Source organism: Mesoplodon densirostris, chromosome 12, assembly GCF_025265405.1.
Source record: "Mesoplodon densirostris isolate mMesDen1 chromosome 12, mMesDen1 primary haplotype, whole genome shotgun sequence".
Lineage (NCBI taxonomy): Eukaryota > Metazoa > Chordata > Mammalia > Artiodactyla > Ziphiidae > Mesoplodon > Mesoplodon densirostris.
This window is the reverse complement of record NC_082672.1, coordinates 99,129,942-99,274,120: the sequence shown is the minus strand read 5'-3', so window position 1 is coordinate 99,274,120 and position 144,179 is coordinate 99,129,942. Positions and strand designations below refer to the sequence as shown.

The following is a 144,179-nucleotide window of genomic DNA, read 5'->3' as shown; positions in this document are numbered from 1 at the left end:
ATCTGTACCTTGGGTCCAGACCCGTCTACCAGGCCCCTCTAAAGCACTGAAGATGAAGTAAGATCCTCTCGCCACCCCCAATCCCTTTCTACTGTGCTCTGTATCTCTCAAAAAGATGCAGCTGTAAACTGTCACCCACGCTTGCTGCCCTCCCTTTTCTAACTGGTCACCAGGCCTCACCCATTCTCTCTCAGATCTGCAAAATCCAGTCCCACCTTTTATAACTTAAGTGGGACCCTCAGATTACAACTCAGCCTGCACCAAATCAACTGCCTTCCACATGGAGGTCCGAGTGAACCTCTGAACCACAAGTCCATCTCACTCTTCTTTGGTGTTTCCCACAGCCTTCAGGATAAACACCCAAACTTCTGACAGGACAAACAAGGCCCCCTTCTCTTGGGCCCCACTAAGTTTCCAGTATCAACTCTCATTTCTTTCCCAAACCCCGAGTTCCAGTCCTGTACATAAGTTTTGCCAAATTTTCTTATATTTCTCAAACATCAACACACACTGCTCTCTCCTGCCACCCCAGGAGCTTCTACATATCCTTAGAAAGGATGGCACCTCCTCCAAGAGGCCTACCCTGAACTTTCCCTTCCAAGATTCTGTGCTCTGCAAAGGGGAAAGATCGGGGGGGGGGGATACATTAGGAGTTTGGCATTAACATAGACACACGACTCTATATAAAACAGATAATCAACAAGGACCTACTGCATAGCACAGGGAACTCTACTCTATATCCTGTAACAAACTTTACAGGAAAAGAATCTGAAAAAGAATGGATACATGAATAACTAAATCACTTTGCTGTACACCTGAAACTAACACAATATTGTACATCAACTAACCTCCAATATAAAATAATAATTAAATTTAAAAAAAGATTCTATGCTCTATAGCACCAGAACTCACTTCTTCCAGAGCACTGATTACTGTGCTTGTGTTTACCTGCCGCCCAGTAGAAGGGGAGATTACCTAGGGCAGAAGCATCGTCTCCAGCAGCCCTTGGTTCTGACAACTCATTCAAGTGCCAGGCTACTTTACACACATAACCTGCTTAATTAATTCTAAGAACCCACAGAAAGAGTGGTTATTAATGTCATTTTACAAGTGTGGGGATTGTAGTCCATAAGAAACCTGCCCAGACCACAGACAGCATAAGCCCTGGAATTCAAACCCTAAGCTGCCTTCACACCAGTGATCTTTGCACTATATGATACGACTATTGAAAAAAAATTTTTTTTTCCTGAACCCTGTTTGAATGGAAAGGAAATGAAGCTGGGATATATCCATTTCCTAATCACTTTGGTGTGTACCAGGCAAAGTCATTCAACAGACCAGGAAACATCTGTGCAACAATTAACGATGCTCCAAACTGTGCTAAGTGTTCTACTTTGTAGAGTCTAGAAGCATTAATACAGTGCATCCTTGTAACCACCACAGAGACTGGGACCTGTTAAGCCCACGCTACAGATGAGAACACTGAGACCTAGAAGCCTTAAGGCACTCGGCCGGGGTCACCGAGCTGGCAGGAGTCCCAGGCCACACGCCCCATCTAGTGCACGCACACCCGGGCACTGGGCACTGGTTCTAGTGCCCACCCTCCACCTTGCACCATCAAAAAACCCCGCTTCTCAGCGCCAACACGAGGGGCCCTGGAAGCGGGAAGTACAAACCTGTCTCGACAAGCCGTGGCTGGAAGAAGCTCTGGATACAAATCAGGGGCAGCGGGTGCTCAGGAGCGGCGCCAAGTGCACCCCGCGGAGGCGGTCGGCCTTAAGTCCAGCGGATATCCCGCAGGGAAGCGCGCACAGAGGGAAGAGGCACCAAGTCCTGCAGCGCGCACAGGTCCTCAGAGCGCAGAAAGAAGTCGGCCGTGCTGTCCCGGCACAGCTTCACCGAGTGATCATGGCCCGAGCACGGCCTCGGGAACGCTGGCTGCGGACATGTTGGCCACACCCGCCTGGGGGCCCCGGCCCCTCGGGCGCCCACCGCCTGGCGGCTGCGGCCCCGCAACCTGCGCAGGACCGGCGTCGCAGCCAGAAGACATAGGGCCACGGGCCCCAGCTACGCCAACCCCCCCATGCCGCGCTCCAGAGACCCTGCGCGGCCTGGTGTTAGCGCAGGCATCTAGGGCCTCCATGCCACGGAGCTGGGGTTTACGTCAGTGGGCGGGACCGTTGGGGCGGGGCTCGAGGACGTCAGCACGCTCGCCGTGCGTCCCCACGCAGCCCTGTCTCCCATGGTGACGCGGCCTGAAGAGTAGGGGCTTGAGCTCTGAGACTCAGGCAGCGCGAAACGTACGAGGTGTGGAGACTTCGGGGTTTCCAAACAGCGTTTGCTGACTCATCCAAACAAAACTGAGACCTGGTTGTATCGACGCATTTTAAAAGTAAACTCCCGTAACTGTCTGGGCTCCCCCCGCCCAGGAGAGAGCGTGCACTCTGTGAGGGACACACGAAAGGCGGAGTGAACGTCTGCCTGTGGTCCCTTACCTGGTGCACGGGTGTGTGAATTTATGCGGAGAGCTCTTAATTTCTGGAGTTTCTGCTAACTTGACACGGTAGTTGGCAAATGGTGACGTGTTCCATGCATTCAGGACATGATCGTGGTTACTAATAATCACTTTGTTTGGTACTGACAACTCCACAGAGAATTTACTACTGAATATCCTCTTTCCAGAAGAGAAACTGAGGCGTAGGAAGTGAAGTGACTGAGTAAGAGTAAGGACTCAGACAACTGGTGTTAGTAAATGAACCCTGCAGGGGGCCGTTAGCCTGTGGTGGCTCTAGTGATGTGGCCGCCTATGTAAACCCACAAAAATCTAAGCCTGTCAACGCCTCAGGGTGGCGAACACTGCTGAGGACAACGAGTCACAAATCACCAACTAGGCTTTAAAGTTATAACAAGTCAGTCATTACCTTGCTTTGCTTCTGCCCTTTTAAAATAAACATCTCTGCAGCTCCTGTGGCTGGAGTGCTCCTCACCATTTCTGCTTTTGTGGTGCCTGAATTGAATCTATTTTTGCTCATGTAAAGTCTTATTTTAAATATGCCTCAGTTTGTCTTTTAACATTGGTCGTAGAAGTTGGATTTGTGTCCAGTTTCTAGAACAGTGGTCATTCTCTGGTCAGGCCTTAGGCGTTATGCATACAACGTTCCTCTTCTACCACCACCTTCTGGATGCCTCCACCCACTACCAGCTCCCACGTATCCGATCCCCTAGATGTGGTCAGCAATGGCTTTCACATGCAGCATGCTCACATTATAATATCGCAGACACTCCTCCGTCCTCCAGCCAGCGTGTGAACTGAAACATTACCATTCCTGTTGAAGAGCCTGCTGTGACCACTTTCCCAAACAAAGCCACTCCCCAGCTGACCCTGGGTAACCACGCTTCTGAACTTGGTCTCCATCACTGCATGGATGTCTTTCTATTTAGGCTACATTTTTAAGTATTCTTAAACCTCATATAGTATTCTACTATGTTTTCTCTTCTTACTTGCTTTTTTTAGTGTTATCTTTGCTAGGTTCATCCATGCTGACATGTAAAGATCTGTCTAGTTCATGTACTTTCCTCACAATGTAGGATTCCCATGTAGGGAAGTACAATAATTTATATGTGCATTTTCCTGTTGATGGACATTTAAATTGTTTCCAATTTTCAGTATGATTTCTGTTTTAAAACATTTTTATATACTTTCTAAAGGTAACTTTACATTTACTGTTATTACAAAATATTGCCTATATTCCCTGTGTTGTACAATACATCCTTGAGCCTATCGTACACCCAGTAGTTTACATCTCTCACTTCCCCACCCCGTATTGCCCCCTCCTCCCCCTCCACACTGGCAGCCATTAGTTGTTCTCTATATCTGTGTCTCCCCTTCTTTTTGTTATATTCGGTAGATTGCTGTATTTTTTAGATTCCATATATAGGTGATATCCTACAGTGTTTTTTTTGTTTGACTTATTTCACTTACCACAATGTCCTCCAAGTCCATCTATGTTGCTGCAAATGGCAACATTTCTTTCTTTTTTAAGGCTGAGTAGTATGCCATTGGTTATATGTACCGCATCTTCTTTATCCATTCATCAGTTGATGACACTTAGGTTGCTTCCTATCTTGGTAATTGTAATTACTGATGCTCTGAACATTGGGGTGCATGTATCTTTTCAAATACGTGTCTTTGAAAACACGTGTTTTTGTTCTTTTTGGATTTATACCCAGGAGTGGAGTTGCGAGGTCATATGGTAGTTCTATTTTTAGTTTTTGAGAACCCTCCATACTGTTGTCCACAGTGGCTGCACCAGTTTACATTCCGACCAACAGTGTACCAAGGTTCCGTTTTCTCTAAAAATTGTAAATTTTCTTCCTATGGGTAATTGAGATGATAGTTGAATAATAACATAAGATCAGGCAAAGTCTAAAGAAATTTTAGAAAAGCTGGATAGAGTAGGAAAACTTCTGTTCACTGGCGTCTGAATGTTAGAGAGACACCAAGACATGTGGGCCACGTTGTGGAGAGAAGGGAAACACAGACGCAAGCTTGACACTTGGTGCAGCTTTTCTCCTTGGGGCATTTGCTGATTCAAATGTTACAGCCTAGGAGCTGAAAAGCCAAAGAGTTCGAAAGACTCTAACGACAGAAGCCAAATGGCAAGAACCGTTTTACATTGATAAACAGCATTTTAACTATGGAGAAGCAGAAAATGAAAAGAAAGAACTTTGCATTACATTTAATAAAAGTTGAGAGAGATCTTTGTGGTATATTAGTGAACTTATTTGTGGAAATTTAGCCATGTACATTGTGTTGGAGAGGCACCAAGAGTTCAAGAATTCTCACAATTTGAGTACACAGTTGCCTTAAATGTAGGCATGGTAGCATCCATTTACATAACAATGATTTGGAGGATGTTGCTCTTGCAACAGTCAGCTCTTGCTGTGATAATGCTTTGGAACAAATCACACCAAAGTCAGTTACATAAACAAGAATTTATTTCTCTTGGACCTATGGGCTAGCTGCAGTGGCTCTCTTTTAGACCTCTAGATGGCTAGTTTTGCTCCGTGTTTTGGGTCAGTTTGAGGTCTGTCACACACCTCTTCGTCTGGAGCCCAACTGTGAGGCCGCAGCTCCCAGGCCCTGTCTTCTCTAAAAGTTCACTGAAACATAAGAGGTGAGCCCAACCGCACAAGCCCATTTAAGGCCTCTTCTGCTCATTTAAGGCCAACATGTCTGCTCATACTTCAGTGGCCAAAACATGTCACAGATCTAAGCTGTATTTAGAATATGTGTATTTGTTTAAAGTTGGGTGCTCTCACAGAAGAAGATTGCATTTTGGACAGTGTTAGCTTAGCATTTCCATTGGCATTTGCAAACGTGATAAACGTCGTGTGCACTTTTTCACCTTTGAGAACTTTTTGAAATTGTGGGACAATTTCTATGGGAAAAGAGGAAGTTACATTTTAGAACTCAACTCTAGTTATAGCAGTGTTGGGAGAAGAATTAATGAGATAAGGTCAATACAAATGAAAGATTTAGGATTCACATATTCATAATTAACATTAGCATTCTTCAGACCATTCCTGGAGAATTGTGATGCTTGCTTTACGTGATTTTATCATAAATCATTATAATCTGACCAAGCCACTTCAGTAAAACATACATCCTACAGTACATCGCATTTTAGTTGTTCCTACCACTGCACAACTTCTCATCAGGCACGAAAGGCTACGTATGGTATGGTTCCATTTATGCGAAATGTCCAGCAGTGGCAAATGCATACACACGGCAAATATTATACATTAGTGGTTGCCAGGGGTTTGGAACAGAGGGAAATAGGGAATGACTCCTTAAAATGGGTGTAGGTTTCCTCTTGGGGTGATGAAAATGTTTTTCAGCTGGACAGCGGTGATAGTTGCACAACATTGTGACAGTACTAAATTCCACTGAATGGTACAGTGAGTTGTAAAATGATCAAAATGGTGAATTTTGTGTTCTGTTCATTTTGCTACAATAAAAAGGAGAAAGAATTAGAGAAAGACTTAGAGTTTGGGAAAGTAAGGTGAACTGGTCAAGAAAAAGACAGCTCTACTGTTCAGTTTTCTCTCAGCTCTCCCAGTGCATTAATCTTCAGCAAAAGTAGCCTGAACTTGTAGATGATAGTCATTCAACACAGTGCAGTGAAAAGTAAATAAAATAAAAGCCAACTCTTCTTCTTTAGCACATCTGTGAAAGGTTAACTTCCTGCTCAGCCACATGGACATTCATGAAGACGTTTCACTTCAGGTGTCCTCTACTTCAGTACTTTACTCACAGCCCATTCACACATGTAGGCAACAGCATTCCTGGTTGTGATCAGCAGTGCTGGTTGTGATCAGTCTCATGAAAAGAAAAAGGAAAGAGGAAAAAGCCTCCACATTGACTTGGTGGTCTTGACAAAATGGATGCAGAAGACAGCTTGAGTGTCAAACTGGAAACTTATTTTCCTTTTCCTTTTCTTTTTATCTTTCCTATCAGGTCTTCTGCCCACTTCCCACCTGCTTCTTTCAAACAGGAGAGACACTAATTAGCTGCTTTTTTTGTTTGTGCTAAAACAACTATTGTTTTGGGTTTCTTGTTGTTCGGTGAACATTTTTGTTTTTACTGCCAAATGAGCTTCGGTGGTTGGTGTAGGGGGTCTCTTGGGAACTTAACTTTTTCCAGTTTAAGTGGGAAAGCTTTTTTGTTTGAATGGGCTTTTACTGGGTGCTTCAAGGTTTGCTCTTGGCTCTTTGATGGGGGACTGGATAGCACTGTGTTTCCTTTGAGGCTCCGATAAATAAAGGATCCTATGTCTTCCTGGGCACTTTGTGTTGATTTTGCTGTGTGTCCTCTCTAATAGCCAGATGCAGATTCCAGGAAAATGACATATAAATGAATATAAGTAATCTAATATTTTTAAAATTTGCTTTTGCCATACTTCTGGTCTTATTCTACTTGTAGCAGATGGCTTTAAAGAGCATTAGCTATGTATATATTAAATAGAATATAAATATACCAATATTAAATATTATATTGATATATAAATTTAATATACTAATATTTATATTAATGTATAACAATTATGTATTATATTAATATATATTTTTGCCTAGCGTATATTATATACAAAATATATGGGTAATGAAATGTATTTATATGGTTAATATGTTCATAATATTAATAGGATATATCCTGTAATATTGATTATAAAACAATTATATCATAATATATAAATTATAAATATATATATTTATATATATTATAAATATATAATTATTATTATCTGACATAATACACTATAGTTAATATATTCTATATAACACAATACGTAATGTATGAGTATAAGACAATTATATTATGTAATATAAATATAACACATCTATAAAACTATATATATTTTAATTATACATTACACATACAAGTATGTATAGCTATTTATAATTTTATTTACATAGGAATCTGTTCATCATAACAATTGATGTAAAAATATGCAATATTTTCAATCAAATGGGCCTTAACCTCACTACCTACACATAACTACTTTTATAATCATGAACCCTGTCTAACTCATGCTTCCATATCTCTCAACTTGCTTTTCTACACATGCACATAGACGACACACATTTATACACGATATATATGTATACTACCAGTTTTCAGTTCAATGTATATAACTATATAATTTATATAACTATATTCCTGTGTATGTATACCAATATAAATCAAAGGTATGTGTATAGGTATGTATTTCGTATGTTTATATAACTATATCATACAAATAATGTATGTGTATATAAATACATGACTATATACATACATACACAGAAATATACTTATTTAAACAAAAGGACCTAAATAAACATAGTTCTCTAAGAATAAAACTAGTTATGTCTCACTGTTTCAATAAGAGTTTATAGTTTTCTACTGTATGTGCTTCTATAATTGTTATGAACAATTCCCATTTGTTGAATGTTAAGTTGTTTTAATTTTTTGCCATTATTAATGAAGCTCTAAAGAATACGGTGGGCAAGATTACTTGAAAAACTCTCCTAAAGGAAAACGGTTAGGTATGCTAGGTTAAATGTACACAACTTATTTTTAAGTGCGTGGTTGATTTTTGAAGTATGCAGTAGAAATTTCCAGGACCCATGAAAGAAGGGTGGTACATGTATGAGAGTTATAGCTATATTAGGAGTGGATTGAAGATCTTGATAGCTTAGAACAGAAGCTGGAAATCCTGTTTTTATGGAGCCAAGTGGCAAATATTTTAGGCTTTGTAGACCAAAGAGCAAAATTGAGGATATTATTTAGGTACTTAGGTAACCATTTAAAATGTTACCAGTTAAAATGTGAAAATTATTCATAGCTCACAGGCCATAGAAATAGGCATCTGTCTGGATTTGTAATACAGGCCATAGTTTAATGACACACCTGACATAGAGACTTGTTTATAAATGGCCATAACCACGTGAGAGGCAGGAGGTAAGACTCCATCCCTACTAGATGGGAAGTTAGAACTAAACCTATCTATCCCTAGCTTCACCTTCAATGAAAGGGTGTGCCAGGAGAAAAAATATCTGCTGGCAAAGGGAGACTAAGACCAAGTTCTCTTGGCCTCTGCTCTGGGTAGGAAACAGGTAGGAAATCTTGAGAATTCTGAACCCCAGATCTGTGTTCCCTGTGTTTGGGTTGCAAATTTGTGTGCGGTCTTGCAAACAGAAGCTAAGAAATTAACTTAAAATGCTCCCAAATCGGTGGTATTCCAAACACAAAACTAAACCCTTTCTGGAGAGGTAGACCTTCAACACAGGCCTATAGCATTCCCACAGATAAAGTTCAGCTAAACATGAGCTCATGATCTAAATTTACACAATAATGAAGAAATCAGCTAGAAGTGGAGAGAATCAGCAAAAAAACAATCAATACCAGAATTATATTCCCAAGGCCATCCATCAGATGTTGGAATAATCAGGTGCAAGGCAGAAAATACACATAAAACTAGAACTGAAACAAGGAACAAGGATGTTTTAAAAGACTGGGTAGGATCTTTAAAACATTTTTCAAGTACATGTCATTGATAAAGCTAAAAACTCGAAGGTTGTGTAATACAGCAGATTAATCATGGAGAAGTGTGAATTTATGCTGTTTTTAAAAATATGGCAGGTCAGATTTTCTGCCTAATTATATAAGTAGATTTATCTTTAGAAAATACACATTATTTTAAAGACTTATTGGCTGTAAAATAAGTTAAGGTTATTTCAAAGGGCTTCTCTCCAAAGAAAAGTGAGAAGTAGCAAAACACAGAAAGTCGAGGGGAAAAAATGTCAATATATACAGTGCGGTAGGGTGAACTAAGCCTTAGGCTAGCAACAGTGTGGACGAGCTGACCCTTAGATACTTACAACTAATCTGGAATCTTCAGAAAGTTCAACTATTTATAACTAAAAAGATTTCTTAAAATTAATAACCAAGTGTTTTAATTGACATCAGAAGAGTAAAACAATAAACCCTGAGAACATAGAAAAATAGATAATAAATATATGAGCAGAACTTAATAAAACAGAAAAAAGTATAAAATTGAGGTGATTTAGTATGTCAAAAGAATATTCTTTGAAAAGATTTAAAAAACACACTTTGATTAAGCAAAACAAAAACATAAGTAAATAATATACAGAAAGAATCAGGACAATGTTAGAGCAGAGAATATATGAAATGCCCGTAAATTTGAACATTTCTGTAAAGTGGACAATTTCCTAGCTCCTAAAGTTTACCAAAACTGACACAAGAGGAAATTTATAGCTGGAGCTCTTTCACCAGTAAAGGAATTATGTCAATAGTTTACAATCTTTCACCAAGAAAATACCAGACCCAGGCAGATCATTTGGGAGGTGAATTCTATGGAACTTCTATTAAACAGATAACATCAATATGAACAAAGAAAAACTTCTAGAGATAGCGAAGGAAGAATTCTCCTTTATTCATCTTATGAAGTCTATAAAATCCTAATACTGAAAATAGATTAGGACTGTAAGGAAAAAGAAATTTACAGGTCAAACTTACTTGTAAATATAAAAGCAAAAATGTTAAACTATGAAATTAGCTACCCAAGTTCACTAGAGTAAGAAAAAGCATGAGCAAGTTAGGTAATCCAATGAATGAAAAGGTAGTTTAATGTCAAGGATATATATCAATAGATTGAAAACACCACATTTTATTTCTTTCATCTGTCTCTTTAAAAAATGATAAGTACTTATATTGATTTCTCTTGTACTAGGCACTGTGCTAAGTCACTTACATATTTACTCCTTTAAACCTTCTATCATCCCTGCGGGAAAGTTCAATTTTGCTTCCATTTCTTAGCTAAGACTCTAACCCCCAGGAAAGTGAAGCAACATTTGTAAGTTTTTGTGGATGGTCAGTGATGGGACCAGTACAGGAACATCCAAAGTCTGTGCTTGGAAACAGCGCCCCATGTTGACACTCACATTACAGATGAAAGGAAAGGAACCATGCACTTACCATATAGATTAAGTCTCACATTACAGGTTAAAGGAAAGGAACCATGCACTTACATTATAGATTAATACCCCCATAACAGGTTAAAGGAAAAAGAAACATGTGCTTCCTCAAAAGTTGTAAAGAAAGCATATCCATTTCTTAATATATTTCCCAATTTCTTTTGCTTGTTTTCTGACCTTTGTAGTGCATTTTGCCATGAGGCATATTTTATTTCTTATATAATTAAATGTATCCTTTATTCTTTGTATCTGAGAAAGGTATTCCTCATGAATACCTTATTTCATGTCTCCCAGGTTTCTGATACTTTTACAGTTTCATTATTTTTTAACTTTTAACTACTTGCTGTATCTAGAATTTAGTAATGATAGCCATATTTTCCCACTTTTTTTGAATAATTTTTGCTGCCGATCCAAAACGTGAATTTTATTTTAAACTCAATTCCTTTATGCTCTTGCATCTAATTTTAAGATGCTTCCTATTCCACTGGTTGTTTGCCTATCTAAAACAAAATGCTACCTTAGTTATAATGTAATTATAATATAATAAATGTAATTAGTAAACATAATATGATATATAATAAATAGCATATATAAAATAACAAAATATAATTTACCATATAACAAGGTCCAAGGAGAGCAATACTATACAATCACTTGAAATATCCCGCAAAAGATAGTTTATAAAATTCAATATTCATTTGTAATTTAAAAGAAAGAGTAAAATAGGGATTGATGAATGCTTCCAAAATAAGAAGAAATTATATGTCTACAAGAGAAAGAGGTAAATGATAAACTTTAGTAACACTGGCAATAAATGCAGGACAAGATGAGGATGCCTGATATAATGTTAAAGAAAAAGTATTATGTAACATTGTTTTTGCAGCACTGATGAGTTCAGTGAAAAGAGAATCTCATAGAAAAGAGTATCTCGTTCTTCTTAATGTCTGTACACTTGTCCATTGCATGAACATAACAGCTTATTTAGCCAATATGTTACTGATCTGCATCTGGTTTCTAGGTTTTCATGGAATTTTTTATTATGCACAATTGTTTCAAACACTAGGACTTCCTCTTATGTTTATATCTTTTGAAAGAAACAATATCTCCACAGATGATTTATCTGTGCTGGCTGCTAGCTGACTTTGGGTACTTCTCATTTCTTCCCTTTACCTTCCTTGTCAATATGAAAACGGAAGGCAAGAAGGTCTCCTGTTTAGAGACTGTCAAGATAGATCTTGGTGATAAAGTCTTGGTGGTAAAGGCTAAAAGTATCAACCCAGAACAAACGTTTTTCCAGCTGTAACTATGTGTGATTCCCTTGGCTTGATTCCGTAGAGGATGTCAGACAAGACTGTAGAATCTGCCGTCGAAGTGCTTCCAGTAGGATGAGCTAAGTCAAGTATGGTGGCATATGTAATTCAAGACAAAATATAATGTCTCCTTTTCTCTCCTAGCAAAACTTGGTGGAGTGAATGTAGAAGTCACTGTATGCTTTGAATTAAAGGAACACAATAAATCTTGTTTTGGAAGGTAAGTATTCTGGTCTCTTTGTGGAGATGAATTGGAAATTGCCTAGAAGAAGGAAAATGAGGTTAACCAAAGTTAAACTCATAAATAATTGAGCATTAATTAAATATCTGTGGTCTATGTTTGTCTTTGATCATAATTTCTCCCAATTTATAGACCTCTTTGATACTTGATGAGTCCTTGTCAAAGATGCACTTAACAATGGTTATCACTTGTGTATTAGGTTTTGCCTGGGCCCTGAAGAAACTATCCTAAATTACCAGCTATGATTGTCACTTGATTTCCTCACAGAGAACAATCAGAACTCCTTGTCTTAAGTGGCTTGGAATGTGAAACTAGTTAGTCTCTTAGATATTGTTAGAGGACCCTACAGAGCCCATTGGTGAAAGTTTGGAAAACATGGGGCTTCTTAAAACTGATTCTTGTAGTGCTATAGGAAAGATCACTGAACCAAAAGGCTAACGGTGTTTCTGGTTCTGTTGTTAGCGTTCTCCATGGAAACATTGCTGAAGCTTCTGGACTCAATTTCCTTCCCCATGTGTGAATGTCACTGAAAATATCCAACTCCATTCTATCCCCATATAACTTCAGGAACTAAGCAAAATGAAGACTCAAAATTCATTTCAAATAGTGAAATGAATATATAACATAGAATGGAACTGGGAAAATACCTGGTTTAAATTCTGGAAAGTACCAACTATACAATTCTGGATAAGTTGCTTACTCTTGCTTAGTCTAATTTAATGCCCATCTCACAGGATGTTATGATGATTAATTTAATATCTTTGTATAACACACAGTGTTATGTAATTTCTTCTTGTTTTTCTTGAGTAAATACATATCCTTAAGCAACTCACTGTAAACAATAGTTACTTACTTGCTTAAATTACTCTTATCTTCTATTATCACCTGAACTGTGTCCTGCTCAAGTTAATATGTGGAAGTCTTAACCCCCAATACCTCGTAATCTGACTGTATTTGGACATAAGGCCCTTAAATAGGTAACTGAGGTCAAATGAGGTCAAATGGGTGGGCTCTAATTCAATATGACTGGTGTCCTTATAAAAAGAAAATATTAGGACACAGACATGCACAGAGAGAAGACCATGTGAAGACCAAAGGAAAACATGGCATCTACAAACCAAGAAGAGATACCTCAGAAGAAATCAATCCTGTTGACACCTTATCTCAGATTTCTAGCCTCTACACCCGTGAGTGAGTAAATTTCTGTTGTTTAACCTCCTCAGTCTCTGGGACTTTGTCATGGCAGCTCTAGGAAACTAATACAACTTTTTATGGCCTCCTTGTCTCAAGTTGAAAGTTCAATATTTGGCATCATAGCTAAGAAACAAAAATATCATCTACATTGCTTGTTGTAGTCTTTCTTCCCCATTCTCATCGCTAGTAATTTCCATATTTGGGTCTGTTTTCTGTATCTTGTAAACAGAGCGTTACACTCATTTCTTGTCTTACTGCTAAGATACAATAAACGTGCAGATACCGAATAGATTTTGGAGAAGTGCAACATATAGTTGATACATGTGTGATATGTGTGTATTCATATAATTTATACTTTTTCTCTATTTTCTTCCTTTGGTGTGAGCTAAGATTCTCTGCTTTTGTGACTAGCGCTCCTGAATACTAATCCCTGAATTTAATTCACCAAAAATTGTCAAAAATAATAATCATATGGGGAAAGAGAGAGTGATAGAGGGAGAAGAACAAATAATCAGGCAAAGGCAGTACTGTGACTTATTAGGGTCTTATTAATAAGATTATGTTAGTCTAGAGGAAATGACCGTAAGTACCATCAGTGAGCCCAGTTGGTCTTTACTGAGTGCAAGACACATCCCTGAGTTCTGTTCTTAGTCTCCAACTGTATGATGACTACTGTCTGGAAGTATTATCTGAACAACTAAAGTCACTTAATGGAAAAGGAATATGTCTTTAGAGAAGCAACAGTAATTTTTCTATCGGATTAAAAAGCAATGTTGACTGTCTGGAAACCTCAGTCATATTTGTAAGCAGAAAAGCATTGGCTATTAAAAGTGGATGATGTAAAGAGATGAGCAGAAACTTTGGCGATAGGTATACCTGGATTTAATTCTCACTTCTACCACTTGGCAGCTGGATAGCCTTAGGCAAGTTTCATACCTCCCTGAAATTCACTTAATTCAGTCTGTAAAATGGCATAATAACTTATTATAGCATCCTTTTAGGAATTTTAAATCAGTTATTGAAATAAAAGTACACACTATATAGACAAGTATGGATTCCTCAATAGGTGTTTGACCTTTAATTTCTCCAGTATCCCACCCCCATCAAATAAAGAAAAATACTTTTTAAAATTTATGAATATTTCATTATTCCAAAGTTAAAGCCATAAAAATAAAAATAATCAACTGGCCTACGATCATACCATTAGAAGAACAAAAAAATAGGTGTTCATGAGAGTTCCAAATTAGAATACAAGTTTTCATTAGGCACCTGTTTATGTATGCTATTCTACTCTTTAAAATAAATAATTAAATTTGAAAGACTTATTCCCTCACTTTTAAGACTTTATTAGTTTACAAATTACATATCGACCTATGCTAAATATTATACCGACCCATGCTAATGAATTCAGTACAGAAAACAAAAAACACTGCACTCAAGCAAACTACATATATATGTGTGTGTGTGTATATATATATATATATATATATATATATATATATATATATATATATATATATATATACATATAACTTAAATGCATTTATATCCTAGCATGTCCCATAAAGCATTGTGGTAACTCACCGGAATACATACAATCAAATATAATGGCAAAAGCACTTAATATAAACAAGGCCAAGGAAACATAGACAGAAGATGAAGAAAAGATGAGGGAAATGTGAACAGGAGGAAGTGTAGTTAATCGAGTTGTATGTTTTGACCTTAAGAGTCTCTGTGTGGGGACTTCCCTGGTGGCACAGTGGTTGGGAATCCGCCTGCCAGTGCAGGGGACATGGGTTCGAGCCCTGGTCTGGGAAGATCCCACATGCCGCGGAGCAAATAAGCCCGTGTGCCACAACTACTGAGCCTGTGCTCTAGGGCCCATGAGCCACAACTACTGAAGCCCGCGTGACACAACTACTGAAGCCCCAGCGCCTAGAGCCCGTGCTCGGCAACAAGAGAAGCCACAGCAATGAGGAGCCTGCACACCACAATGAAGAGTAGCCCCCACTCGCCCCAACTAGAGACAGCCTGTGTGCAGCAACAAAGACCCAACATGGCCAAAAATAAATAATAAATAAATTTATTTTAAAAAAAGATTCTCCGTGGATAAAACAACATGTAAATAATTGGTTACAAAGCCACATTATTTGAAGGTGCCAGACTGCACATTAACAGTCTGACACAAAGGGACAGCACAGGAAAACTATTCAAAGATAGAGATTTTTAAATATTTGCAGTTTGAAACCTTTTAGAGCACGTATAATGAGCTCGACACACATTTCAACACTCAACATGTTAATCACATGTTCAAAGTATGTCTCAAAGTCATTGCAAATAGCTGTTGTCTCTGTCCCTGATATCCAAAACTGATCTGTGATGTGTAAAACTCAGGACGTATTGATATCCACTTTTTGGCATCTGAACAGGAAACAAAGTTGTTTCGCAGTGATAATAAAGAATGAAGTAAATGCAAAAGGATACAAAAGACAAAGTACTGAGGGAATGTATTAACAGAACAAGTCAAACTAAATTCTGGTGAACTGGGGCCTACGATTGTACACACTCCATGGAAATACCCCAGCCTAAATACTGGCATAGGAGGAAGGGTACTGCGAAGCCCATCACAGTATAATCCTTTAAAATGTCCCTTTCAAGGTTGGCTCCACTCAACACTGAGTATAGGAAATCTTCCCATCAGGCAGAAACACTGGCTGCCCAATGATTGACCAAGAAATTAACACACTAATGAATAAATGATGCTAATTTATTTCTAGCCCTGACAATGGGAAACAGCACACACTCTGTGTCAATGGTATGTCCTCTTTCCCACTTTTCTAAGTGGGAAATTATGTTTTTCCCTTCATTGCTTTATATCATGTGTGGCAGGCATGATGGGAAATGGCTATCAATGGTTCTGTTATTGATTTCTACCTTCATTTCATTGTGGCTAAAGAGGATACTTTGTATGATTTCAATTTCTTAAAAATGTATTGGTACTTGTATTGTGGCCTAACATATGGTCTTTCCCGGAGAGTGTTCCATGTGTACTTGAGAAAAATGTGTATTCTGCTGTTGTTGAGTGGAGTGATCTATATACGGCTGTTAGGTTTAGTTGGTTAAATGTGTTATTCAGTCCCCCTACCTCTCTACTGATCTTCTGTCTAGATGTGTTTTCCATTATTGAAGGCAAGGTATTGATCTCCAACTATTATTTTAGAACTATCTATTTCTTCCTTCAATTCTGTCAATGTTTGCTTCACATCTTTGGGGGTTGTTTGGTACATATATGTTTCTAGGTGTTCTATCTTCTTGATAGATTGAACTTGTTATCAACATATAGTGGCCTCCTTTTCCTCTTGTGATAGTTTTTGATTTAAAGTTTATTTTGTGTGATAGTAACATAGCCATCCCAGATCTATCTTCCTTCCTTCCTTCCTTCCTTTCTTTTTCTGTCTCTCTTTCTTTCTTTTTTGTTACTATTTGCATGGGATATTTTATTCTATGCTTTAACTTTCAAGCAACTTGTGTCTTTTGAAATCAAGTGAGTTTTTTGTGGACAGCATATACCTGGATTATGGTTGTTTTTAAAGTCCATTCTGCCAATGTTTATCTTTTTATTGGAGAGCTTAATCCACTTACTTTTTCAAAAATTACTGATGAGGAAGAACTTAATTCTGTCTATTTCCTGCTTGTTTTCTGTATGTCTTATGCATTTTTTGCCCCTCATTTACTCCATTAGTGACTTCTGTGCTTAGCCGATTTTCTTGTGGTGAACTCTTGATTCCCTTTTCATTTCTTTTTGCATATAGTCTATTGATATTTTCTTTGTGGTTATCAAGAAGATGACATTTACCATTCTAAAGTTAAAACAATATAATTTCAATTGAAACCAACTTCAGTAGCACACAGAAACTCTGTTCCTCTACAGTTCCGTTCCTCCTCTTTACATTATTATTGTCACAAATTACACCTTTTTGCTTTGTGAGCCCAATAACATGGATTTATGATAATTTTATACATTTGTTTTTTCAATCATGTAAGAAATAAAAAGTAGAGCTACAAGCCAATAACACAATACTGGCTTTAGTATTTGCCCATTAGTATTTATCTTTACTGGAGATTTCTATTTCTTTCTACAGCTTTGAGATGCTGTCTAGTATCCTTTCATTTCAACCTGAAGGTTCAATTTAGCATTTCTCATAGGGCAGTGGTAGGAAGTTGTAAAATAAATGCCCTAAGCCTTTGTTCATCTGGGAATGTGTTAATTTCTCCCTACGTTTTGAAACCAGTTTGGCCAAATATAGAATTCTTGGTGGACAATATTTTTTTCTTTCAGCACTTTAAATATGTCTGGCCTCTTGCTTCCATGGTTTCATATAGGAAATTAGCTCTAATCTTTTTGAGGATCCCTGCTTTGTAACAAATTTCTTTTTTCTTTCTCCTTTGGGAGAAAAGATTCTTTCTGTGTCGTTTGGCTTCTGAGAGTTTGATTATACTGGTTTTTGTTGTGGGGTTCTTTGAGTTTCTCTTAGTCCTGAAATCAGGCAAAGATTTATAGCAACCAAACACATAGTGAACCAGGGAAGAGGCAATTTGAAAATGGTAGGAAAGCTTTGTGGCATTTTTACTTGCCCTTGCCCCATCCACTGCTAGTGTAGTGATGGTGTTAAAGTGGTGGAGTCTTAATGCAGTGATAGTCTTAAAGTAGCAGCAGACCATTCCTAGTATGGGACCCTCAATCCTGCTTCAGGAGGGAGCAGAGGAGACCATACTCTCAAATTATTATGTGTATCTGTTCTAACCTGTCTGGGAGCTACCTGAAGGACTGACACAAGATGCTTATCTCTGTCTTAGCTAACTTGGAACACAGTCTGGAAAAGCAGTGGTCAATGCTCAAAAAAAGTGCAAGGTGAACTAACAAAGCACAGGTGGCTGGGGCAGAAGACTGTGCATTGAAATACAATAGACCACAGAAGATGCAGGAGCCAAAGTTGGGGGAGATTCTTTGGGAAATTAGAACCTACAAAAAGTACACATGTGTCCAGAGAAATTAGGAAAGCCACATGCATACTCGAGATAAGATGCATATTCTGAAAACACCAGAGGAGTCTCTAAGCTTTTACCGTGGGCTGAGCCCTGAACTCAATGCAGGTCAGCTAAATGTTGAAGGAGTGATCCAGCAATCTGCACAATGGGCAGAGGTGTGTGGTTTTGGGTGTGCATGTGGATGTGCTTGTGTGTATTTATTTTTGTTTGTTTTAGGTGCAGGAATTCAAGGAAATCTCTGTCAAAACATTAGCTAAACATGAACTAAAGGAACAGAGACTTCAGTGCGTACATACGATAAGGAAAACAGTCATTGCAAAAATAGTTTGGAAAGGTCCCTAAACAAACAGACTACTACAGCCTCCAACAATCAAAAGCCCAGGAAACCCTGGGAAAGTGGGAGAATCTGATTTCCATAGATACCACATTATACTATTTGAAAGACAAATTTTCAACCAAAAAATCACAAGGTATACAAAGACATGGAAAAGTATGGTCCATTTAAGAAAACAAATTAATTGATGAAACCATCCCTAAGGAAGCCCAGACATTTCTCCACTGCATATTCTGGCCTCCTTTGTCATAGATTCATTGACCATAAGTGCATGGGTTTCTTTCTGGGCTCTCTATTCTGTTCCAGTGATCGATGTTTTTGTGCCAGTACCATACTGTTTTGATTACTGTAGGTTTGTAGCACAGTCTGAAGCCAGGGAGCATGATTCCTCCAGTTGTGTTCTTCTTTCTCAAGACTGTTTTAACTATTCAGGATCTTTTGTGTTTCCATACAAACTTTAAAATTATTTGTTCTAGGTCTGTGGAAAATGCCCTTGATATGTTGATACAGACTGCATTGAATCCGTCGATTTCCTTGGGTATGATGGTCACTGTAACAATATTAATTCTTCCAATCCGTGACCATGGTATATCTTTCCAGCTGTTTGTGTCATCTTTAACTTCTTGTATCAGTGTCATATAGTTCCCTGGGTACAGGTCTTTTACCTCCTTAGGCAGATTTATTCTTCTGTATTTTATTCTTTTTTATGCGATTGTAAATGGGATTGTTTCCTTATTTTCTCTTTCTGATAGTTCAGTTAGTGTATAGAAATACAGTAGATTTCTAGATATAAATTTTGTATCCTGCAAATTTACCAAGTTCATTTTTGAGCTCTAATAATTTTTTGATGGTGTCTTTCAGATATTCTATGTATCATGCCATCTGCAAACAGTGACAGTTTCACTTTTTCCTTTCCATTTTGGAGTCCTTTTATTTATTGACTTTTCTTGTCTGATTGCTGTGGCTAGGACTTCCAAAAGTACCTTCAATAAAAGTGGTGAGAGTGGGCATCCTTGTCTTGTTCCTGATCTCAGGGGAAATGCTTTCAGCTTTTCACCATTGAGTATGTTAGCTATGAGCTTGTTGTATATGGCCTTAATTATGTTGAGGTATGTTCCCTCTATGCCCACTTTCTGGAGAGTTTTTACCATGAATGGATATTGAATTTTTTTCAAAAGTTTTTTCTTCATCTATTGAGATGATCATATGGTTTTTCGTCTTCAATTTGTTACTGTGATGATAAGAGACCTAAGACAGCTACAGAGGCTAAGTGACCTTTCCTTCCCTGAATGGGTAGGTATCCTTGTTCTGCCTTCTAATTGAGTTAGTATCTGAGTAAAGAACTGCCAGGTGTCATTTAGTTCACAATACACTGTTGTGGCAATATAGAAATGAATTTGCCTAAATCATTTGGCTTTTCTAAATTATAGTAAATGAATATACTGAATGAATACTTCAACTTAAGGAAATGTTCTTAAAAATATATTAATGTAGGCACTTCAGCGGATAATTGAAAACAAAACAAATAATTCAGGTAAAATTAAAGTACACTCAGTTGTATCCAATTTCCTCTTGTAAATCTCTCTTTTTCATTTGAGTGGACAGTCACTGGAGAATATCTGTCTTGGGGCTAAGGAAATCTAAGCCTTCTTGGCCACACTGTATTCTCTTATGTCGTTTAATAAAGACACCAGTTGGGTTGCTGAAAAAATAGTGGGAAAAATCAATCCCTCACATCCAAAGGGCAGCTCTTGAAAATATGTGGATTTTTGTAGTCATTTTGCTCTTCTGGCCTCAGAAGTTCTAATCTTAACCTTAGCCCCTCATGCAGAGAGACTTTTTAAACCAATTCGCACATTACTCATTATGTGGCTGTTGAATAAGAAAAACCCAGCTCTTTTCCTGTGCTTTCAAGCAGTTATCTTCTTCAAAACTTTGTTTGGATTGTTATACTTTAATCTTGCCTGGCAAGAGACTTATGGGAAGGTTCTTATCGTTTGAAAGTTTGGTGCCAGTATCTGCAAAGAAAGAAGAAAGTAAAGAAGGAAAGGTGTGTTTATCAAACATCCCAATAGTGAAGGTGTGTGAAAGCAACTTTTGAAAAAGTGAATCTGTCAGAGTTTAGCCATGTTATTACATTTTATATTATTCATTGAACATAAATAATTATCAGTGAATCCTTTCTAGATTTTCTAGTTTCCCAAAGTTCCCTGTATTCACATTCTAAGGTGAAAACTGGTATTTTAAGTCACTGCCCTCCACCTTATATTATTTATAATCACTCCTCATGACCTCTTCCTTCAAATAAACGTGATCCTGAGAAGTGTCCTTTGTTTGTCTTTGTGGAATAAGTGATGGGGATGCATCCTGGAGACCTGTGAGATGTTTAAATTGTGGCCTAATGAAACTAGGATGGAGAGTTCTGGAAAGATCTGGAAAGATGGCTGGTAGAGTGTGGCCAGATGTGGGAGAAGAGACGCGTACAGAGAGAGGGAGAGGAAATTTTCAGAGGGAGATAAACAAATAATTCAATAAGTTTTGTTGTGTGGTGTGGGATGCAAGCCTTTCTCTCCCCCTTTCCTTCACAATCTCTTTGTTAAAGACTGTGTTTTTCATTAGTTTTACTAAGATAGGATTTGCCGTTTTCTTTGGATACTGAGAATGGACCCATGGAAACCGTTACATTTGGGTTATCTCTGACTATCTTTAATGAAGAACATAAATATTGGCCACACTATCTATGCACATGCTATCACCATGCCTTTTTTGTTCTCTGTTCATATATCTAAGTCCTGTTCTTTGAGGTCAATCTCAAATCTCATCTGAAATGTACATTTATTGATAGATTCAACCCATAATGAACTGTCCCTTCTTTGTGCTCCTTAGGCTCTGATTATTTATAAAAACTCATTTTTGAACTTAGACACTGTCCAATATGATATATTAGTTATTTCATCCGCATATGTTATATCCTCAACACAGTTATAAGCTTTTGTGGGGCTGGGATCATACATTCTGTAATTTTTCTCAGTACTTACACTTACTTTGATAGAAAGCGCATTCATTCATCTAAACATCATTTATTGAGTGTTAATTAAATGTCTCAACTCAGTCAATATTGTTTGAATGAATGCATGCATGAATGAGGGAGTATGCAATAGGTAGCCTAATGTACCGCCTGATGTGAAAAAACCAAAAGCATAAACACAAAAGCAAGCCAAAAAGTGGACCAGGACTTTCTGTAAAATATCCTGCTTTTGTTGGATGAGGCCATGAAAATCAAAATGCTCCTGAATGGTCTTAAGAGCTGACCAAGAATAGTAAACAATTGAAATTCTCTCAGGCTTATTCAACCCTATCACTGGACACATTTATACCTCTCAGGAATGTTATTAAAAGAAGAGATTAATAAAGCTTTTATAGATGAGTTGATAAATCTCTAAATATTTAAATCTTCATTTCCTCCTAGGTTTCTCTAGTTTGGGTTTCCAAAAGATTTCAAGAAACCACAGGATAATTAAAAAATTAGACATTATCTTTCTTACCTTCATGTTTTTTGATGGTAAACACATTTTATTTTCTCCATAGTGCTGCCCAATTTCCACCAGTACAGTTCTTAAGTGAATTTTGCTCTGGATGGTGGTATATATAAGATGTAAATGAATTGTTTGTATATGTTTTAGAATTCTTCAAAAGGGCCTGGCCATGGGAATGCATTGAATCTTACTTAAATAAGTAAAGTAACTTCCTCAGAATTATTATTTTATTCTGGTTAGGATACTCTCTGCCCTGGTTTGTTAAAATTTCCCTCTAGAGTGGTTTTAATTTTGTTTCTGATAGGGTCCTAGGATTTATTGCCACACCCATCCTGCATCTGGTTTTCTTTGAATTACTCTCCTTGCAGTTTCTGATTCATACAGGGCCTTACAGGTTAGTGACAACCTGGCCATCACAACTCTGGGAAGGACAGGCCTACTTTTCAGAGGTGTTGATGTTTTCTGTACCTGAAGGATTTCAAGAAATATCAATCTTCCTCACCACCTCCCTTGGCCCTCTTAATGGACTAAGCAGTTCCTCATGAAAGTTCTGTAGGATATCTGTACTAACTTCTCCATATTGTTCCATCCTGAGTCTAAATTCCTGGCCTCAAGGTAATGTTAGATTTCTAGCTCCAGCCCCTATGTACATAAGGCCTATACTAAGGAACGGAACCCATAAACACCAGTCTGCTCTTATTTCTCTGGATTTAATTTCTCTGTTACTTTCTGAAACATGCTGGTGTTCCTTTCTTTCTTTTAATCTCAGCTATGTGCTTTTAACATTTTCAAAACTGACCCAGAATTTACATGTGTCTCCAGTAAGAGTACATTAAATTGAGCTTAGTCTGCTCTTCTACTGGCATATTTGAGATCCAAATAATTTGCTACTTAACTGGATTCAGTTACCTGTATATTTCAGGCACCTAAAACTCACCATGTTCCAAATTTCCCCCTTTATAGTTAGTAATTTTCTTGGGAATCTGGATAACATTAGATGGAATAAAGTTAGTGAGTGGCCCAGGATTGCCTGAAATTTTGTTTGTCAGAGTGGCCAGGGAAAGTTAAGCAAAGAAGAAAACCAAATGAAAAACAGAATCACATTATTATGGCTGAGACAAGATTCCATGCAGAACTCTCTGTAGAGCTGGGTTGGGTCATAACTTATGCCAGAGCTCTAGGTGGGGTTGACACCATCTCATGCCAAGCTCTCAGTTCTGGGCTGACGTCATCTCTGGTCCACTCTATGGAGTGGAAACTTTGGAGGAATGGCCAATGTGTTCCACAGTGTAGGAAGAGGGAAACTGTGAACGTTACTTTCTAAATTGTGGAGGAACTAACCACTGTAAATGTGCCTTGAACTATGGTGTTTAATTTGACCAGTCAGATCAATGACTTTCCCCTTGAATGAAATGCTGCTACGTATATGAGCAGAAAAACAAAACTGGTATAAGGAATAGATAGCTAGTGGGAAGCAGCCGCATAGCCCAGGAAGATCAGCTCTGTGCTTTGTGACCACCTAGAGGGGTGACATAGGGAGGGTGGGAGGGAGGGAGATGCAAGAGGGAAGAGATATGGGGACATATGTATATGTATAACTGATTTACTTTGTTTTAAAGCAGAAACTAACACACCATTGTAAAGCAATTATACTCCAATAAAGATGTTTTTTAAAAAAACTAGTATAAGGAGATGGAGAGACTGGGAGTCTTATTTTCCCAGCAATTAACTTTTCCTCGACCATGACCTTCCCTTTGAGTCTCCTAGACCTTGGGGATGATCGCAACACCTTGGGTTGGGTGATAGCAACCCCATCTTCACTAGAACCTCTATAGTTCACTTTGATTTTTCCCACTCCGTCTATCCATCCCATGTATGCAGTCAGACATTTGATCTTGGACTTTTACTGACAAAATATCCTTGAATATAACCATTTCTTTTCACTCCCACTGCTACTGCTTTGGTCACTGCCTTAACTAGGGCTTTATCTTTAAGTTCTTTACATAAATATATATATATATATATATAAATAAAATATACAAATAAATAAAATGTAATATTAATTCTGATGATTTTAAAGTCTTTTCTTGATAAAGACTTTTCCTGATAAATATACACAATATCGTATATAAATATTTGTGTATTATCTGTTCTTTTCTTAGAATTTTAGTCATATGATTCTATCTCTTGGTATGTCTAGAACTTTTTGATTGAATGCTGACTATTTTATTTGGCTTTTTAAATTTTTCTCAGTGGAAATGTTGTTTTGCTTCAAAATATTTTACTCTACCTGGAAGTAGCAAATCTTCAAAATACAATTTTTTTAATGCTTTCAAATATCAATACTGTAGGTGTCACAAAATCTAGAAAAATGACATTTGAAAATTAACTGCTGCCAGATGTGTCTCTATAAAACTTTTTCCCCACTCTTGTAGCTATATATTCTTTAACTGCCTCCTCATATGACAGTTTCTGTGTTTTAGAAATAAAATTTTAAGAAATAAACTTTGTAGTTTATAGACATAGATTTCTTTTCACATGGTTGATTAGAGTTTGCTTTTAGTTATTAATAGTTTAGAAAAGTTTATTTCAGCGTCACAATTTATTATTGATAATGTCGCATTAATGTTCAATGTTAACTTTGAGAAAACCTCTATGGATTACTTCCTCATAAATATTTACTATTATAAATGCATTACTGATTTCAGTACTGCTATAGGTTTGTGCATTACAGGAATTCTGATAAAATACTCATTGACACCATTCCATTACACACATTATTGATGGGGTCTATTCTTTTATTTATTTATTTATTTATTTTTGACTGTGTTGTGTCTTCGTTGCTGTGCGCAGGCTTTCTCTAGTTGCAGCGACTGGGGGATACACTTTGTTGCGGTGTGCAGGCTTCTTATTGCGGTGGCTCCTCTTGTTGCAAAGCACAGGCTCTAGGCACACAAGCTTCAGTAGTTGTGGCTCGCAGGCTCAGTAGTTGTGGCTCACGGGCTCTAGAGCAAAGGCTCCATAGTCGTGGCACACGGTCTTAGTTGCTCTGCACCATGTGGGATCTTCCCGGACCAGGGCTCAAACCCATGTCCCCTGCATTGGCAGGTGGCTTCCTAACCACTGTGCCATCAGGGAAGCCCCTGGAGTATATTGGTTTTTTTTTTTTTTTTTTGCGGTATGCTGGCCTCTCACTGTTGTGGCCTCTCCCCGTTGTGGGGCACAGGCTCCGGACATGCAGGCTCAGTGGCCATGGCTCACAGACCTAGCCGCTACGTGGCATTTGGGATCTTCCCAGACTGGGGCACGAACCCATGTCCCCTGCATCGGCAGGCAGACTCTCAACCACTGCACCACCAGGGAAGCCCTGGAGTATATTCTTGACAGAAGGAAATTTCCGTTTTTACTAAGCATTGAAGAAAACTGAATCTTTGACTTATCTTTCACATGCCTGATGATTGAAATAATTTTCCACAGAATAACTTCTGGTTTTATACTTTTCAGTTCTTTTTTTCTTCTTCACACGCACATGCTTTGAGAGCTGTGAAGTGCAAGACATGGCTATATTGTAAGGTTGTTTTTGTCCTTATGCTTCTGTGTCTTGTGCTAGTTAAGTCAGTAGAGTAGTCAGTAAGAGTACTGAAAGTTATTCCTGTAATGGGATATTATATAGTCAATTACATATGGTGGTGTCTGAAAATCACATAATAGCCTCACTTAAAACATCTCCTTAGCCAGATTTCAAAAAAGCCTGTGACCAATCCAATATGATCCAACATAGCAGAATATGATAGAAGGAAAATTGACAAAGAAATAGACGCTGGACTTACCTGATGGAAATTAAAATATCTCACATTTGACAATTTTGCAAAAACCTATAATTACCTGAACTAATTTCTAGGGTTCTTTGTAGGACCTAAAAAGGAACCCAGAGAGTTGTGGAACAACAATAGTAGCTACTGTGATGAGAAGCCCGGACACTGCAGCAAAGAGTAGCCCCTGCTCACCGCAACTAGAGAAAGCCTGCACGCAGCACTGAAGACCCAACGCAGCCAAGATAAAAATAAATAAATAAAAATAAATAAATTTATCTTTTAAAAAGTAATACTCAGGTTTGAGGCATGAGAAATTTGATGAGGAGAAATTAGCTAATGTTTGCAGAACTTTTAAAATATCAAACTCAGTCTCTAAGATTTTAGCATTCTATACAACATCGCTTACTTATTAGTTGTTTGGGAAGGCCAATTTAAAATTTTCTCATCTTACTGTATTGAAATTCACGGCCCTAATGTTTTCCACGTTGACTATATGAATGATGAAGAAAAGTCAATCAAGTATTTCATTTCCAACTGGACAGAAAACAATATTTTAAAAAGTGTTTGGCCTACTGACTTTTGATTTCTTCTAAGGCAAATGGATAGGTAATTTTTATTCCCTGATTAGGAGAAAAATGGTGGAAGAGGGTAGGGTTAAGAATTAAGATTTCAAGAGCATGAGAGGTAGATGGCCAACCATAGTTCCTAAGGTTCGGTGCCTGTAACTGTTGCCGCTGCTTACGCGTGCCAAAGCAGTGGTACGGCTGCTGCGCTCGTGTTTGCTACCACTAGAAACATTCTTGCCAGTAGTGGCGGCAGCGGGACTCCATTACCCCCTTTTTTCACTCTCTCCAGAAGCTCCAGATGGCGTCTTCCATGGGCAACGTGTCCGAGAGCACAGAACTAACGAAACGTATGCTTTCCTTCCAAGGGTTAGCTGAGCTGGCACATCGAGAATATCAGGCAGGAGATTTTGAGACAGCTGAGAGACACTGCATGCAGCTCTGGAGACAAGAGCCAGGCAATACTGGTGTACTTTTATTGCTTTCATCTCTACACTTCCAGTGTCGAAGGCTGGACAGATCTGCCCACTTTAGTACTCTGGCAATTAAACAGAACCCTCTTCTGGCAGAAGCCTATTCAAATTTGGGGAAAGTGTACAAGGAAAGAGGGCAGTTGCAGGAAGCAATTGAGCATTACCGGCATGCATTGCGTATCAAACCAGATTTCATCGATGGTTCTATTAACCTGGCAGCCACTTTGGTAGCAGCAGGCGACATGGAAGGGGCAGTACAAGCTTACGTCTCTGCTCTTCAGTACAATCCTTCTTTGTACTGTGTTCGCAGTGCCCTGGGGAACCTGCTCAAAGCCCTGGGTGGCTTAGAAGAAGCCAAGGCATGTTATTTGAAAGCAATTGAGATGCAACCGAACTTTGCAGTAGCTTGGAGTAATCTTGGCTGTGTTTTCAATGCACAAGGGGAGATTTGGCTTGCAATTCATCACTTTGAAAAGGCTGTCACCCTTGACCCCAATTTTCTGGATGCTTATATGAATTCAGGAAATGTCTTCAATGAGGCACGGATTTTTGACAGAGCTGTGGCAGCTTACCTTCGTGCCCTAAGCTTGAGTCCAAATCATGCAGTGGTACATGGCAACCTGGCTTGTGTATACTACGAGCAAGGCCTGGTGGATCTGGCAATAGACACCCACAGGCGAGCTATTGAATTGCAACCACATTTCCCTGATGCTTACTGCAACCTAGCCAATGCTCTCAAAGAGAAGGGCAGTGTTGCTGAAGCAGAAGATTGTTATCATACAGCTCTCCGGCTGTGTCCCACCCATGCAGACTCTCTGAATAACCTAGCCAATATCAAAGGAGAACAGGGAAACAGTGAAGAGGCAGTTCGCTTGTATCGTAAAGCATTAGAGCTCTGCTCAGACTTTGCTGATGCCCATTCAAATTTAGCAAGTGTATTGAAGCAGCAGGGAAAACGGCACGAAGCTCTGATGCATTATAAGGAGGCTATTCTAATCAGTCCTACCTTTGCTGATGCGTACTGTAATATGGGAAACACTCTATGGGAGATGCAGGATGTTCAGGGAGCCTTGCAGTGTTATACTCGTGCCGTTCAGATCAACCCTGCATTTGCGGATGCCCACAGCAATCTGACTTCCATTCACCAGGATTCAGGGAATATTCCAGAAGCAATTGCTTCTGATCGCACTGTTCTGAAGCTTCAACCTGATTTTCCTGACGCTTATTGTAATTTGGCTCATTGCCTGCAGGTTGTCTGTGATTGGACAGACTATGATGAGCGAATGAAGAAGTTGGTCAGCATTGTGGCTGACCAGTTGGAGAAGAATAGGTTGCCTTCTGTGCAGCCTCATCATAGTATGCTCTATCCTCTTCCTCATGGCTTCAGAAAGGCTATTGCTGAGAGGCATGGGAACCTCTGCTTGGCTAATATAAGTGCCCTTCATAAACCACCATATGAACATCCAAAAGACTTGAAGCTCAGTGACAGTCGACTGCATGTAGGATACGTGAGTTCTGACTTTGGGAACCATCCTACTTCTCACCTTATGCAGTCTATTCCAGACATGCACAATTCTGATAAATTTGAGATATTCTGTTATGCCCTGAGCCCACATGATGGCACAAACTGCCGAGCGAAGGTGATGGCAGAAGCCAATCATTTCACTGATCTTTCTCAGATTCCATGCAATGGGAAAGCAGCTGATCGCATCCATCAAGATGGTATACACATCCTTGTAAATATGAATGGTTAGAGCAGGGGTGCTCGAAATGAACTCTTTGCTCTCAGGCCAGCTCCTATTCAGGCAATGTGGCTGGGGTACCCTGGGACCAGTGGCATGCTTTTCATGGATTATATCATCACTGATCAGGAAACATCACCTGCTGAAGTTGCTGAGCAGTATTCTGAGAAACTGGCTTATATGCCCCATACGTTCTTTATTGGAGATCATGCTAATATGTTCCCTCACCTGAAGAAAAAAGCCGTCATCGATTTTAAGTCCAATGGGCACCTTTATGACAATCGGATTTTGCTGAATGGCATCGACCTCCAAGCATTTCTTGATAGTCTATCAGATGTGCAAATAGTCAAGATGAAATGTCCTGATGGAGAAGACAACGCAGACAGCAGTAATACAGCTCTTAATATGCCTGTCATTCCTATGAATACTGTTGCAGAAGCAGTTATTGAAATGATTAACAGAGGACAAATTCAGATTCCAATGAATGGATTCAGTATTAGCAATGGCCTGGCAACCACCCTGATCAACAATAAGGCTGCCACTGGAGAGGAGGTTCCCCGTACCATTATTGTAACCACACGTTCTCAGTACGGGTTACCGGAAGATGCCATTGTGTACTGTAACTTTAATCAGTTATACAAAATTGACCCATCTACTTTGCAGATGTGGGCAAATATTCTGAAGCGTGTTCCCAATAGTGTATTGTGGCTGTTGTGTTTTCCAGCAGCAGGAGAAGCTAATATTCAACAGTACACACAAAATGTGGGCCTTCCCCCGAACCGTAGCATTTTTTCCCCTGTTGCTCCTAAAGAAGAACATGTTCGGAGAGGCCAGCTGGCTGATGTCTGCTTGGACACTCCACTCTGTAATGGCCACACCACAGGGACCTTTGGGCAGGGACCGCCATGGTGACTATGCCAGGAGAGACTCTTGCTTCCCGAGTTGCAGGTTCCCAGCTCACTTGTTTAGGCTGTCTTGAGCTGATTGCTAAAAATAGGCAAGAATATGAAGAGATAGCTGTGAAACTGGCAACTGATCTCGAATACCTGAAGAAAATTCGTGGCAAAGTCTGGAAGCAGAGAACATCTAGCCCTCTGTTCAACACCAAACAATACACAATGGAACTAGAGCGGCTATCTACAGATGTGGGAGCATTATGCAGCTGGCAACAAACCTGATCACATGATTAAGCCTGTTGAAGTCACTGAGTCGGCCTAAATAATGACTGTGTGCCCAGGAGAAATACCCCTGTAGCTGAGCCTCAACCTTCTGGGGGAAAGGGAAATACTTTTTCAATATCATGGTGCAGATGGGTGACAGACAATGATAAGAAATAGCACAGACAGACTTGCTTCCTGCATGATCACAATAGGGAGAGACCCAAGAGATGCGAAACTGCTGTTCCACAAGGAGTCTCCATCGAATTTTGCAGCAGCCAGGTGTCTGGAGGGTCTGGAAGGTAAGTCTGGAAGGTCTGATCTCCCTTGGTCTCCCAGGGGATGGATGGTTAGTGTGGAAGGGAGATAGAGATTGCCCAGCCGTTTTGTGATTATCATGGATTGATTGAGTCTTCTGAATTAATTTTTTTCTTTATATTTTGGGTATTGGAGCTTTTAAAAATGTTTGGTTTCAGGTATTTTTATTCATGTGAAGTGTATATGATTCTCTTGAGATAAGGTTTTAAGCTAAAATATTCCTTGTTTTAGTTTCTGAACTCTACCGATAAATGGGGACTTTGCTGGTGTAGTCTTTTTATAGGTTTTATAAACCACTTGAGCCTATATCAGTCACTTTAGTGTCTGACATAACGTTTGGAACTCTCAGTGCTTTGTTGGTTTGTAGATGATTGCATCAATTCTTTTTCTGGTCCGTTTTCTTCTTCCCTTCCTCCCACTTTAAAAACTCTCCTGTAACTTGGCTAACAAAATACCAAGTGTGATTCACAACCTCCCAGAGTGTTTCTCTTCAACACATCATCTGGTGCCAAATGAAGATTCTTAGGAGTACTTATTAATTATGAAGGGCACAGTTGTGGTACTGTCACTGACGATAATAATAATGGATTTTTGGCCTAGAGTTTTGACCTATTTCACCAGTGTTTTACCGTTGACTGCCCCTCTATGCTGCTTCCAAAAGTGAGAGTGTGTGATAAGATTTTTACTTTCATTTCTAAAGTTTGTTTTTTTTTAGGTGAGTCCTGTTCTTCCTTTTTCTTTCAGCAGAAATGAAATCCCAGGTAAGTATAAGTATTCAAATATTTGATCAGTAAGTCACAGTTATCTCCAGTACATTAAATAATTTTCATCAAAAAACATGTTATAGGTAAAAAGCTCTGAAGGACCAGCTATGTATATGATAATTATGTTTCAGACCTTCTAGGGTATTATATATAATAACTTGTCTTCTGGTCGTGGTCTTGAAGTCTTTATGGATTCAGCCTCAGTAGTAGCGAACTGCACTGCTACTTGCTTTGGAGTACAAATTAGACTTTAGCCCTCCTGGAGGTTGAGTTTTTGAAATTGAAAACCATAGGAATGAAATTATTGTATTTCAACAAAGGATCGAGGGCTTGAGGCTTAAACAAGCCAACATATGTGTGGGAAGCAGTCAGCCTTGAGAGCAGGCTACGGACATGCCAGGCATGCCGCCGCTGCTCGAAGGGACTGTCCCTACTTGTTCCCCTCCTTGTTCCATTCCACGGGAGATAAATCACCAGGGCCCAGAAATCAGAAAGAATGTAAAATAAGACAAGCAAATCTGTCTCCACCCTGCACGTGCAGGTTATTTTGGATGATTCTGGGTTTATGGGTTTTCTCCCAGGGAAGTTAACCTTGAGCTGAGACAGTCATTAGATCATGTAAACCACCGTCTGGCAACCTTCCCTTTTCTAGTCTATATAATCTGCAACTGTAGCATAATAAAACTTGCCTTGCAACCATCAGTTGTCTTGGTCCTTCTGACCCCATTCGTCGGTGCTACATCAGTTCCTTACCCCGTCCCTTCTGACCCTGGGCGGTGAAATCCTCTTTCTGAGGCTAGTCCGCGGCAAGTGGCACCCGAACAGGGACCTGAAGCGTGAAGCCAATGAAAAGAAAAAGAAAGTGCAGGTAAGAGAACCCTTATGCAAAATATGTGTGGACACGAGTAAAAGTGAAACTAATAGAGGCATAAGGCAACAGTCAGAAGTAAAATAAGATGGGGCAAAAGGGCTCAAAGGAGCGTGAATTATTTGCTCCGGTTTTACTTTTGATGCTTCAAGCTCGGGGTAATAAAGTTTCTACCTCACAGTTGACTGAATTTTTGCAGCATATCCATGATGTATCTCCCTGGTTTCCTGATGGCGGCTCTGTGACATAGAAATCTGGCAGAAAGTTGGAGAAGATTTAAAAAATTATTATGAGTCTCGAGGGCCTACTCATACTGCCGTTGTTACATTTAGTTTGTGAAATCTGATAAAAATATGTTTAGGTTCTTCTCATGATAGTGTTGATTTGAATGTAAAGTCAGAAAAACATAAGCCTCTGACAGAAGAAAAGACTGTATTATCAGCTACTGTGTCGCCACTTCCTAAACCGAAAGAGCTAATTAATTTAAATATTTCAGATGAAGAGGAACATTTTGACTTAACAGATGAGGCTTTTAAACATAAAAGAGAGAAATATCCTGAGGATGATTTTCTAATGGCTATAATAGATAAGTCAGTGCAAAAGCTGCAAATTAGTAAGGACTGTCTTCCTCAAAATTCTCCATCTGTAAAAATGCTCAGTCCCTTGCAACGTGCTGTACAAGCAGCAATAAAACGAGGAGAAGATCCTATTTTCTGTTGTCCTGTCACGGAAAGACCTGATCCTAATAATCCTCAACAGGCTATTAGGGAGCATCAGGCTCTTCCTTTTAAAGTTTTGAAAGATTTAAAATCTGCTTGTGCTCAATATGGGCCCACTGCTCCTTTTACTACTGCTATGGTTGACACTATTACAGGAGAAGCTCTTCCCCCTGCTGATTGGCAGTCTATTGCACGAGCTTGTTTAAATGGTGGAGATTATTTAATATGGAAGTTTGATTTTTATGAACGGGCTGCTGAACAAGCAGAAAAGAATGCTACCCATGATATTCCAGTTGATTATCATATGCTGATTGGGGAAGGACCTTATATTGCTTTACAAGATCGATTAACTTATCCCTTTGTTGCTTATCCTCAAATAAATCATTTGGCATTACAAGCCTGGAGGAAATTATCTTCTACACACAAAACTGAGGATCTTTCAAAAATTAGACAGGGACCTGATGAACCATATGCTGATTTTGTAGATAGATTGTTACAGCCGGTGGGGAGGCTCATTGTGGATGGACTCACTGGTACAATTGTAGTTAAGCAACTTTCTTTTGAAAATGTTAACAATGCATGTCAGGCTGTGATTCGACCTTGGAGAAAACGGGGAACATTGAAGGATTATATTCGCCTTTGTGCAGACATTGGGCCTGCTTATATACAGGGTGCTGCTATGGCTGCAGCATTAACTAAAGTGGGGTTTAAAAACAATCCAAAGAGAACAAAGACTAGTTTTAAATGCGGAAAGGCAGGTCATTTTGCTGGAGAATGTAGATCTTTTCACTGTAACCCTGGTCCTTCCTTCCCTACTCAAAACCCTCCAGATGGTCAGAAAATCCCTGGTTTATGCCCTAAATGCAATAGGGGAGATTGTCACTCAGTGACCCACAAGGATGGAACACCACTGTCGGGAAACTCCTCCCGGAGCTTTCCCCGGCCCCAACAGATAATAGGGGCAATGTCTGTGTATCCTCCTCAAACTATCAATCAGACATTAACCAAAAACAAAAACATACAATATCTTTGCTCTCCAGAGAAACAGCAGGAAGCGCAGGACTGGACCACAGTACCTCCGCCCGATATGTATTAACTCCTGAAATGGGTCCTCAGGCCTTCTCTACGGGCATCTATGGACCTTTACCCAAGGGTTTGATGGGACTATTATTGGGAAGAAGTAGTGTCACCATGAAGGGTTTAACTATTATGCCAGGAGTCATAGATTGTGACTACGAAGGAGAAATAAAAATCATGGCACAAACTATTAAAAATATAATAATGATTTCTCCTGGGGATAAAATTGCACAATTGCTACTTTTGCCCTTTGTACCTCATGGACAAATTTTACAACATCAAAAGAGAGACACAAAGGCTTTTGGATCATCTAATGCTGCCTACTGGATTCAGAAGATAGGGAAAGAACGTCCAGAAAGGAAATGAACCATTAATGGAAAGGTTTTTTCAGGTTTGTTAGACACTGGAGCTGATGTCTCTGCTATGACGCAGATGCACTGGCCTAAACATTGGCCCGTTAGTCCTACTATTACAGAACTTCAAGGAATAGGACAGAGTTCTTCTCCTATGCAAAGTAGTCAGTTATTATTATGGCAAGATAGTGAGGGCCATTCAGGATACTTCCAGCCTTATGTTTTGCCTAGGCTGCCTTTAAACCTCTGGGGCCGAGATATATTAAAAGAAATGGGAGTATTACTTTATAGTCCAAATTCTCAAGTCTCTAATATGATGTTGGATCAAGGATTTCTTCCCACAAAAGGACTGGGGACAAATCAACAAGGAACTGTCTATCCTATTGATGTGAAAATAAAAAATGATAGACAAGGTTTGGGTTTTTCTTAGGGGCCTTGGATTCTCCTCCACTCACTGCTGATCCAATTACTTGGCTGAGTGATGACCCTGTATGGGTGGGCCAATGGCCCCTCACAAAGGAGAAATTAGAAGCTGCAGAGCAATTAGTACTGGAACAATTAGGGCATTTAGAAATTTCCAATAGTCCTTGGAATACTCCTATATTTATTACCAAGAAAAAATCTGGAAAATATAGGTTATTACCGGATCTAAGAGCTGTTAATAAAACTATGCTAATAATGGGAGCTCTTCAAGCAGGCCTACCCTCTCCAACAGCCATACCACACAATTATCATCTTTTAGTTATAGATTTAAAAGATTGTTTTTTCACTATTCCTTTGTTTCCTGAAGATAGAAAACATTTTGCTTTTAGCTTGCCTTCCTTAAATTTTAAGGAACCCATGAGGAGATTTCAATGGAAAGTATTGCCTCAGGGCATGGCAAATAGTCCTACATTATGCCAAAACTATGTGGCTCAGGCCTTAACTCCTGTGAGAAAAAGGTTTCCAACGTTATATCTGAAACATTATATGGATGATATACTTTTAGCCACAGATAATATTTCTTTATTAGAGACTGCTTTTCAATTTTTACAACAATCCTTACAATCATTTGGCTTGGTCATTGCCTCAGAAAAAATTCAAAGATAATCTTCATTTTTCTATTTGGGAAAATATATTGATAACACTACCATTAGGCCTCAAAAACTGCAAATTCGAGTTGATAATTTAAAAACATTAAAGGATTTTCAAAAATTACTTGGAGATATTAATTGGCCAAGGCCTTCCTTAAAACTTACTACTGCTCAATTAGAGCCTTTGTTTGATATTCTTAAAGGTGGCTCAGATCCTTCTACTTCACGCTCTATGACTCCAGAAGCACTTCAAGCTTTACAAATAGTTAATAGAGCTATCAGCTCTGCACAATTAACTCGAATGCATACTCACCTGCCAATTTCTTTAATTGCTTGTCCAACACCTCATGTGCCTACTGCCAACTTATGGCAAACTGTTGGAATTATTGAATGGATTCATATGAAAACTACATCCTCTAAGGTTATTAACCCTTATTTTGAACTTAGTAGTAAGCTAATAATGCAAGGTAGAACTAGATGCTTACAACTTCTGGGTATAGAACCTTCTCAAATTATTATCCCTTATCCAGTTAGTCAACAAAATTGGCTTTTTCAACATAGTAATGAATGGGGTCTTGATCTTGCAGGATTTTCAGGTACCTTGGAATGCCATTACCCTGCTGATAAATTGATCCAATTCGACAAAGTTAACTGTTACATCTTTCCTTCTATAATTAGGCAACAGCCTATTCCTCATGTACCTTTGGTTTTTACAGACGGTTCTTCTTCAGGAGTGGCTACTGTAATCATTGACGACGGAACCAAACTCATTAAACAAACTTCCTTGACTTCAGCTCAACGTGTTGAACTGTATGCTGTCATTATGGCTTTTAAACATTTGCCTTCTATATCTTTTAATTTGTTTTCTGATAGTAAATATCTTATCAGCTTATTATTTCTTCTGGAGACTGTGACCAGAGGACATACTAATGACCCTGAATTATCATCCTCTTTTCGTTTGCTTCAACAGCTTATTCGTTCCCATGATGGTCGTGTTGCAGCTCTGCATATCCGTGCTCATTCTAACTTGCCTGGTCCATTGTCTAAACTTAATGCGACTGCAGATGTTTTAACTCGATCTAAATGTGATCTTTATCCTGTGCGTTTTCCTCCCAAAAATAAAGTTAAAGTTACTCTTCCTCCTCAATCTCTTTTCCCTAAAGCAGGACATATCCCAATTTACCGTCCTCCTCCTTTCCGTTTGTCATGCTGTCAAGAATGGCTAAGGTATTGCATTCATTATCTTCATACTGTTGATACTCATGGTCCATGTCCTGGACACCCTCATATTATGGTAAATTATGATCAAACTGATTCACAAGCAGCACAGCAATCACATGCTTTACACCATCAGTCAGCGGCTATGTTACACAAAGAATTTTCCCTTACTCGTGAAGCCACCCGACAAATTGTTAAGCAATGCCCACAGTGCTTACCTCACCTTCCTGTTCCACATTATGGTGTTAATCCTCGTGGATTATTACCTAGTCATTTATGGCAAATGGATGTTACTCATATCCCGTCTTTTGGGAAATTACAATTTGTTCATGTCACTATTGATACTTATTCTGGTTTCCTCTGTGCTACAGCACAGACCCGAGAAGCTACTAAACTTGTTATCACTCATTTATTACACTGTTTTGCTTTCATGAACCTTCGTTTTACAGGAACCAACATTACTCTTACAGGCCCGGCTACCAGCCGATGAGAGGATCTTAAGGATACCATCATTTGGTATAAAAATGGGCAAGCTATTAATATTAGAGGTCGAATCTCATATGCCTCACCACTTCGGGATTCCGCTATTACTATAGCCAAGGTTCCAGGTGAAGATTCAGGAAATTATTTCTGTATGAAGCATTTACTTGGAGGACAAGGGATACTTATAGTTGGACATAAGGTTACTATTCTTAACAGAAAATCAAAAACTCAATTTCCTCCTTTTATGACCATTAACTTTGCTGGATCCAATTTTGAACGTTGCAATGCATCTTGGAATACTAACCAAATATGGTGTACTACAGATCATACCAAGGGGTCAATTCTTCTCTCTTCTATTCCCATCATAGATAGGTTTATCACATTTCAAAAGAACTGGGATATATGGAAACTAGCTCTAACTAATTCCAATACACCTGTTATAACTTGTGTTGCTCCTCCATATACACTTTTGATTGGTTCTATTAACATTGGTAATTCTTCCAAAGGAGGATATAATATTAGCTGTGTTCATTGTATTTTTAGCAGTTATATGTTCCCTTCTGCAGGAACACAATCTGTGCTTATACTAAGGCAACCCATATATGTTATGGTGCCTGTACATCTGAGAGAACCTTGGTATGAAGATACTGGAGTACAGGCATGGGTGGAACTCTCCAAAGCCTTACAGAGAAGGAGATGCTTTATTGGGTGGCTAATAGTAAGTTTAGTTGCCTTGGCTGCTCTGTCTGCTACCGCGGCTATTGCCCGTCTTGCTCTTTCACAGAGTATTAATCATGCTCACTTTGCTAATCAATTATCTCAAAATACCAGTCTTGCTTATTCTTTACAAAGTCACATAGATTTACAGATTAATAACAAGTTAGATGAATTTAAAAACGCAATTTTGAGGATTGGAGATCAGATGGCAGCATTAAAATTGAGGATGTGTTTAGCTTGTCATGCAAAGTATACGTGGATTTGTGTTATTCCTTACAAGTACAATGACTGTATTTGGGAATGGGAAAAAGTAAAAATGCATCTGCTGAGTGTTTGGTCAGATAATAATATTAGTCTTGATCTTAAGAAATTAAGTGCTGAAATTCAGGATATACAAAATGCACATCTTGACGATATTTCACCAGAAGATGTAATTCAAAGTTTACTGGATCATTTAAAGTGGTTAAACCCTTAGTCGTGGATTACTAGAGGGTTGTCAGGATTTATTACCCTGGCCATAATTTGCCTATTTTTGATAATAATCTTCTCATGTCTGTTTCGTAACCTCATGCAACAGTATACTACTCTCGGCACTAAGGTTCATGGAATTATTTTGCAGCAAAAATTAAAAAATAAAAAAGGGGGACCTGTGGGAAGCAGTCAGCCTTGAGAGCAGGCTACAGACATGCGAGGCATGCCGCCGCTGCTCGAAGGGACCGTCCCTACTTGTTCCCCTCCTTGTTCCATTCCATGGGAGATAAATCACCAGGGCCCAGAAATCAGAAAGAATGTAAAATGAGACAAGCAAATCTGTCTCCACCCTGCACGTGCAGGTTATTTTGGATGATTCTGGGTTTATGGGTTTTCTCCCAGGGAAGTTAACCTTGAGCCGAGACAGTCATTAGATCATGTAAACCACCGTCTGGCAACCTTCCCTTTTCTAGTCTATATAATCTGCAACTGTAGCATAATAAAACTTGCCTTGCAACCATCAGTTGTCTTGGTCCTTCTGACCCCATTCGTCGGTGCTACTTCAGTTCCTTACCCCGTCCCTTCTGACCCTGGGCAGTGAAATCCTCTTTCTGAGGCTGGTCCGTGGCACATATGAATATGTTTTTGTCTTGCTGTACTGCACATATGCTGTCTAGTAACAGATATTTTGTCTGCTATTAGTGTTTTAGATTATGTCTTTCCAAAGCGCTGAGGCAGTGCACCTATTTTGAAGTTGCAGCTGATGCCTGAATGTATCCTAGCTGACAAATTATTGATTAATGAAAACATGAATTTCTGAAAGATTTGTACTGTTAACCATAATCTGGGCAAGGAGTCTCAAATGTAATTCTTAGCCAGAATTACATGTTAATGAACCATTTAACAGTGTAAATCAAGGAACATCAATGTAGGGATTTCTTTTCATTTATTTCTTACCTGCTTGAAATATCAGTTAAAGTTTGCCAGCTTGGTTGCAGATGAACGGACGTTTGAAGTTCCCCGAACTACTTAATGTGGAATAGGATACTAGACTTCCAACGCCCTCAAGGAAGTGACCTTGCAGCCATTTTACATAGCACATCATCCTCCTATAGGGATGAAACTTTCCCTGGCCCGAAAAGTAGCCACTCCATTGAAGCTTTGCTTATTGTAACAGGCTTTTGTTTCCAGGTTACATGTCTGTGGAAGACTTAATTCTGAATAGAGATATAGATATTACCGGAAACTAATTGTTTTTGCTATGATACTCTGCTTTATCAGAAAAGTAAACCATTTAAATTGTGCTACAAAAATTCAGATGTTGTCTTGCAATCTTTAAACAATAAATGAATGAATTGCCCTTAAAAAAAGAATTAAGCAGTTAGTTAAGCTGTTGGTCCCACATCAGACAAATTATCCTTATACCTCCTGTCAATATTGTTAACAGAGACTGTTATTTTATTAATCCTTATGATCCCGTGATTCTTTCTTTCATGTTTTGCGGCACAGCAGGTGAGAAAGTGGGTTTGTTAAGCTGGGTGGGTTTATCTTTCTTTTATGCATTAATTCAATTTTATGTTCATTTACTTATTGTATACATATGGCAATAGAAGCTGCTAAGGCAATCATTGCTATTCTGAAAAACAACAAGGCACAGAAGCAGATGTCTTATTTCCGAGATTTCTCCCCCCAGGATTATTATGATTAAAGATCCTTTCCCCCCACTCCCTGGAGAGGACAAGCGGCTGCTTGCTGGAGGATTTTTAATGACTTGGGGAAAGGCTCAAATATCCCCCCATTATGGTAATCCACCCCAGGGGCAAACCACACAAGAATATCATGAATTTATTTTATTTTTCTATCCTTGAAAAGGTAATACTCAGCTCATTAGAATATGAAAACTATACTGTCAAATTTCAGAATTACATGGATGAAGAAAATCACCAAAGTGGCATCATATCATGTGTGTTATAGTTGTATTTACTATATTGACTATATTAAATATGTTGTGTTAACAATGTATTGTATAACTATATATTGAAAAGGCAAAATGCTGTAACGTATTTCAGAGAAAATAATCATGTTGGCCAACCCCAAATTGTACATTGTAGACGGGTCCTAGGAAAAGAAGATTTAATTCATAGTGAACAAGAGGTTAGCTTCTGTTTTCAGCCATGTGCTATTTCAATAATTAAACATCATGAATAATACAGGATATAAGAGGAATAGTCTAAAGATGGAAAAGCACATTTTGATTAGGAAAGAGAATTTAAGTCTTTTTTTTTTTAAGGAAAACTGCCTTATTACTATGAGATAAGAAAATTGTTTCCTTCTTTTCTTCCTTGCTTTCTTCTTCTTTTTTTAACCTTTTTAATTTTGGATATTTGACCTCTAAGCTGAGATGACTGAAAATGCCTCCTCTGGGCATCAACCTGTTTGAAAGACTATTTCCCCCTCCCTGAGGGCTATTTGTCTCTTGGAGGCTTTGTCTACATTACTCCTCAAGAGGCAAGCATTTGTCCTTGCACTATGTGCTGACATCTCCTGATAAGAGGGAAGCTGCAAAGTAGAAGAATTGAAGGTCAGTATGTTGATATTGGTCTCAAGCACAGTGATGTACATTTGTGTATTGGGGAAGGGGAGTGAAGCTTGAGAGTGGGCCAGTGGGGAGGGGTAAATATTTTGTGATGCTGTCTACCTATGGGCTTATAAGGTTTACAGCTGCATTAGGAGGACAAGCATTACCATTAGCATGAAAAATAGGGCAGACCTCAGTTGCAAAAGCTTCTAGCCATACACATAGGGCAATACGTAAATGATACACCTTATTGCATTCACCCATTCACCCTCCCCTGTTCATGCTAATTGGAAATTTCCATCCATTTCAGAGAAGTAACACCACTATCAATCATTTTCCCTGGCACGAATCTTCCAGGAGGAAGAAAATGGAATACACCTAGCAACAGAGCTCACGCACTAGTAGTCCATGTGTCTTAGATTTAATATCTGATGACTAGCTGCATTGAAGCCAAGAGGTGGTTCACAAAGTTGCTGCACATTAGAATCACCTGGGGAACTCTGAGACCTCCCCGTGCCCAGGCTCCTCCCTAGACCTACTGAATCAAAATCTCTGGGGCTGGGACCCAGACACCAATGTTTTTCTTCAAAGCTCTTTAGGTAATTCAAACGAGCAGCAAAGCTTGAGAACCAGCCCAATAATGGGAACAAACTTATTTCACACAGATAAAGTGGGGCAATTCATATGTTAAAAGAACATGAATATATGTATATATTTCTTTTTTTCGCTTTATTCTGTTTGTATTTCAAATAGGCTTTTTTTTTTCCTTCTGCAAAAAGCGTTATTGTTTCCATTTGGTCCAAGGCTTGGGAGAGGGCTCCAGGGTGGTTACAAAGCTGCCTAGTGGCTGCAGAGCGGGGCTTCAGGCAGAAGCTCTGACGCCAGAGGGTCTCCTCAGATGCGGCTGGACTTCAGAGACTCCTGTTTGGCTCGAGGGTGAGCCTTTCAAAGAGATACTCGCCCAGCACAGCCTGCGGACCAGCCAGCCTGCGGAGGTTGGTCAGGTGGTCACCCATCTTCTGGATGAGTTTCACCTGCTCCTCCAGGAAGCGGCTCTCCAGGAAGTCACAGAGCTGGGAGTCTGCAAGGGCAGGACCCAGGGTGCACAGATCCGATAGTGCCTGGTTCAGATTCTTCTCCCTAAGAATGGCGGCTTCCACAGCATCCTGGGTTTTACCCCACTCATCCTGAGAAGGCTTCTGCGCATCCTGGAAGAGGGCGTGGCCGCAGCACTGGTTTTGCATTTTCAAGAGGCGCTGGGCGCCCTCACACTTCTCCTCAGCCAGTTGGCAAAAAATGTGGCCCATACTGTCCAGAGTCCCATTGTTGCTGTCGAAATAGATGCTCAGAGAGAGGTAAGTGTCCACAGATGCAAGATGAACAGGCGGTGGACGGGGGCCTCCACCTCGGTGGAATAATTCTGACGAACCTGGGAACTCGTGGTTGATCAGTGATAAGGAGCTAAGCTCAAAAACTGGTGTTGGCCTGTCCTGGAGGCTGAGGATAGCTGAGTGTCTGATTCCAAAGGTTGCGAAAGGAAGAAAGGTTGGAGGGTGGTCGGGGGCTGGAGCAAGGAGCGTCCCTGGGACTGTTCATTCCAAACACTGTTGAAGCAAAAGACAGATCTGCAGGACTGCCAAATGCACTGCCTCAAATAGGCTTTGATATAAATGAACAAGGAGTCCAAGCAAGGACAAAATTTACCCTTCCTCCCACCAAAATAGCTGGTGATACTAGAATCTAGATCTGGGAAGGGATTCTTCCATTGCTTTCTTAACATTCCAAGCCACTAGAGCAGTGGTTCTCAAAGTATGGTCACCTTGTAACCAAGCAGTACCCTATGGGGCCTTCCTAGGGCAGACCCATCCACCATATCCTCTATTGTAGTTTCTCTCTGAAGTACTCAGATAATAGTATCTCAGGCATATTTCTTGAGTTTTCAGATGCGAAAAACCACCACCCAATGGAAGAAATGAACTCCTTGATGATCATGAGCACATAGCCCCCAGACCTTCTGGCACCTAAGGATGGATAATGTTACCTGCCTTGTGGCCTCAACATCAGCCAATCAGAGGATTGTGCACGAGCTGATCACATGCCCTGGGATGTCCCTCCCTCACCTGGCCTTTAAAAATGCTTTGCTGAAATCCTTTGGAGATTTCAGGGGTTTTGGAACAGGGACCACCCCTCTCCTTGCTCGATCCTGCAATAAACCTTTCTCTTCTCCAGACTCCAACCTTTAGGTTTGTTTGGCCTCACTGTGCTTCAGACACACGAACCTGCATTCGGTAACAACCTGACCAGCTTTACCAGCGTCCCCTGATAATGTGTCAGATATTCAAGTTTTAGGGCCCTATCCCAGCCCTATGGAATCAGCAACTCTAGTGGGGCTCAGTGATCTCTGTTATAACTGGCCCTCCAGATGATTTTTATTCACCTTAAAGTTTGAAAATATCTGCATTGTCAGCTGCCAAAGCGTCCAACAGCAGGTTAAGGGGAGTGACGCCTGGAAAAGATAGGGAGTAGCCAAGGCAAGTACAGCAGCATTTGCCGTGGTAGTAATGGAGAATGCCTTTTCTCCACTGGTTGGCACAGACTAGTATCTGGGAGCAGTGGCAGGGTTATTTAGGATACTTTACAATTCAATGTAGAGTGACCACTTTCCTGGTTTGCCAGGGACTTCCCCTGTGTGAACACTTAAAATCTCATCCTGGCAAACCCCTTAGCCCTGGATTTGAAAAACTTAGGGAATAACATGAAATTTAGGGGAAACATGATCTAGGATTTGGGCAAGTCACAAGTGCTAATTAAAGCGAAGCAAGTATGGACAACATCTAGCCTTCTTTACCCCTTTGTGGGAAGGTAAATCTGATTGGGTGAAAGGACTTATTGTTAAGAACTCTTTGTAGAAACATCCCCTTCTGCTTAGTCCGCTGGTTCTCAGTTCTGGCTAGACACTGGCATCATCTGAGGAGATTTAAAGTTATTTTATTGGTCTAGGATGACCAACAGTCAGTGTGAGGGTTTTTAAAAAGTGCTTCAGATGATTCTAATATGCAGCCAAATTTAGGTGCCACTGCTTAAGCTTTTGAACCACTGCTACTTTTTTCACCTCATCTTCCTATGAGAATATCCAACTGTAGTTGAGGTTTGTTGTTTTTTCTTTTTCTTTTTTTTAACTCTCTTATTATAAGATTTACTGTCTTAAATAAGATTGAATGTACAGAAAATCCTGCTAGTCCATCTGGTATAGCTAGATACTTAGAATAATATCGTTAAGATATATATCATTTAAGTACTGTAACTGGCCTTTTTAAAATTAACATATGCATTGAATTAGTACAATCTCTTTTGAAGTTGTCATGTTGGGGAGCTATACCTGTAATCTGCTGCCATTGCTAAATATCTGGACAACTCTTATTAGGAATTGTTTTTAAACATCTTTAGGGATTAAAACCAAGAGTGCTGTATTATTTGTACTGGGACCACAAAAACCTCACAAAGTTTCCCCACTGTACCTTCTACCCCCATCTCTAACCCTTGGCAACTTCTAATCTGTTCTCCATCTCCACAGTTTTGTTATTTTAAGAATAATATGTAAACATAATCATGAATTACTTAATCTTTGGAGATCGGATTTAAAATTTTTTTCTTCAGCATCATTCCCTTGAAGTTCATTTTAATTTTTGCATATATTAATAATTTGTTCCTTATCGTTGCTCGGTAGTATTCTATCATAAGATTTTATCACAATTTGTTTCAACATTCATCCATTGAAAGACATTTGGGTAGTTGCCAGTTATTGGCTATTATAAATAAAACTGCTCTGAACATTTATGTGTAAGTTTCTGTGGGAACTTAATTAAGTTTTTGTTTCTTTTGGATAAATGCTCAAGAGTACAATTACTGCATTGTAGGGTGAATCTACTTTTAGGATTAAAAGAGACTGTCAAGCTGTTTCTCAGAGTGGCTAAACCATTTTATTTTTCCACCAGTGACGTGATATAACTTTTCTACATACTCGCCAGCATTTGATGTTGTCACTATAATTTTAGTTATTCTCTGATATCTCATTATGGTCTTAATTTGCATTTCCCTAATGCTAATGATGTTGAGCATCTTTTCATGTGCTTCTTTGCCATGTGTATATTCTCTTCCATGAAATGTCTGTTCCTGTCTTCTGCCTATTTTCTAGTTGGATTTTTTTAAGTTGTTTGGAGAGTTCTTTGTATATTATAGATACAAGTCATCTGTCTCATATGGGATTTTCAAATATGTTTTCCCACTGTGTAATTTGAGTTTTCATCCACTTAAAAGGATCTTCTATGAAGCATTTTTAACTCATTTTGATGAGATCCAATGTATCAGTTTTTGCTTTTATTGATCATACTTTCGGTGTCAAGTCTAAGAATTATTCACCTAGTTCTAGATGCCAAAGATTTTCTCCTATATTTTTTTCTAAAAATGTCCTGCTTTTACATTTAAGACTATGATCCACTTTGATTTAACTTTTGTGTAAGGTGTGGAGGTTTAGGTTAAGGTTCATTTTTTGTTTGTTTTTGTCGAGGGATGTCCAACTGTTTCAGTACCATTTTTTGAAATGTCTATTCTTCCTTGATAGCTTTTGCACTGCTGTCAAAAACAGGTTAAATGTATTTATGTCAGTCTATTTCTGGGTTCTCTATTCCATTCCATTGATCTATGTATCTACCCTACAAAATTACTGCAAAGTCTTGAAATTGGGTGGATTAATTCCTCCCATTTTAATCTTCCTTTACAAATTGTTTTAGCTATTCTTCAGCCTCTTCTTACCATATAAATCTTAGAAAAAGCTTGTCTATATCCGCAAAAACCTTGAGGGCATTTTAAGAGTAATTGTGTTAAGCCTCTTAACTTGGGGAGAATTGACATCTTTATTATGTTGTGTTTTCTAATCCATGAACAAGGTATGTCTCCCTATTTGTTTGGGACTTTAAATGTTTTCTTCATCAGCATTTTGTAATTTTCAGTATAGAGGTCCTATAAATGTCTTATTGGGCTTGTATTTAAGTATTTATTTAGGTCAGTTGTAAATGGCATCACATATTTTAATTTAAGCTTCTACACATTTGTTATTAATATATAATCTGATAAAATTGTGTTGATCTTGTACTCTAAAACATTTACAAACTAATATTATTTCTCAAGCTTTTTGTGGATTCCTTGGTATTTTCTCCATTTAGATTATAATCTCCTCTTCAGACACAGACAGTTTTACTTTTCCTTAGGCAATATAATAGGATATATTACTCTTCAACATTCAGTAGGATATATTCCTTCCTATTCAACATAGTAGGAATAGTCCTTTTATCTTTTAAATGAACTTTTTAAAAATTTAACTTTTAAATGTATGTATTTATTTATTTTTGCTTTATTTTCTTACTAGAACCTCCAGTAATATATTTAATAAAAGTGGTGAGAGCAGATATCCGTGCCTTGTTTCTGATCTTACAGAGAATACATTCAGTCTTTCACAGTTAAATATAATGTCGGTATAGGTTGTTTGTAGGTCATCTTTATGAGTTTCAGTATGTTCCTTTTCTATTCCTAGTTTGCTTGGAGTTCTTTTTTCTTCTTTTGTTAAAATCATGAATGAGATTGGATTTTGTCAAGTGCTTTCTCTGCATTATTGGATAGGATCACATGACTTTTCCCTTTAATCGATTGGATATGGTGGATAATATTGTTTGATTTTCAAATATTTAACCAACTTTGCATAACTAGAATAAATGCCACTTGGTCATGGTATATTATTCTTTTTATATATTTCTGGATTTAATTTGCTAATATTTGGCAGAGGATTTTTACAGCCAATTTCATAAAAAATATTGGTCTGTAGTTTTCTTCTTTCTATACTATCCCTGTCCGGTTTTGGTATCAAGGTAATACTGGCTTAATAAATTTAATTAGGAACTGTTCCTTCTACTTCTCTTTCTTATCAAATCATGTAAAATTGGTGTTAATTCTTTATGTCTTGGGTAAAAGTGAAACATCTAAACCTGACTATTCCTTTTGCGAGTTTTTAAATGAAAAACCAGTGTTTCTAATGGTTACAGGAAAATTGAGATTATCTATTTCATCTTGGCTGAGTTTTGGTAGTTTTGAGTGTAGAAGCATTGGCGCATTTCACCTACATTTTTGAATTTATAGTGTAGACTTGTTCATAACAACTTGTCCCTTATTAACCTGCAGGATATGTCATGGTATCCCTGGTTGCATTTCTGATACCTGTGATTTGTGCCATCCATCTTTTTATCTTTATCAGTCTTGCTAGATCTTTATTGATTAGATTGTTTATTTCCAAGAACCAGCCTTTTGTTTCATTGATTTTCCCCCCTATTTTCCTGTTTTCAGTTTCATGGATTTCTATTTCATCTTTATTATTTCCTTCTTTCTGCTTGTTTAGTGTTTTTTTCCTCTTCCTTTTTTACTGTTGTAATATAGAAAATTAGATTATTGCTTTGAAACACTTTCTTTCCCAATTTAGTGCTATAAACTTCCCTTTCAGCATTGCTTTCACTTCATTCTGCAAACTTTGATCTGTTATATCTCCATTTTCTTTTATTCTATGCATTAAACAATATTTCCTTGATGCTGTTTTTTTTTTACCCATGAGTTATTTGGAACTGTGATGTTTAGTTTTCATGTGATTGAAGACTTTCCTGTTGTCTTTCTGTTATTGATTTCTAGTCTGATTCCATTATGGCTAGAGAACATACTCTATGATTTTAATTCCTTTAAATCTGCTAATTTTTTTATGAATATATAAATGAAAGAAATAAGAAAACCTCTGAGTCTTAGCATCCAACACTTAGGCACATTACAATTTAAATCTGCTAAGGTTCTTTTTATTGCCCAGTATATAGTATATGAGTGAATATTCCATGGACACTTGAATATGTATTCTGCTGTTACTGAGTGTGTTCTTTATTTATTTTTTATTTTATTTTATTTTATTTTTTTGTGGTATGCGGGCCTCTCACTGTTGTGGCCTCTCCCATTGAGGAGCACAGGCTCCGGACGTGCAGGCTCAGCGGCCATGCCTCACGGGCCCAGCCGCTCCGCGGCATGTGGGATCTTCCCGGACCGGGGCACGAACCCGTGTCCCCTGCATCAGCAGGTGGACTCTCAACCACTGCACTACCAGGGAAGCCCCCATGTTCTTTAAATGTCAGTTATATCCTATTGATTGATGATGTTTTCATTTCTTCCATATTCTTGCTGATTTTTCTCTCTGGTAGTTCTATAAATTGCTGTGCTGAAGTCTCAAATAATAATTGTAGATTTAAAATTTTCTCCTTTTACTACTTTTTTCAGTGTTTGCTTCATGTATTTTGAAGTTCTGTTGTTTGGTGCACACACATTTAGTATCATTAGGTCATCTAGGTGGATTATTCCTGTTATCTTTATGTAATGACCCTGTTTGCCCCTAATAATTTCCTTTGCTCTGAAGTCTACTTTATCTGATATTAATATAGCCATTCCTACTTTTTCTGATTAACATTCACATGATATATCATTATCTTCCTTTTACTTTGAACTACCTATATCATGATGTTTAAAGTAAACTTCTTATAGACAGTATATAGTTGGATCATGCTTGTGAATTTTTAATCTACTCTTCCAATCTCTGTCTTTGACTTGGTTATTTAGATCATTTACAGTTAATGTAATTATTGTTATGTTAAAGATTAGGTCTACCATTTAATTTTTTGTTTTGTCTTTTACCTTAGTTTTTCAATCCTGTGTTTCTCTTATTTTGCCTGGTGGGTTACTTAAACATTTTTTAATAAGTCCATTTTAATTTAATTTATTTATAATCATTTGTGTATACTGTTTGTATAGTTTTCTTAGTGCTTACTTTTGGCATCACAGTATACATATGTAACTTACCATAGCCTACTGGAATCAGTGTTTTATTACTTCAAGTGAAGTTCCAAAATTTTACTTCCATTTAGTCTCTTAATATTCCCCAGTTTTAAAGTATGATTTTCTGTAGTATTTCCTTTCTCTACATTGAGAACCACATCAGATGGTGTCATAATATTTGCTTTGACCATTATATAGTATGTAAGAAATTCATGAGGCTAATGATATTCTCTTATATATACCCCATTTGTTTTCACCCATTCCATTGTTCCCCTTTTCTTTCTGAAGTTCCCAGTCTTCTGTTATTGTTTTTTTAATGTTTTCATAACATTAGGTGATATCTGGGCTTTCCAGTGTCATTGGATATGAGTTTCAGGAAACACTGAGTCTGGCTCACTTAATGCTGCTGAGTTGGAGGGTTTGTATATGTTGGGCCTGTTGGTGCAGCAGGTGCTAGCAGATTAGACTAATGTTGATGGGACTAGTGCCACAGGAGGATGGGTTCCCATTCAGGCTATGCTGCTGCTACAGTAGATCAAGTCCCCCTCTACCCCAAGTGTGGGGCAGTGACCTGCTGCTGTCACTGCTTTGTATTAGGCTGCTTTTGCCTCAGGTGTGTGGTGGGATCCCTTGGAAGCTGCTGTCAATCACAAGGTTAAATTCATTTCAGAAATACTTAAGTATAAATATATAGCCTGGCTCCTATAGGACCCCTGTAATAGTTTTTTATTGCTTTCATACAAATTACCACAAATATAGTGACTCGAAACAATGTCAATTTATTACCTTACAAGTCTGACATTGGTCTCAATTGAGTAAAGTAAAAGTGTTGGCAGGATCGACAGATGAATGGATAAAGATGTGGCACATATATACAATGGAATATTACTTAGCCATAAAAATAAGTGAAATTGAGTTATTTGTAGTGAGGTGGATTGACCTAGAGACTGTCATACGGAGTGAAGTAAGTCAGAAAGAGAAAAACAAATACCGTATTCTAACACATATATATGGAATCTAAAAAAAAAGAAAAAATGGTTATGAAGAACCTAGGGGGCAGGGCAGGAATAAAGATGAAGCCATAGAGAGTGGACTTGTGGACACAGGGAGGGGGAAGGGTAATCTGGGATGAAGTGAGAGAGTGTCATGGACATATATACACTACCAAATGTAAAATAGATAGCTAGTGGGAAGCAGCCGCAAAGCACAGGGAGATCAGATCTGTGCTTTGTGTCCACCTACAGGGGTGTGATTGGGAATGGAGGGTGGTAGGGAGATGCAAGAGGGAGGAGATATGGGGATATATGTATACGTATAGCTGATTCACTTTGTTATGAAGCAGAAACTAACACACCATTGTAAATCAGTTATACTCCAATATAGATGGTTAAAAAAAAAAAAAAGTGTTGGCAGAGCTACATTCTTTTCTGGAGGCTCTTAGGGGTGTTTCTGTTCCCTGGACTTTATCCGCTTCCAGCGGTCACTTGTAGTCCTTGACTCAGAGTCCCCTTTCTCCACCTACATAACCCAAAATGTTGAATCTCTCTGATTCTGCTTCTATTAGGACATCTCTCTCTTTCTCTTTCTACAGTTGGGAATGGTTTTCTACTTTTAAGGACTCATGCAATTAGATTTGTTCCATGAGGTAATCCAGGATAATCTTTCTATCTCAAGGTCTATAACTTCAGTCATATCTGCAAAGTCCTCTTCACCATGTAAGGTAACATATTAATAGGTTCTAGGGATTAGGGTGAGGGCATTTTTAGGAGCCATTATGCTGCCTACCACACCCTTAACAAGTGACCTTGAGAAAATTACTGAGATTTTTAAAGCCTTACTTTCCTCAAACATAAAATGGAAAGAAAGCTAACTAGTTAACATCATGAAAGTGAAACAGTATATATGAAATCAACTAATTCAGAAAATAAGATTTCGTCTTTTTCTTTATGATTTACATGATTCTCAGAGTTCAGTTACTTGAAGAGTTACTTTTTTTTAAAACAGAACTAAGGAATTTCAGGGTTCAGGTGCTGTAAGATTGTCTGAATTATCTGAGTAACAATTAGCTAAGCACAGGTGTAAAGCATTTGATTTACTCCCTGGTTTTCTTTATCTTCTCATCCCAGTAAATGCATATCCCTTTTCTAGCTCCAGCCAGTAGAGTCAGAGCTCGTGTTACTGTTTAACTAAAGTTCAATTTAAATTCTCTCTACATCTCCAGATTCTCGGCCCTGGTTGCATATTATAATCACCTGGGGAGATTTCAAGGACTACTGATGCCAAATTTCTACCTATCATGGATATTTGAGGAGGGACCTGGAATGAAATGCTCTAGCTTATGGTTTTTGGAACCAAATCATAGTCTACACTGAGCCAAATTATTTGCAAGATCACCTCTAAAAAGGAATTTATCTGTGGTGACTAATGCTCTTCCTTTGTCAGTATGCTTGATTTGTCCCTCTTTGGGGGAAAAAAAGAGGGGGAATAAACCCCAGCAGTTGTGCTCCCTGAATTATAACCTGATGCTGTGGAATTAGTGTTGGCTTAGAGCGCACATCTTCAGATACCCATTCTCTCTCCTGCTTCCTTGCACGAACTTATATCCTTGGGCAGTGTTTCATCCACCACCCTCTTTTGCTTCTAATCTTAGCAAGTAAAGTCTCCCCTTAATGAAATAGCATTTCATGAGGCTTACTGGGAGCATAGGTCTGTTCCAGACCTGTCCTATGTTAGCTAAAGCAGATATAAGTGATGTATTTTTGGCATTCATCCTTGTGGGTTGGAAAGAGAAGACAGAATTTTATCTTTAGGTGTCATCTGACTGGACAAATGGGCTCTTTCCCTCTGCTGCCTACCATGTAAAAACCTGAGGGTGTTACCTCTAGACGGTATCTTTTAGTTATCCAAATAGTTCAGATAAGTCAAATTTCTCAGTAAAAGATGACAAAACTAGGGCTTAGGTGGTTAATTTTCTATGTCAATTTGTCTGGGCCACCATGCCCAGTTACTTGGTCAGATATTATTCTGTATATTTCTGTGAGGGTGTTTTCGTGTATTTACAATTTTATTTATTTATTTATCTATCTATCTATCTATCTATCTATCTATCTATTTATTTATTTATTTATTTATTTATATTTTTGCCTGCATTGGGTCTTCATTGTCACACGTGGGCTTTCTCTATTTGCAGCAAGCGAGGGCTACTCTTTGTTGTGGTGTGCAGGCTTCTCACTGCGGTGGCTTCTCTTGTTGCAGAGCATGGGCTCTAGGTGCACGGGCTCAGTAGCTGTGGTGCACGGGCTTACTTGCTCCACGGCACATGGGATCTTCCCAGACCAGGGCTCAAACCTGTGTCCCCTGCATTTGCAGGCGGATTCTTAACCACTGTGCCACCAGGGTAGTCTCTGTGATGGTGTTTTTGGATGAAATTCATATTTAAATTGGTGTTGGACTTTGAGTACAGCAGATTATCCTCCATAGTATGGGTGCGCCTCATCCAATCAGTTGAAGCTCTTAATAAAACAAAGACTGACCTTCCTGTCGCAAAAAGGAATTCTGCCAGAAGACTTACAGAAATTGAACTGCAACTCTTCCTAGAGTCTCTAGACAGCCTAACCTGCAGATTTTGAATTGACCAAGCCTCTATTATTGTGTGAACCAATTGTTTAAAATCTCTCTCTCTCTTTCTCTATCTTTATATAGATATGGATATAGATCTAGGTATCAATATTGATATCTATATCTATCAATATATATGGGCACATTGTATACACATGCTGTTGGTTCTGTTTTTCTGGAGAAGCTTGACTAATATAGTGGCCCATATAAATAAAAGGATGAACCCAAGTTCACCCAGGTAGAAAGTAGTACAATGAGAACTGGAACTTAAGGCCTCATGACTCATTCAGCTGTGAACACTGACCCAGAACTGGGGTCCGCAAACTCTGGCCCACTGATCAGATCTCGCTTGACTCCTGGTTTTGTACATAACATTTTGCTTGAACACAGCCACACCCATTCATTAACGTATGGTGCATGGCTGTTTCTGTGCTACAGCAGCAGACAGGCAGTTGCAATGGAAAGATATGGTACACAACATCCAAAATATTTACTATCTGACCCTTTACAGAAAAGATCTGCTGACCCTTGCTCTAGGATGCCATCTGATTTCTGATAACACAGAGGAGAATAATTCATCCACATTGGGGTTGATTGTTAATCTCATGTCCTCCTTAGGTCAAAGATCTCTTAAATGCTCACCCTTGCAATAGCCAGCTTGGGGAGCATTGTCTGAGGATGAAGAAATATTTCTTGCCAGGTCTTTCCAATCCACACTGCTCCCTGACTATGGTTCTTAAAACTCATTTTTAAAAAAATAATTTATTGGAATATAGTTGATTTACAGTGTTGTGTTAATTTCACGTGTACAGCAAAGTGAATCCGTTATACATATACATATATCCACTTTTAGTTTTTTTTTAGAGTCATTTCCAAATAGCCCGTTACAGAGTATTGAGTGGAGTTCCCTGTGCTAATAAGAAGAGCAGGTTCTTATTAGTTATCTATTTTATGTATAGCAGTGTGTATATTTCAGCCCCAATCTCCCAATTTAGCCTCCCCACCACAATCCCCTGGTAACCCTAAGTTTGTTTTCTACATCCCTGCCTCTACTTCTAAAACCTGTCTATTTTAACCAACTACCACTCATTGCTTACTGTCTCTGGCTTCATGTACTTCATAATAAATCTACCTCTTGTTCAATCCTGGATGACATGTTCCAAGGACTGAGATAATATCTTATTCTACATAACTTGTCCTTGATATTGTCTAACTTGGGGTCTTCATCTATGTCCCAAAGAAGACAGTCACACTCTGTCTTCTAGTACTACTAATAATACCACATTTTATGGCATGAATTTGACCCAATGCACTGAACTATCCCTTTAGAAACTGTATGCAACCTGTCACTGGGTTTTAGCACCGGGATAGAGCTCAAATTAGTGTTCATATTTAAACAAATCTACTTGACCAGAAACTTTTTGTCTCACCATTTATTTTATTACACAAGTAACTTCTCTCTTTGCATCTATGATGTAAATATTTTTAATTTCCTAAATTATCTGAAAAATTATTTAGAGCTTCCATTTCTGTAGGCATTGGAATTGCTGTGTTATGACTATTTCATTATTATATTTCCAAATGTTAAATTAGGCTTCAAGCTTTGGCCAAGAGTAGACAGGAAAGGGTTTTAAAAGAAATGAAGAATGGGAAAGACTTCTGATGCAACGGAGACTTAATAAAGATTTGCTTTTGAATCAAGAATTTATAATAAAGGTTTGATTTTGAATCAATAAGTTATGTCATTGCAAAATAGCTCCCTGGTAAAATTCCATTCTTTTGTAATCATTAAGTACAGAAATTAACCATCAAAATATGCAGTGATCTTTTTCATTTTCTAAAAACAAACCTATATCTAGATGAGAGGAGAATTCATTTCATAACTCAGGCTCTGGACTTACGACTCCAAGTCCTGTTTTCTTTCAACCATGCCTGCTAAGTTTCTGTCTAACTTCTTGAGCATGAGGTAATGGCTTCAGCTTTCATCTCCTTACTCAGTATATAGCTTAGTGACTAAGAGTAAGGGATCTAAACCTTGAGAACTTGGGTTCCAATCTTGACTCTAAAATTTACTTGTTGAGTACTCTTGAGCATGTTATCTGTTTTTGCCTCAGTTTTCTCATCTATAATATAGAGATAACATTACTTCTCTCAGCGAGTTGCTATGAGGGTTAAAAAAGAAAATTCATACAATGCAAGAATTTATCAGTTCTTGGAACACAATAAATACTGAAAAGAAATGTTAGCCATTATCAAGGGCCCCTCATTTTATGGATAATATAGATTAGTTTATATAGGTCTAATATTTACATATACGTAAATATTTTGTACCTATATGTGTGTATACGTTCTTCTTAGAAACTGAGCAGTCAACATTCACATCTAAAAGTATGTGCTCTGTGAAATGTAGATCTCCTGTGTACAGACACAGTGCTGTAGTTATCTATTGCTACATAATAAAGAAGTCCAAACTTAGTGGTGAAATAAACAAAAATTTTAATATGTGCCCAGATTCTGTGGGTCAGCAATTCAAACAGTACGCAGAGGAGATGGCTTGTCTCTACTCTGTGACTGATGTCTGAAACCTCAGCTCATGAGGATTCAAATGGCTGGGGCTGCAATCATCTAGATAATTTTTTTTATTATTAATTAATTTATTTATTTTTGCTGTGTTGGTTCTTCGTTGCTGTGCGAGGGCTTTCTCCAATTGTGGCAAGTGGGGGCCACTCTTCATCGCGGTGCGTGGGCCTCTCACTATCGTGGCCTCTCTTGTTGCGGAGTACAGGCTCCAGACGCGCAGGCTCAGTAGTTGTGGCTCACGGGCCTAGTTGCTTCACGGCATGTGGGATCTTCTCAGACCAGGGCTTGAACCCGTGTCCCCTGCATTAGCAGGCAGATTCTCAACCACTGCACCACCAGGGAAGCCCTCATCTAGATAATTTTAATTCACATGTCTGGCCCTTGAGATGGGATGACTTGAACACTGCGCCCAACAAGGACTGTTGCCTGGAGTGCTTACAGATGGCTGCCCATGTGGCTTGGACTTCTCATAACGTGGTAGTTAGGATTCAAGATAGAGTATCCCAAGAATGAGCGTTCAGGGTTGAAGCATTCCAGGAGAATCATGCAAAAGCTGCATGACCTTTTATGACCTAGTCTTAGATGTTACATAGCATCACTTTATACTATTGCAGGCGTTGGAGACCTTTTTCCATAAAGTGTCAGACGGTCAATATTTTAGGCTTTACACGCCATACAGTCTCTTTTGCAACTACTTAGCTCCGCTGCTGTGATGTGAAAACAGACACAAACAATACATATACTAAGGAACATGGCTGTGTTCCAATCAAGCTTCATTTATAAAAGCCGGTAGAGGCCTAGATTTGGTCCACCAGCCATAATTTACTGACCCCTGCTCTATTGTTTGAAGCCATGGAAAGCCTGCCCAAATTCAAGGGGAAATGCCCACATCTGGATGTGAAGAATGGCAACGAATCTGAGACCCTGTATTAAAACCACTACATATGGGATACTTAGAAGAAGATCCATCTGCATACCTTGTTTCTCCCATGTATGGTGGATATGAGGTATTGGCACATGTTACATCTCTGTAAGCCTGGGTCAAGGTCAAAGTTGGAATCTGAACTCAATGACCTTGATTTCTGGAAGAATTGGTAACTCTACTTATGATATCCTTACACTCCTTACCCATATAAATACACCACAAAAGATAGATTTCAAGTAAACAGTTGCTTTATGGCAGATTTTTATTATGTCTCCATTGACTGAATTATTCCATTTTGGTTAGAAACATGAGTTTTGTTTCTTTCCTAAAGAGATCTGCAACTTTTCAGATGTGACATTTCTTTCTAATGAGAGGATGATGTAGGTTTTTATAAACGGAAAAAGCAGGGCAGGCTGAGTTCACTCAGATCATACCAATGCTTACAGGAATAACCAAAACTGGAACACAGGCTTCCAGGTTTTCCCGTCCTGTGCTCTTTCCGGTAGGTGCCATTGTCTGCTGGGCCTGGCAGTAATAAGTTTTGACCTTTACCTCTCTACACTCTTGTGAAGTGGTTTTGGGCTTTGTTAGCTTTCTTATGAGTTTGTACTAAGTTGTGTCCATAAAGTAGGCTGAATTCCTCAGGGAAGGATGATAGCTGTTATTGTGTTATTACTGCAAATGTTGTGTTGGTTACTTTTTTTTCTTTTCTTTTGTCCAGTTGTATCCTGAACTTAAAAGTTATATTATCTGAAATGAACGATGTGCATCTGGTGGAAAACACTAATTTAAGGGATGAAAATTCCTGATGATTGCTTCAGTCAACCCTTAATACACACTGAGCTTCATTAGTAAATAGACAACTCTCAGACCTTTCCCTTGGAAGAGGTCGCATAATCAGGCTTTGTGTTGATTTCGCATTCTGTTCGTTAGAGACAGAACAAAGTAGAATAATTGGCTGGTACAGGGAAAGCAGAAAGAACTTTCTTCTATTTTGGTGATGCATCCCGTAATAAGGGTTGAAAATGAGACTGGAGGTAAAAACGTGAAACTCAGAAGAGCAAAGGAGAGAGGATAGTGTTTCTTTGAAAATATTCTTTCAGTGTTGGCCCAGATGAAATATGAAGCTGAGGAAATTTTTTTTTAAATGATGATTTTTGTGTTAACAATGTGAGTGTGGAATTAGTAAGAATCAGAAAGCAAGCATCCTTTTCCACCAAGGACTTGGGAGCAAGTGAAACCATAAATACTCCCGGTTCTTGGAAACCCTTTTGGAGCAGTAATCAGAGAAGGGTAAAGGCAAAGCCTCAGAGCAGAGGTGTTCAGAGCAAAGGGATAGGAGGAGAACAAAAGGAGAGTGGATATTTTTAGAGCTGTCATTTTGAAATTTACCTGCTTCTGATTCAGTGCTGCTTTGCTACTGTGTTGATCCCGTGGAAATCCTCAAAGCAGGAGCAGCCCTATTTTAAAATAATAAGGTTAGAGCAAGTGACTTGAATCCAGGTCTCTTTAGCTCAAGAGCACAGAGGAGAGTGTGAGGAAAGAGTGAGGCCACAAGGAATTGTTCACTGGGTACATTTTCCCCAAACCTCACTAACTGGGAGAAACTGACCACTGGATTATGTGGCTTGAAGGAAAGCAAAAATGTTGAAAGCAAAGAGTGTGGAGCTTGTTTAGAAAGCAAGCTCTATCATTTGGTCACCTGCTGATGATAATAGCATTGGCTGAGTCCTGACCACTTACAATGAAGGCACTTCTGTAGGTCATAAGTTCCAGGAGGGCCAGAACTGAGTATGTCTGTTTCAGCATTTAGCATGGTTTAGCATCTTAGAGCCCGGTACATTATTGGCATATAGTAGACTTAAAAATGAATATTTGTGGATTGTCTGAATGAGTGGATGGATGTGTGTGATTCATATCCTATTTGCAGGTCCTATGCCCTACAGTGGATTTTCAGTGTCAGATTGGGAACGTATTTATGATGGGGATTGGCATTTTCCCCTATCTAATGGATAAAGATTACACATCAAAGGACTTTACACTGACATCCCAAAAACCTCATAGGAATTACTTAACAAAAAAATAAAATTGGATTCTGTATAATTTCTAATTTATAAGCTGGCCAGACCACTGGTATTTCTGCCAGTCCTCTGGTAGTTCCGATGATGTCCCCATGATGACCCAGGCATAATCAGAATGGCTTTAGGATTTGGGAGCCAAAATGTTCCTCAGTATTTACTGCTTTGCTAGTCCATTTAAGAAAATGGACTATTGAAAAAATAGCTTCAGACACAATATGGCATTTTATGATTTAGCATAAAATCTGAGAAATATAGAGGTTATCTGAAGCCTGCAATGGTAAAGTTCCCTCTGCTATTGAAGTTATTGTCTTAAATAAAGATTCTACATCAGTAATGCTATATATATATATATATATATATATATGGTTTTTTTCTGATATTCAGGTTAACTTCCTATTCTCTATAAGGAAGTAATTAGTTGGTTGGTATGAGAGATAGTGTGGCTTCCAAAAGTGAAAAGTATTATTTTGTTGTAATTTCCAGCTACCTAAGGATGTGAGAGGCCCAGGACACTGCAGTCAGTATATTATGTGGAGCAGGTTATCCTGTGGTTTATTTATGACCTTTTACATGTTTATTTTCTATGCAATTTTGTGTGCTCCTTTTTGAGTTTTGGTAGATAAGTGTTTTGTAACTTCAGAATACTTGGAGTTATATATATATATGTATATATATATATATATATATATATATATATATATGTATATATATATACATATATATGACACACACACACACACATATATATATATATATATATATATATATATATATATATATATATATATATATATATATTATCATAGTAGTTAAAGCCGTGGACAGTGTACTAGTCTACCTAGGTTCAAATTCTGGCTTTACCCTATGACTTCCCTGTGGCTTCCTCTGCTCACCTATTTAAAAGGAGTATAATAAGACTGCTGTGGTGAGTTATATACTAAGTGCTATTTAAGCATTTGCTATAATGATTATGTATACTCGAAGGCAAGGAACTTGCCCCTTGATTGTCTCTGTATTCCTAGTGCTTAAGAATTCCTAGTGCTTTCCTAGTGCATTGTCTTAGGATAGAGATAGCTCAGTATAGTTCTTCTCACTATAAAGTACTGTTACGTTGAAAGTCTTTGCTTGTGTACTAATAATCTATGACATATCTGCTGAGGACAAGGAAAGGAATAGTTTTAAAACTGCAACCTATAACAAAAGATTGTATGATGTAATGCCTTTATTATGTAATTATAAAACTAACAAATGATCATGGTAGAAAATTTGAAAAACTCCTAGACAAAATAGAGATCAATAAAATTTGGAGTAGCGTTCAGAGTGTAGAGTTGTCCATGAATATTAGTGCTTTCACATTTTCCAGGACTTTAAGTAGACTCTGCTTCTTAAGAGTCTATTCATGATATTTTATTTTCATGATGTTTTCATCATGGGGACACACACACACACACACAGAAATCTGTTAAAAAAAAGAAAGACATGTAAATCACTGATGTTTCAGATAGCCACATGAAATAAAGTGAGAAAGGTCAACAAGCTGAAAGAATGTGGAGTAGCATCTCCTTAATTGCTTACATAATTCTGATAATTACCTCTCTGTGGATAATGTAATTAATGGGGAATCTAATTCAAGAAAAATGTATGAACTTCAAGCCTTCTCGAAGCCACGTATTTCTTTCCACAAAAGTTTAATTTCCACAGTCGTGCTTCCTTATTACCTGACAGGGAAAGTGTATTGTATGGCAAAGGATCTTCCCGAAGGAGGGTGCTTCCCACACTGATCGTCATAAATGACTTCGGAATTACTGTTGCTATATTACCAAAATCTTAAACTAGGGTATTTTTGACAAATGTGGTCTTTAGTTAATTTTTAGAGCTACAAACTGTCAGATGGCTCTGCAATAACAATTGTCTGGCTGTTCTTCAGGTTGATCACAATATGGTAATGACCTTGAGGTACCACTAAAAAGCAGGAAGGTGTGAGTCTTCCTTTGGTTCCAGAGTGAAATGCGAGTTGGAGTTGGAGTTGGAAAAGAGGCCGACAACCAAGTGATAGAGAAGGAAATGTGAGGTCATTAGTGAAAAACCAGGTTTAAGTTAAGGTGAAGAGGCATGAGGAAATGGTCAGCTGTTACAGTATTACAAAGATCATGAAGAAGCATATCCATGAATGTGGTTTGTATTGCAATCTGCTGAAAAAGAGACAAATATCCTGGCCTGGCCTTCATGGAGATTATTTTTATTCATTCTGAGAATAGATTATTGTTGAAAAGGGCCTCCTATAAATTATAACCATGCAAAGGCAGCAAGATAATTTGTTTTTTCTTTATGTATGTGTTTCTCATTCCTACTCACTTCTCTCTTAGGGGAAGAGAAAATCACAAAACACAAAAATGTCAAATCTCAGCTATTCATTTTCAAACTAATTTTTTTCCAAATTCCAAAGGAGGCAATAGGTTAACTGTTAAGATATGTAAGGCTCAGAAAACTAGATTTTTACAAAGTGTAGCCAAATTTTGTTCCATAAATAGTAGCTTTGGAAAGAATATGTGATGATGCAAAGTTGGAAAAAGCTGGTTTTTCTTCCGTAAATGACTTCACCGTGTGGGAGAAGAGGCAGAGAAGAAATCAAAGTAATTACACATGGGGTGAGTTTTTCTGATAGGGGACTCTAGTGCTTTAAAATAGACTAGATAATCCTCGGGATAATCTGAGGGTAGAACAGACCAGTGCCTCATTTCCAATCTGGTACCCTGGAAGAAAACAGTGTATTTCCTTTGAGGTCTTGAGAGGTTTTTCTTCTTCTTTGTTTTGTTTTTGGTTCATTTTGTAATCAACTTTATTAAGGTATCATTTACACACAATAAAATGCAGACATGTTTAGTCAACGGTTCAATGACTTTTAATTAATGTACACATTTGTATAACTACCACCCCCATAAGATCGATAACAATTCTAAAACCCTAGAAAGTTTCCTCCTAGACTTTTGCAAAAGTATCCCCATCTCCCACCCCAAGGCAACCACGGATCTGATTTTTATCTTTAGAGATGAATTTTGCCCAGTTTAGAATTTCATGTAAGTTGAATAATACGGTAGGTGCCCTTTTGATCTGGCTTCACTTGCTCAGCATATGGTTTTTGAGATTCATTCATGTTGGGATGTTTTAAAACTAGGACTTTAGCCTGTGTGGCTGATGTTGTCTGAAGGCACCTATAGGAACATCTGAGTCTCTGGCATTGTCACTGTCTGTTCTTGGCTCAATATTTTCAACTTTACTAAGAAGCACAAGGTTGAAGTAAGGAAGATCATTGTCATTATAATGGAGGTGAAGTGGGTTCTGTTATATAATATTCTCAGCATTAATTGACCTGCTTGGAATCATTGTGTTGATAATCGACAAGAATACTCTTCCTCCAAAAACCTTGATACTATAAAACTTCTAAAGGATGCTGTCCTAGGACTCTTTTAGTTTTCATTTTTTGGGAAACATTTCTGGAAAATTGAAATGCTCACAACCTGAAAGAAGCAATTATTCACCTGAAGGCTAACTCTGCTAAAGTTGAGTTGTCCGACCTTTACATGCTGATAGAACCCAAATAGCCTTGCAAAACAATGCTCTCTTATTGGATATAAGCATATAGATTGTTTAAGACGGACGTGTATATGCAGTAAAGTGAAAAAACAAAGAATCTTTGAGTTTTCCTTGCTGTTTTTTTTTTTTATTTTTCATTTACGCTTCTATATCATACGCTAATAGTTTAGGGTAACCTCAGGTTACTTTTAGGTCAACTCTTTACGTAAATGTTGATGTACTCCATACGCAACTTTTTTCTACCTTCCTTCTTTTCTTCCATCTTTCCTTTCTAACTTCTTATAATCCATTATACTTAATCCTGCATTTGTTGAGGTGGCAAGTACTGTAGGAAAATTGAAAGCAGTGTGAAATTTTGCTGTTCAGAATGCATGTTGACCAAATTCTATATTGAGAAAAGGTCTGAATTTACCCACAGTAACCGTTTCTCAGCGTCTCTGAATAAAGGCCATAGAAACTGGCCTCTATATAGTATCCTGACAGGTATGTAGAATTCATAGCAATTGCCCTCAAAGAGCTTACCTAGCGTAGATGCATATGAATGCATTTAATGATTGCTTTATTGGCAGCAGTGCCAACATACACAGTCTATTTTGTTTTATATCATTATCATTACCTGCTGTTTACCACTGTATACATTGTTAATGGTGTGGTTTCTATAGCTTGTGAATTTCACGGCCCAATATTATGTAATTTATTGCACACTTTAGTGTAGAAGATGGAGACTCCATAAATTTTCGTGTGCTCTTTGCCCCTTTGGAATGTATTACACCGAGATCAGGCAAAGTAATAAATTTATTTCAAATGTGCGTGATAGCTAAACATCAATTAGGACTTGATGGGAAATATTTCTTCTTCCAGCAACATAACAGTTTGTAAAGACTAAGCCATTGAACATGGAGTTCCTGAACATGGGACTCAGTTCACTGGGATCCCTCCTTAGAAAAATAAAGGAAAACTTGAATTGGATATGTGTGGCTTATTCAAGTAGTAACTAATCAGCTACATCTTTGTTAACTTAATTTGTCACAATGGTTTGGTATTTTATTAACTCTCTTCCCCTTCTTCTCCTGACTCTCACGAGAATGGATCATGAGTATCTTAAAACATACTAAGTCGTCTTCCATCCCTGTTAATCTAACTACAAAAACACACTTCCCTTATCCAATGTAACATACCGTCTTTTAGAGTAGCTGTGGTTTTAATTCTCTACAAAATTAAAACCAGCAAAGAGAAACATTTTCAAGGAGCCAGCACATTGTAGAGCTTTAGAAAGAAGACTTTAGAATTAAGGGCAACGATATCATTTTATAGCTAAAGCACCTGAGACCTAAAGTAGGAAGGTAACCATCGAGGTCAGGGAAAGGGGTTGAAGATCAGGTTTCAAGCTGAGAAAGAGTCTACAGGGACTCAATCTGAGCAGGTCAAAAACTGAAATGAGACCACGAATGTTCTGGGAAGGGTGGCACCTGGCCTCAAGTGTGGGATTCAGACAGGGAATGGGCCCCGGGGGAACTGAGCTTCTGCAGTAGGCAGAGAAGTCCACCTCATCTCTGGAAAGTGCCACTGACATCAGAGAGTTGAGGGGAAAGAGCAATGAATTCCAGCCCACCTGAGAAAGCAGGCCAATCTGATTAACTCTGAAGTTAGGCTTATTTCAGATACTTCTTGAGAAAGAACTTGGACAAGAGCACGTCCCACACAGCCTCTTTAAATCCATGTCCAGTATTTTCTGGTGGAGCTGCTTAAACCCTCCAAGTGACTCCAGTATTTTAATTTCACGTTATATTTAATTCCGACAGTTCTATGATTGATTATTTAATGGGCAAATAGGTAGGGTCACAAAAGAGTGTGAATGTATTTTACAGGATGAGGATGGGCGGAGTGGAGCAGTCTGGAATAGGACACCAATAAAAAGGGATCTTGGTAAATAAGAACGTCTATTAGAAATGGAGAGGAATTTGCAAGGAAATTAGTGCCTGACACCAAGCCCTTCTCTCTGCATGTTTAGAAGCTAGTTTCTAATTTTATTTTCATAGGAGATGTCCCTGTGATGAATTGTCTTTTACCTCCACACTATTTATCACGTGACATATTGTGAAGTTTGTGTGAGAGAAAGTAAGTATTAGCATTTGTCTTGGAAGCAGCTATAAACATTTCCTGGAACAATCTAGGGTAGAAGGAAAAGGAAAGGAAGGTGGAAACAAAGGAGAAAGACAGCTAATGCTGCTGGAGTCTCTCGCTGGGATTTGTGGTGTCTCTTTTTGAAACTAAGTACAGAAAGTCAGAACTTGACTGATTGTTTCTTGATCACGGTTTGTTTTCATTTTTGTTTTTTTTCTTGCTCTCTCATCAGTTATTCCAGCCAGTGCTATGTCATTTTCAGTTTCATTAAGCATGCCTGTCTTGTTTCCATTTGCATTATTCATGCAAACGTTGATTGAACTGATGACCCCGAGTTATCACGGAAACATTAGATACACCAGTGGATACATTTCTTAATTTTAGGAAAAAATTACCGAGTGAAGGTTAAAATAACTCCTCTTAAATTTGTCATTTAAAAAAAACTTCTCCTAACATACAATACCTCATTGCCTAATAATGCCAGATAAGTGAAGAATACCTATGTATTCATGAATGCAGGCAAGTCTGTATATTTTTTGGCAGGTATGACCATTACCGAGGGTAACGGCCTGGTTTGCTAGCCATGTCCTATCTCCTAGAAAGTTGTAGTTTCTGTTGTCTTTCAGTTGGTCCATTGGATATCAGAGGTGAATTTATAAAACTATATTTCCCTTTCCACTTACTTTGTTTTGTTTTGTTTTTTACTTGAAGTATAGTTGATTGACAGTGTTGTGTTTCAGGTGTACAGCCAAGTGATTCAGATATATATATATATATATATATATATATATATATATATATATATATATATTTCTTTTTCAGATCCTTTTCCACTATAGGTTATTACAAGGTATTGAATATAGTTGCCTGTGCTATAGAGTAGGACCTCGTAGTTTATCTACTTTATATATAGTGTACACTTACTTTGTGTGATCCAGGCTGGTCAGACCACATAATTATTTTCACTTCTGATATAATTTTTTCAGGTTCAACCTCAAATCTTTGATAAGAAGATATTTTAAAATAAGTTTAGCATGTGTGTGCTCTAAATCCAACAGTAGTTATTAGAGATATGGTTTTGCACTAGGTATTCCTCTCTTTTTTGTTCTTGGCCAACCAATTGAAAATTAGCTTTTATTTTCTGGTTGGTTTGCTAGATGTTTATGACTATAATAAAAGTCTTAAATTTTGTCTCATATCTTAAAACACAATCTGAATTAGCAATGGATATTGTGCTATACATAGGGGCTGTGATAGAAATATAGTTTCTAACTTCAAAAACATATAACCTAGAAGGGAACACAGACACATATGCAGCAATTATGGCAACTGCATTTGTTTACTAAGTGAAGTAGTACTGAGATGGATAAAGTGCTAGCAAGCCTTGAACAGAAAAATCAGTTTCAAAAATAGTTGTGCAGTTCTTTAAAAATATTTTTAACATTTTTCCAGCTACATGTAGAATATAACAGCATAAAAACGGTATGGGTTTTATTTTAAGTAATTAAGCATTTTGACATCGTCATAATGAAATGAAATCCAGAAGGAGGTTTCTCTCCATGATCTCTTGAAATGGTCCTTGATCATCCACAATATTTCCCATCATCACAAAGGTGATAGCAAGGGCAGGGAGCTCCAACATTATTAAAGTTTTATAAAGCAAAGTCAATTTTAAGAATATAATGTCCCCAAACTGATAAAGGTCTTGACAGATAATTTCAAGGGAAGCATAAATTATTTTCTGTTTGTCCGAGGGCAAAAATATTTAGATTGAGTTAATGAATGGTAGAGTTTTTGAGTGGAGAGTGTCCTTAAAATATTATGTAGATCTGTACTGTCAACAGATGCTAGCTATGCGGCATTATTTATATGGAAACAAAATTTAAAATAAGATTAAAAGTTCAGTTCCTCAGTTGCATTTGCCATATTTCAAAGATGTTTATTAGCTCCATGTAGCTATTGAATACTGCTTTGCATAGTACAGATATAGAATATTTTCATTATCACCAAAAATTCTATTGAGCAATACTAAAATTATAGCCAGATATTCACAGAGAAGGCAACCAAGTCTCAAGGAAATAATACAACTTCCCCAAGGTCACACAGCTATGTTTTTAAAGAAAAACAAAATGACACGAAGGAAATAGTAATAGAGGCATTAAAGAAACCCAGTAAGTTTCTGGAGCAGTCAAAGTAGGGCTTAAAAGTGCATACTTAGCTGTTAGCAGGGTTGAAGCTCTTGATGGTTGGTAAGATCTACCTGCCTGAATTTGGACATTAGCATTTTATGCAGTGAATTAAAAGCAAAAAATCCTTTCAACGTGTGGCTGCCAGCTCCATATTTTTAGCCACTGCCATGCTTCCAGATTATGTTTATCACTTTCATATACAGGGCACCACTGTGAAATGTGATGGTTTATCTGACCCCAGAGAAATCAAGAAATCTTGTGGGGGTTATGGCTATATTTGAAAAGGTTGATTTTTAAATGCATCATGCAGACTGGCCCTGTTTTAAAAGGGATTCCTGCCATCAATAATCAAAATGTAAACTCTCTTCTCACCTTGCAAAAGTCAAAGATAGTCCCTGCATCTTTATTATTTCATTGAAATCCAAATATTATTTTTCCATTCTCTAACTTGTTTTCCTCACAGTGTGATCAACTATTGCCAAGGAAAGAAAGGTTAGATTTATCAATCAAAGTTTGCTGAAGGTCCCCTAGGTAATTGAACGCTCAGGAAAAACAATCCTCATGTATTCTTTTTCTGTTGTTTCAATAGCTTTGTTTCAGTGTGTTTTGTTCTGTAGCAGAGGTTCTGTGACGTGCTTATCTTCCTCAGAGGTCCAGAAAGCCTGCGAGTCTGTGGGTAAAGAAGGGTAAGGAGAGAGAGGGAAGGAGGATAGAGAGAGGCTCAGGGCTGATATAAGGACAGTGGTCTACAGCCTCCTGGGGTGAGGCTGGGGCGCACAGACACCCACGACTAATCTAGACAGAAACTGAGGAATCAAGGGGATGGCTACTGTGAGGTCATGTGGTCACCTCTCCCTCTGGAAATAAACATTGCCCTCAGTAAGTCTCCTCCCGCCCCAGAAGAGCATTAGGAAGGTCTGGAGAGGGGGATTATTGGCAGAAATGGAAAAAGCAGGTTGAAGGGATTAGCCTGGAGCAGAGAGACCAAGAACCCCAAGCCAGTAGGTGGAAGGCAGACTTTTCATGGAAGTCTCCAAGCCCAAGTCAAGTTCTGGGACCACCAAGTACAAGTCAAAGAGTGCTCATTTAGCCCCTTTGGGCCCCCATGGGAGTGGAGGAAGACTGGACAGAGAGGGAGAATTGGAGGTACAGTATATACTAAGGGATTTAACTCCTGAAAGGCCTCCCAGTAGCTTCAGATCTGCTCAAGAATCCTTCATGTCCTGCTGGTTTGCAGTGAGTGGCTCACAGCTTCAAGGCCTCCTCTGCCAGATGGAGAACTATTTCAAACATCCTGCCTCTATTTTGGACTGTAACAATGCAGACAGGAAACCTGACCCCATTTTCAGGTTCTAAAGAGAAATTCTAAGTACCTGAAAGACTGAGGAACATGGTGGCTTTTATTTAAGATGGGGAGCTAGAGAGCATATACCTGGACTTGGGCCTGCAGCAGCACCAAACTGCACCAAGAGTTCCCTTTTGTTTCTCTCGTGTCTCTGTTTCTCCTTTTCTCTCTGCTGGATTAGCCACGGGGACTCCAAGTTCTTCATTGTGTGGTCCTGGTACCAAGATTCTCCTGGGAATTGTAAAGCTATTCACCTTCTACATCGAGCACTTCTTGTTTTTTTCCCCAGCAAAGTTAAGTCATCCTTAAGAGGAGTCAGGGTGCTAGCTCTTAAAAATATTTCAGTCATCCCTTTGTACATTAAATGCTCTTTCTTGGAGACTGCTCCTGACGTGGTGTTCACCGTGCCCTCAGCTGGCCTCCTGAAGTTCTGCCCTGCCTTCCCCACCAGGTACAGTTCAGGAGCTGCCTACCTCAGGGTGGTAGGTTATCTTCTAGTTGCTTTATTCCTTTCCCTTTTACATTTAGAAAATATAATTTGAATACATAAACTTCTCTGTGGCCACAGCTTTATTTGCAACCCACAGGTTTGGTTATGGCATATTTTCATTATCATTCAATTAATAAAATTCTAATTCCCATTGTGACTTTATCTTTGACCTACATAATGATCAGAAGTATGTTTTTAATATCCAACTATTTGGTAAAATATTGGTTATATATTTTTAAATTTCTTGCTTATTCGGAGTCTTGTTTTATAACCGGAATATAGTCAATTTTATAAATGTGCCATGTGCACCTAACATTTTCTGCATAATATATATATTCCATCATTGTTGTTGCAGTGTTTTATGTAAATTTAGGCCAAAGTTTTTAATGTTGGTATTCAGATCTTCTCTAATCTGCTGATTTGTTGTTGTGGTTCTATGTTACTGCTCTAGGTAATTTAGATTTTTCTATTTCTACTTAGTTTTTTGGAATTTCCCTTCATCTATTGCATTGAAGTTTAGATTTATAATATATTCCTTGTAAAGTAACAGTGGGTTTTATTATCCTGCCTTATCGCCAGTGATACTTTTTGCTTTCAAATTTATGTTAACATTAAAAAATCTTCTTCAATTTTACTTATTGTTGTTAGGACATAATTTTTGAATCCTTTAATTTTCAATCTGACTCTTGTCTCTTGTAGGTGGTATAGAATTACGGTTTTTGTTTTAATAATCCTTGTCCTTTAATTTGAGTATTTACACTTAAGGCATTTTCTTGTAGACCGTTTACTCCTCGTTTACTATCTGTCCCACCTTGTTATGTTCCTTTTGCTCTTCTTTCTTCCTTTTAGATTTCTTCAAATTCCATTTTCCCTTGTATTAGCTTGTTATTTTTACATAAGTAGCAGTTACACATGTACCATGACTTATTAGCTCTTTTACTGCTTCTCGAGCAATGCTGAGATCTTAAATATCTTTTACTACTTTTTCTCTTCCATTTGTTTTAATGCATTTTAATTTTTGATATATTTTATTATTACTTTTTTGTGCTGTTAGATTTTATTTAGGTTTATCCACTTATTTATTCCTTCTGTTATACATAATTCTTTATAAAGTCCTTATTTTCGTCTATGATAATCTTCCTTCAGCCTGCGGGTCTCCCTTTATAATTTAAATCAGTCAGTTCTGATGAGAACATATTTTCTAAATTTTGTTTGTCTGCAAATTTCCTTATTTCATCTTTCCTTCCAAACAACATTTTCTCTGCCTCTAGAATTCCCAATGGGCAGTTCTTTTCTTTAGCACTTAAAAATGTTATTCCATTATTTTCTAGTATCCAGTCAGTTTCGTTGAGAAGAAAGCTGTAATCTTAATCCTATTGTTCCTTTGAAAGTAATCTCTCTTTTTCGTCGGGCAGCTTTTAAGATGTCATGCTTTTCTTTGCTATTCATGAATTGTACTGTGGTGATCTCAGGTGTGGTTTTCTTTGGATTTGTTCTTGTTGCATTTTTTAATGCTTATTGAATTTATGGCTCCATATATTCTTTTTAGTTTTAGAGAACTCTCAGCTGTTAATATTTCTGAAATATTGTTTTCATCCCAATCTCTCTCTCCTTTTTTCCTTGGACTCCAGTTTACACATATGATAAAAAAATATTTACTGTGGCCCATGCGTCTCAAATGTGCTTTTGTCTACTTTTTATTCTTTTCGTTTCCCATGCCTTAGTCTTAATATTGTTACTACTCTATCTTCCAGTTCACTTACCTCTCTTTACCTGTGTCCATTCCAGTACCGAGTTTTAAATTTCGTATAGTTTTTAATTCTATCAGTTCAACTTCAATCAGTTTATAGTTTCTTGTCATCAAGTTAAGTTCTCCACCTTGTCATCTATTTTCTTGAACTTGATAATATTTACCAAAATATGTATGAACTTTAATGTTTAGGTCATCTATGATTCTGATACTGTTTTGTTTTTTATTCTAATTCTCCTTTTCTTGGTAGTCTTGGTGGCTCTTCAGCGAATACCAGACTTGGGATATGACAAGTTGTATAGAATCTGAATGACATTACAGTTGCCCTTTGAACAACCTGGGTTTGAACTGCACGGATGCACTTATACATGGATTTTTTTTCAATAAGTAATACAGTACTACATGATGTGTGGTTGGTTGAATCCTCAGATTCAGAACCACAGATAAGAAGGGCCGACCATAAAGTTATATGTGGATTTTTGACTGCACAGGGAGTCAGTGTCTCTAACCCCTACATTGTTCAAGGGTCAACTGTATTTTCTTGAGGAGAGAATTTCCTATTCTTAGGTAGGGAGCAGAGGGGAAGATCACCTCAGTCACTGGACCAACTTCATACTCATTTTCCTTCTTTATAAGGTTCAATGTAGATGTTGCCTCAACCTTCCTAACACACACACACACACACACACACACACAGACACACACACACACACATGTAGAGATTTCAATGTCCTAATTCATATCATTAGTTTACCATTGGGCCACAAATCTTTCATAGGTTCTGAACCCCAATTTTGTCTCTTCAGCATTATGAACCAACTAAGTCTTTGCTTTGACTTCAGTTAGCTTTTGTTTGACTTCTTAGCATCTTGCCTTGTCTACCTATTATACATGGAAAATATTGCAAGGGAACACTGTTGCTGAATCCAGCTCTGTTCTCTGAATCTTTACTCTCTCTGTGATTTTGGTCCTTAAAATTCTAGCTGCCTTGTTATTTCTCAATTCCAATTCTGGTTTCCTTAGTCCTATGACATTGTCCTAAGATCTACTGGCTTTTCTACCTCTTAGGAGCCACATTTGGTTTCTCAGCCTTTTGCTCTTCATCAGTAGTTTCTAAATGACTGGGCTAGAAAAGCATGTGCAGAATATTGTTCTCACTTCAGTGAGTTTCTTTCTCTATTTTACTTTTCTAGGTCATGGCTACCTCAGTAGCTTTCTAACGCTCACAGTCAAATGTTGCTTATGATTTATCTGGCCTTTCTAGTATGTTTTCCTAAGGTAAACTGATATAGTTGGAAACAGAAGTTCGTACCCACCATTTAAAAAATGCTGTTTTGTCTTTCTATGAACTCTCTTTTCGTCCCATCTTCTGTCACTTTTTCCCACCCAAAATTCCCATTCTCCCAGATAGATTATTTTAAGACTAAAAATTATTATTAAGCTAATATGTTAATTTTGAAAGGAATTAATTTTGCTTTGAACAAGAACACAGATTGGTGAATGGAATATGGAAGATTCCTTAAGACCTTTTTCATCTCTAAGAGTAGTATCCAACCATCGCTACCATAATAAGTTTGTCAACAATGGAAGAAAGCAGTCTTTATAAAATCAGCATTATTCAGTAATCTCAAAAACTGCTTCACTTTCCTGCTCATGCCACCAACTTCCAAATGTTCAATAGGAGCAGAGAATCATGGGATGGGATGTGGAGAAATGGCCTGTCATAGTAACTATAAATATTGGAAGAATGGAATTATAAATAAAGAGGGTTTTCTATGAATATATTTGAAGTGTTTGTGCCTAAAGAACTTCTAGAATAAGACTCAAAAGTTTAACATAGAAACACCTCTTAATAAGTATGAAAATCTCTAAAATTTATCTCACAGTACTTTTTTCTTTTGTGTTATGTGATTGTCAGAGTCACACCAAACTATTTTTATCTGGACTTCACAGATCTTCTTATTTTTACTATGGGATCAGTTACCCTACATTTTTTGAAATTTGGCAAAATAGTTAAAGTTGGAACATTTCCCCAAAATCCAGGGCATATGACTTACATTTCTGTAGAAGGCAATATTATATTTCTGTCTAGTTCTGGGGTAAACATTTTCATACCTGCCAATCCAATTTGACGAATGTATCATTTTTCCAGTGCACTAGTGTAAAGTAAATGGTAAATTCAGTCAAACAGTCATTTCATACATCAAAAAGGAAAATCAGTCAACACAACTGTCTGACTGAAATGAATGAAGAAAACAAATCAAGGCAAACAACTGTCCCAGTAGACTTGTATAAATACAGTAGTGGTGTCATGTGCAGAATTAATCTTCCCTCACCCTTAACTGGAGAACACTCTGCCAGCCAATTCAGTCACTCAAATGATACCGAATTATAATATTCCAGTTTCATTTACTCTCAGTTACTGCTGACTGCCCTTCCTTCTCCTTCATCTGTCCATCAGTGGAGAATGTCAGAGCAGGAGAATAGTAATATTGGCATATTGTAATGTACTGTCGTGAATTCTACAGCTTCAAAATTCTTAGGATAACTCAATGATCTTAAAGAGTCTGGTGCAGAAAGGATATGTGAATTAAATCGCAGACCACTGTCTGACCCTTCCAGCACTAACACCCCTTATTCCTGGTTCTAATATATCACAGAATACTCAAGAGGAAGGTTTTGAGTGGTCAGCAGAAATATGGCTCCAAAGCAGCCACATGGAAAAGAAATGTTGTCATCTCTGATCCACTTTAAAGTTGACTTGTCTTTTACTCATAAACCAGATTCAGTGTGAATTCTGTTCTGCTAAATGTTAGAGAATCTATTGGAGGAGTGTGGCCAATTCTTTTGAATTTTTTTACTCTCTGACTTTTTGTTTTTTTAACATCTTTATTGGAGTAGAATTGCTTTACAATGCTGTGTTAGTTTCTGCTTTATAACAAAGTGAATCAGCTATACATATACATATATCCCCATATCTCCTCCCTCTTGTGTCTCCCTCCCACCCTCCCTACCCCACCCCTCTAGGTGGTCACAAAGCACCGAGCTGATCTCCCTGTGCTATGTGGCTGCCTCCCACTAGTTTGTGTTTTACATTTGGGAGTGTATATATGTCCAAGCCACTCTGTCACTTCATCCCACCTTACCCTTCCCCCTCCCCGTGTCCTCAAGTCCATTCTCTACGTCTGCGTCTTTATTCCTGTCCTGCCCCTAGGTTCTTCAGAAGAATTTTTTTTTCAGATTCCATATATCTGTGTTAGCATATGGTATTTGTTTTTCTCTTTCTGACTTACTTCACTCTGTATGACAGTCTCTAGGTCCATCCACCTCACTGCAAATAACTCAATTTCATTTCTTTTTATGGCTGAGTAATATTCTACTGTATATATGTGCCACATCTTCTTTATCATTCATCTGTCGATGGACACTTAGGTTGTTTCCATGTCCTGGCGATTGTAAATACTGCCACAATGAACATGGTGGTACATGTCTCTTTTCGAATTATGGTTTTATTAGGGTATATGCCCAGTAGTGGGATTGCTGGGTCGTACAGTAGTTCTATTTTTAGTTTTTTAGGGAACCTCCATACTGTACTCAATAGTGGCTGTATCAATGTACATTCCCACCAACAGTGCAAGAGGGTTCCCTTTTCTCCACACCCTCTCCAGCATTTATTGTTTGTAGATTTTTTGATGATGGCCATTCTGACTGGTCACAGAAAGAACTTTGGCATGGTGTTCATCATCTAACTTATCCTAACATGCAGACATTTATGAGAGTAAAGTCATGTCTTTGCCAGAGTGGGTTGCTTATCTGGGCAACTGGGTCAAATCAAGAAGGGCAAATGTAGGCTGCCAGAGTAAATAAGGAGAGGAAAAACAAAAGAACGAGCCATACCATTCATCAGTGATTTTCCCCCCAATATTCTTAACCTCCACCTATCTCCATCTTACTGGTAACACAGGAACTAGACTGAACTATCAGGTAAAAGGTCTCTACAGAAACTGAGGTAATATAGAAAATTAAAAAAAACATAAAATTGTAAACTTTCTTCCTAGGGCTAATTGAGATGATACTTCAATAATAACATAAGATCAGGTGAGGTCTAAAGAAATTTTAGAAAACCTGGATATAGTAAGAAAACATCTGTTCGCCAGCATCCGAATGTTAGAGAGACACCAAGACATGTGGGCCAAGTTCTGGAGAGAAGGGAAACACAGATGCAAGCTTGACATTTGGTGCAGCTTTTCTCTTTTTTTCTTTTCCCCGCAGCCGCGGGGCCTGTGTGCGAGCACGGGTCACTGTCCGCCCCGCCTTCCGGGGGACCTGTGCACCCCGCCACTGCCGGGGTCCCGAGACCCGGGGACGGCTTTCCCGGGAAAGCGCACGGAGCGCCACGGGCTGCTGCAATGTCACGCCGGCCTCTGCCACCGCAGGCCCGCCCCACACTGCGCGCCCCTCCCTCCCCTCTGCCTTAGTGAGCCAGAGCCCCCAAATCAGCGGCTCCTTTAAACCCGTCCTGTCTGAGCGAAGAACGGACGCCCTCCGGCGACCTACGCACAGAGACGGGGCCAGGTCCAAGGCTGAGACCCGGGAGCTGTGAGAGCAGAGACAGGGAGATCTCTCTGTGCAGCCTCGGAGGCAGCGGCTTAAAGCTCCACGGTCCATTTGATGTGCCCTGCGTCTGTGGAGTGCATGAATGGACAGCGAATCATCCCAAATTGAGGAAGTGGACTTTGAGGACAAGATTTAAGACTTTCCCCCCTTTTCCTCCTTTTACAACGAATTATTCCAAAGTAAGGAGGTGGACTTAGAGAGCAAGATTTCAGACTTCTTGCCCTTTTCCTCTTTTTACAACGAATTATCCCAAATTGAGGAGGTGGGCTTGGAGAGCAAGATTTTTGATTTTTCCCCCTGCTCTCTTTTTGTGAATGTGTATGTGTAATCTTCTGTGTAAGATTCTCTCTGTATAGCTTTGCTTCCACCATATGTCCCAGGGTTCTATCGGTCCGTTTTTTTTGTTGTTGTTGTTTTTTTTTTTGTTTTCTTTTTCAATAATTACTTTCTAATTTTAATAACGCTACTATATTTCATAATTTATTCTATTTTACTTTACCTGCTCTTTCTTTTTTTCCTACCTTCCCTTCCTCACTCCCTCCCTCCCTTCTTCCATTCACTCTTCCTTTTGCTTTCATTGCTCCCTCCCTCCCTCCTTTCTTTCCTTCTTTCTTTCCATCCTTCCTCACTCCCTCCCTCCTTTCTTTCTTCCTTCCTTCCTTCCTTTCTTCCCTTCTTCCTTTCTTTCCCTCTCTCTTTCTTTCTTCTACTAATTCTTTCTTTCTGCTTTTTCTCCCTGTTATTCTGAGCTGGGTGGATGAAAGGCTCTTGGTGCTGCAGCCAGGAGCCAGTGCTGTGCCTCTGAAGTGGGAGAGCCAACTTCAGGACACGGGTCCACAAGAGACCTCCCAGCTCCACATAATATCAAGCAGCGAAAATCTCCCAGAGATCTCCATCCCAACACCAGCACCCAGCTTCAGTCAACGACCAGCAAGCTACAGTGCTGGTCACCCTATGCCAATCAACTAGCAAGGCAGGAACACAACCCCACCCATTAGCAGAGAAGCTACCTAAAAACATAATAAGGCCATAGGCACCACAAAACACACCACCAGACGTGGAACTGTCCACCAGAAAGACAAGATCGAGCCTCAACCACCAGAACACAGGCATTAGTCCCCCCCACCAGGAAGCCTACACAACCTACTGAAACAACCTTAGCCACTGGGGTCAGACAGGAAAAACAACGGGAACTACGAATCTGCAGCCTGCAAAAAGGAGACCCCAAACACAGTAACATAAGCAAAATGAGAAGACAGAAAAACACACAGCAGGTGAAGGAGCAAGATAAAAACCTACCAGACCTAACAAATGAAGAGGTAATAGGCAGTCTACCTGAAAAAGAATTCAGAATAATGATGGTAAAGATGATCCAAAATCTTGGAAATAGAATAGACAAAATGCAAGAAACAGTTAACAAGGACCTAGAAGAACTAAAGATGAATCAAGCATCGATTAAAAACACAATAAATGAAATGAAAAATACTCTAGATGGGATCAATAGCAGAATAACTGAGGCAGAAGAATGGATAAGTGAGGTGGAAGATAAAATAGTGGAAATAACTGATGCAGAGCAAAATAAAGAAAAAAGAATGAAAAGAACAGAGGACAGTCTCAGAGACCTCTGGGACAACATTAAACGCACCAACATTCGAATTATAAGGGTTCCAGAAGAAGAAGAGAAAAAGAAAGGGACTGAGAAAATATTTGAAGAGATTATAGTTGAAAACTTCCCCAATATGGGAAAGGAAATAGTTAATCAAGTCCAGGAGGCACAGAGAGTCCCATACAGAATAAATCCAAGGAGAAATACACCAAGACACATATTAATCAAACTGTCAAAAATTAAACACAAAGAAATCATATTAAAAGCAGCAAGGGAAAAACAACAAATAACACACAAGGGAATCCCCATCAGGTTAACAGCTGATCTCTCAGCAGAAACTCTACAAGCCAGAAGGGAGTGGCAGGACATAATTAAAGTGATGAAGGAGAGAAACCTGCAACCAAGATTACTCTACCCAGCAAGGATCTCATTCAGATTTGATGGAGAAATTAAAACGTTTACAGACAAGCAAAAGCTGAGAGAGTTCAGCACCACCAAACCAGCTTTACAACAAATGCTAAAGGAACTTCTCTAGGCAAGAAACACAACAGAAGGAAAAGACCTACAATAACGAACCCAAAGCAATTAAGGAAATGGGAATAGGAACATACATATCAATAATTACCTTAAATGTAAATGGACTAAATGCTCCAACCAAAAGACACAGAGTGGCTGAATGGATACAAAAACAAGACCCATATATATGCTGTCTACAAGAGACCCACTTCAGACCTAGAGACACATACAGATTGAAAGTAAGGGGATGGAAAAAGATATTCCATGCAAATGGAAATCAAAAGAAAGCTGGAGTAGCAATTCTTATATCAGACAAAATAGACTTTAAAATAAAGACTATTAGAAGAGACAAAGAAGGACACTACATTATTATCAAGGGATCGATCCAAGAAGAAGATATAACAATTGTAAATATTTATGCACCCAACATAGGAGCACCTCAATACATAAGGCAAATACTAACAGCCATAAAAGGGGAAATCGACAGTAACACAATCATAGTAGGGGACTTTAACACCCCACTTTCACCAATGGACAGATCGTCCAAAATGAAAATAAATAAGGAAACACAAGCTTTAAATGATACATTAAACAAGATGGACTTAGTTGATATTTATAGGACATTCCATCCAAAAACAACAGAATACACATTTTTCTCAAGTGCTCATGGAACATTCTGCAGGATAGATCATATCTTGGGTCACAAATCAAGCCTTGGTAAATTTAAGAAAATTGAAATTGTATCAAGTATCTTTTCCGACCACAATGCTATGAGACTAGACATCAATTACAGGAAAAGATCTGTAAAAAATACAAACACATGGAGGCTAAACAATACACTACTCAATAACGAAGTGATCACTGAAGAAATCAAAGAGGAAATTAAAAAATACCTAGAAACAAATGACAATGGAGACACGACAACCCAAAACCTATGGGATGCAGCAAAAGCAGTTCTAAGGGGGAAGTTTATAGCAATACAATCCCACCTTGAGAAACAGGAAACATTTTGAGTAAACAACCTGACCCTGCACCTAAAGCAATTAGAGAAAGAAGAACAAAAAACCCCCAAAGCTAGCAGAAGGAAAGAAATCATAAAGATCAGATCAGAAATAAATGAAAAAGAAATGAAGGAAACGATAGCAAAGATCAACCAAACTAAAAGCTGGTTCTTTGAGAAGATAAACAAAATTGACAAACCATTAGCCAGACTCATCAAGAAAAGAAGGGAGAAGACTCAAATCAATAGAATTAGAAATGAAAAAGGAGAAGTAACAACTGACACTGAAGAAATACAAAAGATCATGAGAGATTACTACAAGCAACTCTATGCCAATAAAATGGACAACCTGGAAGAAATGGACAAATTCTTAGAAATGCACAACCTGCCAAGACTGACTCAGGAAGAAATAGAAAATATAAATAGACCAATCACAAGCACTGAAATTGAAACTGTGATTAAAAATCTTCCATCAAACAAAAGCCCAGGACAGATGGCTTCACAGGCGAATTCTATCAAACATTTAGAGAAGAGCTAACACCCATCCTTCTCAAACTCTTCCAAACAATTTCAGAGGAAGGAACACTCCCAAACTCATTCTACGAGGCCACCATCACCTTGATACCAAAACCAGGCAAGGATGTCACAAAGAAAGAAAACTACAGGCCAATATCACTGATGAACATAGATACAAAAATCCTCAACAAAATACTAGCAAACAGAATCCAACAGCACATTAAAAGGATCATACACCATGATCAAGTGGGGTTTATTCCAGGAATGCAAGGATTCTTCAATATACGCAAATCAATCAATGTGATACACCATATTAACAAGTTGAAGGAGAAAAACCATATGATCATCTCAATAGATGCAGAGAAAGCTTTCGACAAAATTCAACACCCATTTATGATAAAAACCCTGCAGAAAGTAGGCATAGAGGGATCTTTCCTCAACATAATAAAGGCCATATATGACAAACCCACAGCCAACATTGTCCTCAATGGTGAGAAACTGAAACCATTTCCACTAAGATCAGGAACAAGACAAGGCTGCCCACTCTCACCACTCTTATTCAACCTAGTTTTGGAAGTTTTAGCCACAGCAATCAGAGAAGAAAAGGAAATAAATGGAATCCAAATCGGAAAAGAAGAAGTAAAGCTGTCATTGTTTGCAGATGACATGATACTATACATAGAGAATCCTAAAGATGCTACCGAAAAACTACTAGAGCTAATCAATGAATTTGGTAAAGTAGCAGGTTACAAAATTAATGTACAGAAATCTCTGGCATTCCTGTACACTAATGATGAAAAATCTGAAAATGAAATCAAGAAAACACTCCCATTTACCATTGCAACAAAAAGAATAAAATATCTAGGAATAAACCTACCTAAGGAGACAAAAGACCTGTAGGCAGAAAATTATAAGACACTGATGAAAGAAATTAAAGATGATACAAACAGATGGAGAGATATACCATGCTCCTGGATTGGAAGAATCAATATTGTGAAAATGACTCTACTACCCAAAGCAATCTATAGATTCAATGCAATCCCTATCAAACTCCCACTGGCATTTTTCACAGAACTAGAACAAAAAATTTCAAAATTTGTTTGGAAAAACAAAAGACCCCGAATAGCCAAAGCAATCTTGAGAACGAAAAAAGGAGCTGGAGGAATCAGGCTCCCTGACTTCAGACTATACTACAAAGCTACAGTAATTAAGACAGTGTGGTACTGGCATAAAAACAGAAAGATAGATCAGTGGATCAGGATAGAAAGCCCAGAGATAAACCCACGCACATATGGCCAACTTATCTTTGATAAAGGAGGCAGGAATGTACAGTGGAGAAAGGACAGCCTCTTCAATAAGTGGTGCTGGGAAAACTGGACAGGGACATGTAAAAGTATGAGATTAGATCATTCCCTAACACCATACACAAAAATAAGCTCAAAATGGATTAAAGACTTAAATGTAAGGCCAGAAACTATCAAACTCTTAGAGGAAAACATAGGTAGAACACTCTATGACATCAATCACAGCAAGATCCTTTTGGACCCACCTCCTAGAGAAATGGAAATAAAAACAAAGATAAACACATGGGACCTAATGAAACTTCAAAGCTTTTGCACAGCAAAGGAAACCATAAACAAGACCAAAAGACAACCCTCAGAATGGGAGAAAATATTTGCAAATGAAGCAACTGACAAAGGATTAATCTCCAAAATTTATAAACAGCTCATGCAGCTCAATAGCAAAAAAACAAACAACCCAATCCAAAAATGGGCAGAAGACTTAAATAGGCATTTCTCCAAAGAAGATATACAGACTGCCAACAAACACATGAAAGAATGCTCAACATCATTAATCATTAGAGAAATGCAAATCAAAACTACAATGAGATATCCTCTCACACCAGTCAGAATGGCCATCATCAAGAAATCTAGAAACAATAAATGCTGGAGAGGGTGTGGAGAAAAGGGAACACTCTTGCTCTGCTGGTGGGAATGTGAATTGGTACAGCCACTATGGAGAACAGTATGGAGGTTCCTTAAAAAACTAAAAATAGAACTACCATATGATCCAGCAATCCCACTACTAGGCATATACCCTGAGAAAACCATAATTCAAAAAGAGACATGTACCAAAATGTTCATTGCAGCTCTATTCACAATAGCCCGGAGCTGGAAACAACCTAAGTGTCCATCATCGGATGAATGGATAAAGAAGATGTGGCACATATATACAATGGAATATTACTCAGCCATAAAAAGAAACGAAACTGAGCTATTTGTAATGAGGTGGATAGACCTAGAGTCTGTCATACAGAGTGAAGTAAGTCAGAAAGAGAAAGACAAATACCGTATGCTAACACATATATATGGAATATAAGAAAAAAAAATGTCATGAAGAACCTAGGGGTAAAACGGGAATAAAGACACAGACCTACTTGAGAATGGACTTGAGGATATGGGGAGGGGGAAGGGTAAGCTGTGACAAAGCGAAAGAGAGGCATGGACATATATACACTACCAAACGTAGGGTAGATAGATAGTGGGAAGCAGCCGCAGAGCAGAGGGAGATCAGCTCGGTGCTTTGTGACTGCCTGGAGGGGAGGGATGGGGAGGGTGGGAGGGAGGGAGATGCATGAGGGAGGGGATGTGGGAACAGATGTATATGTATGACTGATTCACTTTGTTATGAAGCAGAAACTAATAAAAAAATAGAAAAAAAAAGTTTAACATAGAAACACCTCTTAATAAGTATGAAAATCACTAAAATTTATCTCATAATACTTTTTTCTTTTGTGTTATATGATTGTCAGAGTCACACCAAACTATTTTTATCTGGACTTCACAGATCTTCTTCTTTTTACTATGGGATCAGTTACCCTACATTTTTTGAAATTTGGCAAAATAGTTAAAGTTGGAACATTTCCCCAAAATCCAGGGCATATGACTTACATTTCTGTAGAAGGCAATATTATATTTCTGTCTAGTTCTGGGGTAAACATTTTCATACCTGCCAATCCAATTTGACGAATGTATCATTTTTCCAGTGCACTAGTGTAAAGTAAATGGTAAATTCAGTCAAACAGTCATTTCATACATCAAAAAGGAAAATCAGTCAACACAACTGTCTGACTGAAATGAATGAAGAAAACAAATCAAGGCAAACAACTGTCCCAGTAGACTTGTATAAATACAGTAGTGGTGTCATGTGCAGAATTAATCTTCCCTCACCCTTAACTGGAGAACACTCTGCCAGCCAATTCAGTCACTCAAATGATACCTAATTATAATATTCCAGTTTCATTTACTCTCAGTTACTGCTGACTGCCCTTCCTTCTCCTTCATCTGTCCATCAGTGGAGAATGTCAGAGCAGGAGAATAGTAATATTGGCATATTGTAATGTACTGTCGTGAATTCTACAGCTTCAAAATTCTTAGGATAACTCAATGATCTTAAAGAGTCTGGTGCAGAAAGGATATGTGAATTAAATCGCAGACCACTGTCTGACCCTTCCAGCACTAACACCCCTTATTCCTGGTTCTAATATATCACAGAATACTCAAGAGGAAGGTTTTGAGTGGTCAGCAGAAATATGGCTCCAAAGCAGCCACATGGAAAAGAAATGTTGTCATCTCTGATCCACTTTAAAGTTGACTTGTCTTTTACTCATAAACCAGATTCAGTGTGAATTCTGTTCTGCTAAATGTTAGAGAATCTATTGGAGGAGTGTGGCCAATTCTTTTGAATTTTTTTACTCTCTGACTTTTTGTTTTTTTAACATCTTTATTGGAGTAGAATTGCTTTACAATGCTGTGTTAGTTTCTGCTTTATAACAAAGTGAATCAGCTATACATATACATATATCCCCATATCTCCTCCCTCTTGTGTCTCCCTCCCACCCTCCCTACCCCACCCCTCTAGGTGGTCACAAAGCACCGAGCTGATCTCCCTGTGCTATGTGGCTGCCTCCCACTAGTTTGTGTTTTACATTTGGGAGTGTATATATGTCCAAGCCACTCTGTCACTTCATCCCACCTTACCCTTCCCCCTCCCCGTGTCCTCAAGTCCATTCTCTACGTCTGCGTCTTTATTCCTGTCCTGCCCCTAGGTTCTTCAGAAGAATTTTTTTTTCAGATTCCACATATCTGTGTTAGCATACGGTATTTGTTTTTCTCTTTCGGACTTACTTCACTCTGTATGACAGTCTCTAGGTCCATCCACCTCACTGCAAATAACTCAATTGTATTTCTTTTTATGGCTGAGTAATATTCTACTGTATATATGTGCCACATCTTCTTTATCATTCATCTGTCAATGGACACTTAGGTTGTTTCCATGTCCTGGCGATTGTAAATACTGCCACAATGAACATGGTGGTACATGTCTCTTTTCGAATTATGGTTTTATTAGGGTATATGCCCAGTAGTGGGATTGCTGGGTCGTACAGTAGTTCTATTTTTAGTTTTTTAGGGAACCTCCATACTGTACTCAATAGTGGCTGTATCAATGTACATTCCCACCAACAGTGCAAGAGGGTTCCCTTTTCTCCACACCCTCTCCAGCATTTATTGTTTGTAGATTTTTTGATGATGGCCATTCTGACTGGTCACAGAAAGAACTTTGGCATGGTGTTCATCATCTAACTTATCCTAACATGCAGACATTTATGAGAGTAAAGTCATGTCTTTGCCAGAGTGGGTTGCTTATCTGGGCAACTGGGTCAAATCAAGAAGGGCAAATGTAGGCTGCCAGAGTAAATAAGGAGAGGAAAAACAAAAGAACGAGCCATACCATTCATCAGTGATTTTCCCCCCAATATTCTTAGCCTCCACCTATCTCCATCTTACTGGTAACACAGGAACTAGACTGAACTCTCAGGTAAAAGGTCTCTACAGAAACTGAGGTAATATATAAAATAAAAAAAAACATAAAATTGTAAACTTTCTTCCTAGGGCTAATTGAGATGATACTTCAATAATAACATAAGATCAGGTGAGGTCTAAAGAAATTTTAGAAAACCTGGATACAGTAAGAAAACATCTCTTCGCCAGCATCCGAATGTTAGAGAGACACCAAGACATGTGGGCCAAGTTCTGGAGAGAAGGGAAACACAGATGCAAGCTTGACATTTGGTGCAGCTTTTCTCCTTGGGGCATTGGTGATTCAAATGTTACAGCCTAGGAGCTGAAAAGCCAAGGAGTTCAAAGACTGTAACCACAGAAGCCAAACGGCAAGAGCTCAAGCTAAAGGCAATAACTAATGGAATGACAAGCTACACGTATCCTTAGTCTCACAGGGCTGTGGGAACCATTACATTTTTTTTTTAAATTTAAAAAAATTTATTTAAAAAAAAGAAACTCCCAACAAACAGAAGTCCAAGATCAGACGGCTTCACAGGTGAATTCTCTCAAGCATTTAGAGAACACTAAACACCTGTTCTTCTGAAACTATTTCATAACATTTCAGAAGAAGAAACATTCCCAAACTCATCCTATGAGGCCATAATCACCCCGATACCAAAACCAAACAAAGGTACTACAAAAAAAGGAAAAGAAGTCAATATCACTGATGAACATAGACTCAAAAATCATTTACAAAATACTAGCAAAGTGAATCCAACAACACATTAAAAGCATCAGACACCATGATCAAGTGGGATTTATCCCAAGGATGCAAGGATTTTTCAATATCCACATATCAATCAGTGTGATACACCACATCAATGAATTCAGTAAAGTCACAGAATACAAAATTAATACACAGAAATCTCTTTCATTCCTATACAGTAAAAACAAAAGATCAGAAAGAGAAATTATGGAAGGAATCCCATTTACCATCACATCAAAAGGAAAAAAATACCTATGAATAAATCTACCTAAGGAGACAAAAGACCTGTACTCTGAAAACTCTAAGATGCTGATGAAAGAAATCGAAAGTGACACAAACAGATGGAGAGATATACCATGTGCTTGGATTGGAAGAATCAATACTGTCAAAATGACTATACTACTTAAGGCAATCTACAGATTCAATGCAATCCCTGTTAAATTACCAGTGGAATTTTTTTTAAGACTTTTTTCATGTGGACCATTTTTAAAGTCTTTATTGAATTTGTTACAATATTGCTTCTGTTTTATGCTTTGATTTTTGTTTTTTTTTTTTTTTTTTTTTTTTTTTTTGGTTGCATGGCATGTGGGATCCCAAATCCCTGACCAGGGATCGAAGCTGCATCCTCCTCATTGGAAGGTGAAGTCCCAACCACCGGACCGCCAGGGAAGCCCCCACCAATGGCATTTTTCACAGAACTAGAACAGAAAAATTTAAAATTTGTATAGAAACACAAACCCCCAAATAGCCAAAGCATACTATGAAAGCAAAATGGAGCTGGAGGAATCAGGCTCACTGTCTTCAGACTATATTACAAAGCTACAGTAATCAGTATGGTACTTGCACAAAAGCAGAAATATAGATCAATGGAACAGAATAGAAAGCCCAGAAATAAACCCACACAACTACGGTCAATTAATCTATGACAAAGGAGGCAGGAATATACAATGGAGAAAAGACAGTCTCTTCAATAAGTGGTGCTGGGAAAACTGGACAACTACATGTAAAAAAAATGAAATTAGAACAATTTTCTAACACCACAGACAAAAATAAACTCAAAATGCATTAAAGACCTAAATGTAAGATGGGATATAATAAAACTCTTAGAAGAAAATCCAGGCAGAACACTCTTTCACAGCAGCAATATCTTTTTGGATCCACCTCCTTTTGGGAGGTCTGGGGTCTTCTGCCAGCGTTCAGTAGGTGTTCTGTAGGAGTTTTTCCACGTGTAGCTGTATTTCTGGTGTATCTGTGGGGAGGAAGGTGATCTCCGCGTCTTACTCTTCCGCCATCTTACCCGGAAGTCTCGGAACCATTACATTTAAAGCCTAACAAATACAAGGGTAGTTGGGAATAGGGAGAATCCAAACTTTCACATGGTTAATTCCAAAGGGCAACACCACCCGTAGAGGAAGGACAAGACAGAAATAGAGCACCCTTCACACAGATGGAAAAAAAAGGCTTTGAATGAGCTCCAACTGAGAATGGACTAAGGTTTCCAGTCCCTATAGTAACTGTCTGCCATGGGCAAAAGGAAATCTTTTCAAGAGAACAATAACAACATCCAGAATGTGGAGGTATCTTTATAGTTTCCTAAAATAAGTTAAGCCCAAATTTAATATAAAAAATAATTGGACATACCAGGAAAAAGACTAAATGATCAAAAGCTCAAAAAAGAGAGAAAGAAAGAAAGAAAAAAGACAATATAAATAGACACAGGAGGACAAGAGTTAGTAGGCATTGGTTAAAAAACAAAAGAAAACAACTGATTAAACAAAGAAAATAGACACATGGCAAATAAGCATATGAAAAGATGCTACACATTCCATGTCATCAGGGAATTTTAAATTAGAATAACGAGATACCACTACACACCTATTCAAATAGCTAAAATCCAAATAATGAAATACCAAAGTTGTTGATGATGCAGAACAACTGAAATTCTCATTTGCTGCTAGCAGGGTACTTGGCAGTTTCTTACAAAACTAAACATACTTTTACCATACAGTGATCTAGTAATCATGCTCTTTGGTATTTACCCATAGGAACTGAAAAGTTATGTCCGCGTAAAAACCTGCACATGGATGTTTATAACAGTTTCTTTCATAATTGCCAAAACTTGAAATCAACCAAGATGTTTTTCAATAGGTGAATGGATAAACAAACTATGGTATATCGGTACAAAGGAATAGCATTGAGCAATAAAGAGAAAATGCTATGAAGCCATGAAAAGACATGGAAGAAGCTTAAATGCATATTGCTAAGTGAAAAAAAGCCAATCTGCAAAGGCTACATGCATATTATATGATTGCAGCTATATGAAATTTAGGAAAAGGCCAAAGTGTGGAGACAGTCAAAAGATCAATGGTTGCCAGAGGTTGCGGGGAGGGAGAAAAGGATGAGTGAAGCGCGGAATTTTAAAGGCAAAGAGACTTCCTGTGTATGGTCCTGTAATGGTGGATACAGGTTATTGCACATTTATCAAAAATCATATAATGTACAAAACAAAGAGTGAAGTCTAATGTAAACCATGGACATTAGTTAGTAATAATGTATCAATATGGGTTCATTAACTATAACAAACATCTTACGCTAATGTGAGATGTTAATAATAGGGGAAACTGGGTAGAGAGCTAAGGAGGTACGAGAACTCTGTCCTTTCTGCTTAATTTTTCTGTAAACCAGAAACTGCTCCGAAATAGTCTGTTAATTTAAAAAACAAATCTAGACCTGCATACATAACTTGCACGTAAATCCAACCACAGCAGCATTATTCATAAGAGCCCCAAAGTGGAAATAACCAAATGGCCATTTACTGTGAATGGATAAATGAAACATAGTAATATCCACACCATGGAATATTATTCAGCCATAAAAAGACATCAAGTACTGATGCATGCTACAACATGGATGAACGTTGAAAACATGCTAAGTAATTGTATGATTCCATTCGTATGCAATGTCCAGTCTAGACAAATCTGTAGAGACAAAGTATATTAGTGGCTGCCTAGGGTTTGGAGAAATGGGGGAGTGAGTGACCTATAATAGATTCTTTTTCTTTGGGTGGGTGGATGAAAGTTCTAAAATTGATTGTGGTGGTAGATGCATAACACATTAAATTGTACACTTTAAATAATATGGAAAGTAAATTATATCTCAATGAAACTATTATTTAAAATTATGATTAATGTATTAAAAGAAGGGCAACATGTACAATTTAAGCAAAAATTATCTGTGAAATGCAACCAAAAGAAACTTCTAGAATTAAAAAAGGTGAAATTAAGCACTCAGAAGATTGGTTGAACAGTACCTTAGTCAAACAAAAGAAAGGAATACAAATGTCAATTAAAAAATAACTACACAAAAATTTGGAGGGAAAATGATGGAAAACAGAGAAATAAGTACTTAAGACATATAGAGTATATGTGAAACACTGTGTCTAGCCAGCCCCAAGTCACACAGCCTAGGAAGGAGACACACAGCCTACCTGAATCACAAGGACTTCTCCAAAGTAAAAATGAGGTTCTGAAGCCAGAAGTGGAAGGAATGAATTACAAAGGAAAAGAACAATGGTAAACTATAATGTAGATATACATCAGTAAATACATAGGTTCCCTGGGGTTGTGATCTGGTACAAACAATAAAAAGAAAAGAGATAAGACTCATAGTAGAGGCTGCTAGATTCTGCTGAGGAAAATGTCCAGGGAGGGAAGAGTTGATTTATTTCATTATTTTTTTAGAGTCCACATATAAGTGACATCATGCACTATTTGTCTTTGTCTTATTTCACTTAGCATAGTGGCCTCCAGTTTTATCCATGTTGACTTAAATGACAGGATTTTCTTCTTTTTTAAGGTTCAATAATATTCTATTCTCTATATATACCCTATTTCCTTTCTCCATTAATCTACTATGGACACTTAGGTGGTTTCCATACCTTGGCTCTTGTGCATAATGCTACAATAAACATGGGAGTACAGATATCTCTTCAAATCATGATGATGTTTCCTTTGGATATATACTCAGAAGTGGGAGTGAGGAAGAACTTATGACACAAATCGACCATATGTAAAAGATGTTGTAGGAATGAAAAAGTCTGAACACCTAGAAAGAGTGTGGAGTATTTGGAAAGGTCATTGTTCAAGGTCATACATAGCTTAAAGTGATGACATTTCAGTGAGCCTGTGTGCATGAAGGCTTGCTTATATTTGGGGATTTGAATACAGTGCAAAGAAGTGTTGCTAAATTTTCGATCAACATCAAAAAAAGGGTGGAAATGTTTTTTTCTTTGATTATGAAACTGCAGGAAAGGAAGCCTAGAATTCTAGGCCCACTAGAATTTTCCCTGATGATAGTGCTAATTTAGGAGAAGAAGAAGGATCCAAGGCCATAGAACAATTGTGAAAGCAAAAGAAGACTGCCGAGTCTTCACCCAGTGTATGAGATTAAGTTTTAATGGCGTCTGATGAAGTGGCCGTGATACAGCCAGCAGAGCTCGTTGAGTTGTGGAAAATGGCTCTTGAAGCCACAGGAAATGGACAGTAGACATAGAAACAGAGCAAGGGAAATGCCAAAGGGTGGAAGGACAAAAGTCATCAAGAGGAAGGTCAAAAATAGAGAAGAAAAGCAGTGAACGTGACACAGAAAACCAAAAGCTTGTGCTTTACAAAGATCCATAAAATAAGCAATATTTGGCAAATATGATAGAGATGGGACTAGCTATAAAACTGAGAGAATTTTTTTTTAATTACAAAAGAATACTATGGTAGCTTTATACCAACACACCTAAAGATCTGGACAAAATGGCTGATTATGATTAGTTATATGCAGCCATTATTTACTCCTGTTTTGAGTAGAGAATACAAGAAGCTTTATGAAAATAGAAAACATAATCAAAGATATACACCTTAGAAAGACATCAGTTATTTTCCAATATATATAAAAAATTAGAAGAGTCGTAATACGAAAATCAGATATGGGGCTTCCCTGGTGGCGCAGTGGTTGAGAGTCCGCCTGCCGATGCAGGGGACACGGATTCGTGCCCCAGACCGGGAAGATCCCACATGCTGCGGAGTGGCTGGGCCCGTGAGCCATGGCCGCTGAGCCTGCACGTCCAGAGCCTGTGCTCCGCAACGGGAGAGGCCACAACAGTGAGAGGCCCGTGTACTGCAAAAAAGAAAAAAGAAAGTGAGTGACAACTTAAATGATATATGGAATATTTTGCTGACTTACAAGAGCATGCATAATTAAATATGACCCAGTTGAAATGTTAATTTTATTTTAATGTGTATGTTGGGATGGAGTCTTCAAGGTGCCAGAAAACAAGCATTCATCCATGCTGTTTGGAACTGCAGCACACAGACACCTTCAGTTACCAGTTCTGTTCATGCCACAGAATCATCTTCAGAAAACATACTGTTTTTTATGGACCTAGTATATATCTTAATTAGTTTGAAGAATTCCCCAAATACCTGTTAATATGTAGTGCTCCAATTCCAATCTGGCTACGTCCTGTACCAGTGACACAGCACATAGGAGTTTCATTTCTCTTTCTTTCTCTGGGTTGTTCAGAACCCAACGAAAGAATAATGGAATGGCATCAAAGAGATCAGGGTTCTTGTCCCAGAGTTACCATAAAATAATAGTGTCCTCTTGGGAAAATTATAGTTATTCTAGGCCCCTTTCCTTTTCTTTACTTTGACAGAGCTGCACTAGATGACCCCAAGTAACATTGCACTCTTTGCAGTAGTAGCTTAGATGTTATTGGTGTTCTGAAACAAATGAAGACAATGACACATGAAACTGTGCCACATCTCTGTAACTATGTTTTCTTAGAGTTGCCTCCATTCTACAGATGATAAGATGGCTGAGCACAGAAGTAGATGTCTTGACCAGAGGTTGCAGAGTAGATGGAACTGAACCACAAGTTTCCTTCTTTCCTGAAGCTCACTTAGCCAAAACATAGGCTTCTGAATAGTAAGCTGTAAAGCATATTATCAGTATGCTTTAAAAGAAGCGGTTCTTCTAGGATTTCCAATTAATAGCAGGAGGTTTTGAAATTCTTCAAAGATCATCTAATTTTGTGAGATTTACAGCTCAATTTTCCTGTCAAGCAAGTTGTATTAGTGCCAATCATCTGAGCTTCTGGATGCTTCTCTGAACTTCTTGAAGTTTTCTTCTTGCTATCTGAAATTCATTCCAGATAAGCCTTTTTCTAGAGCGCATATACAGACTTGTGTTTTTTTTTTTTTTTTTTTTGCGGTATGCGGGCCTCTCACTGTTGTGGCCTCCCCCGTTGCGGAGCACAGGCTCCAGACGCGCAGGCTCCGGATGCGCATGCTCAGCGGCCATGGCTCACGGGTCCAGCCGCTCCGTGGCATATGGGATCCTCCCAGACCGGGGCACGAACCCGTATCCCCTGCATCGGCAGGCGGACTCTCAACCACTTTCGCCACCAGGGAGGCCCCAGACTTGTGTATTTTTATACAGAAAAGCAATGCAGTGAGTCAGGACGGGGGTTAAGCCCTCATTCTCAGAGTGGTATTGAGCTCCTGGTGAAATATAATCATCATTTCCTCAGAATCGAAAAGCAGTTATCTCTAGTTTTTAATCCCATTAACTATTTATACATTTATGTATGATACATGTATTTATTGTACCTACTAGGTGTGTTCTCTTTGGGAAGTACAAAGCTCTTTGAGATATAGGTTGTTCATTTTTCCGTTTTCCCACAAATACTGTGACCTTTTGAGCAGGAAGGTCTATATTTTACTAACATCTAGAACCAGCAGTTAACACGGTGTCTAAGATGTAGTCAATAAATATGAAATACATAAATGAACACATTTTTAAGGAAGGAAATGAACAAATAGAAATTTTTCATTTTCAGTCACAAAGCAACCAGAGACATAAAAATGATACAGACAACGAGTGCTACGGTCATTCAAATAAGGCATAGAATAGATACAACAAGGATCTCCTTATTGGCACAGGGAACTCTACTCAATATTTTGTAATAACTTATAAGGGAAAAGAATGTGAAAAAGGAATCACTGTGCTGTACACCTGAAAGTAACACAACATTGTAAATCAACTATACTTAAATTAAAAAACAAACAGACAGACAACAACAACAACAAAAAAACCCCGAAAGAGGTCATAGAAGTTTTTATGAGATTCCATAAGAGAAGCCAAATGAGGACGGGCGAGACGGCTTTTGAATCAATTCAGAGGAGAGGTCACAGAGAAACTTGTCTTTGACCTGAACTTGAGTTTCCATTAAGATTGCAACACAGGGATATTACAGATGAAGGTAATCACATAAACTTACTACACTGAAACTTGCAGAGGTTATGAGTGTTGTTCAAGGTCCCAAAGCAAGTGCATTGTGGAATCAGAATTTTAAGTGAGACCTAATGAACTAAAAACAAACAAACAAAAAAACAAACCTTTTCTGTGATACCATGTTGCCTTTGAAGTCGTTATTTTGGTGGGTTGGTAGAAAGTGGTTCCCGTGTTTCTGGCAGCAATGACTAGTTCTGTCCCCCCAGCGGCCCCCCACCCCCGAGTTGATCCTCAAAGTTTCCTTTAGAATGGACTTGCTAAAATGCAGACATGCAAGTATTCATGACGCCTGTGTCCAATCATTTCTCCTGCCATTGCCTACTTCACTTCTGGATTATATGAACAATTCACAGTCTTCATTTATGCTTTTCCCTCCTCCAAGAACTCCTTTCTCCCTATGGGGCACCTGGGAAACCCACTTCATTTTTCAAACCTCAGTTTACATATTATGTCTTTTGTGCAGTCTTCTTTTTAGTGTTGTGATCACATGCTCCTTTTTGCTACCCTTGCACTTCTGCATGCCTGACTGTTGCACTCGCTACACTGTATTGTGATTGTGTTGTTTACATATATCTGTGTTCTCCTGGGCAACATTCCTTGGGGCCAGGGACTACCGTTTTTCATCTATTGATGTTGCCTTAGCATGTTACTTGTTGCGAAGTAGTTAGTTATAAAAATGAGATTTGTTTAAATTGAAAATTGTTATGTACATATTAGTTATTATCATTTACAGATATAACAGGAAAAATATTAATGCTGGTGCTGAAAGTTCACTTCTAGTAAATGATGGTGGTACTTGACTTCACTTATATTATTTTCCCCACTATTTTATATCTTTCTACCTGATATCTCTTCTTTATTCCCATCTCTTTCTTTATTACTAAACCAAGAAAAACAGGGATGAGGGTACGGCTAGGCCATACTTGGCTGGAATAGTAAAGAAATTGTGTGGGGTTTTGGTGAGAAAATCCTGAAGCATACAGGTCTGCATCTTCCTTTTATTTTTATTTTTTTTTTGCGGTACGCGGGCCTCTCACCATTGTGGCCTCTCCCGTTGTGGAGCACAGGCTCCGGAGGCGCAGGCTCAGCGGCCGTGGCTCACGGGCCCAGCTGCTCCACGGCATGTGGGATCTTCCCGGACTGGGGCACGAACCCGTGTCCCCTGCATCAGCAGGTGGACTCTCAACCACTGCGCCACCAGGGAAGCCCCTGTTTGAAGTTTTTTGATAAATTAGATTTGATAACACAGTTTTATAAAAACTTAGTTTGGACATTTCTGAACCTCTTTTTTTGTTTCCTTATGTAAGAAAGCTGCTTGTTTAGGGTTAATACTAATTCAATGGGGGTAAGATTTACACAGGACCAACCCTAACATTCATAGTGTGTGGCACAGGAAACAACTTTGAATGGCCATTTCAAGGAACAATATACTTAAGTGTATACAATGAGTAAAATGGATGAACTACACAAATTTATGAGTTGAAAACCATAGAATCATAGAATTTTCTCACTGTAAAGGCTCTTACTTTTCCAACTGCTTAACTTCAACCTCTGTTAAAGCACTTCAGTAACAGGGAGTTCTTGAGTTTAAAATGCAGTCAGTCCATTTTATAGTTGAAAGGTTCTACTTGTCAAAACATTCATCCTTTTATCAACCTAAACCTGTCTACTTGGTCTAAAATCTTCAGTGTGGGACAGTCTAAACCCTTTTTCATAGGACAACTCCTAAAATAGTTTAGAGCGACCACCTACTTCTCTCCTGGTCTTGCTTCATGTCATCTATTCCCAGTTCCTTCAATTACTTCTTATTTTAGATTCCAGACACTTTACTGAATACACTTTCTTCAGTATAATAACTCATTTGCTGAATGTGATATTTTAAGCCTAAAAGGATTTGTTTACTGTTTTCTGTAAAGAATTAAAACATAAAATGTCCAATCAACCAATAATTCTTCACCTAACATGATTCATATACACCAATTGATAAGGAAAATTTAAAAACGCAAATTACTTCATTCTTAAAGAGTGATCATAGTATGTCCTTATTTATAATGTACAGGAAATATGAATTTTCTTTCTGTGCATCTATAACAGTGCCCTCTTGCAGGGTACAGAGGATCCTCCATTGATGCTGCCTAATGATGTGTATGTGACATCCTGATATTTACTAAGAAGTTAGACATTCAGGAGGATTTTTTGTTCCCAGCAGACATACACATATGAATTTTTCTTCTCTATTTTTGTGTGTTTCTAACTTCTATTATTCATCTATTGGCACTTAAGTGCATTCACCAAACTGCATCATAAACATCAAAGTAGATTACTTCACTTTTCCTTTTATGAGATTATTATACTTATCAACCAATATCTGAGCCCTTAATATGGGCAAATCATCCTAGCCTGTTAAGCACAGAGGTAAAGAGCATGGAGTTGAGAGGGCACACACCAAGATTTGAACAAATTACTTAATCTCTCTAAGTCTTCATTTTTCTATGTGAAAAATGAGAATAATTACAATGATTGAACTCATAAGGTGGATCGTAGAAAACATCTAGGTGCTACGTGCAAAGAGCTTGTTTGACTACCTGGCAAATATATCCATTCTTTATTAACACGATGGTGATGATGTTGATGGTGATGATGATGATGATGCAGCTACCAGCAGGTGTCCTTATTAGGTTGGTAAGGATGGTGAATAAGCCACAAGATCATGTCTGTGAACATTTGCATTCTAAGGCTACACTGCCTTTGCCTTCCCAACTCCGGCTCCACTCCTCATCTGTTTAAACATCTCCCAAGATAGCTCAGGTCTTCTCCTCTGTGAAGCTATTCTGAACTACTCCTCTAGAATGAACTTAAAATACATTGCTTGCACTTATATTAATTTATATCAAGTACAAACTTCTGCAGTGGAATCACTCATCCTCCGTCAACCTTATATGGACCTTTACCTCCAACACTGATACCTAGCAAATCCTTCCACTACATTATAAATTATTAACCATAAGGTTTAGCATGTTCTCTCTTCCAAGGTATTTAGAACTTTAAAGGAGAAAGAAGCCTGCCCAAGTGGACAAAGCTAACACTTATCAAGCATGAGCTCCCAACATTTGCACCAGACAATTTCACATCATCTCATTATAAACTGACAATAATCTTTGTGAGGTTGGGGTCCTAACCTTCTTTTTACTGTGGATCCCTTTGACAATATGGAGTAGCCCATTTAAAGAGTCTTAAAATAACACTTTTAAATTCATAAAATATAATACATAGAATCTCAAGAGAAACTAGTTACTATGTTTTAAGTGTAGTCATTAGAATATTTTCAAAACCAAATTTGTGATATAGAAACGAATGGGTATTTAAACTCATTAAATAACGAGATACAACAGAGACTCTATTAACTACTATACTTAAAAATAGTGATGTTGGGGAGGTGGGTTCACAACTCTGATACATGTGTACTGAAATTGAACAATTAAATAAATAGATGGTGGATGGTGGTAGCCACATTTCTCAATATTGAAGTATGAATTTACAGATAAACAAGAGGAGAAGGCTAAACTAATCTCAGCGTTAATGCATTATAGTTGCAGACATCAGTATACACTCAGCTCAATATAGATATAGATAGTTATATATAGAAATATTTACGGATATGTGTATATACATGGGTTAGTATACATATATATTTCTTTGTTCTCTCAGTTAAGAGAGCCTAATCAAATAATAGCCCATTAGCAACAGCACATCTAGAGCCCAGATCTTGGTTTCTATTACTACTCTCCAATAAAAGGAATCAGGGCTCCTCAGAGAAATGACTGATTCTAGGACTGGGGCAGGAAATACACAAAATGAGCCTGGAGCATCTTGTGGTACCAGAAAGTCAGGAAGTGTTAAACACACACACAAACATGCATGCTAAACGCAGATACACAGACACACACAAACTCACACACCCCAAAGGGAGTATGTCAAAGGAGCACAGGCGCCAAAAGCAAACGCTCCCAATGGCCAAAGCTGGAACAATTCAAACAACAAAATAAAGTAGTATTGGATTATAACCCAAAGGATAAAATAGATATCCATGAGTCTATACTGATATAAATAAATATCAATAATTGAATAAATTAATGTTTAGGGGAAAATAGACAAATCTGTGTGGAAGAATTCCAAATACTTTATGTACATACTCTGTCCTCAAGGAGGTGGATCATAACTCTCCACTCTTTGGGTTTGTGCTTCACATAGTGACTTCCTTCCAACAAGTGTAGTGTGGAAGGGGTGGAGGAGTAACTTTACAGTGGAGAAATCTGAGACACGACCTCAGCCAGGTTATCAAGGTCAACATCAACAGGCAAATCACGTTGATAGCATGTACCCTTGATAAGATGTTATAAAAAAGGCACTTTATCTGGTTGTCCTCCCAATAAACCATAATCCCAGTCTTACCATGAGAAAAGCATTAGACAGTTTACATTAGTGAGGTATGCTACAAAACACTTGATCACTGCTCCTCAAAACCGTCAAGGTTGGGGCTTCCCTGGTGGCGCAGTGGTTGAGAGTCCGCCTGCCAATGCAGGGGACACGGGTTCGAGCCCTGGCCTGGGCAGATCCCACATGCCAGGGAGCAACTAAACCCGTGCGCCACAAGTACTGAGCCTGCGCTCTAGAGACCGTGAACCACAACTACTGAGCCCATGTGCTGCAACTACGGAGGCCCATGCGCCTACAGCCCGTGCTCCACAACGAGAGAGGCCACTGAAATGAGAGGCCTGCGCACTGCAACCAAGAGTAGCCCCCGTTTTCCGCAACTAGAGAAAGCCCACGCGCAGCAACGAACACCCAACACAGCCAAAAATAAATAAATTAAATAAATACATTTAAAAAAGAAACTGTCAAGGTTATCAAAAACAAGAAAAGCCTGAGAAACTACCACAGCCCAGAGGAGCCTAAGGGGGCTTGATAACTAAATGTAATGTGGTGTCCTGGATGGAAGCCTGAAATGGAATTAAGGACACTAGGCAAAAGCCAAGGAAATCTGAATAAAGTACAGACTCTGGTTAATATTATTGTATTAATATTGGCTCGTTAATTGTAAAAAAGGTACCACACTAGTGTACGGTGTCAATAATAGAGGAAATTGGGAATGAGATATATAAGAACTCTGTATTATCCCCTTAATTTTTCTGTATATCTAAACCATTCTAAAATAGATATAGTCTATTAGATAAAACAAAAAAGTAATGATGAGTTGATTGTAACATCAGACTAGTGATACTTTGAGATAACTATAAAAACTGCCTTAGGAAATTGTCTGTGGTATCTGCTGGGGATATAGTCACAGGTACTCCTAATATTATTGTGGTTTGTTGTCTGCATTTAGATTTAAAGGACATGCTCAATACTAAATTGCAGCTAGAGGTTAGTGAAATTAAAGATGTAATATTCCCATCCAGATTCCACATACACTTTGATACATATTAAGAATCCCCTGCTCTTTGGTGAGTTCTAATTTTATGAAAGTGAAACTCAGAGAGATGAATTAGGTTGTTCCAGCTTTTAAAAAGCCCGCATTCTAGGGTCAAGAATTCTTACTGAGCCTTGTTGAAACTGTTTGCTACACTACCTCCTAATTTTGGAACTGCTAAACAGAGAGTTGGGAACTCTTCCTAGATTAAAAGTACTGCCTTGGCCTTGTGCAATTATACTGTTTAGGTTGCTGGACAAATCCAAGGATAAAACTGGCCTGGACCTAGTGATGGGCAATTCCAAAAGCAAGCTGAGTGTGAGAAGTTCACTCACAGAGAACCCTAGTGTCAAAGAGCCTCTCTACTTGGGAATGGCTGAACACCGGGAAAATAAGCCCTGGTTCAGCTGTAAAGAGAGCACATCCTTGGCCTTTTTTCCCCCTTAAGTCCGGAAACTGATGATCTGGTCAGCTTAGGAGAGGGAGGGAGGGAAGGAGGGAGGGAGGAAAATGAGAGAGAGAGAGAAACCTGTTAATAGGTGGTGCCAATTTAAAGAGAGAAGGAAAGGGTTTATTATATACGTATATGCTAATATTATTCCTAAAGCCAATTCTGATCAATCCTTCGGGAAAGAAAGAGATGCAGCCACCTGTTAATGTGGCTTCAGCTTCTTTGTTTCCAACTGTTACAGCGGTCACCAGACCAGCCATTCCACTTGGGGCGGGGCCAGGGGGTTAGAGGGGGAACATCTGTCCACTAAGGACACTACTGAACAGCAACAAAATCTTGGGGCGACCCCTCTCTCTTTCCTCGAGTGCTTTCGCTAGCCGGTCCTACTTCCCCACTCCTTTGGGAGTTTCCTGTTCCATTACGTAGGCAAGAGGGCGAGAGGTCCCAGCTTTCCTAATTGTGAGTGGTTTGGCTGGGTGTGTACGTGCGAGTAACTGTGTGTGTGTGTGTGTGTGTGTGTGTGTGTGTGTTGAGGGAAAGTGGAGCTTGCTACAGGGGCTTAGAAAAACTAGTGGCCAATTTAAAATATTTTCGGAGTGTTTGAATGATATCTTCAAAGCTAATCCCACTCTCAAATTCAGCGAAATGAACAATACAGATAAGGAAGATGAAGAGGGTGGAAAACCCACACCGCGGAATGGAGCTGTCCATGCCGCGGGAGTGACAGGGGAGCGCTCAGAGGTAAGGCGCTCTGCAGAGAAAGTCACTCTGGCTCTTCTCTCTCGGTCCACCAGCCGGCGACGCTTCTTCTGTAAAAGCATTCCTAGAAAGTAACCCTACAACCGGGAAGGGTAGCGATCTTTGAGCGCAGTTTCCGGGAGCTGGTCCCCGCAGCAGGGAGAGGCCCCTCTCCCCCCGCGGCTGGCGCGGAATGTGGCGATCCGGCCCGGCGCGGGGGATGACTTCCTGCGGCCGGAGCTCGGCGGCGGGAGCGGCGGGAGCAGCTGCTGCAGCTGGCAGGTGGGGTGGGGGCCGGGGAACTGACCAAGCACAGACCCGGCGCGGCGGCACTGCGGCCCCGGGGCAGCCGGCGCGGGGACATGCGCTGATGCGATCCCTCCGGAGAAGGTAAGCAGCCCGGCTATTATTAGCCGCGGCCACACTGCGCGGTGCTTTCTGCTTGGTTAGTAATGGGGTTTGTAATACAGAGGGAAGAAGGGGAATATCCCTGCCGCCTTCTGCAATGGGAAAAAGAGCAGCAACTGGAATTGAAATATTCATCAGCCAAGTGCTTGAGATTATTGGAGGAGCGGTGTTACTGGGCAAACAAAGAAGGCGGTCAGCCTCTGTAATCTTAAGATAATCAACCATTGCTGTGCCACACTCGCTTCGATATTGAAGAGGATTCAGAATGTAAAATAATTTGAGTTTCACTTTTACGTTGCTACCTTCAACCTTCGCTTGGTTAATTTCTGGTTTGCGAGCAGCAGGTTCTTGTCAGCAGCCTAGAGAAGTAATCGGAAATCTTCCCTCTCCTTTTGCCTTCCTCAGTCTTCTCCCTTTCCAGTTATTAGAATGGGTCTGCACATTTCAACGTCAAACACCCACTTCAATACTGAACCTTTAGAAAGAATCTCAAATTAGAGGAGAAACTTACCTCCTGGAGTTCAGCTTGGGTTGAGCAGCACTTGTCCCCACTTCTCCCTTCATTTACCATCTTCTCTTGTCAATCATTTCATTGATTCCCCCACCGCCCACCCCGGGGATGCTGTGCTCATTAACAAGCCAGCTCTTGTCAGCTCCTGTCCACCACCTCTGTTCCGTGACTGATTTTTCAAGGACCCAGAAAGGACATTGCCTTATACCATGTTTGGACTATTATCTGTGTCCTTCCCCAAAATGCATGGCATGAAAAATCCTTTAAACCCAGTACCAACATGGTTTCCGATAACTCCCTTCATTGTAGTCACTGCAGCTACCAGATGGGTTTCGAGGACAGCAGAATCTGTTGGGGTGTGAGAAAGAGGGCTATACCTACATATTTTGCTCCACGTGCCTAAGAAGAGGTGGAAGTAGAAATGCAAATGTCAGTCTGTCCCGTTTTTCTTGAAGCTTTTTTAGTCCAGCTAGGTTGTGAGACACCTAGCTGGGTAGGGTATGGGGCAAGTCCTCCTGCAAAAGCAAGCAGTGTGTTTGTCCTAGGATTCCCCCAATAACCTCAAAAGAGATTCCAGAGAGGCTTTTCCCACAGGCAGTCAGAAAGCCAGGGGAGGTGGCCAAGGTAAACCTCAGGTTATTTGGGCATCCTCAAGTTAGTCTCCCCTTTTAGGGGTTCTGACCTAGGATTTCCCCACAAACGCTTTGCTGCTGAGCTCAAGTGCCGATTCTTGTTGCCCACCTAGGGATGTACAATTGAATGATATTCTGTGAAATGGTGAAGATTGCTATGGTGGGGATTACAAATGTGCCACTTCACCAACAGAGAACAGTTGCAATAAGCCAGACTGTGTGGTGTCTGTGTGCCAATATTCCATTTAAAAAGAGATTTGTTATCTTTAAATCTGAAATTAAAGAGACAGTTTGACTCAAAAGGCCATGGATTTTATTTTAACAAATTAAAATAGGAGACCAATGAAAAAGAGGTCCAGGGTTTATAGCTAACCTTCTTACCTTCTTTTTTAAATATTGCTTTAGAACAAGATACTGGTTCTGAAAAATCATGTTACTTCTATTATATATCGTTCTTGTTTTTCTGATTACAAATTCTCTATTTATAGATACACTTTGGAAAGAGTTGAGTTGGTTTCTTTGTCTCTATCTTCAGTATATGAGGCAGAAGGAGTGGAGGGGGGTGGGCAAATCCCACTCCAAATGGCCCCCTCAGAGAACTGTTCCCCGGACCATGCAAACCTCTGGACCGATATTGTTTTGGCTGGTTGTTATTATTATCTTTAAATGTGGTTTGGGTTTGAAATATTCAATTTTCAATATTCTAAAATTTTGGCTCAGGCACACCAACTAGAAGAGAGAACAAAGAACAAGAATAGCAAAACTATTTTCCAGCTTTCTTACCTAATTGTAAAATATTTAATTCTATGAATAATTATTCTGAATAATAAGTGAAAAACATATTAAAATAATAATTCATTTTTTAGAAAGTAGCCCAAGGTTTACGAAATACAGGTGAGTGCAATTGATCTTAAGTACAGTAAAAATTTCTGTAATTTTGAAAGGTGTTTTTATGTTGAGTATTAGTACATGAAAATATGCTAATGATGGTTAGAAACTGAAATGTCTGTTACTTGGTTTCTGAAGAAACTGAGTTCTTTGGCAAGAAATGGGTCAGGATTAGGGGACTGGAGCTGCCAAAGCCGGCATCATACCTGCCAGTGATTGTATAGGTGAGATGAATGCATGAAGTTATGGATTAGGGTTCGAGAAGCCTTCTGGGGAGGAAAGAAAACAAGATAGAAAATAGAATTTGTTATTTTAGTGCAACTAAGATAATTAAATTTAAGGTATTTCTGAATTTGGACTTCGTTATATTTAAACAATTTATGAGGAAAGTTTCTAAATTCAAAGCCCTAGGTAGAAGTAGTTGTATGATTTCCTAACCGAAACTAATTTATGACTCTATTTCCTTTGTTAAAAACGTTTCCCAGAGAAAGGAAAAATTAATTGCCCCGTGTTAAGGAGGAGTAATACCAAATAGAAGGATGTATTCTATTAGTTGCTAAATGAACTGTAGGAACTTTTTTGTAGATATGACAAGATAGAATTGAAATCAATCTGTTGCTTTCCAATCACGTAAAGAAAAACATTTAGGGGCCTCCCTGGTGGCGCAGTGGTTAAGAGTCCGCCTGCCGATGCAGGGGATACGGGTTCGTGCCCCGGTCTGGGAGGATCCCATATGCCGCGGAGCGGCTGGGCCCGTGAGCCATGGCCGCTGGGCCTGCGCATCCGGAGCCTGTGCTCCGCAACGGGAGAGGCCACAACAGTGAGAGGCCCACATACCGCAAAAAGAAAAAAAAAAAAAAAAAAAAAAAAAAAAGAAAAACATTTAGTCTGGTGGGTGGTCAGTGTTATCAGTAATTTAAGACTTGAGTACCCACTTAGGATTCACAAAGTTGCCCTCTCTTTACAAAAGGCATTTTCTGGTGCTGCATTACTGCCATTAGCTACAATTGAAATAGACTTATCCTGAGATTTTGAAAAACAGAAAAAGAAATAGTAGGATTAATAAGGCTTTGCCTCCACTGAGAATGGGTAGAAAAAGTGCTATTTTGAAAGTTATCAATGGCCTCTTAATTGCCAGATTTCTGCGCTGTTTCAACCTGCTCTTTATGTCTTTATTTTTAAGTTCTCTTCTAAGTTCTTTTTTAAAAATTTTACTGCTTAGTGTTTTATTCACTAAAATAGCATTTTTAATTGAAGTATAGTTGATGTGTAATATTATATAAGTTACAGGTGTAAAATATAGTGACTCACGATTCTTAAAGGTTATACTCCATTTATAGTTATAAAATATTGGCTATATTTTCTGTGCTATGCAGTATATCCTTGTAGCTCATTTTATAATAATAGTTTGTACCTCCTAGTCTCCTATCCCTATATTGTTCTTTTTTTTTAAATTAAATACTTGTGTTCAAAAGTATTATTAATAAGTAATACATAAAGAGATATCTCTTTATCTAGTTTCTCACTAATCCCCTTAAATTACCTCATGACCAGCCTAGAACAAGTGCTGTTTATTTCTAGTTTGTGCCTCATGATATCACGACTATATGTCTTCATTTGTTCCTTTCACTCACCCTGCTACACGTTGAAACCTTGCTCACGGCATACACTGCCTCTTCCATGAACCCTTCCCCATACCCACCTTCCTTCTCATTTCAGATGTGTTTCTCCCTTGTCTAAATGCCTGTGGCACTTTCTATTTTGGTCTATCCTTTAGTTTGAACATGATTTGCTGTTGTAAAATAACCCTAGGGAGCAGAGTCTTTGACTAACAACTTTTTATTACCTGAAACTCATAATACAGTGCCTAGCTATGTATATGCAAAGTAGATGTTCAGCAATTTGATTTTAGTGAAGAAATTAGCTATTATTTTCCAGGGGTGTATATCCACCTACTCTAATATCCAAGTTAGGCTCTAAATAGTGTGTGCAGGTACATTTTAGTTTAAAATCCCTATATAATAATATAGTGAAAGTACATTCAAACAGTTATATTCAACAAAAGTTATTGTGAGCTTACATGCCCTTAAGTGGATATTGGCTCATCCGTATCAAAAAGCATAGTAAGCATTACAAAAGAAAACTTTAAAGAAGACATTGTACCAGCTTTCAGTATGCTTTCATTCTACTGAAAACAAGTAAGCAGGGGAAGATGTCTTGCATAAATAAGTACTAGTCTTAAAGCGCTCTGCTAGGTACTTTCATCTATGGTGTATAATTTCATCCTTCTACTATATGCTAATTTTACACTGAGACTCAGAGATCTTACCTAAATGGCAGAGATTCTTTCCACATTCACATGCTGTTCTTTGAAGTGTTAACGAGTGAAGGAAAACTATAAAAACATAATCAGAGTAGTTTAAAATGGTTTTGTGGTCAGGCTTTCCAGTGCTTTTTAAACTTTTGGGTCTTAACATCCCCTTTAATAATTCAATAAAGGCTATGCGTCCACTCCCCAAGTACATACACAACACACACACATAGAATTTTGCCTGTAATTGCAGGTGTTCGCGGACCTAAAAAAGCCCTCCTTTGCAAATGCTTTAAGGACATCTACGCTGGGCTCAGTTTTTCTTTTTGCTTGTTGTATGCTTAATATTTATTTTTGTACCTATTAAAATTAAACAAATTGTTATCTGTTATAGATTGAGATATAAACCTAAGCAGCTTCGTACTTTACAACTTTTCTTTTTGCATTTTTGTATTCTGTCCTCTCTCACACAAACACACAAATTTATATAAATGAGATCAAATAATACTTTTCTGTGAAGAGAATGCTTAGAATTTATTCTTAACGATTTTTCTATATATCACACGTCAGTGTTAGCTGTAGTCATCATGTTGTACATGATGTCCATAGTATGTATTTATCTTACAATTGGAAGCTTGTACCTTTGACCATCTTCCTCCAATTTCCCCTCCCCTGACCCTCTGTCTCCTGTAACCACAGGTCTGATCTCTTTTTCTATGATTGTTTTCTTTTTTTTAAGGTTCCACATATAAGTGAGATCATATAGTGTTTGCCTTTCTTTCTCTGACTTATTTAACTTAGCATAAAGCCTTCAAGGTCCATTTCTGTTGTCTCAAATGGTAGCATTTCTTTGTTTTCTTACAGATGAATAATATTTCAGTGTGTGTGTGTGTGTGTGTGTGTATACATATAATACGTATATATCTATAAATATATAAAACAACCTCTTTACCCATTTGTCCATCAATGGGCACTTAGATTGTTTCCATGTCTTGGCTATTATAAATAATGCTGCTATGAACATGGGGGTGCAGATATCTTTTTGAGTTAGTGTTTTCATTTTCTTTGGATATATTCCCAGAAGTGGAGTTGCTAGATATATGTAGTTCTAGTCTTAATTTTTGAGGATCCTCCATACTGTTTTCCATACTGGCTTTACCAATCTACAATCCCACCAACAGCACAAGGCTTCCCTTTTCTCCACATCCTCACGAGCATTTGTTATCTCTTGACATTTTTGAGGATGACTGTTCTAACAGGTGTGAGGTAATATCTCAATGTGGTTTTAATGTGCATTTCCCTAATGACTAGTGGTATTGAGCATCTTTTCATGTACCTGTTGGCTTTTCGTGTGTCTTCTTTGGAGGAATGTCTATTCGGGTCCTTTGCTCATTTTTTTTAATTGGGTAATTTTTTTTTCTTTGCTATTGATTTGTATGAATTTTTAATTTATTTTGGATATTAACCCTTATCAGATATATGGTTTACAAATATGTTTTTCACATTCTATAGGTTGTCTTTTCAATCACTTTGTTGATTTGTTTTTGTTTTCGTTTGCTGTGCAGAAGCTTTTTAGTTTGATGTAGTTCCATGTGTTTATTTTTTATTTTGTTGTTTGTGTTTTCAGTGTCATATCCAAAAAGTCATTACCAAACCCATGTAATGAGCTTTATTCCTATGTTTTCTTCTGGCAGTTGCATAGTTTCAGGTCTTACATTTGAGTCTTTAATCCAATTCAAGTTAGTTTTGTGAGTGGTATAAGATATTGGTCCAATTTCATTCTTTTACATGTGAATATCCAATTATCCCAGGGTTCCCTTGTATGTAACTTCTCTCTTTTCTCTTGCTGGTCTTAAAATTCTTTCTTTGTTTTCGACTTTTGATGATTTAATTGCAATGTGTCTCAGAGTAGCCCTATTTGAGTTCAACCTATTTGGGCTTGTTTGGACTTCATGGATATGGATGTCCATTTCTCATCCTAGGTTTGGGAAGGTTTCATCCATTATTGCTTTAAATATACTTTTTTTCCCTTTCTCTCTCTCTTTTCTTCTTCTGGAATTCCCATATATGAACATTGTTTACTTTATTGTGTCCCATAATTTCCATAGGCTTTCTTCACTCTTTTTATTCTTTTCCTTTTTGTTCCTTTCACTGGGTAATTTCTAAAGTCCTGTCCTCCAGTCTGCTGATTCTTTCTTCTGTATGGTCGATTCTACCTTTGAAACTTTCTTTTGAATTCTTCAGTTCAGTTATTGTATTTTTAAAATCTAGTGTTCCTGTTTCTTTGATGTTGCTACTTCCTTGTCAAACTTCTTGTCTTGTTCATGCATTGTTTTCCTAATTTCACTTAGCTGTCTGTGCTTTCTTGTAGTTCACTAAACTTCCTTAGGAGGATTATTCTGAATTCTTTGACAGTTCATAGATATTATCTTTTTTGTGTGTGTGTGTGTGCTGTGTGGGCCTCTCACTGTTGTGGCCTCTCCCATTGCGGAGCACAGGCTCCGGACGTGCAGGCTCAGCAGCCATGGCTCATGGGCACAGCCCACTCTGCAGCATGTGGGATCCTCCCGGACCGGGGCACGAACCCGCATCCCCTGCATCGGCAGGTGGACTGTCAACCAATGCGCCACCAGGGAAGCCCAGATCTTCATTTTTTTAAGGTCAGTTATTGGAGTTTTATTACTTTCCTTTGTTTGTGTCCTATTTGCCTAATTTTTGTGATCCTTGATTCCTTACATTGGTATCTGCATATCTGAATAATTGGGCTCTTCCACCAGACTTAACTGGGTATTATATTCAGTAGTAGTAGTACATGGGGCTATGAATTAGTTTCCTGGCAGAGAATCAGAGCTTGTATAGGACCTGGCTCTGGACAGGACCCAGAGCCTGTATAGTTCATTGTTTGGGAACCCAAATCAGGCCAGAGTGTGCACTTAATTCCCTGGTCAGGTGAGGGCAGTGGTTTTGCCCTGCAGAAGGGGGAGGCCACAGGCTGTGCTGTCTGTTCAAGTGCCAGTGTATCTAGGGCTGTTTAATGGGCTGTACAGCTTCCCATGTTCTCTGGTTAGGTTCCCCAGTTGGACGTGCTGAAGGCTGTATTCAGTGATGAGTAGGGCTATGAATTAGATTTCCTGCCTGGGTGCAGCAGGAGAAGCAGCTCTAAAGCCAGTAAAGCTCTTTGTTGTCTTAACTCAAGCTGATCCACACTCCACGTTCTGTGGCTGAACAAGGCCACTGGCTTTGCTTTGCAGACTATCAGCTCTGTCTACCCTTCTCTAGGCTTGAGCACTGCTGGGCCGCACAGTTTCTAGGAGTTGTCACCAATCCTTCTAGTCAGATGGGCCAGGAAGACACTCTCCACAGCAGATGGGATGGGGCTAGTCCCAGTTCCTTTGCCTGGGTGGGATGAGGAGGGACCACTCCAGGCGACTCTTAATTTCTCAAACAGGCTCCCCAGTTGGGAGGAGCTGGGAGCTCCTCTCAGCCTTGGATATGAATTAATCTCCCTGCCTGTGCATGGTACAGGATCCCTCCACACCTGATACTGGCTCTGCTTTGTACCAGAGCCAGTGATGAGCTCTGGCTGCCTGCCCCTTGGCTGGAGCACGACTGGGCCAAATAGCTTCCAGGATTTATTGCCAGCCCTTTTGGTCAGATGGCCAGAAGACACTCTCCACAGTGGGTGGGCTGTGACTCTGCTCTTTCCCTGGGTATGGGCAAACCAGGTTCAAGGGCCAGATGCATATCAGGTGGATCTGTACCCTGCTGAGTTCCCCGGTTGTAGTGTCCCACCAACCTGGCTCTGTAGATAAGCAAAGGTGCCAGTTGTGATCACTACTTGGGCACTGCAGGTATGAATTCCATCGGTCACAATCCATGTGCTGGCTGTTGCATGCCCCTTCCCCCTTCATCACTAAAAGTCCAACTTTTAGTGGTCAAACCCTGCAGATTCCCCTGCAATCCCAGTGGAGCAGATTAGAGCAGTGGCTCCCACAAAGCAACCCCAATGCTAGTGGTGGTGCTTGCTGTCCCCCAGTTCTCTTCCCCTACTGGAGGAACCAGAGGTTCAGGGGAGACCTCACCCATGGTGCTCCACTGGCTTGGGGGAGGGGCAGTGTGGTCAAGCTCCTTTTCTCACCCTTCTAATGCAGTCTGTCTTGGTCTCTGTGGTGCACGGGGGTGCTTCAGCCTCACCTCCATGTTCTAGGATTCTCTCAAATAGTGTCCTGTTTCCAAATAATTGTTAGTTGTTCCTCCTGTGGGGGACGTGGAGCCAGGAATGACCTTGGTGATGTCACCCCACTCTGGGCTTACTTTGACAATATGTGTGTCCTTTATAGCCCAGACATTTCTGGTACTTGAAATGAGGTTCTCCTTTTATTGTTCTCCCTGCTTTAGGACCTAAACTGGGAGCTCTTCATTAGCACTGGCACAAAGGCTGCTGAGATGACTAGGAAGCAAGTGCCAAGGAGGATAGTGAATCAAAGAACCTTGATTCATGGAAAAGGAATCCCAGAAGGAGCTCTAAACGTTACACATTCCAAAGGATTTATTCAGGGTTTTCCAATCAAAATCATTTTTACAAAAAAGAAACAGTTCTCAGACTTCGAGTAGTATACTGCCAAGTATGTGGAAGAACATTGCCAGCAGTTGAGTGGTGTGGTCTGCTTTGAAATATATTCAGTTTGCTTAGGATGGACATATGTCTACTTCAAAGTTACTATTTCTTTCTAGTAATGCTGTCTACAGTACTGTATTTGCTTTTGGCAAGTTAAGAAAACAATGACATCCCTCCCAGGTTCTAAAACAATTACCAGCATAAAAATACATTAAACTTTTTAGCTGATACTTAAGGAAACCAGTACTAGCTAGCATTCCTACTGATGCTAGTATTCAAAGAGAGGCGTGACAAAACCATTAATCTAGAAAACACCAGGTTGGAAAGATGGAGAGAAAGAACTCAAGAGGACTACTTAAGCTGTTGCTTTCTTTACATGTCCCCAAATATGATAATAACCATATAAGCTCCTAAAATAAGTGCAATTTTATGCAAACTTCATAGTATGCCTAGTATGAGGTAAATTTGTACTTTATTTTATAGTATATTTTTATTTTTTTATTTTGGTAAAATGTCCCATAATGTAAAATTTACCATTTTAACCATTTTTAAGTGTATCATTTATTGGTATTAAGTACATTCACAATGTTGAGCAACCATTACCATTATCCATTTTAAGACCTTTCTTGTTATCCCAAACAGAAACTGTACACACTAAACAATAACCCCTTATTTCTCCCCTCCCCTTAGCCTCTGGTTAACTCTATTCTATTTTCTGGGTTTATAATTTGCCTATTCTAACTACCTCATATAAGTGGAATCATATAATAGTTGTCCTTTTGTGTCTGGCTTCTTTCACTTAACATAATGTTTTCAAAGTTTATCCATGTTATAGCATGTAGCAGCATTTCATTCCTTTTTAAAGCCATACAATGTATAGTGATTTTTAGTTGCAAAACACTTTTAGTACATTGTGTTTCTATTATATTAATGATATCTAGCATATATCACTACCATATTACCTTTAGTAGATGCCCAGTAATGTGTACTATGAGTGAGCCATAATTTCATTCAGTCAAAACCCATTGATAAACATTTATTAAGTTCCAAACAGTTTTATGATTTCAAGAAATGTGGTAATGGACATAGAGGTTCATGTCTTGATGTCCTGGAGCTTTTACTTTTGATGGAAGAATTCTTGGAGTGGCATGGAATGGTATTGTTGGGTCAGAGATTATGCAGAAACATTTATCATTTGAATACATACATTGACTCTAAAAACCATCAACTTCTTCAACAGATAATATTCCTGTATTTTATGTAACCATTTATGACTATCTTAAAAATGAATGCAAGTAATGTAAGGGAATCCACTTAATGTGATTTGAGCAAGGAAACATTCTCACTTTTTTCATTTCTAGTTCATGGAAGAAAATTCCTATACACAAGTATTGAAATATTTCAAGTCTCCGGATCACACATTTCATCATTTCAAAAATATTACAGAGTACATCACGGATGTCAGTCAAGTCTTGTAACAGCAGTGTAGAAAACTAGTAACATTTATAGCTAGTTTGTTTTTAGGCTTCAGCAATGGATCAATTCTATCCAGCCTAATCTGTAATTTTAATTAGATTAATTTTTAAAATAAAAAAGATTAATTTTTAATTTAAAAGTATTTTTAGTTCATATGTATGTACCTGCATTATGGTAAATCTTTTATTTTGTTGTTTTTTTCTTAGTTTCTCTTCAGAGTATCTTTTAAAATTTATTTTTAAACAGAATAATTAAAGCCCAAAGATGAGAATGTCTCATTTAAGATAAACTAAAGAACGTTGGAATAGCTGAAGTATGAACACAATTGGCACAACTTTTCACCACCCTCCTTAGAAGAAGACTGTTTTGATTTGCATGGCCCAAGAAAGGAGAAACAGATAACTTGCTGGGGATTGCATCCTGCTTTACTTAAGTTAGACATTAACAGGCTAAAAGGGCAAGGATGAAGCAACATGTTTATAACATATTTTTGAAAAGCTACTTAAAGGTGAAGGGTGGCAAGAACACAGACAGACACACCCTAGACATTTCACTACAGTATTTTAAGGTATGCCTTTTCTTTGGTTGATAGGGATGGAGGGACCTATTAATAAACATTTCTCCTATTTACTTTTGTCTCTATTGCTGTCTAATCAAACCCTCATTAAAAAACAGACATAAAACAAATAAGCATTCTGACTTTTGCCTGAATAAGCAACAACAAGCTCACATCTTAAACAATGGACGGCAATGGCTATGAGACTGAGGATCCTTGGTCATTGCAACAGTAGCAGCAACACAACCTGCTTTGTTCCTTCTGTTGTATACTGCAGAATCTGAGTAAATAGAGAGAAGTCAGTGATACCTTTAGTGCCATTTCTTACACTCCTCTCCATGATCTTTCACACTCAGGTTCTCTGGTCATCTCAATGTAGTGAAAAACCACCAGGATGTTAATACCCTCTATCCATTCACAAAACTTAATGCTTCTGAGACTTGCAGAAATAATGTTGAATCTGAATTGGTGGTACCCAATAGAGTCACTAAGAATAATCCGTCAGACTCACCAAATCCAAATTCAGATTTAAAGGCCATCAAATTTTAAAGATAATGAAGATTTTGAGATTTCCATATTTATTATATATGGTCATATGTAAAAATTTAGAAAAGTAAAATTACATGTATAGGTTTTTAATTATAAGCTATATTCACTGGAGAATTAATGCATTTTTAAAAGGATTCATTCTGAAAAGATTACATTAGCACTTTTTTTAAACCACTACCCTCAAAAATAAATTGTGACAAATCATTGTTCACCCAAGTTTATGTCTCATCTCAAGGAAGTGAGTTGTTCTTGGGGAAATTGCTTTCATCTAATTTGTGCTTTCCTGCAGTGGATCAAGCTGAAATGAAATGGGGCTGACATTCTTAACTATTATTACGTGCCCACATTTACCAGAATTACCTAATGATCAGTACCAAAGAGTTTTATAATAAATAAATATGTATGTACTGAGAGTCTCCACTGATAAAAGTTAGTTGAGACATGGCTGGTGATCCCATAGAAGAGATATCTAGCTTATATTTCTTACATCATCTCCATAGTAGAAAGCAATCCAGGATTGCAAAGCAAGGCATGAGACAGTAGCATCTGGTGTATTTTATAAATGTTTAGATTTCTAAGGAGCTTATTGGTATTACATATTGTGGTAAGCACTCAAATGTAAACTGTTACTTTAAAATAGTAAACTATCAAGACCGTACAAATTCCTGCAACTTAAATGGTCAGTTTGGTATTTGGCTTTATGATAGGCATCTGCAAGATATTTATTAAACAACCAAATGAACCAATACCATTTAATTTTGAAAACTGCCTTCCTAATACAAAAGAATTGGTATTCTACACAAGTTCCTTGTGATTATTTTTGTAGGTGTGGTGGGAATGAATTACGGATGGCACTACCCTTTCTCCTGTTTCTTGTCTGAGGTTTTGGTAAGGTGGAAATTAGAGATGATGGACCTTAAAGTTTGAGCAGTTCAAGACACTCAACCAGTAAGTCAGAAAGAGAAAGACAAATACCGTATGCTAACACATATACATGGAATCTAAGAAAAAAAAAAAGGTCATGCAGAACCTAGGGGTAAGATGGGAATAAAGGCACAGACCTACTAGAGAATGGACTTGAGGATATGGGGAGGGGGAAGGGTAAGCTGTGACAAAGTGAGAGAGTGGCATGGACATATATACACTACCAAATGTAAAATAGATAGCTAGTGGGAAGCAGCCACATAGCACAGGGAGATCAGCTCGGTGCTTTGTGACCACCTAGAGGGGTGGGAAAAGGAGGGTGGGAGGGAGGGAGACGCAAGAGGGAAGAGATATGGGAACATATGTATATGTATAACTGATTGACTTTGTTATAAAGCAGAAACTAACACACCATTGTAAAGCAATTGTATTCCAATAAAGATGAAAAAACAAAAAACAGTGAGTAGAATTCAAATAAGTAATAGTAGATATAAAATTAATAAAAAAATTTTGGCAAAAAAGACACTCAACCAAGCACAATCCATTTACCCAGGACAAGAAAACATATGACATTACTCTTCTTTTTTCAACCACCATGGATTTGAACTTTTAGAAAATTGAAAATGCAAGATACAGATTTTATTTATTTTCTTAAGTAATTTATTTATTTCTGGCAGCGTTGGTTCTTTGTTGCCGTGCCTGGGCTTTGTCTAGTTGCTGGGAGTGGGGACTACTCTTCGTTGTGGCGCACAGGCCTGTCATTGCGGTGGCTTCTCTTGTTGCACAGCACGGGCTCTAGGGCACGCTGGCTTCAGTAGTTGCAGTGCATGGGCTCAGTAGTTGTGGCTCGCGGGCTCTAGAACGCAGGCTCAGTTGTTGTGGCCCATGGGCTTAGTTGCTTTGTGGCATGTGGGATCTTCCCAGACCAGGTTTCGAACCTGTGTCTCCTGCATTGGCGGGCGGATTCTTAACTGCTGCACCACCAGGGAAGCCCAAGATACACATTTTAATAAGAAAATATTAGTCAACAGTTCTCTTATCTCTGTGTCTTTTTCTATCTCATTGATTGTGAAGAATACAATCATAGAGAAAGCAAAATCTACATCAGTTGAAATTTTTTTCCACCTGCATGCATGTTATAGTGGATGTGTAACATCTTCACAGGCTTTGTGAAATCACTATTTCACCACAGAAATTAAATATGACACTAAAATGATCTGACACTAATTAGTCCATTGAATAAGGGGAGGAGGATCGGCGTCTTGGTCATCGTTAAGAAGAAAAAAAATCATTAACCTGTTAGGCAAAATACTTGTCTTTAAATTATCCCTTAATAAATATAATAGAAAATGAAATAAAATGGCAGTACAATGTTATGAAAGGAAAGCAATTGGGTGATCTCAAAGTGAGTGAGTATAAAAATCAATATTTTTTGTTTAGTTTGTTAATAATTTTATTCTTAGAGCTCTCAGGCAGCTAGCTTTTGGTCATTTTTAAGATCAATCAAAAAGTTCTGAACATTATTTTTAAGGTATGCAGATCACTAGGCCCTCCTCCCCTCCTTTCTCTCTTTCTTTTAATTTTTTAATTTATTTTGGGGAGTTTTGGCTACCATTTATGTTCTAATCATGTTTTTCAGGAAGTGAATTTGAACTTTGAACCTCACCTAGTTTGAATCCTACCTCTATTGTTTTCTATCTCTATGACTTAGGGTAAGTTACTTAACCACTGTGAATTGTTTCTGGATATTGAAAACAGGAAAATCACAGGGTTGTTGCAAAGATTAAAGAAGATAACATAAAAGGGAACTTACTGCAGTGTTTGAGACATAGTAAGGGTTAGTAAATATTTCCAGTTTTTATCTTTCTAATTCTCGTGAGCAGTTTACAATGAGATCTCATTACCACAGATTTTCCCTAAAATTATGAACCTTTTCCTACCCCTCTCCATTTTAAAGCAAACCTTGAAATGACTGAACCTCATAGGAAGATGTCTCCATGCAGGGAATCCCAGTAGCAGGAGAGGTTGGAAGCTACCACAATGCAAAGTTGTCAGGCTCTGATCTGGCAGTAGCTGTGGGAATTAGTCTTAGCTTCTATTTTTAACTCTGCAAGGAGTTGATTGGATGACCTGGGAAAACTCAGTTGGCATCTTATTTTCTTTCTGAATTTCTTTCTGCATCTTATTTTCTTTCTGAATTGTACCATTTGTCTAATCACTCTTTTCACTGACTCATTATCAGAAATGATATCAAGGGTGTTGATTTCAGAAGTAATGTTATAGAAAATGGGAATTGTTCCCTTTCTTAAAAGCAATAGTTGACAATTTTATTTTATTTTTTTCTGGTACAGTATTGAAGTTCCTGGGAGAGGGCAACTTTAATTTATAAAGAGTTGTTAACATTCACTTCCTCTAACAAAAGCCTTTAAAGGTAATACTACTAATTATCTGCCTTGTACCCCAGTCTTTTTTTTTAATATGTAACTGTTGAAGTTTTTTAATGTTAATCAATATCATTAAGTTGTCCAAAAAGGAAAATTAATCTGTTACTCCATTGTACATCATATACAAAGGAATCTTCTTGGTATATGATATGTTTCTATTTGACTGAATCTCAATGAATTGAGAGAGTACATGTAAGAATTTTAATATTCAGAGTCTTATTCATAAAAGTGCACTACTGAGTAGATTCAATCACTAGTAACACCTTTAAACTGAAATCAAAAGTAGAGCCTCAATTAATGTGAAAATTTTAGTAGCACAAACACCTGCCTATAAAAACTGCACTGTTAGTACACAGGCGAGCTTTAGTATGATAACAATTTTGTTGAGCTTGAAAAGCACATACTTTTACATTTTTTTCTTATTTGACTTTTTATCATTATGTGGACCATTTAGGTCTAAGGAAACAAGTACGAAAACTGCCTAAAGCCTTCCATTTAATATGTAAGCCATAGTTGTCCGCAAGAGAGAATTTTGTGGTGATCAACAACTCTAGCCAAATCGGCAATAATTTATTTTAGTTGGTAGAGTCTAATCATGTGTACCTAACTATGTTCTTTTAAGTAAAAAGTGTAAAACATTTTTAGTAGTAAGTTTGTCCTGAATTTCCAAGTCAATATGTTTAATCCCTGTTTGAATACTGAATTCATTAGCTATTCACCAAAGGCTTGAGGCATAGATTTTGGGCATAGTCTGCTTCTAAGATGAGATGTAGCAAACAGTCTAAATTCCAGTTTTAAATATACACGTGCAAACACATATACACGTATATTATACAAAAATTTATATACAGACATTCCCCGAATTACAATGGTTCGACTTACCGATTTTTCAACTTTACCATGGTGCGAAAGTGATACTCGTTTAGTAGAAACTATAGTTTGAATTTTTTCATTTTTTCAAAGTATACTTTGAATTTAGAGTAGAAACTATACTTTTCCCAGACTCCTGATATGCAGCATGATGCTCTCTTGTGATGCTGGGCAGCAGCAGCAGCAAGCCACTCCTCCCACTCAGCGACTGGATCACAACTGACACACTTACAACCGTTCTGGTTTTCACCTTCAGTACAGTAGTCAATAAAACAAATGAGATATTCAACAGATTATTATAAAATAGGCTTTGTGTTAGATGATTTTGCCCAACTTTAGGCTAATGTGAGTGTTCTGAGCACATTTAAGGTAGACTAGGCTAAACTATGACACTTGGTAGATTGGGTGTAGTATAAGCATTTACAATTTATGATATTTTCAATTGATGATGGGTTTATCAGGATGCAGTGCCATAGTAAGTTAAGGAAGATCTGTATTTTATGTGTATTATATATATATTCATTATATTATCCAATTATGTGTATATATGCATATAAATGCATGTATATATGTGTGCTTTCATGAACATTTGCCTTCTATTTCAAATATTTTATTTTATTTATTTATTTATTTATTTTTATTTTTTTATTTGGTTATATTTAAAATAAACAGACAAGTTCTTGGAGAAGCATTTGAAGAATCTTTGTTTCCAGAGTCAAGTTTTGCAAAGAAAACTTATTTTTTCACTAGCTGTTTATTTTTCAATAGTTAAAAACAATATTTTTAAATTTTAAAGTGATTCTTTAATATATGAATATGAATATGTATTTACTTCAGGTGCTATATATGTTATTTATACATATGTGTATTTATATATATTTAAATGTTTTTAAACCTGATCTTACTGGGTTATGTCTACTATCCAATTATGTGAGAATAGTGAGATTGTTGCCTTTCAGCTTGGAACATGCTTCTGTTTCATTTGATTCTATTTTATCCATTAAGTGCTCTGGCCTTCCATTAGCTCTTTTGCTTTGAGGAATACATTTTATAGTGCATTAGAAATATTCTTCTATTTTTCATGCCATAATTTTCCAGTGTCTCACAAAATCATAATTTGGAATGTTCTGACTTGAATAGTGTTTCAGAATAGAGACTTGTCCCTTTTGGAATCATCAGATCTGTTGGTTAGGTACAGTATTTCTTATTTTTTCTGTTGGGGAAAGGGAGGAAGGAAACTGCAGTATGGAACGTTCCAGTTTTTTTTTTTTTTTTTTCTTACGCTTATACCAAAAAAATGCACTCTTCTAGTAAAACTAGAAACATGAGAGTGGCAGTTACATAGTTCCAAATTAGGACAACCTAATATACTGTAATTTTTTCAAGTAAAAGAATAACCCAGGTAGTATATACTATTAACTAGATTTTTTAAAACAGCCATTTGTTGCTTAATAATTCTACTTTTTTTCCATTCTTAGTTTCATAACATTTTTACACAAAGGTTTATATTAACAAATGCCATCAGTTGTATTGTTGGTTTCCTCCTGCTTTCTGATGAGTTCTATAATATAAAAATGCTTAAAGTCCAGACTTCTCAACTAGAATACATAAGCACAGTAAAAGCAGTGTTTTTAAAATTAATTCTGGAATATATTTCTCTTGATGGTAAAGACATATAAGATTACAGATGTGTATGTTTGGATGCTTTATAAATAAAAGTAATATGGTTAATCATGTATTAATTTATACTACCAGAAATTCCCTCTAAATCCTTTCTAGGACACAAACATTTATGACATTTCTATATTGTTCTCATTTTATTATTTTAATGAAATATTATATAGGTAGTATTTCATAAAAACATTGCATCAATTGTAATACAAGTTTAGGAATCTTAATTTGGTATGTAAATATACTAAATTCTGTTGAAATTGCTATAGCTTAGGGTCAAAATTAATTTGAAGGTTATTAGTGTTATTATTCTGGTTTTTATTAGCTGCTGTCTCAAATTAATTATAAAGACAAAAATATCCCTGGCTTAGAGTTTCTGCACTATTAATGACATACCGAGATGTCTCTTGGGTATCGGTAAATGATATATTTTAGAGCATAACTTACGAAATGACTTGCCGGTCGGCAGACCACCTTTGACAATAAAATACATTTGATAGTCTACCTTTGCAAATTCATTGTACCACACAAATGTGATCTTGGTAATTGACATATAACTATTAAGCTTCAATCATTCTCCATAATATTCCTATTAGCAATTATTAACAGAATAAAGGGGAGATAACAATTCTATAGTATTTATTCAGATTTTTATTTAAAGTCAAGTATAATCTATATTTCTATAGTGCTTTTTTAATCTAACACCTCACTTAAGTAGAAGGAAGTGTTCTAGAGGTTTGTTATCAGCTTTTAAATGAAGTCATCTTTATCTTTTATTTAAAAATACTAAAAACAAGTTTCATGGTCTTTAATTAAATATAAATAGTGGAATTGTCTATGAAACTTTTGAAATGGTCAATCACATAAAAACATAGGGATATCCTTTAAAGCAGGGGTCCCCAACCCCCTGGCTGTGTGAGGAAATGGGCTGCCCAGCAGGAGGTGGGCGGCCAGCAAGCGAGCGAGCGAAGTTTCATCTGCTGCTCCCCATAGCTCGCCATAGCTCGCATTACAGCCTGAACCAACTATCCTCCCCCCACCCACCCTGTTGGTGGAAAAATTGTGCTCCACGAAACCGGTCCCTAGCTCCAAAACAGTTGGGGATCACTGCTTTAAAGCATATGAATTTCTAATATATTTATTTAGGTTATAGATGCTGAACTTTTCTTTACATAATATCTCATAGGTAACCTTCACTATTAAGTATTTTATGATGCTTAGAATCGGAAACAATACAGAAGTTAACAAATTAAAATTGTTTTTTGTAAAATGTCAAGTGAGAAGAGAAGAATGTTAAATAATAAATACAGCATATTCACCACTTGGTTTTGAATATCACGCACATAGAGAAAAAAGACCCAAAGAAAATGTAAAAATTATTTATCATGGTTAACTGAAGAAATAAGAGAGTCAGGGTGACCTTTACTTCCTCCCGTTCTCATTCTGTATTTCCAAATTCATTGCACTATGTATGTATTACTTTTAGAACTGTTTAAGAAGAAATGTGCCAGTTTGGATAATTTTTTTTTAACATCTAAACATTGCCGAGTATTGTTAAAATGTTCAGTTTTTATGTAGCTTTCTGGAAGATCTAGGTGGCCATAAAAAGCTGAATATATTAGCGGAGGGGGAGTTTTCCCTCATCTTGAAATAATAATGATAAATAATATTTTTAAAGCATTAAATAATTTTCAAAGCATTTTTATGTACATTTTCTCCTCAGACCATCCTAACTCTCTAGAGTTGGTAGAAAAAAGATTCTACTCATTTTGCCTAGGGTGGGGGTTGGAGAGTGGGAATTGAAATTCATGAAGTTTAGCAAATTGCCTATTTAAGCCGTACACAGTTATTAAGTGGCAGGGCCAGAATCCTAACCTGGCCATTCATGCCATGGCCAATCTAGTGCTTTCCTCTATGCTGTAGGAACTGGACATATTTAAGAGGTAAGCACAAAAATGGAAATAGGTCTGAATCTTGCTCTAGTTGCAAATTTGCCTATAGACCTCACTGGAGCCTGAACCAGGAAAATCTATATGAATTTCTTTCTTCAACCCAAAGAAATGGCCATGTTAAATAATTCCTAGGTTTAATTTTAAAAAATCGATACTGTCTGTTTTTGCACCATATTCCAGTTTGTGTATCTTGTGTCTCTCAACTTCTCCAAAGAACCATGCTTCCTACCCAAAGGATTGCATTGCTTAAGAAACAAACATTGACAATTCTGATGCTAACCTGAATTAAATAATATACCAATCATTTATGAGATCCGCCTTAGTATTTTTACACTCCTGAAATATCATCTCTATAACCTGCTTTTTAAAATAGTCTGACACCTACCGGGTACTCTTTCACTTCCTACAAGAAATCAAGAAAAAAAAAGCATTTGTGTTTTTAATTTTAGTGAAGGGTTCTTGATTTAAGAATTAGTCATTTAATGTCATTTGAATTTCAAGTGTGCCTCAAGTACTTGAGGTTCTTTCTGTATGACTTCTCCAGAGTTTTCACATATATATCATCATTAATTTCATCTTTCACTTGGGATTAGTACAAGAAAAGTTTTATTTACTACTATTTCTTAGTTTTCTTCATTTCAAATATTCAGTGCCTTGTCAAAAATAATATTACAGTCTTATACTGTTCATTGATAACAGATAATACCAAGAAATTGTGATTCTGGTTTTCAGTTAAAAAAACAAAATGAGAAACTAAAGAAATAATTACTATAACAATGTTTTTCTCCATTTAGCCAATCAGATATTCACATCAGTGAGTGTTAGATTTTGAGACTATGAATCCCAATACTAAATGTTTTATATATTCAGAGAAGTGAAAACTAATAATTATTATGCTTCCTCTGTGCTAAATACTATTTTAAAACCAGTTGGAATCCCCCCTGACAACAATCCTAAGAGGTAGGTACTGTTTGCACCTATTTTACAGCCGGACAAACTGAGGCACAGAGTGATTAAATTATTCATGGTCACACAGCTAGTAAGGCACAGATACAGTATTTAAAATCAAGTCTGTTTTTGTGAGAGTCCACATTCCCAACCCCTGTAATGAAAGCGTGTGACCCCTACTATTTTCTATGTACCCATTTACTTGCTTTGTGGAAAGAAAGGGAGTGAGGGAAGAGGAGGGAAAGGGAGGGAGGGAAAGAGGAAAAGAAGGCGGAATGGAGGGAGGCAGGAGAATTGTCAAAATTCTGCCAGCTTGTTGCTACTGTGTGTTATTTCTTATAATAAGGTTGAAAATAAGGACTTGTAGAGATTTACATAGAAGAAATAATTTTAAATTTCCTTAAGGGAAGTCTCTGGTAATATTATCAGATGGTGACAGCAAGTGAATTTCTGTTTAATTCTATTCATAATTAAAATGCTATAGCAGGCTCATATTTGGAACAAACACAGTTCTGTTCATTCTCATAGTAATAATTCTACATTTCCTTAAATTTGTTATCATGTTTTTCACCCTCAACACTCTAAGCTTATTTAATTTTAGTACCTACTCTTTTTCAAAAGTCCATAAATTTTAGTTAGGCTTATATCATAGGAAACTTGAAGAAAGTTTAGAGCTTGTAACAGAAGGAAACCACCCCCTTCCCACCCCGAGCCCAGCTCTGTCCATTTCTATCAGAGCTACTCCACCAAGAATGGAGGAATTATTCTAATTGGTCAGATTTATGACACATTCTATTACATAGGGTGACTGTATTTGTTTAGAGGTACACAGCAACAGTTCCACATTTCTTCTTGTCCGTTGCCTGGTTCTGTGAAAGCAGGTAAGTGGAGTGAAGATCCTCAAAACCTAGACCTCAGTCTCTTGTTTCTGTTCCATTCCGTTCCACCAGGGTGAGCTTAATCCAGCAGAAGGGTGAGCTCTTCTGTGTTTCGCTGGATGGTTCCATGCAGATGAGTCAAGTTCCATTTTGAGCCTGGAAAATCTTGCATGCTGTCTCATCAACTTCTTCCTCTTCTGAGTGTGTCCTCAGAAAATGGTACCATGCCCCCAGTAAGCCTTTACCACAGCTCTGACTCAGGGTTATTAGGAAGGAATTCCAAATCTCAGACACGTTCTGTATTTTAATCAACAGATAATTTGTACTTATAGTTAACATTTACTCTGGATTAGTCACATGTTCTTATGCAGTTGGAACCTATTTCTGTCTTCATGTGCTTAAAGCTAGGATGAGTATGGATTTTAATCAAGATAATTTAGAAATTTTATTAAGTGTTTCTTATGTGGCAGGCACTGTTCTAGGTACTGGTGATAGAGTTTTAAACAGAGTGTTTACAATCCACACTCTAAGAAAGGGTACTTAACATGAAAATTCATATAGGAAAGATGTACAGAAATCATACGCAAAAAACAAGAGTCCGTTTAATATGCATGGTTGGCATCTTGGGGATAGAAGAAATCTAACACAAGGAGTTTTACAAGACTGATGATATTATAGTCACTTCAGTTGAACTTTGTTTTATTTAAAACAAGCAACCTTTTTCAAACCAAGTAAAAAAAAATTATTGACAGTAATTGTACAACTTTGTAGCTCCTTATTTAGTAAGGAGAGGGTGCTTTGACTTATGATATGAGGCAATTTCAGTATTTTGATAAACTAACCTTCAGCATTTTAGAAATTAAGCTTTTTCATTGATGGAAATTCTAATATTTGCCCATCAGTTTTATTTCATGCCTCCGAAATTAGATTAAATTTTCCAATTTTAAGTGAAAACCTGGCATATTATCTATTGACACTACAGTTCCAAGTTTTATCATAAGAAAAGGTGGGTGAGAGGAATCCCCAGCTCAAAATCCTATGCAAATTTGAATTCTGAAAGTCTTTTTTTGATTGATTAGTAGATGTTGGTATCACATTATTTGCAATGACAGAGGACATTGTCAAGTTGTTATTAGCATTCATTGCAGCACCGGCTTCTGAGAATTTAGTGGGTTTTTTTAAACCACGTTTTCTCCTCTTGACCCATGACTCCAACTCTCAAAATATCTTGACTCATTCATACATCATACATTCAAGAAATAATTACTGATCGCATATACTATTCCAGATACCAAGCTGGTCACTAGGGAGTCAAAATGACTAAGGCACAGGCTTGGCTGTCAAGGAGACCCCAATGTAGTGAACCTTTGCTTCTTACTCTTCAAGTGGCATTGATCCTGTGTAACCAGAAGTAATAGGGAATTAAGTAGCATTCATATTGTAATTAAATGTAGATTGAGCCAGATGATTTTCCAAAATTAGGTTTAATCAGAGATAGGGCAAGAGTGTTCTTTGGGATTTTTCCTTGATGAGCATTGTTAACTATCCTTGAGATGCAATAATAGAAGTCAGTGAGTGATTTATCAATTTGGTTTCCTATGGGAACCAAGATGAAGGACGTTTCCTCCTTTAGTCATTGACTTTCTACAGAGATAGCAAAGGCGCTTCAACTTTCCCAGAAAAGCAATCATCAGTAAACAGCAGTGATGGTAGATGTGGGTTATTTACTACCATGGGGTTGAGAATATTAGTGAGCTGCATTTTGACCACTTGTCAAACATTTTGACATCTTGGAACAGAAAGTGTTATTTAAATATAAAAAGCATTTTCTGTTGAATTGCTGTTAGTCATCCCTATGAGGAAATGACGTATTAAGTAATAGATTGGGAATAAGATTGATTTCTGCTAAAGAGTCCTTAAAGTAGCTACATGTTTCAATTTGTGGGTGTTTTTCAACTATTTGTAAGTTACCACAGTAAAAGCCCCATATAAAAAGCTCTCTGAATTTACTTTCCAGCATTCTTTCCTGAGCTTTCTCTCTCTTCCCCCCCCCCTCAGATCAGAAGAAGAGCAATGGGTCTCAAGCTTTAGCTAGAATCAGAAGGCTTGTCAAAACAATGATTTCCAGAGCCTCAGCTGGGAATTTGCATTTCTAACAAGTTTCTAGGAGAAACTTCTGCTGCTGTTACATATTTGATGAACCACTGCTCAAGTAAAAGGAATGGGAATTTAGGAAGTAGAAAGATGGAGAGCTATGAAAAGCTGAAGTCAGCTTCTGATCTTCTTCACCAATCTGCCCAAGCTATTGGGAAGATAATTACTACTGCCCCAGGGAAGCGTATTGATAGTCACACCGATTAGAATGGGCATGGTCAGAAGATCTACAAGCAACCAATGCTGGAGAGGGTGTGGAGAAAAGGGAACCCTCTTGCACTGTTGGTGGGAATGTAAATTGATACAACCACTATGGAGAACAGTATGGAGGTTCCTTAGAAAACTAAAAATAGAATTACCATATGACCCAGCAATCCCACTACTGGCACATACGCAGAGAAAACCATAATTCAAAAAGACACATGCACCCCAATGTTCATTGCAGCACTATTTACAATAGCCAGGTCATGGAAGCAACCTAAATGCCCATTGACAGACAAATGGATAAAAAAGACGTAGTACGTACATAAAATGGAATGAACTTGGGTAATTTGTAGAGACGTGGATGGACCTAGAGACTGTCATACAGAGTGAAGTAAGTCAGAAAGAGAAAAACAAATATCATATATTAACACACATATGTAGAATCTAGAAAAATGGTACAGATGAACCGGTTTGCAAGGCAGAAATAGAGACGTAGATGTAGAGAAGAAACGTATGGACACCACGGGGGGAAAGCGGGGCAAGGGTGGTGGTGGTGGGATGAATTGGGAGATTGGGATTGACATGTATACGCTAATATGTATAAAATAGATAACTAATAAGAACTTGCTGTATAAATAAATAAATTAATTTAATTTAATTTAAAAAGTAATTGGCCCTCCTCTGAGTAAGTGATTGCCCGAGGGCATCATGTTGAACACTCTTGACTGTCCTCTTAAGCCCAGGTTTGCAGTGAATGAGCCATTTAACCTCTCTTTACCCCAGTCTTTCTAGATTAAAAATAGTAACGGTAATTTCCCTTCCCTCTTGTTAAAAAAACAAGACAAAACAAAAAATACGCAAATCCTGATGGTGCTTTCCCTTTGTGGAAAATTCTTTGGATTTATCCATCTATTACTCTGATGTAGTAAAGAAGAAATTTAGCAAAATTTCTCTCTGTCCATAAAGATTTTAGGCTTTTAAGCTTAACTCTTTAGCAAAAACTATCAAATGCCTATTCTCCACTGCCTGTGACTAGACAGTTCCTTGATTCTGTCTAAGAGGTGGGGAGCCACAAGGGAACAAGTACTTAAAGAGACTCTAAAAAGCCCTATCTTTTCTGCACCCCCTTCGCCACCACCAGCTCTCCAGTTTATCCACTGCTCTTCTCACTCTTTCCACACCAGGAACACCAGCCTCTTAGTTTGTACTTTCAACACTCAACGTTCTCCCATCCAAAGGCCCTTGCATTTACGATTTCATCCTCTGGAAATGTTCTAGAAAAGTAATCCATACACATATAAATAGAATATGATACTAGAGGTTATGATAATAGATAGGATATGACTACCTTCAAGTCTCTGGTCAAATGTCACGACATCAGTGAGACCTTGATCATCCTATAAAAAACAGCTGTTGTGCATCCCCATGCAGGTGCACACATTAACCTACACATGCTCCATTCCATCTCTGATATAGTTTTCTCCATATGTTTGTTCCCGTCTGCCAAACAATATGTCAATATTTGGGTATTGGTTTATTTTCGGTCTCTTCCCTAGGTAGAATGCAAATTCCGTGCAGGTAGAGTCATGATTGTTTCACTGCAGAACCTACAACAATCATTGGCACAGAAGAGTCACTCAGTAAATATTTCTAGGGTGAAAAAAAGAAAGGTGATATATCCTTACCTTAGATTATCCACTGCACATTTTGGCATCCTTTGCATTACTTGCTCAAATGATCTTACACTCCAGTCATACGTACCTATTGGCAGTTCTTTAGGACCACCATTGCTCTGTATGCCCTCGTGTCTTTTTTTAAATTTAATTTTATTTTTTAACATCTTTATTGGAGTATAATTGCTTTACAATGGTGTGTTAGTTTCTGCTTTATAACAAAGTGAATCAGCTATACATGTACATATATCCCCATACCTCGTCCCTCTTGCGTCTCCCTCCCACCCTCCCTATCCCACGCCTCTAGGTGGTCACAGGACATATATACACTCACTACCAAATGTGAAATAGATAGCTAGTGGGAAGCAGCCATGTAGCACAGGGAGATCAGCTCTGTGGTTTGTGCCCTCTTGCTTTTTAAATCTTGCTGTAGCCCCTGCCTAGAATGTTCACTTCTGAAACTTTTTTGTTGTCTTTCACACTTCTACATTTCCTTCAAAACACAAATCAGGTGTCCTGTTCTTCAAAAATATTTCATGATGAACTCATTCTTTCTCTGTGTCCTCCTTCCCACCCTGGCACCCTGTCCTGGCACTTATCTACTCATTATGTTATACTATTCTGTCCAGTTGAAACTCCTCCCAGCTTTACCAGAGACCACTTGAAAGCAGGGACTGCTTCTGACGTCAAAAGCACAATGCCCCAATGCCTGGCATATGACAGCTACTCATAAATGATCAATAAATGAACAACAACCCACCTTATTCTTTTTTCTTATTGTAAGAAGCTGCTCTTCATTGCTTTAAACTTCTAAAATTGCCCTGAGGGATATAATAGTAATGAGTGTTCCTGAAAATCAAGAGAATGGACACTTATGATAAGTAGCTTGAAGATCAGCCAAGTGAAAACTGGAATAGCTCTCAAGGAAGAGGAGTGAGGCATTCAAGCTCCTTTAGGAGTAGCAAGTAGCAGTGATGCTGGTGTTCACACTGCCATGAAGAAAACCACTGCCATGTGAAGCTCCTAACACAAGTAAATATGTAGTATCTCTGAGGTATGTGATAGTATGTGAGAGTAGATCATGACAGAACTCTTCAGCAACCTTGTTTCTGGATTTTACCTCATCCAGCATCACTTGGTGTATGTTGAGGTAATGCACAAATTTTACTAGGTAATTCGTCTAGGAATTATTCCTCTAAGGTAGAAAGATGCTATCTTACTCCAATCATGTTGCTATAACAAAATACCACCAACTGGGTAGATTATAACAACAGCAATTATTGCTCACAGTTCTGGAGGCTGGGAAGTCCAAGACAGAGGTGCTAGCATGTTTGCCTTCTGATACCAGGAGGAAAGTGGAAAGTAGTCATGTATGTCCCTGCAGGTATTTGTAGGTTGTCTTCCACTCTGAGATTTCTCTGCTGCCTCCCCTCCCCTAAACAAGTGTCAGAGAGGATTGGAGCTCTATCTTCACAGCGCTTGCTGACTTTTCAAGAGAAACATTGTACAGATAGACCCACAGACATACTTAAATAGATATCCGCAGCTCTGTTGGATGTGTAGTATTTAGCTTCTTCGGTCTGTGTGTGAAACACTTCTAACATGCTTCCCCTCCTCCAATGCCCACAGGGCCACCAGTTTTCAGCCTGTTTTCTCTGTTCTGTTAAACACACCTCTTTTTCTAGCAGCTGAATGGGAAGGAGGACCCCCCTTTCAGTTGTCATCTTCCTCGAAACTGTTCACTCTAAACGGATTCTCACATTTCCCTTCTGAATCTATCTACCATCTCCCTCTATGTCCAAACTCCTCCTGATAGACAAATTTATTGAGCGCTTAAATGTATACCAGTTACCGTTTGTCAGTGGCATTTAACCCTCACAAATATTATCCACATTACACAGTTAAATATTGAGGCTTAGAGAAAGTAAGAAACTTGCCAAAAGTTGCACACTTAACAAGTGACATGTCCAGGATTCAGGCACAAAAGATTTGAGCCCAGAGGCCATGCTCTTAACCATGAAGTGAAACCCTCTAAACAGGAAGAAGTTAACACCTGTTCAAGGGAAATGGAGGGTCCATACTAGCTCCCTTATTTATACCAGCTGCCCGAGGGGAAAGTTTAACAGAAAAGTGTTCCCATTTAATTTTTCTCTTTCTTTAACCATTGAATTAAACAATAACACATCCTCCTTAAATGCAATCTCTCTTTGATTCAAGCTTTCTGATTATTTCAGAAACTTCAGTGAATAGTTTATATCTTCATAATTTTTTTCTTTAATTTCAGAACTTTGTGAGAAGGATAATGCTATTTTCTTTTAAGTGATTAGATAATTTTGTAATTTTCTATGCTAAAAAGTATACTTATACTATAGTATATATAAATTCTATGTATTTAGTGTGTACTTTTGTTAAAGCATTGTAAAATAACAACTGAATTGTACTCCAATAAATACGTCGTTTTCCTCAACATTGACTTAATGTGCACTATAGTTCATATTTTTTTCTGATTAGTTCAGAATTATCAAATTAGAGAATTATCATTTTGAGACTGGTTTTTACTAACTCTAACTTCCATGTTCCTAATTTCCATGTTCCTAATGAATAAACTAAGCTTTATTTATCCTTAATATTTTCTGACCTCTTCACTTCAATTGAAATCTGGATTGTTTCAAATGATTCCCCTACCATCTCCACCACAAATTTAGCTTTCTCTTTCTCTAGTATAAGAAGAGCCAGCCTGCTTCTTACACTTATGCCACTTTCTGATTATTATTCTATAATCTCTGTATTGCCCTAATTTTAACTTACTGTTAGGAAGTCAAGTTGGCCCTCTCTCTATTCAAACCACTCCTGTATCCTCCAGAACCAGTGCCTACTTCTACTTTCCTGAATGAGGTCAACTACACTTCACCAAGCTTAAAGTTTTTAATTTTAACTAATTAATTTTTTAAAAATTAATTTTATTGAAGTATAGTTGATTTACAGTGTGTTAGTTTTAGGTGTACAGCAAAGTGATTCAGTTATACATATCCATATATCTATTCTTTTTCAGATTCTTTGCTCATATAGGTTCTCATAGACCAAGCTTACCAATTTTATAGTTTCATTGCCTGTCTTCATCTATGCCATGACCTCATTTCTCATTCACATCTCAAAATTAAACTTTCAGAACTCCATTGCAACAACGCTCAGTGGTCTAATGAACTTGTATAAGATGACCAGAAGTTGAAGTATTGTAAGCATTAGTAATATGAAAGTCCAACTTCTGTCTGTTCTGCAAATGAATATATGTTTAATACTAAATATATGTTTAGTACTAAAAGTTTCACCATGGTAGTGTGAGTCTTTCCAAAATTTATTACATTCCTATTATATGCCAAGCACTGACTTACTCTTTGATTTCATTTCCCCCCCAATTTTGTTTTCCAAACACAGAATGACAACTTGGTGAAAAAAACCCTGCGGTATATACCAAATACCAAGATGTGCATCCTCTGCCCATCCTCATTTCTGTATTCCCACTCATCCCATCGTAATTAGATTCTGCCACTTTTCTCCTGAGCCCTATAATAGTCTCATGTCTACTCACTTCCCATCTCTTTCCCGTCTTTTAATCTCAAATACAGTTCATAAATACAGAACGTCACCTGAATGATGTTCATAACTGATGGCTGCTTGCTTTCTTAAGAATGCTTAAAAGATGCAGTGTTGGAAGAGAAAGCTGTCACCACCTGCTGACTTGTGCCCAAAGTCTCAGAGGCTGAAACTTCTGCTTTCATAAATGGGGAGGTCCAGCACAGAAGTGAATTGAAGAAGTGCCATAAAAGAGCTTATGAGCCTTTTAAAGACTTCCCAGGAGATATACACACACACATACATGTACACAAGCTGTTCAGTGTGATTTCAGAGAAATTCTCAGAGACCTCATATGTCTCGAACACTGGGTAAGACCTCTGCTTCCAGACATTCTAAAATTTACTCTTGAATACTGCAACCCAGAGAGTGGAGTACTTGGACCAAATTACTTATATCCCTTATAGTATTATTTCTGGCAAATTACCCCATCCGCTTTTGGCTTGCATAACACACAATTACAAGAATTTCTTTTCTATCTATTGGTAGAGGTCCTCTTCCATCACATCCTGTATACAAAGACTATATAAGTGCACATAATGTCTTACATATTATTTCATAGGGTTAACAGATACTTGGTGTCCAATGTAGAATAACATGGACTATGGGCTAACAATGTTCTATAAAGAATAAAGTAGTTCTTTGTAAACTAGACTGTTTATATATTTCATACACACGCTTTGTTTCCCTGTTATTCTCTCTTATCACTTAATAAATTCTTTTGATGTCTTTTCTATATCATTTGTACTAAAGTGAAACAAAGCAAGATGTTTTTGATTGCTCCATACCTGGACAAAAGTGTTAGAATGGAAGCCTAGAGGCTGCTATGGTGGTAGCAGTCATAATGAGAATGAGAGAACCCCTACATGGATGTGGTTTTCCTGCTTCAATTACCTGGAGATTGCTTTCCAGTGCTGACACCAGGATGTTCTGCATTTTGCTTTAGTGAAAGGAATGAGTGTTTCCTCTACAGTTTTAATTATAATTTTGTTTCCTCTAAAATGGCTATGTAATTTCACTGACCATTGAGTTAATGCAAAGTGAACTCCTTGGCCTGGCCCTCCAGGCACTCCAACTGTTCTAACCTATCCCTGCTGCTCCATCACCTCCCCTTCTCCTACACATGGGCCTGTGCTGCCATCAAACTGCACAAACCTCTCTTCTCTCAAGTGCTGGGGAGTTTTCTAATCTCTGTGTCACTTTTCATTCTGCTGATTATGTCAGGAATTGGATTTTCTTAGATGCGATGCATACTAAATCTACTTTACATGTATAACATGCTTATATAGTTAGTAAATTTGACAAAAAATTATTAAATGATACCTAATGATGACTACATTATAAAATCATATATATATATATGCTTTTTCATATATATTCATGTCTTTCAACACTAACCTCACCCTCTCCATTCTCATAATACTTAAAATATGCTTGCTTTATGTTTTCCAGGCCATTGCATGTGGTGCCCTCTTTGCCTGGACTTCTCTCCTTCCTCCGTTCTTCTACTTGCTACCACTTCCCCATGTAATGACCCGATTTGGAGAAGACTTGTTTCTGCTTCTCTTATGGGTTCCCTTAGTACCCTCTTCTAAGTTCTATTAATTCAGACTGCATTGTAACTCCCTGTTCATTGTCTTACTTGCTCATTGTGTCCCCAATGCCTATACAGCACCTAACGTTTGGAAAGTACTCAAATAAATGAAAGTTGGTGACATTGAAATACATGTATAACTGGTTTAGAAGAGTTAAATGATCATTGTTATTGAAAGTCATAAAGATACTTACGCCTTTGACCCAGTAATCCAGGAGTGAAAAATTCACATGCTTTCAGGGTCAAGCAAGTAATCTAAATGTGCAATGTTGGCCTGGGGGAAGGCAATGGGAATACAGGTTACTGTACTTGCCTCACCTAAACACATTCAGATTTACACTTTTATAAATACTGTCAATACAAGCCAAACAAACCATAACCCCGGTCTCATTCAAAGAAACAATTCTGTAGAGGAAAAAAAATATTCATAATAATATTATTTGTGAATCTATCTGTAATAAGGAAAAAATGAAGACAAATAGCTAGTAATAGGAATCTGATTAAATATCATGTATTCTTTAACATTAAAATAATCCCCCAATTGTAATATATGAAAAATGCTTTCGTTATTGGAAATGGTGAAGGAATAACACAAAACCCTGTGTTTGCTGTAATTGCTACCATGTAAAAATGTACATCCTTGTTTAAAACAAAAAGGATTATACAAAATGAAGATAACTATGTTAGGGTGCTCAAAATAGAAATGATTTTTATAAAGTGCAGCATTTAATAATGCCGTCATTTTTCCAATCCCAGTCTCTGGAGGAAACTTTGGCAATATGTCTTGGAGTCTTAGAAGATAACACCTAGCAAGCAGAACCAGGGGACTTTGGGTAAAAGCTGAAGAATATGGATTGTGGGCTGAGCTACAAATAACGTTGTCATAGTAACCTCCAAAGATTTCATAGAAAAGGCATGACTTGGATTTCTCTTTTTTTTTAAGGAAAATGACTAACAAGATCCCTTTTGAAACAGTTCCGATATAGTGCGGGATAAGATACAATAAGTTTGATAAAGAGTTTTGTTGAGAAATTGGGATAAACTGGCATAACCTTGAGATCAGAAGTGAGACTCCCTAGTGTAGCCTTAGCACATTATTTTGTGTGTGTATTGATTAGTTTTCAGTGACGTAACACTTATGTGATGCCAATCTGCCTTCCCTGCAGATAATAATTATTTAATAATAAAATATTAAGAACAATATAATAATTCTATAATGATAATAGTGGTTATTGTTAGTAAAATAGTTCAATTCTCCTTGTTAAGAGACATTTAATATATTTCTCTGATTCTTTATAAAGGCTTGATTATCTGTTCTCAGGGTTCTTCTGTGATACTATATATAACCTCCTGGAAACAGAGGACTGTGGAAATACTGATAGTATCAACGGAAATCATTGTAACTTCTTTGGAAAGGGCGTATTCCATCAGTCTCATTGCCTCATTTGTTAAGCTGAATCGCCATCCTCAGTGACAGATCTTTTCAGTGTCCAAACTTCCTGCAAGGATTTATGTATTAACCCCATTCTGTTTGAGTTTAGATCAGGAGTGTCCCTTAGGTTATTTTAGGAACCCAGGTTTCCTGTAGTTTGCAAAAGCTGGCCCAGCCCACTGGCAGAAAATCGGCTTCTGATAGCATAGTCCTGTGGTAACAACTTTGGTATCTTGCACAGATAAGCAGCCTTGATATAGGTCCATGTGGTTAAGGAGGAAGACATTGTCAATAATTACTTTTACGAGGGAAATTCTAGTTAGCAATTTTTTTCCAGTTCGAGGTAAACATGTAAATCTGGGCTTATCATAAATAGCAATATATCCAAAGTATCATTCTCAGACTACACACAAATTTTTGACTCTAGCTTTCTGTGTAACGTTAGAAAAACAAACAAACAAAGAAGCATAGTCAGATCACCTGTTACCTCAAAATAAGGAGCTGTGTGGCAGCATCAGGAAGCATAATGAGTTAAGCCAGAGTTAACAAGGAGCAGGGCTGAGTGTGAAACCCCTGCAGTTCAGGCCTGATCATTGAAACTGGCACCTGATTGCCCTTACAAGTAATACCTGTTCACTCAGTTCTTGAAACAATCAAATATATACCGTAAATATCATGGTTCTGCTAACACCTTTTGTACGTTTTCTGAAGCCACTGGTAGAACTAACCTTTTTAACCATCTGCTGAGGACAGAAGTCACGTTATAAGTCAAGTGGAACTTTGAGTTCTATTTCCATTTCTAAACATTTGACCACAAAATTAAACCTCAGATTCTTAAAGAAGAATTCAGTCTTCTGGGTAAGTGGGATCTGTCCACTCGTTCATTCAACAGTTACTGAGCTGCTGCTTCATGTAGAATGTACAAGTGGGTTAAAAGATGTTTGAGGAGATTACTGTCTCATTAGCCATCCAACTAATGATCACTCATGCTGAAGTTTTGAATCAGAAAAAAAAAAAGAGTTGAACCAATATTTGTTAAATTTTGCACACAAATAGCCCTAGGGAGCACAGAAGGGAATACTTTTTCCATTGAAAAAATGTATGACTTTTCTGAATAAATTAATATGTATCTTAATCATCTACATTTCAAATGAGGAAAAGATTAATTTAACAGAATCATTCTGTAAAACCCCTACTGCTTTGAATCCTATGAAAACTTGTTGCTAATTTGAGGCTTTCAAATTTAAAGTCATAAGATAAGTTGAGCAGTCAATAACCTTGAAATTTAGGAAAGTGACTGACATGGACTAGCCAGAACGTTTTTTGCAGTAATTTGATTTATAACTCTGCCCTAATCACTCTTAAAAATCAGCTAGACAGTAAAAAGTTCTCTACCTTCAAACCTCTTGATGAAGTTTTGCAGATTAATCTGAATGGGTTGAAAATTTGATGAAAGGATGGAGAGCATCTAAATTTAGTTTTTCTGGATAGCCACACACAAAAGAATGAGACTAGACCACTATCTTATACCATACATAGATATCAACTCAAAATGGATTAGAGACTCCAATGTAAGATCTGAAACAATAAAACTCCTAGAAGAAAACATAGGCAGTATTCTCTTTGACTTTGGTTTTAGCAATATCTTTCTGCATATGCCTCCTCAGGCAAGGAGACAAAAGCATAACTAAACAAATGGGACTATTATCAAACTAAAAAGCTTCTGTACAACAAAGGAAACATCAACAAAATGAAAACCTACCAAATGGGAGAAGATATTTACAAATCATGTATCTAATATCCAAAATAGATAAAGAATTCAAGCAACTCAACAACAAAAAAGCTAACAATCCAATTAAAAAACGAGCAGAGAAACTGAATAGATATTTTTCCAAAGAAGGTATATAGATGGCCAACAAGCATGTGAAAAATGTTTAACGTCACTAATTATCAGGGAAATGTAAATCAAAACCACAGGGAGATATCACTTCACACCCATTAGAATGGCTATTATCAAAAAGACAAGAAATAAGTGCTGGAGAGGAAGTGAAGAAAAGGGAACCCTTGTGCACTTTTGGTGGGAATGTAAATTAGTGCAGCCACTATGGTAAATCACATGGAGATTCCTCAAAAAATTAAGACTAGAACTATCATATGATGTAGCTATTCCACTTGTGGGTGTTTATCCAAGGAATACAAAAACACTAATCTGAAAAGATATATGCACCCCTGTATTCATCACAGCATTATTTAGAATAGACAAGATGTGGAGACAACCTAAGTGTTCACTGATGGATGAATGGATAAAGAAGATACACACACACTTACAATGGAATAATAGCCATAAAAAGATGAAATCTTGGCATTTGGGACAACATGGATGGACCTTGTGGGTATTAGGTTAAGTGAAATAAACCAGATGGAGAAAGACCAATACCATATGATTTAACTCATATGTGGCATATAAAAACAAGCAAAACAGAATGAATGAAGAAACCAAACTGAAACAAATAGATACAGAGAACAGAGTAGTGGTTAGCAGAGGAGAAGGGGGTGGAGGGAGGGCAAGATGGGTAAAGGGGGTCAACAATATGATGACAGTTGACAACTAACCTTTTGGTGGTGAGCACACTGTAGTTTATATAAATGTCAAAATATAATATTATACACATGAACCTTATGTGTTATAAACCCATGAAACTATAAATAAATAAAAATTTAATAAATAAACTTACTTTCATTAACTTATGAAACAGCAACATACTTTGCCCAATTTACTTAGCTTCAGAATTTTCATTTGTACAGTTTGAACCAGAAGAAGTACCTTTTTATTGGTTTATTTTTTTCTAAAATTCTAAGACTAAATTGTTATTACAATGTCTTCACAAAATTATTAATAGAATGCCTCCATGATTATCTCACGTAAATATTTAGTTAAATAGCTATGTATTAGCTGAATTTTCTCTAACTCTTAAAATATTATTTCTAAAGGTATATTTCAGGTTAAGAAGGATTAAGCTGCAGAGATATAATGTTTAATGATATTTCTCAAGTGATAAGAACTTACTATCAGAAGCATGTAATGTATTAGTACCCTCATTATGGAGTTCAGATTCTCTCTTCAGCAGAAAATGCTCAGGGCATATGTGAGTGATGATAATTTTTTTTCTATGCCTATATTCCTATAGCATTTCTTATCATGATGTCATTGTGTAACTGCATTTAAAGTGGGCTCTTAGGGACTTCCCTGGTGGCACAGTGGTTAAGAATCCACCTGTCGGGGCTTCCCTGGTGGCACAGTGGTTGAGAGTCTGCCTGCCGATGCAGGGGACACGGGTTCGTGCCCCGGTCCGGGAAGATCCCACATGCCGGGGAGTGGCTGGGCCCGTGAGCCATGGCTGCTGAGCCTGCGCATCCGGAGCCTGTGCTCCACAATGGGAGAGGCCACAGCAGTGAGAGGCCCGCGTACAGAAAAAAAAAAAAAAAAAAAGAATCCACCCGTCAATGCGGGGGACACAGGTTCGATCCCTGGTCCGGGAGGATCCCACATGCCGTGGAGCAACTAAGCCCATGCACCACAACTACTGAGCCCATGTGCCACAACTACTGAAGCCCACGTGCCTAGAGCCTGTGCTCTGCAACAAGAGAAGACACCGCAATGAGAAGCCTGCGCGCCACAACGAACAGTAGCCCCCACTCCCCACAACTAGAGAAAGTCCACGTACAGCAATGAAGACCCAACACAGCCCAAAATAAATAAATTTAAAGAAAAGATGATTCTTCAATCAATCAATAAAGTGTGCTGTTAAGCATTTGCCAATTAAAGAAACTCAACATAAAGACCCAAAGACCCCATCTGAGTTTGCTAAATGATGCAGTGTTAATAAAACTGTGGCTCATTGGAATCTAGTGTGTTACAGGATTTTTTGCACACTTAGCTCTTCAACTGATTTGGTTTGGATTCTAGTCAAATTACTTGGTACCTTGGTTAAGTGGGCTTGTGAAAAATACCTGATATATACAACCACTTCCTATGGAGCTAATAGCTATGTGTTTGCTAAGTATTTTGTGAGAAGAAAAGATCAGAGAGCAAAGAAAGCTGGATTTCCTTAAAAGCACTGAACTGTAACATATATGTAAAGACTGGGTAATTACTGGGCAGAAACAGGCCTGCCAGTAAAAGCCAAATATATGCAGCTCCCTTCTTCTGCTGAAAATCTGTCCTAGTTTCATGTTAAATTATATATTAAAAGAATACTGCATTTTTCTATAATGATGTTTTTATAATATAGAGGGTGTTTCTGACCAAAGACTCTACATCCACAATATATGATAAAAGCAAAGGTATAATGATAAAATATCATACTCAACTCATTTAAGTAGTAAAGTATATTCTAAACCTCATAATGGACAAATACAGTCACTGTGAGGTGGTTCTATAAGTCTCTAATATATTTTAAAAAGGTATATATCATGTTCAAACCAATTTCTACTATATCTTAAATTATAACTATATAAAATGAACACATTAACTTTAATGACCACTTATTTACACTAATATAAGTCTGTTCCCCAACAAGAAAGATGTACATATGTATATGGTTGTTTGTATGAGTTAGATAACTGGCATCTTTTAAAAAATTGTTCAAGAAAGTTTGAAGGAATGAGTTTTCATGTAGCATGAGGAGGTAATCAAAATCATTCTCCCATATTTCCTTAATTCTAAGGTGCCATATGTTGTATATCCTTAAGTTAGTGAAACTTCTTTTGGAAAGAAAAAGCAAGTACACCCGATGTGCACATTAGAAGGAAAATTCTGGTTTTATAAATTTTATAATGAAAAAAAAGAAAATGGAGTACATATTTTTATTTACCTTAGAATTAAATTTTAATTTAAGCTTAATTTCTACAGTAACCTTTAGAAATTTTTATTATGCATTCTTTCTTGATGATAATTTGTAATTTGCTATGATTGATTTAGAATTTCCAAATTTCCATCCATTTGTAGAATTCAAAATTTTGGCTAAAACCATCAATTATTGGAAATCCTCTCAATGTAGACTGTGCATGAGGCCAGTGCCTGAGCTGATCCTCTAGGGAGCTTCATGGAGAGTATAATAAGGGGAGCCCTTGTTGAGTAATTTATAGTTGATTAACATCATCACGAATTGCTCCCAACTTTATTCATGATTCTGAACACTTGAGATAATTGAAATACCAAAAGAACGAGTATAAAGCTATTAGGACGAGTGGATACTTGAGCCTACTCACAGTCTCTTGGAGGCAGAGGCTCATTTTGTGCATAAGTGTAAAGAAATATATTTTTGGAAAAATAATTCTAGTTCCAGTTAGAAGATGGTGAACTCAGAGATTTCATTTATCACTGCTCAAAGTGTTTAGAGCCATTGGAAACATTTCCCCCTAGACATTGACATGATGGACTTATTTTAATCAGCAATTACAAAAGTTGACCAAGTGCCAGGCATCAGTGAGTAGATTATTGGGCAAAAATCAGTTTTTCCCCCTTGTACAAAACCTGGATGCATCCTGTCCAAGGACAGACTTAAACAGGCAAGGGAAATTTTATTGAAAACGATTGCAATTGGAGAGAGAGATTGGACTAAACTCTGCTGAAACAAAAGGTGGGACCGTTTATCAATTCTGGAGTGAGCTAGTGGACTGGTACTGGAGGACATTAGGAGGAGACTGGTTAATGTGATTAGGCCATCTGTGTTTGCTAATCAGCACTTATTGAAGTTAGACTCTTGCCCTCCCACAGAGAATGCGGTGCTATCTTTCTTGATGATTACATTTCGAAAAATGGCTCCCATGTCCGTGAGAAAGACATTCCTGGGTTGTAAATCTGGCAAGATTACTAGAAGAAGATTTACGTGTCAAAGGGGTGAAAAAAGAATTTGCATGTTTTTTAGAGTAAATGTTCTAAATAAGGGGAGGTCAAGGGCCTATAAGTCAGGAAGAAACCTGTCTAAAGTTTTATTAAGCTGAAAGGAATGTGAAGGCTGTCTTGGTCAATCTAAACCTTGAACACAGGTAAAGATGTTTGCCAACTCTAGAGAAAAGCCTACAAGTACGGCAAGCTCCTTTACCTTTAATCTCCCATCCTCCCTAATCTGATTTAGATATTTCCCTTGTGTTGTCACAGGCTTACCAATATCACAGAATTTATCAGGTCAAATTGCAATTTTTTGTCTGTTTACTACTCTTGACACTAGACTGTAAGGTACCTGAGAACAGGGATCCTGTTTACATTTGTAACCACAGGACCTACTGTAATTCCCCTTACCTCAATTAATGCCTGCTAAAATAAACTGAATTCTAAAAAATTAACAGAAAAGTAGCTGAGATAGGAAATAAGAATGTGGGGATTACAAAAAAATTAAGAGCCTTTAGTTTAGTAAAATGAAGATGGTAAGGGAATATGATCAGAAGCCATATATTCCTAGAAGGTATGAAATTTTCTAGTAAATCCTAGAAAACTAGAAGTTGGCCACACCCAGTGGAGATAGGAAAGAGGGCTCACATTTAATGTACACTATATGGTAGACACTATGTTAACATATCAAATTTAATCCTTTATCTGTGAAGAAAGCACTGCAAACCCTATTTTATAAGTAAGAAAACTGATACCTGGAGTGGCCATATACCACCTACAGAACAGTGAACCAAGATTTAAACACTCACCTTTATGGCCCCAAAGCTGTTAAATTTGGCTGCCTTAAACATAAATTATAATAGTTTAAGTTTAGGAGAGAAAAATAATCAATACTTTTAACTTTGCATATGAGATGATATCCCTAAGAAGGGATCACCCTCAAAATATAAATAGAATCAATAAGTATCAGATGTGTCTTTAAATACTAGAGACAAGCAAGGTTGTAAAGAAAACTGGTGATGTTTGGGGGTACCTTGCAAAACTTTTGAAGGTGGTGTCACCACAAGGAGACTCTGTCTCTTGGTAGCACCATCAGCTCTGCTTCTGGATTGGATGGATTTTGAGATGACATTAGAAGTGCTCTTCTCTTAGAGTTAGGACATTCTCGGATTCTTTAGTAATGAAATACCTTTGATTCTTTGCTTTATCACCAAAAAAGATGGTTTAAAGGAACAACCTTTTTGTTTTTCCAGATACACACTGGGAATGCTATTTACTAACTCTCACTACATGCTAGAGATATGATGGTAGTCCCCTTATATATCCCAGTATACCGTACAGAAAATATTAAGGCTACTGGCATCAGTCCCATATGGTTAAATAAGCTATTTAAAGAAGGATATTCCTGAACTGGAGAGGGATGTCTGGGACAAGAGCAAGCAGGATGAGGATTTAATCAACAATTTAGTTTTCTCTGGAAGCCTGATAAAATTCAAATACCCATGTCTCGCTTACATGGGACTTATTTTTCAACATAATATGGCTTGACAATTTTTCTTAAGAATTTGGGATGAGAAGGAAAAACATAATAATTTAATCTAGTCAATAAGAGGAATATTGATGTTCCTCATATTTCTCTGAAGTCCTTTGGTAAATTTCTTGACTTGTCATCTGACTGACTTTTACCCTTTTCTAGAAAAAAAGCATACCAGGAGGAAGTCAGACCTAGTGCTTTTTAGTGTACTCTTGGCATTCTTCCAACTCTTCTGGAAAACGTCATTCTATCACTTATATTCCTGTCGAACTGTAAGTTGAAATGAAGAACCCTCTTACCCAGCCTCTTACACAAAAGTATCACGATATTCTTTAAAAGACCCTATCCAAACAGACACATTTTAAATAATTATTAGTTCATCATCATGACCCAACAAGACTGCAAGGTTGCTTAGCAACAGAATGAGGCACTCTTAACAGGAACATGCATGGGAACAATGGTGAAAAGTGATGGAGATCTTACAAAGGCAAATTCTTTGAATTAAATCTTTGTGAAAATACATCACGGGGAAAATGAGTTTTTTAACCTAAGAATTATTTCCTGAGATTGATACATTATTTCATAGCTAAACATCAACCACTTTCCATAGAATAGATAGAACAATGGAACTTTTAGTCTTTACATAATTTAGGGCACTTACAAAACATTATCAGTGTTAGCTTGAAAATGAATAATATTTCTGTGTTGTCCCATTATCTTTAAAACTGTATAGATACATAAAGGAAGTTACTTACAAAAATAAATACTGCAAATGTATTTGATTAACAACGTTCTATTTTTATGTCATACATAGACTATAAAAATTGTATTCTTTTAAATTTGAACAAGATATAAGTATATATATATATATATATATATATATATATATATATATATATACACACATACATACATACCTACATACACACAAACATGCATTATCTATCTAATTCCCATTTCCAGTGGAAAAAGAAAAGAAAAGAAAAGAAAAAGCCTGCAAAGCATTGTCTCTTTGGGACTCCTAGATTGACTAATTTTTTTTTTTTTTTTGCGGTACGCGGGCCTCTCACTGTTGTGGCCTCTCCCGTTGCAGAGCACAGGCTCCGGACACGCAGGCTCAGCGGCTATGGCTCACGGGCCCAGCTGCTCCGTGGCATGTGGGATCTTCCCGGACGGGGACACGAACCCACATCCCCTGCATCGACAGGCGGACTCTCAACCACTGCGCCACCAGGGAAGCCCAGATTGACTAATTTTTGACTAGTTTGACTGAATGGGCTGATTTTATACTACAATACCTGTAAAGGCACTAACTTGCTTCTATTAGTAAATGGAAGAAAATCCAGTACATATGGGCTCTGTTGATGCAATATGTAAACACCCAGCAAGTTCAAAGAGTAAGCTCAACATCCTGGCAGAAGACCTCAACTTTGTTCCCTAGTCCCATCTCTGGCTTGGACAATTCACTTAACCACCATAGACCTCATATTCCTCATCTATAAAAGGAGGCCTCCAAGATTATTTTCAGCTCTAAAATTCCTAAAGTTCATGTCCATCAACTCTAAGTAGCATCATTCTTTTTTTCTCACAGAAGAATTGTTTGTTTTATTGCATTGGTTATTTGACTACTGTCTTTATGTAAATACTAGAAGTAGCAGGCTTGTTCACCAATACATTCAGGTATCAGGCAGAAAATTTTCAATACTGGGTTTTTCTTTGTTTCTTTCTTCATGGCTGATTGCATGTTGCAGAGCTGATTTTTAGTTTCTGGAAGTTAAAAACATGCAGGTGTAGATATAATATGCTGCAGCCATTTATATCACCAGCCATAATGTTTTAAAACAACTGGCTTTTTTGCATAGTCTTTAGAAGAGGGTTAGATGAGCACTTCTGTTTTCCTTTTCTTGAGAAGTTTTATAAAAACACCAAAAGGTCATCTTTAAAATGTCAGACAAGACTAGCAACAAAATCTTGGAAGACAGCCAGTCCACCAAGGAAACAAACCCAAAGGACTCTTTACAGATGCAAATCTTAAATAAGCAACAGAACCTGAGAGTGGGGTGAGGGCAGGGGAGAGAAATACTTTGTAGCAAAGAAATACATTCAAGAGATGCCTCGTGGCCTTGAACTGTTGGAAAGGAGTAGCAGTAAACAAACCTGGCCCCCAGCAATTGCTAAAGGGCACATTCATTAGGAAGTTGGAAGCAAGAAGTCTAAGATCATGAGTCAGAGAAGCAGAATCATGAGCCACACCCACACTGGGTTCTATATGCTATTGTTAAAACAAAGAGAAGTTGATGTAAATATTTTAATTGCAAGGAATTGAAAAAGTGGTTATTAATCCCACTAGTTGATGCCAGGCCAGGTTTCTGATTATACAACTGAGGATGTAGCTCTATAGTACTGACAGCTGGGTAGTAGAGAAGATGCAGTTTTCTTCCCACAAAAATACCACTTCTCCTACTAACAATTCTAAAGGGAGAGAAAGCCTTTAACAGAGAACACATTAAAGGAGAGTCACAGTTATTTAAAACCAGAAACTTAAATATTGATGGAAGAAGCAAGTAGGTTTAGGAAGAGAGCAAGCTACAGAAATTGATAAAAGCTTTGCACTTTTAGTTGAAATTTTTAAAATTATAAACAGAAATGGAGAATTCTCTGCCATTTGTATTTTATCCAGTATTCAACTAAGTGGCCTATTAGTTTAGTAGGATGTAAAGTATCTTGTTGGCAAATGTGGAAACTAATACTGAAACAAAACTATAAGGCAGAGACATATTTTTGTAGCAAAGGATTTCACCAGCGCTGTCAGGGTTGACACAAGAATCATATTATAGGGGCTTCCCTGGTGGCGCAGTGGTTGAGAGTCTGCCTGCCGATGCAGGGGACACGGGTTCGAGCCCTGGTCCGGGAAGATCCCGCATGCCGTGGAGCAACTAAGCCCGTGCGCCACAACTGCTGAGCCTGCGCTCTAGAGCCCGCGAGCCACAACTACTGAGCCCATGTGCCACAACTGCTGAAGCCCGTGTGCCTAGAGCCCGTGCTCTGCAACAGGAGAAGCCACCGCAATGAGAGGCCCGCACACCGCAACGAAGAGTAGCCCTTGCTCGCTACAACTAGAGGAAGCCCGCACACAACAACGAAGACCCAACACAGCCAAAAATAAATAAATAAAATAAATTAAAAAAAAATCATATTATAGTTATACTTAATATAAATGTTAGATTATGTAATACATACATGTATATTCAGTAGAAATAGTCAATAAATTGTACATAATGTACTACAGTAGTAAATGTTAGGTTCTTTTCAATGAATACTTTAGAGTGTTTTTGCGATCTTTATAAAGAACCTGGTTTTTAAATAAATACTATTTCAAATTTCGGGAATGAGAAGTTTAAAATAAGATGAACCAGATTTCTACAATCCATTTTCTGATGCTCAAAGTGGGCAGACTACAAAATGGAGCATGGCTGAGGCCATGTGGTCATCTGTGTGTTCCTTGCACTGTTTGAATTTTATTATACATCCATAATATGCAGGGGCACAAATCACTCGTAGGTTATGCTTTTTAGGCAAACTTTTACACACGAATAACAACTAATTAGAATAGACCTTAGCAAAACCGTGATGTTTGCTTGTTTCATCAAGCTCCACTTTCTGAGTTTCCCCTGTGAGTCTATTTATTGCTCTGTCTTCTCTATTCCCTAATACCCTCTGCAGAACACTTATGCCCTCAAGTTCTCTTCCCTCTTGCACATCATCAAAACTTGCTTTTGGATCATTCAGGCTGAGGTAAAAATGACTACGATCTTAAAGCACAACCAGTATTTGAATTTTAAGGGGAAAAAAAAGATTTAAGCTAAAGGGATGAGATTCCGAGATAAAAGGATGAGAGTTGAGTGCCAACCATCAGTTAGTAGATGAGAAGACATTTTTAGGCATCAAAGCTTTTCCGCGGGCTTCCCTGGTGGCGCAGTGGTTGAGAGTCCGCCTGCCGATGCAGGGAACACGGGTTCATGCCCTGGTCTGGGAAGATCCCACATGCCACGGAGCGGCTGGTCCCGTGAGCCATGGCCACTGAGCCTGCACGTCCGGAGCCTGTGCTCTGCAACAGGAGAGGCCACAACAGTGAGAGGTCCGCATACCACACACACACACACACAAATGCCCAGATAAAACATTTCATTTTCCCATTAGAGAAATGCAAATCAAAACTACAATGAGGTATCACCTCACATTAGTCAGAATGGTCATCATCACAAAATGTACAAACAATAAATACTGGAGAGGGTGTGGAGAAAAGGGATCCCTCTTGCACTGTTGGTGGGAATGTAAATTGATACAGCCACTATGGAGAACAGTATGGAGGTTCCTAAAAAACTAAAAATAGAACTACTATATTACCCAACAATCCCACTATTGGGCATATACCCAGAGAAAACCATAATTCAAAAAGATGCATGCACCCCAATGTTCACTGCAGCACTACTTACAATCGCCAGGACACGGAAGCAAGCTAAGTGTCCATCAACAGAGGAATGGATAAAGAAGAAGTGGTACATATATACAATAGAATATTACTCAGCCATAAAATGGAACGAAAACAGGTCATTTGTAGAGACGTGGATGGACCTAGAGTGTGTCATACAGAGTGAAGTAAGTCAGAAAGAGAAAAACAAATATTGTATACTAACACATGTATGTGGAATCTAAAAAAATGATATAGATGATCTTATTTGCAAAGGAGAAATAGAAACACAGACATAGAGAAAAAATATATGGATACCAAGGGAGAAGCAGGGAGTGAGACGAATTGGGAGATTGGGATTGACATACATATACTATTGATACTATGTATAAAATAGATAACTAATGAGAACCTACTGTATAGCACAGGGAACTCTACTCAGTTCTCTGTGGTGACCTAAATGGGAAGGAAATCCGAAATAGAGGGGATATATGTATAGGTATAGCTGATTCACTTTGCTGTACACCTGAAACTAACACAAGAGTGTAAAGCAACTATATTCCAATAAATTTTTTTTAATTAAAAATAGAAAAATATGGGGAAAAAATCAGGGATTTAGGGGGAAAAATTTAAAGAATCATTACCATATGAAAAAGTGATTAGTGTCACTAATGATAAGGAACGTACAAATTGAAAGCACAGAGAGATATCACTAAGAGATGGCAGGGAAGTAGCGCAACTGTTACACACATTAGTGTTCTGTTGGGTGAATATGGTGATCCAATAGATTAAGAAAAAATATATATTTTTTTTAATGGGGGAAAGCAGAGCCTTTTTTATTTTATTTATTTATTGCGGTACGCAGGCCTCTCACTGTTGTGGCCTCTCCCGTTGCGGAGCACAGGCTCCGGACGTGCAGGCTCAGTGGCCATGGCTCACGGGCCCAGCCGCTCCGCGGCACGCGGGATCTTCCCGGACCAGGGCACGAACCCGTGTCCCCTGCATCGGCAGGCAGACTCTCAACCACTGAGCCACCAGGGAAGCCCCAAGAAAATAATTTGGCACAATCGCATTTTTAAAAACTGAAAATATCACACTATGATGCAGACATTGTTACTAGTTGTTTACCTAACTGTTCTTGCATATTTAACACTAGGAGATATGTCAAAAAAACAGAAAAATAACCCATAAATTCTCTCAATTTATTTGGTAAAGCTTAAATTCATAGCAAACAAATTTTAAATGCAAAACTGAAGATAGTTGTTACCTCTGAGGGGATCAGAAAAGAGGAAAGGTCACCAGAGTCATGCAAGTGATATCAAGGTAAGAGTCATGTTCAGTTCTTAGACTGAATGGTGAGACTTTGAAAAGATAATCTGGAAAATTAGAAGTCACTGCCTCTACTCTCAAGGTCAGAAAATACGTAAGACCCAGAGAGATTTTTTTTACCACACGTGGTTGCAATTTTATAGATAATAAAAAATGAAATCTCATTCTTGCCATTAAATCAATGTTATTTTTTTAATTTGAAGAAAAATGAGGCTATATAAATTTTTACAGTGGTGAACCCTGTAAAACTGCTCCTTTGAACATTACAGTGGTAATTTCAAGTCTTTAAAACACAAGTTTGAAGAGATAGGAAAATCCATTACATGCTCTTTCATACTTTCATGTAAATTAATATTAAAACAGCTTTATTAAGTTGTTTATATAATAAAATGCACATATTACAGTATGCAATTTGATGAGTTTTGATGTATGTATAAAACCATGAAACTATCACCACAATCAAAATAATAAACAGATCTGTTGAAAAAAAAGTTTCCTCATGGTCTTTTTAATGTATTCTTTCCAACTCTACCTACCCCTCTAATCCCGGGCAACAACTAATCTGTTGTCACCATGCAATAATTTGCATTTTTCTAGAATTTCGTATATGTTCAATTCCACCATATATATCCTTTTTGTCTGTCTTCTTTCTGTCAGCATATGTGAGATTTATTCATGTTGTGTATGTCAATAATTCATTCCTTTTTGTCATTTTATTACTTTTTATGAATATAGTACAGTTTATTTACCCCTTTGCTTATTGTTCATTAAACTTCTTTTGACCATATTTAGTTTGTCTTTAATTACATCCAATTTATTTTCATCTTGGACATTGTAATTTTCATCTCTAGAAATTTGAAAGTCTGTTTTGCATTACTTTTTGTCTTCTTTGTTTCTACTTCCTTTTGGACATAGGCAGTACAGGTATAATAATTGTTTTAATATCAGTGCTTACTACTTCTAACACTTCCTTGGTAACTTTTCATTGGTTTTCTAACACTGTGAATTTTACATAGTGAGTGTTAGATATATTTATTTCTATAAACATTCTTATGCTTAATTTTGAGATTTATTAAAATTCCTTAGGAATGTTTTGATCCTCTGGATCTGGTTTATAAGATTTGTTATTTGGAACTTTTGCAGCTTTGTTGTAGGCTAATTTTTCCCACTACTGAGGCAAAACCCTTCTGTGTACAGCACCCTGTAAACTTTGAGGTTTTCCAGTCGGGAAGGTGGGGTGAGAACATGCACTATGACTGTCTTTGTGTGAATGCCATGCCTTGTTACACCCAATCCTTGAGGTGGTTTTCCCTAACCTCAGACACATGCCCTGATCAGCACTTAGCCAAATGCTGGAGGGGAGCACTCTGCTGCCATCTGGAATTCTCTCTCTGGGCAGCCCTGTCACTGTTCCTCTGACCTACGAATTCTAGTCTTGGTTTCTCTGAACTCTCAGCTCTGTCTCCTCAACTCATGCCTCAGTCCCCATCTGCACTCAAGATCTGTCTGAAATCAGAAGGACTGACACCAACATGCACTGCAATGCGTTATCTTATGTAAAA

At 38.0% G+C, this 144,179-nt stretch overlaps 1 protein-coding gene and 1 pseudogene across 1 annotated transcript; one reads left to right on the top strand and one right to left on the bottom strand.

Annotated features, from left to right (window-relative positions):
• The first annotated feature begins 26,885 nt into the window (after window positions 1-26,885).
• Window positions 26,886-28,811, top strand: LOC132499903 (UDP-N-acetylglucosamine--peptide N-acetylglucosaminyltransferase 110 kDa subunit-like). Its single transcript, XM_060114570.1, has one exon. The coding sequence runs from the start codon at window positions 26,886-26,888 to the stop codon at window positions 28,809-28,811; it is 1,926 nt and encodes a 641-aa protein (XP_059970553.1).
• Window positions 28,812-41,506: 12,695 nt separating this feature from the next.
• LOC132499902 (ferritin light chain-like) lies at window positions 41,507-113,283 on the bottom strand (annotated as a pseudogene).
• Between the last annotated feature and the right edge of the window lie 30,896 nt (window positions 113,284-144,179).

Coding starts and splice junctions, on each gene's coding strand:
- LOC132499903 (XM_060114570.1), top strand. CDS start 26,886: ATGGCGTCTTCCATGGGCAACGTGTCCGAGAGCACAGAACTAACGAAA.